At 44.2% G+C, this 144,179-nt stretch overlaps 1 protein-coding gene across 1 annotated transcript; it reads right to left on the reverse strand.

Annotated features, from left to right (window-relative positions):
* Positions 1–6,322: 6,322 nt before the first annotated feature.
* Positions 6,323–89,553, reverse strand: skor2 (SKI family transcriptional corepressor 2). Its single transcript, XM_078409368.1, has 9 exons — positions 89,463–89,553; positions 35,909–37,704; positions 35,467–35,530; positions 34,897–34,971; positions 33,514–33,579; positions 31,126–31,224; positions 30,342–30,409; positions 8,092–8,183; positions 6,323–6,701 (listed from the first exon to the last, which is right to left on the reverse strand). Exons 2-8 carry the CDS (start codon positions 37,664–37,666, stop codon positions 8,121–8,123), a joined length of 2,193 nt encoding a protein of 730 aa, XP_078265494.1. The 5' UTR covers positions 37,667–37,704; positions 89,463–89,553; the 3' UTR covers positions 6,323–6,701; positions 8,092–8,120.
* Positions 89,554–144,179: the final 54,626 nt, after the last annotated feature.

Below are 144,179 nucleotides of genomic sequence, written 5' to 3' on the forward strand. Positions count from 1 at the left end.
CCACTGCTGTGATTGAGAATGATCAGCCATGATCACATTGAATGGCGGTGCTGGCTCGAAGGGCCGAATGGCCTACTCCTGCACCTATTGTTTATTGTCTATCATCAGTAATTTAAAAGAGGCTGCTTTTTAAAAAAATCATATAAAATCTGAGCATTACTTGCAAGGAGTTCATTTATTCGTTGACTTTTTGTCCTAGGCAAGATATGACGAGATATCTTCTTGAGTTGCTGCAGTCGTTTTGATGAAGGTACTCTGATAGTGTGAGGGATTGAGAATTTGGGGATTTGGATGCAATGGAGATGAAGTAATGGTGATAACAGCAGCACCCCCTCCAAATGTGTAGTTTAGATTATTGTCACATGTACCAAGGTTCAGGGAAGACAGGCCCAAAAGGCTGGTGTAACGCAGCGGGTCAGGCAGCATTCCTGGAGAAAAGGAATACTGTAGGTGACGTTTCAGGTCGAGACCCTTCTTCAGACTGTGAGTCTGGGAAAGGGGAACGAGAGATATAGATGGTACTTAGGAGAAATGAATGGAAGATATTCAAAAATGCAATGATAATCAAGGAAACGTGGGGCACATAATAGGCCATTGTTGGCCATTGTTGGCTGTGGGCTAGGTGACAACGATTATACAGACAGAGGAACTCAACAAGACGACAGTAAAACTAGTACCACGACTAGAGTGGGCGAGGAACGGAGAGAGAGGGGAAGCAAGTGCTACTTGAAGTTAGAGAGATCAATACTCGTACTGCTGGGTTGTAAGCTGCCCAAGTGAAATACGAGATGCTGTTTCTCCAATTTACATTTGGCCTCACTCTGACAATGGAGGAGTCCCAGGACAGAAAGGCCAGTATGGGAATGGGAAGTGGAGTTAAAGTGTTAAGCAACTGGGAGATCACATAGGCCGAGGCAGACTGAGCAAAGGTGTTCAGCAAAACGATCGCTGAATCTGCGTTTGGTCTCGCCAATATCTTGGCTTTTTTCGTGCATGTTATCCAATCATCGGAACGACTATACATGATGACAATCAAGCCGTCTACAGTGTATAGATACAGGATAAATGGAATAACATTTAGTTGAAGATAAACTCTAATAAAGTCTGATTAAAGCTAGTCCGAGGGTCTCCAATGAGGCAGATGGTCGGTCAGGACCGCTGTTTAGTTAGTGATAGGGTGGTTCAGTGGCCTGATAACAGCTGGCTCGACAAAACTTCCCTGAATCTGGAGGTGTGCGTTTTTACAATTCTGTAACTCTTGCCTGATGGGAGAGGGGAGAAGAGGGAATGACCGGAGTGAGACTTGTCCTTGATTGTGCTCGTGACTTTGCCGAGGCAGCATGGAGTCTATTTCTTGTGGTCTTGGATGAAGCTGTTCCCAAATCATGATGTGATGCATCTCAATAAAATGCTTTCTACAGCACATCTGTAGAAGCTGGTGAGAGTTGTTGGGATCATGTCGAACTTCGTAAGCCTCTCAGGAAGTAGAGGCATTAGTGTGCTTTCTTTTCCATTGCTTCAATATGGCTGGTCCAGGACAAGATGCTTGTGATATTTACTCCTAGAAACTTGAAGCTTTCAACCATCTCTACTTCGGCGCCGGCAATGAATGAGTACCGCTTCACTTCCTCCTTCCTCCTAGGAACTATCTCCTTTCAAACAATCTGTGTCTGACATTGAGGGAAAAGTTGTTTAATTGGCACTAGGTAACAACGTCCTGAATCTCCTTCCTGTACTCCATCTCTGCACAGTTCTGGGTGTATAAGGAGTAAAGAAGGGGGCTGAGAACACACCTTTGCGTAGCACCATTGTTGAGGATTATCACAGAGATTGATTTGTTACTGATTGTGGTCTGCTGGTCAGGAAGTCGAGGATCCAGTTGCAGAGGTGAGTGCTGATTCCAAGTTCCATGAGTTTGGAGATGAGCTTGGATGGGATAATGGTATTGAAAGCAGAGCTGTAGTCTGAATGGAAGTCTGAAGTAGGTGTCTCTCTTTTGCAGGTGTTCCAGGGATGAGTGTAGGGCCAGGGGGGTGGCATCTGCCCTGGACCTGTTGTTGCGGAAGGCGAACTGCAGTGGATCAAGGCTGCTTGGTAGACTGGATTTAATGCGTTCCATAACCAGCCTCTCAAAGCACTTCATGATGGTAGATGTCAAGGCCACTGGACAGTTTTCGTTAAAGCATGGGATCTTGCTATTTGGCAAGAGGGTTGATAGAGGTCTCCTTGAAGTAGGTGGGTACTTCAAAACGTAGGGAGAGATTAAAGATGTACGTGAACACTCCTGTTAGTTGGTCCATGCTGTTCCTAAGGACATGGCCAGAGACTCTGTCCGGGTCAGTTGTTTTCCGTGGGTTCATCCTCAAGAGGTCCGATCTAACCTCTGCAACAGGGACCCTGAGAAAAGGCACATTTGAGTCTAATGGGAAAGATGAAATTACCCCATTGGCCTTTTTCTCAAAGCAAGCATAGAAAGCATTAAGTTCATCAGGTAGGGCCGCACTATCACCAGCAATGTTGCCTGACGTCAGTTTGCAGCCTGTTACAGTATTCATACCGTGCCACAGTCTGTGTGTGTCCGAATGATTATACTGGGATTCAGGTTGTCCCTGTGTTGTCTCTTGGCATGCTTGATGGCTTTCTGACGATCATAGCGAGCTTTCTTGTACCGCTCATGATCATTCGACTTGTATGTAGTGAACCAGGCCTTCACCTGGCAATGTGCCTCACGGTCCATCCATGGTTTCCGGTTGAGGAACACTCAGATTGTCTTCTTTGGCACACACTCCTCTACACACTTGCTGATGAAGTCAGTCACAGCAGTAGCATAGTCATTCTGGTTGGCTGCAGAATCTCTGAATATGGACCAGTCCACTGACTCCAAACATTCGCCTAGGATGCCATCTGTGGCCGCCGACCTGCATTGAACTTTCTGAACCGGATCTTCCTGCTTCAGATTTTGTAGGTAGAGGGTAGAGGCACGGCTACGTGATCAGATTTACCGAAATGTGGCCGAGGAATGGAGCAGTAGGCGTTATTTATGGATGTGTGGCATGTTAGAGGATGTTCTGAACCCTGGTGGAACAAGAGACATGGTGATGGTACTTTGGTAGAAGGCCCCTGAGGTTGGCTTGATTTTGGTCTCTGGCTGTAATGACCAGGGCTTCAGGGTGTTTGGACTCAAAAGTGTTGTACAGTTAATTTGTCCACATAGGGAGGGATGTTGACTGCCGTAGGGATAGTGGCGATGAATTCATTCGGTAGGTAGTAGTGACGGCACTTCACAGTCAGATATTCCAAGTCCGGGGAGCATGAGTTCGCCAGGACCACCACGTTTGAACACCACGAGGTATTGATTGGAAAGCAGACAACCATGCATCTAAACCTTGCCTGAAGATGCTGTGGGGTGAAAGGAAATTCGGCACGACCCCAGCAACCCTCATCAACTTTATCGGGATGATTTGGGAACAGCTCCATCCAAGAATGCAGGAAATTGCAGTGATTTGTGGACACAGCCCAGTCTATCAGGCTAATCAACCTCCCTTTCATGGGCTCCATCTACACTTCACGCTGCGTCTGTAAGGCCGCCAGCATAATCATGGACCAGTTTCACCCAGATCACTCCATCTTCTCCCAATGACCATCAGAAGTGTGAAAACACATACTTCAAGATTCGGGGACAGTTTCTTCCCAGCTGTTATCAGGCAACTGAATGTTTTTCTCACCAGCTAAAGTGCAGTTCTAACCAACCATCTAATTGGTGACCCTTGAAGTATTTTTTATTGGACTTTATTGTACTAAATGTTATACCCTGTATCTGTACACTGTAGAAGGCTTGATTGTAATCATGTACAGTCTTTTTGTTGACTGGATAGCACACAGCAAAAAGCATTTAACTCTACCTCAGTACATGTGACAATAATAAACTAAACTAGAATGGAGTTTATTATCTTAAAAACTCATTATTTAAGAAATCAAAATAGCAAAGAAATACTGTACCAGGGAATAAACCAAAGCAAATCAAAGACAAGGAAGGGTGAACAACAAGGAAGCATTAATCAATTTTTGAATTTTAAGATAGAATGAAAAAATATCAATATTATCATGATAAAAATGATAAACCAAATGAAAATCAATAAGAAAACAAAGATTGAATTACAAAAAAAACATGAGAATAATATGGAAATTGAACAGTAATATTTAAAGCAGAGATTAATAGAGTTCAAAGTATATTTCTATTAAAAGATATCTAGCCAAAAGTAGAATGGCATGTGTAAATAATGAACATTAAAAATGTGTGCAATTTAAAAGACATACACAATATTTTGAAAGGTATGCACAACAAATATATATTTTAAAAGAAGATGTGTAAAGGGAATAGAATAAACTGAAGGAACAGCAAAATTACAACTAGTAAGGCAAAGTGGACATAAGAACTGAAAATATCAAAGACTGAATGAAGAAATAGGTATGTTTTTTTTACATTATAATATCTAATAAATAACGAGAAGCACAGTAATAAGAAGCATAAATAATGGTGGCAGAATGAAGATGGAGGTAATTTGCACTGTTTCACTGAAGAGTCTCCCAAAAAAGAATTGATAACTGAACAAGAATCCAAGATAGAAGAAAAGCCATATTAGACAAGCTACACAAATTAGTACAAACCCTAAGTGCAGATCAATCCCATTGTGTATTAAATGCATTTGGAAACATTTTATATTAATTCATGGAATGTTGACATCAGTGGAAGGGCTGACCTTTGATGTCCATTCCTGTTAACCCCAAAGTTCATTTCACATTTATTAATTTACACTCAGATTGTACATATGGATAATCAAAGACATTAGGCATAAGTATGCATGACTAATTTACAGGAAAAAAACCCATTCTATTGAATTAATTGCAGCAAATTGGATAATATCCATTGATAAAGGGGAACCAAGAGCAAAGAACAACGTTTCAGTAGGGAAGAGGAAGTTGTGATCAATTTGATCAGGATGCACAAAATAAGAGTCTATTTAATTTATCTGTCATAAAATTAAGGAAAGAATTGGGCAGTGATCCTTAAAGGTCATCCATTAACCCCAATGGAAACAGCTGGTGATCATCTGCTCAAGACAAGGACGACAACCATCCTGGCCACTCCTTCTTCTCCCCGCTCCCATCAACCCAAAGGCATAGAAATGTGAAAAGGCAATCCTCCAGATCCAGGGACAGTTTCTTCCCAGCTGTTATCAGGCAATTGAACCATCCTAGCACAACTAGAGAGCAGTCCTGAACTACTCATTGGATCGACCTCATTGGAGAACCTCAGATTATCTTTGATCGGACTTTACTGGCTTTATCTGGCACTGCATGTTATTCATGTATCTGTACACTGTGAATGACTCAGTTGTAATTATGTATTGTCTTTCCGCTGATTGGTTAGCATACAACAAAAGTTTTTCACTGTACCTCAGTATGCGTGGCAATAAACTAAACTTAAACTCAATGAAGTTCAACCAACTTATCGATAGTGGGCCGCATGGAGGATGCTAGAATCAAGGGAGCAGCCGGAGCAAGAGCCTTCAACAAGGTAATCAAATTGAGAAACACAATATGCTGAATAAATTCAGCACACTGTACCTACATTCTGCAGCAGCAAAGAGCTATGATTAAAAACATACACAGTGGGAAATCAATGCAGTAATCCCATTTTCTAAGGTTTGAGGGAAGGATAAATAACTTTTTTCATTAATATTTACAATTTAGGTGCATATTTTTTGTACAAAAACACAGATTTACCAAAGTATTTTACTTCTATATTCCAAAAACAATCCATTGCCTTCACTGCAGTAATTGGTATATGATAGGCTTTATTTATTTATATTCCTAATTAATTAGGGAGTTGCACAAAGGATTTAAATACATTGTAATAATAACAATAATATTAAATACACCCAATATTTAAAGCCAAAATATTTCAAGTGATAGAGGATACTCTTATTTAACCATTAATAAATTAACCAGGCAAGAGCAAGGGAAGAATTGGATTAAAGCTGTTTTTTCCTATCCAACTGTTTCAATGTTTCAATTGCTCCCTTCCGTCTTGGTCCTAATGCAATTCAAATCCATAAAAGAAGAGTTCAGTTTATAGTATTTCACCAAGAAGAACATACAATGGATCAACCAATGGTCTTCCTGAAGTCTGCACCCATGTACATGTGCAAACACACATCCATATACATTGTACTTCATTTATCCACTGGGTTCACAGACTCTTCAAAGTGCTTGCCCGAGTCTTAAATCGGGCCATTGATCTCCTAAAAATGGGCTCACCAATCTTCTTAAGAGTGATTCCAACAGTCTTCTGTGAAATGTTCTTCATGACCGTCCTATGATGAAACCACAAATACCCTAAAAATGGACTCGCCAATCTTCTTTAGGTGAGTTCACCATCCTCCTTCACATGGGAAAAATATCTAAATGTAAGCACCACCGACTTATGAAATCAGTTAACAGTAGTTCTTTGTGCTACTAATAAAGTATGAACTATTTAGGTCTCTTGGGAGTCAACAACTGTGTATTTTCCATTGTTTGAAAATTCTGAATAAGTCTCATTTTCAATTCTTTGTCTGATCGTTCTTCTGATGTGTAGGATTTGCACCTGGAACTTTGCTCTGTGGTTATATCTTACAAATGATGAGCACTGCTACATGCTACTGTGTAATTAAAACAAACAGTACATTTAGAATGGAATACAATTGCTTTATAATAGCAGAGGAAATAATAGAACAAAAGGGGCCCATCAAACGGAGTTAACAAGCTGCTGTATTTCCAATGGATACAGAGTGCTGGAGTAACTCAGTGAGTCAGACAGCATTTCCAGAGAAACTGGTTCATATACAAAAGGACACAAATTGGTGGAGTAACACAGCGGGTCAGGCAGCATCTCTGGAGGAGATGGATAGGTGATGTTTTGGGTTGAGTTGTAGAGGGGGGGGGGAGAAGAAAGCTGGAAAAGGGGAAAGGCAGGACAAAGAGTGGCAAGCAATAAGTCAACATAAGTGGGGGGGGGGGGGGGTTGATAGGTAGATGGTTGGAACAAAGGCCAGGTATAAGAATGGAAGATGTGAGATAAGTTTGAAGAATTGTGCATTGTAAAGTCAGAGGAGAAAATTTGCAGGGGTATGGGGGGGGGATTGACTGGATGAGAGAAACAGGCAGGGCACAGGTTAGGGAAGGGGAGGGAGAAAGACAAAGAGGGGTGTGGTAGAGGTTACCTAAATCTGTAAAAGACCAACCTGAAACTTTATGTCCTAACCTGAAAAATCATCTATCCAGGTTCTCCAGAGATGCTGCCTGATCCGTTGAGTTACTCCGGCACATTGTGTCTTTTCTCCAAAACCGGCACATGTATTGCCTTGCATCGGTTTCCATTGGGCATGGACTCTTGACACAGAGTTTTCCCCAGCCTATTTCTGCCCACCGAATCCGCGCTGATCAGCGATCCCCGCATATTAACACTATACTACACACACTAGGGACAATTTACATTTATACAAAGCCAATTAACCTACAAACCTGTACATCTTTGAAGTGTGGGAGGAACCGAAGATCTCGGAGAAAACCCACACGCTCACGGGGAGAACGTACAAGCTCTGTAGAGACAGCACCCATAGTCGGGATCGAACCCGGGTCTCTGGCGCTGAAAGTGCTGTAAGGCAGCACCTCTGCAGCCGTGCCACCAGGCCTTCCCATTCTTCAGGGATGGGAAATTCTTTTGGAAACCGCTCCACACCACCCTTCTGTGACAATGTCGCTGCCACACTAGCAAATGTCTCAACTCACAAAGGGAGCCGGTTGCTTGCTTTCACACAAATTTATGGCCAAACTTTGGAGTCCTAGTTCTGTGAAGGTACCTCATCAATAGCGTATCTGAAAGCAAGCCAGAATATATATTTTTCCTCCTGAACAGGATGTCAATGTAGGCCAGTTATTTTTCTCCTCCACCTCCTTGCCAGTTAAAGAATCCTGCTGCAGAAATAATTCTCAGCAAACTCTCCATTATAGTGTGTGCACAACATAAAGTTAGTCACCTGTACCGACCTGAAACTTCAGTCCAGTTCATTGACCATTTAACTTTTATTCAGCTGCGTGTTGAGCCTTTCTTTCCTCATCAAACTTGCTGCATAAGGAATCTGGAGGAATGAGAGAGAGAGAGAGAGAGATGCACTGCATGAGGTACAGAATGAGTAAATCACCAACAAGGTAAAGAGAGGGGATGATTGTGGATCTTGCCTAAATGGAATTGGAAAGATTGAGAACAAGAGGTCTCGCGGAATTTGAGGTAAACCTGTGACACAAATTGGTGATCATATGTGTATGTTAGGATGGAGAAAGAATAAGGATAACGGGTGACAAGTGGCTAGTGGAATTTCCCAAAGATTTATACTAAATCTCACATATTCACAAGAACCCGTGCAAAGGGGTAGAGAATGCATATTCCAGTTTATGGAAATACAGTGGCTTATGTTGATGGGAAATTAAATGTGATCGAGTTAATCTACTTGAGGTTTTAAAATTATTTTTTAAATTTGGTAGTGTAGATGCAAACGTGTGTATTCTCAGGTGTGGGGATCAAGAGCAAATCCACAGATAAGTCGTTTAGATGTGAAATCACTGAACACTTTTCCCCACACACGGAGTACTTGAAATGTGAGATTTTGCTCTCCAAGAGGTTGGCATGTTAACTTAATTGAATGTTTCCTGCCTGTCAAGGATGGGATTTTATTGGAGAAGGAATATGAGTCTGAATCAAATGGAGATGACTACAGATTAGCCTTGATTTGTTGTCTCATAGTTTAACTGTGTAAAAGCATTTTAAATTCTCATGGGGCACTGGGATTAGGTTTCTTGATTAAACATTTAGCTTGTGTGTTTGTCAACATGTAGATGGCTTATTACTGAATATGAAGTTAGTTATTGTCCTGTAGCGCAGTACGTATAGGTAGTTCAGATTCTACTGTGGCATTGGGCTTGGTTTTGACGGCAATCTGTTCGATGACGTTGAGCTTGGCGGTGGTAAGGCCTTCAACGTTGAGCTGCAGTAGCGCTAAAACCACGACAGTTGGCGGCATTTGACGGTGCCGCCTGGCCTGGGGAGCCATGGCGTTTTGCGGTCTGTAGACGTGGCAAAGACATTACTTTCGCTTAAAGGGCTTATGAGCCTGTAAGCTACTCGTGGGGGTGGCCGCGTAAAGGCTGTCTTTGTCTTCCCGGGACAGTGCCTTCTGCGAGTGTGGGGACCCAACACAGACAGTGGAGCACATAGTCACCAGTTGCCCCAAATACCGGCCACCGAATGGTGAACGAGGTCTGATTGACCTGGACGATGACACGTTGGCATGGCTCGTCTCAACAGAGCTGCAGGTCTAAAAGACATACAACAGAGGAAGAAGGGCTAGGTTTTCTAGGTTGAGCACTTATACTGGTGTTGTAGCACAAGTACTTTGTGTTTTAACAGTATTTCAATGATTGGATGGGTTGCAGCAAGAGAAAGCCTACTCCTTTTCCTGGGAATAGCCAACATAAAACAGATAAGGTGATTGTTCAAACTCTGGACATTCAGGAAAATTAGGGTACTATCAGAATGTTTTATAAGACAGCAGCAACAGAATGAAAGGGTAGAGACTGCTAAGCAAAATTCCAGGCTATATCAGGGTGCTACTATATTTTAATGGTTTGTATTTCATCTAAATGTAGTTTTACCAAACTACAAATCAGTCTCGCCTATCTGTCTGTCTGTCTGTCAAGTTTATTTGTCATTCCACCCTTACAGATCATGCAACGAATGGGACGAAACAGAGTGCCTCCAGGGGCCATAGTGCAATACAAATGCAAAACATATAGACAGGGGATGACAGTGCAGTACAATATGATACAGTGCAATACAATTGGACAGTGCAATACAATACAATACATATAGACAGGAGATTAAAGCATGTAAACGGTAAAAGGTAATTTGTTAAAGATGGCATGAAAAGGGTATGCAGGAGCTGGGAAAATAAGAGCCAAACAAAACACCTTTATTTACCTTTCCCAAGATCTCAAGTAGAAACATTTAGTTTCTTCCGCTTTTGCACTTCTTAAACATTTGAATCGCATGGTGCTGTTACGTGGAGCTTTTAGCACCATGTGATACAAAATGAAGTTAACAGATTGGAAATAGAGTTTGCCTACATTTCTACAAATTTAACCAAACAGCTCCTGCTGCAATTGTAATCTGGGATTAATTTTCGTGACACGATGCATTTGATAATGTTATTCCCCAGGCAAAGCTCCCTTTGGAGAACAGCAAGAGAACCTGGGGCATGCTTATCCAAGAGGTGTCTGCCTGCTGGGGCAGCATGCACAACACAGCCTTAATCCCACCAAGATGAGCTGGAGGACCAACAACATGATTAAAATACTTACTTTCAACCATGGACCATTTCCAGTACAACAAAACCACCCTCCCCAACACCCCCTTTGGTCAACAGCTAAAGCCTGGCCTGGAAGAGAAGGACAAGTCCTATGCCTTTGAATGTGCAAATGTGCAATATCCAGTTTTTTGTGACCAACGTTTTGATTACAAATGAAATTTGGTCTGGTGACATTGACCCATTGAAGGGAGATCTGATAGAAGTATGTAAAATTGTGAGAGGAATGGATAGGTAAGACACTCAGAATCTTATTTCCTGGGTAGAAATGTTAAGGACTAGAGGGTATAGATTTAACGTGAGAGGAGCAAAGTTTAAAGGAGATATGCTGCAAAAAGTTTTTTTTCACAGAGAGCCGTGGGTACCTGGAACATGCTGCCAGGCTTTAGATAGGCACATGGATATGCAGAGAATGGAAGGATATAGATCACATGCAGATAGAAGAGATTAGCTTAATTTGGTATTATGTTGAGCACAGACATTGTGGGCCAAAGGGTCTGTTCCTATGTACTGTTTTATGTTCTACATCTACGTTATGCTAGCTCATCCTTTAGGATGGACGGGAGCTTTGATCGCCCCGTCAGATGGTTTGACTGCCCTGTGATGTATATGTGATGTAAATGCCAGTGCCCCCTTGACGCCAAGAGCAGAAGCTGGCCAATGGGCTTGTGCCTTGTGACTGAGGTCAGATGACCTTCTAGGGCCAATGGGCTTGTGTCTTGTGACTGAGGTCAGGTGACCTTCTAGAAGTTTCCTGGTGAAGGATCAGTAATAAAATCTTCTTACAAGATGTCGGGCGTATATTCATTGTGCTAGCCACAACAGGGTCTTACAAAAGACATTACATGCCCCAACCGCGGGAGAATAAAGATAAAGAGAAAGAAGTTTGGACTTTTTTGCCTTCCAACACAGTGAGGAATGTGGAGAATCCCCTGTGGTGGATGTTTATGTTAACTTTTATGTAGTTGTGTGTCTTGTTGCTATTTTTTCGTATGGCTATATGGTAATTTGCATATCACTACAACTTAATTGGTACATGTGACAATAAAAGCCCTTTGAAACCTTTGAACCTTTGAATTGCTCAGCATTTGGCACTTGAACATTCCTTGCTAGTTTTACTTAGTTGATCATTTACTCCTGGCTATGAGATCACTCTTTTCACTTCCCGATTTCTCCAACATGGGGATGGGGGAGCAAAAGTTCAACCTCACTAAAGCTATGTTTGTCCCATGACCAACCTCACATCTTCTCCACAAGGATCGCAGAGAGAGAAGATTTACAGCCAGGCTTTGTAATGAGTAGGATTTAAACCTCCTGCCCTAAAGCACCAGTGATGAAACAAGTCAGCGTCCTCTCATTAAATGCACTGTTTGAATGGAAAGCTACCATTCATTCACAGCAAGAAAATAACATATTTGTTCACCAATGCAATGGTGAAAAGAAATTATGGCGAAACACCTACAATCTGGGAATAACTGTGCATTGTTCCCTGAAGGTGGAATCTCATGTGGATAGGGTGGTGAAGAAGGCGTTTGGTATGCTTGCCTTTATAAATCAGAGCATCGAGTATAGAAGTTGGGATGTAATGTTGAAATTGTACAGGGCATTGGTGAGGCCGAATCTGGAGTATGGTGTGCAGTTCTGGTCGCCAAATTATAGGAAGGATGTCGACAAAATGGAGAGGGTACAGAGGAGATTTACTAGAATGTTGCCTGGGTTTCAGCACTTAGGCTACAGAGAGAGGTTGAACAGGTTGGGTCTTTATTCTTTGGAGCGTAGAAGGTTGAGGGGGGACTTGATAGAGGTTTTTAAAATTTTGAGAGGGACGGACAGAGTTGACGTGGGTAGGCTTTTCCCTTTGAGAGTGGGGAAGATTCCAACAAGGGGACATAGCTTCAGAATTGAGGGACAAAGGTTTAGGGGTAACATGAGGGGGAACTTCTTTACTCAGAGGGTTGTGGCTGTATGGAATGGGCTTCCGGTGGAAGTGGTGGAGGCTGGCTCGATTTTATTATTTAAGAGTAAATTGGATAGGTATATGGATAAGAGGGGATTAGAGGGTTATGGTCTGAGTGCAGGTAGATGAGACTAGGTCAGGGAGAATGGTCGGCGTGGACTGGTAGGGCCGGACAGGCCTGTTTCCATGCTGTAGTTGTTATATGTTATATATGTTATATGTTAAAATAACGTGTAATCTGCCACTGAGATCGGATGTTTATTACACTGTGTCAAACAGTCTTTGGCTGGTGAACTGTAACAGTGTACCAAGCAAGATTGTTAACACCAATCTATAGAATTGCCCAGCCAAATCCCACACATTCCAAACAACCACATAAGCCACTAAAGGCAGCTGACAACTTTCAAGTGTGGGATCAATGCTGACGGAACTTTCAAATTTGAATGGAAAAACAAAACCTAATTCTAGTATGCTGGCACTAGGCTGAAACTTCAGTGTGGTACAAATGGGTGCTATATGGTCATAGTTACCAGAATTGAGATAAAATGCTGCACTGTGACCCCCTGTGAGTCACATCTTCTCTGAGATGCAGAAGAACATACAGAATTTGAGGTAGAACATACAGAATGACAAGGTAGATATGAAGAGATGTTTCTCCTGGCTGAGGAATCTAGAAATAGTGCTTACTGTCTCAAAATAAGGGAGAGGCCAGTTCGGATTAAGATAGTGAGAAAATTCTTCACTCAGTGGTTGGTGAATCGTTATAATTTTTTACCCTATAAGACTGCGGAGGCTCGGACATTGGTTGCATTCAAAGTAGAGATCAATGGTTTTCTAGTTATTAAAGAAATCAAGAGATATGAAGATGCAGCAAGTAAACATTGTTGAATCAGATCAGCCACGATCTTGTTGAATATCACAGCAGACTTATAGAGCTGAATGGCTGACTGATGCTCCTATTTATAATGTCATTATGTTCTTGTAATCTTGCCACTAGAGAAGTAGATACTGTTCTCTGCTGTTATGAAGAGAATGGAATTTGCTACATAGTAAACATAACTTGACATTTTTATAGCTAACTCCATGCTCACGTCTCAAGTATTTTTCAAGGCAATGTAAAATAGGACAGTCTATTGCTTAGGAGATTAAAAAGAAAAACAGGAGAGGCAAAATTAAAAGTTAATGTACAGGCTTTTACAGAGGATCTTGAAAGCAGGTCATAGAACACAGATAGAAAGGCCCTTTGGCTCACCATATCTATACTGACCATAATGCCAATCCAAACTAATCCCATCTGCCTACATTGGTCCATGTCTCACCATTGCCTGCCTGTTCACCAGTCTATCTAAATGCCTCTTAAATATTGCTATCATATCTGCTTCTACTGCCACCCCTGGCAGTGCTTTCCAGGCACCCTAACATTCTCTGAGTAAAAAATCTCCTTGAAACGTTCTCCCTCTCACCCCAAACCTTTGCCTTCTGGATATTTCCACCTGGCAAAAAGATTGACTTCCCACCCTGTCTGTGCCTCTCATAATTTTATATACTTCTTTAAAGTTGACCTTCTGCCTCTGACATGCCAATGAAAATAATCCAAGTTTATCCAATTTCTCCTTATAACTAACACACTCCAATCCTGATAAAGTCTACTACACTCTTGCAAAGCCTCAACATCCTTCCTATACCGTGGAGACCAGAACTGCACACAATATTCCAAATGTGATTGAGCTAAAATTTTATAATGTTGCATCAGGACTACCCAAACTTTGTACTCAACGCTCTGACCGCCGAAAGCAAGCATGCCATACATCATCTTTAACACCCTATCCACCTGTGTTAGCAGCTTTAGGGAGCTAAGGAGAGAAGTGAGATAATAAAGCAGAGATATTGAGAGAGGAATTACAGAAGATACGAGAAGAGGAGCTAAAGGATTTACTTTGAACAGTGGAAAGAGTCAAGCGAGTGGGCATCACAGTAAGTGGATAAGATAGCGTGGTGAGGTTTTGCTAGCATGGAAGAACTTGAAGTGACAACAACAATCTTAAGGTCCTGATCAAGGGGAGGCAGTGAAAGTTGGCAAGGAGAGGGCATTGATTGTTTGAGCGTTATTGTGTATCTAGACTTGATTAAAATACAATGTTTCATAATGGATACAGGTGTAGACCAAGTATCACTTGCACCTCACTCTGCCAGTTGATGGGATCACAACTAATCTACATCAACAACACTTCTGCAAACTCTCCCTGTAACTTGCTTCATGCCTATGTGTTGAATATGACTGCACATGCACAGACATTGGGATGGAGAATGCCAAAGATTCATGATTTTTTGTATGAAGAGATTTATCCTCATCATTGTCTGCTTATCTCCTTACATAGTTATAACACTATCCTCTGATTCACAAATTAAATCCAATAAATTGTCCAGGCTGCAGAACTGAAATGAAAACAGAAAATACTCGAAACACTCAGCAGATCAGACAGCATCCGTGGAGAGAGAAACAGAGTTAATGTTTTGAATTGCAAAGTGTTTGCAGCATTGTCTGTTTATTTTCTCTTTCAAGGCTGTTTAATCCAATGTGGGGCGAGCAGGTAAAGCTCTGATTTCCAAATTCTGCAGACTTTAGAAGCCAACAGCCTTTTATGTATCTCCCATGCTTTTCACCTGGGACTGAGCGATACTCTGGGGAAATGCAGATGCTGGTTTACACAAAAGGACACAAAGTGCTGGAGTAACTCAGTGGGTCAGGCACTCATCTCATGGATGGGTTATGTTTTAGGTCGGCACCCTTCAGCAGTTTGAAGAAGGGTTCCGACCAATAATGTCACCTATCCATGTCCCCCAGCAATGCTGTCTGACCCGCTGAGTTACTCCAGCACTTTGTGCCCGTAAATTTGATTCCCGAAGCTTACGTAATTCTGAAGGATAATCATTGATGTAATGCAGTGACAAGGTCATTGGGATATGCTATTTAAAATCAGTTAAAGCCACAAGCAAACAAATTGTATATGAATTGCCCAACAGAAAGTAGATACAGCTAATGCTTGACTGGTTCATTATGTGCTTCCTACACTGTTCATGATGGCAGGGCCTTCACAGTCAAACTGTGATTCTGTCAGTTCTCTAAACTCCAAGAACCCAATGCTGCTGAACCAGGCAGGTTTTGCATTTGGCTTCCTCAATTTCAGTCCCACTTCCGTCCTGACTATCAAATAGCCCACTGGTCACAATTTAGATCCAAAGTTGAAGAAAGGTAACTCAAAACAAAATGATTGGTTACCATGGAAATCTTCTCACCACAAATCTTCTCACCTTTTTACTGAAAGTAAGCATGCAGGTACAGCAGGCAGTGAAGAAAGCTAATGGCATGTTGGCCTTCATTCCTGCAGTTGTAAAAGGCCCTGGTGAGACCACACCTGGAGTATTGTGTGCAGTTTTGGTGTCCTAATTTGAAGAAGGACATTCTTGCTATTGAGGGAGTGCAGTGTAGGTACACAAGGTTAATTCCCGGGAGGGCAGGACTGTCATATGATGAAAGAATGGAGCAACTGGGCTTGTATTCCCTGGAATTTATAAGGATGAGAGGGGATCTTATAGAAACATATTAAATTATTAAGGGATTGGACAAGCTAGATGCAGGAAATATGTTCCCAATGTTGGGGCTGTCCAGAACCAGGGGCCACAGTTTAAGAATAAGGGGTAGGCCATTTAGAACTGAGACAAGGAAACACTTTTTCACCCAGAGAGTTGTGAATTTGTGGAATTCTCTGCCTCAGAAGGCAGTGGAGGCCGATTTACTGGATGCATTCAAAAGAGAGTTAAATAGAGCTCTTAGGGCTAGAGGAATCAAGGGGTATGGGGAGAAGGGAAGAACGGGGAACTGATTGTGGATGATCAGCCATGATCACATTGAGAGGCGGTGCTGGCTCAAAGGGCCAAATGGCCTACTCCTGCACCTATTTTCTATGTAAACAAGAATTTTTAAACAACTATTTTCTGCAAGATAGGGAAATTTATTTGAAACTAGACCAAGTGGACCGGTTGGGCCCATTCCGCGTAGAGGGGGGACAGGGAAGGGGAGAGGGTGTCACTGAGTGACCCATGGACCCAAAGCCTCTCCTGTATTGGTGTAGCACCCTCAACCCCCCCACTCATTCCCCCTAATCGCCCCATCCTCCCCCCACTGACCCACTCCATCCCCCCTACCCACCACCACTTGCTCCTCCCCTGCCCCCACCTCCACTTGCCCCTCCCCTACCCCCCACTCCCCCTAGCCCTGCCTCCGCCCCCATTTCCCACCCCATCCCTATTCCCCCCTCCCCCTCCCCTCACACCCCCACTCGCCCCCACCTCCCTCCCCTCCCCCTACCCCCACTCTCCCTGCCCGCACCCCACTCTCCCCCCATCCCCAATCTTCCCTCCTCCCCACCCCCACTGTTCCGGTGGGGGGGGGGTGGTGAGCGCATTAGTTAAAGGTCCTGGGGAGGGGGGGGAGCGCATTAGTTAAAGGTCCGGGGGGGGGGGGGGGGGGGAGAGAGTGGGCAGGGAAGGGGAGTGTGTGAGCCCTGGACCCAAAGCCTCTCCTGTATTGGTGTAGAACCCTCAACCCCCCAATCAATTCCCCTTATCCCCCCCTCCCATACTGACCCACTCCATCCCCCCCTACCCCACCCCCACTTGCACCTCCCCTGCCCCCACCCCCACAGCCCTGCCTCCACCCCCCTTCCACCCTCCCCACCCCTATTCCCCCCTCCCCTCACCCCACCTCCCTCCCCTCCCCCCACCCGCACTCTCCCGATCCACACCCCACTCTCTCCCCCACCCCAATCTTCCCTCCTCCCCACCCTCACTCTACCCCACCCCCCTCTCCCCCACCCCCACTCTTCCCTCCTCCCCACCCCGCCCTGCCCTCCTCCCCAGCCCTAATCACCCCCCCACCCCCACCCCCACTCTCTCCTCTCCCACCCTCCCCCTCCGCCCCACTCTCTCCTCCCCCACCCCCACTCTCACTCTCCCCCACCCCCCATTTCCCCCCACTCCCCCTTTTCCCCCACCTACCTTTCCCCACCCCTCTTTCCCCATCCCCCTTTCTCCCCACACCCCTTCTCCCCACCCCCCTTTCTCCCCACCCCCACTCTCTCCTCCCCCACCCCTCCCCCTCTTCCCCATCGCCACTGTCCCCCTTCCCCCCCACTATCTCTTCCCCCACCATCACCCCACTCCTCCGCCTTCCACCCCCACTGTCCCCCTTCCGCCCACCCCTCCTCCTCCCCACCGCCACTCTCCTCCATCCCCACTCTTCCCTCCTCCCCACCCCAGCCTGCCCTCCTCCCCAGCTCCACTCTCCCCCCCCCCATCCCCACTCCCTCCTCCCTCACCCCCTCCCCCTCACTCTCTCCTCCCGCACCCCCACTCTCACTCTCCCCCAGTTAATGGCCTCTTGACATAATTGTTCACATCATCCTCCTCTGGCACCTCTCCACCATGGGCCAGTCGGTTGGGACTTCTCCAGTCTGCTACCCTTCCTGGCCAGAAAATCATCTTCAATAGTTTTTTACATGCCTGCAATGTAATTTCTGTTAATTCTGGCACTTAGTACTGATTTCTTCCTATTTCTCATCTAGAACTTGGAACGTAGAACAGTACAGCACAAGAATAGCCATTCGCTCCACAATGTCTGATGCTCAGACAATCTCATATCTGCCTGCATATAATCCATATCAGTCCATTCCCTTCATATCAGTATGCCTATCCAAATGTCTCCTAAATGCCACTATCGTATCTGCCTCCTGGGACCACTCCTGGCATCGTATTCCAGGCACTCACTACTCTCTGTGTAAAAACCCGCACGGAACAACTCCTTTAAACATTGCTCCTCAAACTATGCCTTCTAATATTCAATTTTCCCATCCTGAGAAAATGGTTCTGACTGTCTACCTTGTCTGCCTCTCATAATTTCACATACTTCTATCAGGACTCCCCGCAACCTCTGGCATTCCAGAGAAAACAACCCAAGTCTGTCCAATAGACAATAGACAATAGGTGCAGGAGGAGGCCATTCGGCCCTTCGAGCCAGCACCGCCATTCAATGTGATCATGGCTGATCATTCACAATCAGTACCCCGTTCCTGCCCTCTCCCCATACCCCCTGACTCCGCTATCATTAAGAGCTCTCTCTAACTCTCTCATGAAAGCATCCAGAGAATTGGCCTCCATTGCCTTTTAAGGCAGAGAAGTCCACAGATTTACAACTCTCTGAGTGAAAAAGTTTTCCTCATCTCCATTCTAAATGGCCTACCCCTTATTCTTAAACTGTAGCCCCTGGTTCTGGACTCCCCCAACATTGGGAACAATCTCTCCCTGCAGCTAATACACCTTAAACCAGGCATTATTTTGGTAAGCATCCTCGGCACCTTTTTCAAAGCCTCCACACCCTTCCCCTATGGAGTGACCAGAACTGCACACAATACTCCAAATGTAGTCAAACCAAAGCCAGATAAAGCTGCATCATGATATCTTGACTCATACACTTAATGTCCCGATCTATGAAAGTAGACTTACTATGCAAGCAGTCTTCTTTACCATTACTTGTGTTGTCCCTTTCAGGAAGTCATACTTGCTCGGAATAAACTCTAACTGCCATTTCTCCAACCATTTCTCTTAGCAGATCTATATCCCACTGTATACTTTGACAGCCTTCCTGAAAGTTCATGCCCCAGCGGTTTTAGTGTCATCTGCACACTTATTAACCAACCTGTCTACCTTTACAGCCAAGCCATTTTATATATATATCACAAACACCAGTAGTCCCAGCACAGATCCATGTGGAACTTCACCGGTCACAGACCTTGAGCCTAAATATTATCCTTCCACCACAACCCTCTGTCTTCTATCAATCTCAGTTATGAATACATACGACCAAATCACTGTTAACCCCATGCATCTTATTCTTGTGTTTCAGACTACCATGGGGGACTTTATCAAATATTTTACTAAAATCCATGTAGACTACGATACGATACGATACGATAAAACTTTATTCATCCCTAGAGGGAAATTGGTCTGCCAACAGTCACAACACACAAGGTACACGAAAACCTGAAATTAAAAGTGAAAACGAAAAGAAAAAGACAAGCGACTGTTGGCTGGCTGCCATGTGCACAGCGCCTTCACCGGAACAAATGAACAAACGAACGCAGACTTATCCCCTAGACAGAGGATTCTAAACCAGAGTGCCCCCCACTCCCCCCACACCGGGTCCCCCTATGTTCTTCACGGCAGTCTCTCCACACCGGATCCCCATTGTCTTCTGCCAATCTACAACATCCTCTGCCCTACCCTCATCGAACCAACCATGCTGACTGTCCATAATTCTCTTTCAAATGGGAGTAAATCCTTTCCCAAGGTATTCTCTCCAATGACTCCCCTACCACTGACGTGAGGCTCACCGGCCAGGCTCATTTCCCACACAACTACATGCTGTCCTGAGACACAAAAAGCTGGAGTAACTCAGTGGGCCAGACGGCATCTCTGGAGAAAAGGAATAGGTGTAGGATAGTGTTAGTGTATGGGGCGATCGATGGTCGGCGCAGACTCGGTGGGTTAAAGGATCTGTTTCCACGCTCTATCCCTAAAGTCTGAAGTCTAAATCAGTTGTATTTCCTTTAAAAGATGCGATTTGCAAGAAAACAAAACATATTTGGATTCCAAAAAAACGTGGATTCCAAAATGAACATCATTAGCTAAACCAGTAAGATCATAACTGTCATATATTTTATTGCTTGTTGCTGCATGTATATATTGATCTGTGACTTTAATCTAAAAGCGGCCTTCACGCCAATGAAGAGCGTTGGGATGTTTCTGGGGGTGGGGGTGGGGGTGGGGGGGTGGGGGGGGGGATAAATAGTCCAGCCTTTTCTTTTCAGTTAGAGAGCTCATAAAATCAACTAATCAGGAAAATGGAAGATATTATGATGATGGAATAGATGCCTATCTTCAGATATCGGGGGCTAAGCCATATTATTTGGGAAGAATTTTACTTTCCCTGACGCTTGTTCTATAATATGTATAATCTATTTCAAACAAAATAAGACATAGTGCCGTGTGACAAAGAGGTGAATACACTGAAAGTGTACACTGGGATGATTATAGGCAGCGAATTTGAACAGATGGTCTGAGGAAGAGAGAGAACTTGGAGAGACATGGTGCTGACACCTGGTGGCCAGAATGTGAAAAGATAAAATGAAACAATCTAACAATCTAGACACCTATCTACTCTGATAGGTACAAAATAGGACAAAACCTAACAGGACTATCAACCTACTTTAACGCATATATAATTAACATAAATTATTTTGTTTTCAAAATATCCTAGCCTGACACATTAAAAATACAGAGTGACATTGTGCGCAATTTCCTAATGTGCCAATCCTGAGAGAGATGATGCACCAGTGTGCCTCCAGAATGTTGCACACCTTTACACTTCCAACTGTGTGAAAATATATAAATTAAGAGGACCATAGCTGTAATAGTATTGTGGCCAATCTCATGAGCGGGGATAGTGTGAAAAAAATGTTTTTAAATGCTGCTCTACCGCACTGGTTAGTGACAGATTGAAAATTTAATTAAATTCAAATATCCTTTGGAAAATTAAACATATGCTGTCTGAAGCAGATTTTCCACTTGTGTGGCTGAATGTTCCAAAGTGGGAATTCTCTATATGAAAGTTGATGTCTCTGCCTTAGAAGGCAGTGGCCAATTCTCTGAATGCATTCAAGAGAGAGCTAGATAGAGCTCTTAAGGATAGCGGAGTCAGGGGGTATGGGGAGAAGGCAGGAACGGGGTACTGATTGAGAATGATCAGCCATGATCACATTGAATGGCGGTGCTGGCTCGAAGGGCCGAATGGCCTCCTCCTGCACCTATTGTCTATTGTCTATTGTCTATGTCATTAGTGTGAGGAAACAGTGTTATCACATTGGTGGTTATATAAGGGGCTGCAAAGCCAATTCCTTACATGGTGAATCACTTATCCTATTCTTAAGATGAGATCAGTTTAACTTGACATCATGTTCGGCATAAACATTGTGGGCCTAAGGGCCAGTTTTTGTGCTGTACTGTTCTATGTGCTACGAAGTAACTCTTATCGTGGGTAGACATTTGTAGAAATACTGCCTGAAAGCCATTGCACCTCCATAACGAGGAACACAAAGTAGACAATAGACAAAGTTACTACTTAGCAAGATTACAAGGTGCGATAGAACAACACTGGCATAATAGGTCTTAAGGGCATGAAAAGTATTTCTTAAGGTGAGTATTGTTACTTGGCTACAAGAGGGCACAGTTCAGTGTACATTATACAAAGGATAACATCCAAGCTAGAAGGCATTATATGCAAGATGGCACGATCACAAAGATAATAATGATAATAAATGTTAAGAAATATGACAAAATATTGCCCATCGACTAATAAAATCTGGAATGTGTTATATATGGAGACAGTCTTCAAATGTTATACGTTGAGCATAACACAATTCAGAATAAAATGCACACAATCTAAAATATGTTTACAAAAGAATAACACAAAGTCTGAAGTGTTTAAAGCAGGGATTAATGCTATATGGAATAGATAGAGGCTAATATTGTCTGGAATAAATTACATACACTAAATAAGATTCTGGTTGTGTTAGAGACAGAAATACCCATATAATAGGATAAATCCATATCAAATTGTGTTATTTATTTTATAAAATAACCTGGATAGCATTATGCATGATCTAATGTATAATTCATAATGTTGTTCCAACAAAATAAGACAAAGTACTGTGTTGCAAAGAAGGTAATACGTTGGCAGCCTTAACTGCATATTCTAGGATGATTATGGATATTGAATGTAAACAGAGCGTTAATAGCCATGTCCTTTTATTCTTGTCAATTCAATCTTTGTATATATGCTTTTTCAACATAGGTCATTGGATAGTGATCAGGCAATAGAATACTGGCTAATTTCCTCCAATCTCCATTTATAATAACATAAGGAATGGGAGCAGGAGTAAATCACTCTACCTCTCTAGCCTGCTCTGTGTTTCAATAAGATCATAGCTGATCCATCCTTAGCCTCAACAACACTTTCCCACTCTTTCCAAACCCTTTTGACTACTTGGAGGTCAATGTCTGTAAAGTCCTGCATTGCAGATATCCAATGACTCCACTTCCACACCTCTCTGGCTTAGAGAAGTCCCAATATTCAGAGAGGAAATTCCTCCTCAGCTCCATATAATATGGATGATCCCTTATTCTGAATCTAGGCCCATAATTCTAGAAGAAAAGACACAAAGTGCTGGAGTAACTTAGCAGGTGAGGCAGCATCTCTGAAGAATACGGATAGGTGATGTTTCAGGTCAGGACCCCTCTTCAGACTGAATATAGTTGGGGGGGGGGGGAGAAAGGGGGGGGGGAGAAACCTGGAAGAGAGCTGAGCGCAAGACAAAGTCTGGCAAGTGATAGGTGGATAGAGATGGGGTGGGGGGGGTGGGGGTGATTGGCAAGTGGTTGGACAATGGCCAAAGATGAATGAGATGCTGCATGTCCTGTTCAGTTACTCCAGCAACCTGTGTCTTTCCTTGTAAACTAGCATCTGCAGTTCCTTATATTTACCCCTAATTCTAGATGCTGCTCTGTCGTCCCTCTCAGTATCTCAAGTGGTTCATTTCTCATTCTTCTATCCTATATTTAACTTAGGCCTCATTTGTTCAACCTCTATTCATACATCAACTCCTTCATTTGTCTTGTGTACAAAAGCATGAGGGGAATAGATCTGGTAAATAAACAGTCTTTTGCTTAGAGCAGGGGAATCGGGAACTAGAGGACTTAGGTTTAAGGTGAGGGGAAAAAGATTTAATAGGAACCTGAGGGGTAATTGTTTTCCACAAAGGGTGGTGGGTAAATGGAAAAAACTGCTGGAGGAGGTAGATGAAGCAGGTATTGAAACATTTAGACAGGTACGTGACTAGGAAAGGCTTAGAAGGATATAGGCCAAACACAGGCAGGTGGGACTATTATAGATGGGACATGTTGGTCAGCATGGGCATGGTAGGCCGAAGTGCCTGTTTCCATGTTGCATGACTCTATGACTATATCTGGAATGTGGCTCTTAGGGCTAATGGAATCAATGGATTTGGGGAGAAAGCTGGAATGGGGTACTGATTTTAGATGATCAGCCATGATACTAACTTTTTCAGTCAGAGAGTTGTAAATCTGGAATTCTCTGCCTCAGAAGGCAGTGGAGGCCAATTCTCTGGATGCTTTCAAGAGAGAGCTAGATAGAGCTCTTAAGGATAGTGGAGTCAGGGGGTATGGGGAGAAGGTAGGAACGGGGTACTGATTGTGAATGATCAGCCATGATCATATTGAATGGTGGTGTTGGCTCGAAGAGCCGAATGGCCTCCTCCTGCACCTATTGCCTATTGTCTATTGTCTATTGAATGGCGGTGCTGGCTCAAAGGGCCGAATGGCCTCCTCCTGCACCTATTTTTCTATGTTTCTATGTTTTTATGTTTAGTACCCCGTTCCTGCTTTCTCACCATATCCTTTGATTCCGTTAGCCCTCGGAGCTATATCTAGCTCTCTCTTGAAAACATCCAGTGAATTGGCCTCCATTGCCTTCTGTGGCAGAGAATTCCACAGATTCACAACTCTCTGGGTGAAAATGTTTTTCCTCATCTCAGTCCTAAATGGCCTACCCCTTATTCTTAAACTGTGACCCCTGGTTCTGGACTCCCCCAACATCGGGAATATTTTTCCTGCATCTAGCCTGTCCAATCCCTTAAGAATTTTATATGTTTCTATAAGATCCCCTCTCATTCTTCTAAATTCCAGTGAATATAAGCCCAGTCGATCCATGACAGTTCCGCCATCCCAGGAATAAACCTGGTGAACCTATGCTGCACTCCTTCAATAGCAAGAATGTCCTTCCTCAAATTAGGACACCAAAACTGCACACAATACTCCTGGTGTGGTCTCACCAGGACCCTGTACAACTGCATTAGGACCTCCTTGCTCCTATACTCAAATCCTCTTATTATGAAGGCCAATATGCCGTTAGCTCTCTTCACTGCCTGCTACTTTCAGTGACTGATGTACAAGCACACACAGGTCTTGTTGCACAATCCCTTTTCCTAATCTGACATCATTTAGATAATAATCTGCCTTCCTGTTCTTGCCACCAAAGTGGATAACCTCATATTTATCCACAATATACTGCATCTGCCATGCTTCTGCCCACTCACCCAGCCTATCCAAGTCACCCTGCAGCCTCACAGCATCCTCCTCGCAGCTCAAACTGCCACCCAGCTTTGTGTCACCCACAAACCTGGAGATGTTACATTTAATTCCTTCGTCTAAATCGTTAATATATATTATAAATAACTGGGGTCCCAGCACTGAGCCTTGCGGCATCCCACTAGTCACTGCCTGCCATTCTGAAAAGGACCCGTTAGTTCCTACTCTTTGCTTCCTGTCTGCCAACCAGTTCTCGATCCATGTCAATACTCTACCCCCAACTCCATGTGCTTTAATATTGCACATTAATCTCTTGTGTGGGACTTTGTCAAAGGTTTTTTGAAAGGCCAGGTACACCACATCCACTGGCTCTCCCTCATCCATTCCACTTGTTACATCCTCAAACAATTCCAGAAGATTAGTCAAGCATGATTTCCCCTTTATAAATCCATGCTGACTTTGAGCGATCTTGTTACTGCTTTCCAAATGCGCTGCTATAACATCTTTAATAATCGACTCCAGCATCTTCCCCACAACCGATGTAAGGCCAACTGGTCTTTAATTCCTCATTTTCTCTCTCTCTCCTTTCTAATAAAATGGATTTTGGATGATCAGCCATGATCATATTGAATGGCGGTGTTGGATCGAAGGGCTGAATAGCCTACTCCTGCACCTATTTTCTACGTTTCTATGTTTCTATGTTTCTAAAATTGTATTAGCACAGATAGGCAAATCGATCAGCATGGACGAGTCAGGCCGAAGGGCCTGTTTCCTGCACTACGTACGATACTGTGACTCTGTGTCTAATATTTAGTAATCTCATTCTGCTTAAATTGTACTTTGCTTCTTCGTTCTTTGTTCTTCCTTTTAGAATAGATAACCTTTCACTTCCACACTTTAGAGTCCACCTACCAAATTCCATCCCTTTGCAGGATATTTTTCATCTCACAACTGCTCACCACCCCTTTATCGTTTCAACCATCTGAAGAAGGCTCTGACCGACAATGCCTCCTGTCCATTCCCTCCACAGATGACCCACTGTCTGCCCCATGGAATTCTTCCAGCACTGCCTTTTGCTCAGGTTTCAAGCACCTGCAGTTCCTTGTGTCTCGCTCACCTATCTATCTCTGTATCGTCAGCAAATTGGCCGACAGTGCAGTCGGTCCCTTCATTTAAGTCGTCAATGCAAATTGTAAATAGTTGAGGCACCAACACTGATCCCCGTGGTGCCCCACCGGTTATGGCATGTATCAGAAAACGACCCTGGCTGTTTTCTGTCACTTGATATCTATGTCAATATATTACCACCAACCCTGTGCTCAATTAGACAATAGACAATAGACAATAGGTGCAGGAGTAGGCCATTCGGCCCTTCGAGCCAGCACCGCCATTCAATGTGATCATGGCTGATCATTCTCAATCAGTACCCCGTTCCTGCCTTCTCCCCATACCCCCTGACTACACTATCCTTAAGAGCTCTATCTAGCTCTCTCTTGAATGTATTCAGAGAGTTGGCCTACACTGCCCTCTGAGGCAGAGAATTCCACAGATTCACAACTCTCTGACTGAAAAAGTTTTTCCTCATCTCTGTTCTAAATGACCTACCCCTTATTCTTAAACTGTGGCCCCTGGTTCTGGACTCCCCCAACATTGGGAACATGTTTCCTGCCTCTAATGTGTCCAACCCCTTAATAATCTTATACGCTTCGATAAGATCCCCTCTCATCCTTCTAAATGCCAGTGTATACAAGCCTAGTCGCTCCAGTCTTTCAACATATGACAGTCCCGCCATTCCGGGAATTAACCTAGTAAACCTACGCTGCACGCCCTTAATTTATGCTGCAACCTATTTTTGGCACTTTTCAAATGCATTGGCATTTGTCATTTTGGGTTTTTTTAAAGCCAAGAATTGAGTCCATATACAGCAGTTGAGCTGGAGATGATGGAATTATTTGTGTGCAATAAAGACATAGACATTTCCCTGTTCAGTATCATCAAAATGAACATACTAATTCAAGTCTGTTTCTAATATTACTCTGGAATGAGTATCATAATGCTCAGGATATTACATAGTACCCAGCCTCAGTCAACACTGTTCCCATTAGCAACCTACACACTCTATCAGTTTGGCCTCAGTATCAGTCTGACCACCAGGTAATTATGCTAATATCGGACTGCAAGTTATACCATTCGGTGGCAATGTGATCATGGGTTTACATTATATTTGTGGTTTACATTGTGTTTCTCACACAGTCTAGTCATTACATCACAGTGTGCCCGATTTCTGTGTGGTTCCAATCTTACATTATACTTATTCTTGGCCTATTCACTATATTGCAGAATGCCTAATCTCAGTTTGAATACAATATTACAGTGTGCCCAGTTTCACTCTGCTCACTGTATTAGTTTACCCAGTCTTGCTCTGTTCACTATATTACAGTGTGCCCAGTCCCTGTCTGCTCACTATATTACAGTGTGCCCAATCTCAGTCTATTCACTATATTATGGTGTGCCCAGTCCCTGTCTGCTCACTATATTATAGTGTCCAACATTGCTCTGTTCACTATATTAGAGTGTGCCCAGTCCCTGTCTGCTCACTATATTATAATGTCCAACATTGCTCTGTTCACTATATTACAGTGTGCCCAGTCCCTGTCTGTTCACTATATTACAGTGTGCCCAGTCCCTGTCTGTTCACTATATTACAGTGTGTCCAGTCCCTGTCTGCTCACTATATTACAGTGTGCCCAATCTCAGTCTATTCACTATATTACGGTGTGCCCAGTTCCTGTCTGCTCACTATGTTATAGTGTCCAACATTGCTCTGTTCACTATATTACAGTGTGCCCAGTCCCTGTCTGCTCACTATATTACCGTGTGCTCAATCTCAGTCTATTCACTATATTACGGTGTGCCCAGTCTTGCTCTGTTCACGATGTTATGACGTGTCCAGGCCTAGTCGATGCATGCTGTTAGGATGCACCCATTCTCAGTGTCAGTCCACCATATTACATTCTATCCATTGGCCTTGACATGACCTTGTCCCCTCTCCCAGTTTGCTCACTACTATTCATAGTGTCTAATGCCAGTATGTTCACTATTCACACTGTGTTTACTTTGTGCCCAGTTTCAGACTGTTCACTGTATGTGCCCATTCTGCTCAATATGTTACATTATGTCTAACATCCTCCTGCCCAACACACTGTGCCCAAAATGACATCATTTCATTACATAATGGCATTTTTCATACCTCAGACAGATGATTAATACATTATGGCCATCTCTAATTGCCTATTATTTTCTATGGAATCTTTCTCATTCTACTCACTATTTATATTTTGAGTCTTTCTCATGAACGAATGTTGTGTCCAATGATACTCTAGAAACAATGCAACATTTTCTCCAAACTTTTTGTACAATCGCAGTCCATGCATTGCCCTCTATCTTGCCTAATGTCAGTCTGCACACTATTGGATCGTGTCCATTCTCAGCAGCTCAATATATTACCCAGCGTCAATCTACTCAATATATCTGCTTGTGCTTAGTATCAGCTGACTCAGAAAATTCTGCTGGTTGCATTCTGTTATGTTTAAAGTAAAATAAAACAGAAAATTCTGGAGGTGTGATGGCCATCAGAACCGATGAAAACTCATTGTTCAGAACTCTCCCCTCCACTGATGCTGAGCATGAGAGGGCTTGTGTACAAAAACAGGGATGTGATGCCGAGGCTCTAAAAGGTGCTGGTCAGGCCGTATTTGGAGTATTGTGAGCAATTCTGGGCACCGTATCTGAGGAAGGATGTGCTGGCTCTGGAGCGGATCCAGAGAAGGTTTACAAGAATGATCCCAGGAACGAGTGGGTTAACATATGATGAGCATTTGACGGCACTGGGCCTGTACACACTGGAGTTTGGAAGAATGAGGGGGGACCTCATTGAAACGTACAGAATAGGGAAAGGCTTGGATAAAGTGGATGTGGAAAGGATGTTCCTATTAGTGGGAGAGTCTAGGACTAGAGGTCATAGCCTCTTTTAGGAAAGAGATGAGGAGGAATTTCTTTAGTCAGAGGGTGGTGAATCTGTGGAATTCATTGCCACAGAAGTCTGTGGAGGCAGTCAATGGATATTTTTAAGGAAGAAATGGATAGATTCTTAATTAGTATGGATGTCAGGAGTTATGGGGAGAAGGCAGGAGAATGGGGTTAGGAGGGAGAGATAGATCAGCCATGATTGAATGGCAGAGTAGACTTTATGGGCCGAATGGCCTAATTCTGCTCCTATCACTTATGACCATATGCATCTCGAATGATCCATGTTTTATTCCTCAGCATTCATCTGCAGATTTTGAAAATTATACTGTATTCATTCTCAATGTTCCCGCAACATAATATTATGTCCAGCCTCTGCTCTCTGCTGTATCGCCACCAGCCTCACTCTGCCCAATGGCCACCGATCTGTTCACAATATAACGTCGTGCTGTGTCACATTCTGCTCATGGCATCACACTGTGCCTCGTTTGTGCTCACACTAGCACTTAGCAGCAACTATTAGTCTGCCCACTACCATATTGCTTCCAGCTGCAGTGTGTTAAACATATCACTCCATACCCAAACAGCCGACCCACTGTGTTATTTTGTGCTCAGCATTAAATGAAAGGCAACCTCACATTTTCATAGGTTCACAAGTTATAGGAGCAGAATCAGGCCATTCAATCTATCGTCTACTCCACCCTTCAATTATGGCTGATCTATCTCTCCCCCCTAACCCCATTCGACTGCCTTCTCCCCATAACCTCTGATGCCCATACTAATCAAGAATCTATCAATCTCCACCTTAAAAATATTCATTGACGTGGCCTCCACAGCCGTCTGTGGCTGTGGAGATTGGAATATTCAGTTTGGTTATCCCACTCCATCCTACTCAGACGTTCATGACTTTTCAGGTTTGTCACAAGAGCATATGATCATAAGTGATAGGAGGAGAATTAGGCCATTCAGCCCATCAAGTCTACTCCACCATTCAATCATGGCTGATCTATCTCTCCCTCCTAACCCCATTCTCCTGCCTCCTCCCCATAACCTCTGACACCCATACTAATCAAGAATCTGTCCACTGACTTTGCCTCCACAGCCTTCTGTGGCAAAGAATTCCACAGATTCACCACCCTGATTAAAGAAATTCATCCTCATCTTCCTAAAAGAACTTCCTTTAATTCTGAGGCTATGGCCTCTAGTCCTAGACTCTCCCACTAGTGGAAACATCCTCTCGACGTCCACTCTATCCAAGCCTTTCACTATTCTGTACGTTTCAACGAGGTCCCCCTTCGTTCTTCTAAACTCCATCGAATATAACCCCAGTGCCGTCAAATCCATGCTCATCATATGTTAACCTACTCATTCCTGGGATCATTCTTGAAAACCTCATCTTGACCCTCTCCAGAGCCATCACGTCCTTCCTCAGATATGGTACCTAATGTCAGAGCCAGACTTGGACCTCGTCTAAAATACACAATTATACCTCCAAAAGCGTTTTTATCTCTGGCTGCTTGGTAATGGGCGAATACAAAAATCACCGGCAGCAAGTCAATTCACGAACCGATGACCAAAAGTCATACATGTGAAACAGATGTGAAGCTATATCTCACCATCTGTAGTTGTTGAACCATTTCCTCCCGATATGCTAACTCTCGCTTCATTTGGTCCTGGAAGTTATCTGATAAAACAAAAAGCAAAATCGTGGTTCATAAATACCCTGAACATAGATAGACATGCAATTTATGGCTGATATTTTAACCTCATCGTAATTGTTACAAATTAAATCTTCGTTCTAATAATTTAAAACGACACCGTCCAATAATGTAATCAATTAAACATTTGAAAATATCTCCTTCCAGACAACAGTTTAAAGGCAGTAATTATATTTCCACCCATATCGGATACGCATGTTGTTTCTTTCGTTCCATGCAACGGGTAGAATTTGCTTTCTAATGGAAGACGCTTATCGTGCACAGTTTGCCATTTCAGTTTAGTGTAGGAAACGACTAAGAAAGACATCTTCAGACAGACACAAAATGCTGGAGTAACTCAATGGGAGAGGCAGCGTCTCTGGAGGGTGACGTTTCGGATCGAGACCCTTCTTCAGACTCGACACGAAACATCATCTATTCCTTCTCTCCAGAGATGCTGCCTGTCCCGCTGAGTTACTCCAGCATTTTGTATTTATCTGCGGTGTAAACCAGCATCTGCAGTTCCTTCCTGCACAAGACATCTTCACAAGCAGGTTATATTTGATTTTAAAACTTTATATTTTATTATTACGTGCGTATAATGAACCCGACTGCCGCGTTCTGCCATGGTCCGCGCCCCTGTGAAACATCTACACAACACAGTAAAGACATCGCAAGAAAGGAGAGAAGAAAGATTTCTTACTGACTACAGTGAAAGAAGCGTTACCCTTTAACGCCTGAAACTCTTGCTCTAACCTCCGCCTCAGATCAATCTGTTCCAACAGCACTTTCTGAAGTTCTTCTGGGGAAAAAAATGCAGACATTCGATTTAACGAAAAGTTTAAAAAAGTATTTTTATATAATCGTTCCCACCATTGCGATATTTCACAATATCGTGCCAATTCAAAAGCGGTCATCAGAATTCCGGGGTGTGCACTTGGAAACTAATAGATACGAAGGGGGTAGATTGTTTTCCTCCATACTGTTATCTTTTGAAATTTGTACTCCTATTCCATTTGACTGCTCGATTGACGCCGCTCTTCGGAAATGTTTTATGTGTCCACGCACATTTGCTCACCACATTTCTGTCACTTAATTCACATCTCTGGTCCACCAGCACTGAACGTGTATCCCGCCGCTTTGTGCATTCCTACCTATACCTTTGGATTCTAAGAAAATAACTGCAGATGCTGGTACAAATCGAAGGTATTTATTCACAAAATGCTGGAGTAACTCAGCAGGTCAGGCAGCATCTCAGGAGAGAAGGTATGGGTGACGTTTCGGGTCGAGACCCTTCTTCAGACTGATCCCTGACATCAGTCTGGAGAAGGGTCTCGACCCGAAACGTCACCCATTCCTTCTCTCCCGAGATGCTGCCTGACCTGCTGAGTTACTCCAGCATTGTGTGAATAAATACCTTTGGATTCTAACCTCCTTCGATGTCTACCTCTAACCTTTGAGGCTCAGAACATTTTTCTGTTCATTCCTTATTGAGTGCCATTGTTATATTCCCCCATTGTCTGTGTGCGTGGCTGATGTCTTTAATTTTATTTACACTTCTGATGTCAGTCCAGGATTAGTTGATTTCACTAGCACGTCCGTGCAGTTAGCTATCGCCCACAGCGAAAAGAAAACACAGCACAGTAATTAACCAGTGTAGGTAGACAATTCCATGGTGAAGTATTGCGGAATGAGGTGGATTTTTGTGAAACAGCGACATTCCGTGGGGGAGCGCGTTGAAATGTAAGCTGATGGAACACGAGGCTGTTCGATACGCTGGAGCAACTTTTAGATCGGGGGGGGGGGATAAAAGAATGCACTTCTACTGAACTTCCCAATAAATATCCACTAATAATGTAAGTAACTTTGAGTGTCGAAAGATTAAAATAGGTACGTCTCCTTAAGACGTAGCAATCCCGATCAAACGAGGAGGATGTTTAAAGCTGGTACTGTATTGATGGCCGATGGATTTACTTGACCAGGAAATGTGGCGACATAACTGTGTAAGAGCAGAGGCAGTGGCATTTAAAAATAAAAAATGGGTAGATTGATTAACATGTAGATAATGGGTCTCGACCCGAAACGTCACCCATTCCTTCTCTCCAGAGATGCTGCCTGTCCCGCTGAGTTACTCCAGCATTTTATGTCTACCTTTCGATTTAAACCAGCATCTGCAGTTCTTTCCTACGCATGTAGATAATTACTGATTCTGATGGAATGAGCAAGACGAGACAGTCTACATTGTAAATGGTGTAAAGTGCATTGAACGCTTACAATCGTTCACAAGAGCTATATATATATAGACAATGGGGGAATATAACAATGGTACTCAATAAGGAATGAACAGAAAAATGTTCTGAGCCTCAAAGGTTAGAGGTAGACATCGAAGAAGGTTAGAATCCAAAGGTATTTATTCACAAAATGCTGGAGTAACTCAGCAGGTCAGGCAGCATCTCGGGAGAGAAGGAATGGGTGACGTTTCGGGTCGAGACCCTTCTCCAGACTGATGTCAGGGATCAGTCTGAAGAAGGGTCTCGACCCGAAACGTCACCCATTCCTTCTCTCCCGAGATGCTGCCTGACCTGCTGAGTTACTCCAGCATTTTGTGAATAAATACCTTCGATTTGTACCAGCATCTGCAGTTATTTTCTTAGAATCCAAAGGTATAGGTAGGAATGCACAAAGCGGCGAGATACACGTTCAGTGCTGGTGGACCAGAGATGTGAATTAAGTGACAGAAATGTGGTGAGCAAATGTGCGTGGACACATAAAACATTTGCGAAGAGCGGCGTCAATCGAGCAGTCAAATGGAATAGTACAAATTTCAAAATATATATATATATATATGCCAGTGCCAGCATTTATATATTCACCTTTACTTTATATATATATATATATATATATATATATATATATATATACTGGCACACGGAAGAACAGTCCAACCTAATGTGATTTACTCTGTGAAACGCATTGAGGCATTTCATTGCGTTAGATGTGCTATATAAATGCAAGTCGTTATTACTTCCAGATATATGTCAACAATGTGTGTGCTGTATGCGTTTTGTGTGTGTTCACTGCAGATATTTACCTTTCTCCATATTTGCCACATCAGTTTTGATAGAAAGCCGAGACGTTGATTCTTGATCGTGGTCCACTATAAAATAAACAAAACAGTCTTCGAATCTTTCTGGGGACTTGGGAAGAAAGAAAAAAATAAACGGAAAATGACGGGAGGCAAATGACTCAGCATGTCAGGCAGCATCTGTGGGAAGAGGAACACAATTAATGTTTCAGGCCAAGACCCTTGGGTCTTGGAGCTGAAATGTTAACGCCGTCTCTCTTCTCATAGATGCTGCCTGATCTGCTGAATATGTCCATCGTTTTCTGTTTTTATTTCAGATTGCCAGCACCTGCGAATTTTGTTTTATTTCCTTTCCAATCTAAGGTTCTACTTTTGGGAATTCTCTGCTTAAAGCGGGGATTCCGCGTTTAAAAAAAAATCGTGTGGTAGAAGCTTCCCATTAAAGCGTTAATTGTGTTTATCTATTCTTAATGGCATCGGCGGCTGTAAAATAAAATAGATATTCTCCAACATTATCAATTTATCCGGGAAACTGGTATTTTAAATAAAATGGTTTGAGAAAGCTGATATTTGATGATGGGCTCCTCCTCCTAATAAGAGCAAAAGGCTTGTGTGTTTTTTTTTTATCATTCTGAACCTTCGATTCTCTCATCTGACAGGCAAATTTGCAGACATTGCCCCAGGATAGCAACCTCGTTTGACAGTCAATTAACCGTGAATCGACAAAGCCAAACGAGTTTGCATTACATAAATGGCAAATTAGATTCTTTTTTTCTCTCTCCCCTACAACAGATACCGCCCCAGCTCAGTGCAATTGAGACGCTGCATCAGAACTTCTAATCACGTCCTTCGCTGTCTTAGGTAAAGCCCTTGGCGACATTTAGCAATAAGAAAAGGTGGATTCATTTAATTTGTTTAAGATAATAAAGGGAATGTTCTAATGTATTGTATGCGAGGCTCATTATGAGCCAGATGATATCAATGTTGATGTCTGTCATAAAATACCTTTATTATCGCTGTTGACAAATATTAAAAGCAACAAGCTTGGTATAACAATTCTTTTGAAGGAGAAGATTATGTCATTATTTTACTTATTGTAAAATATTGCTTTCTTAAGGGTGTTCATTTCATTTTCTTCTTTTCAATTTATTCTTATGTATAGTTTGCATTTGCAGCTTTATAATTACACCTGATATTCCAACTATTTTATATGTCCTTATTACAAACTCAAATCAATTCTCCTTGATTTATTTGTAATCTTTCGTTCAGAATTACTATTAGTACTCCTTTTAAATTTAAGATTTGCAGAACAATTTCGAGAATGTGCTATTCTTCCGCCGTTTGCAAATTTAATATATTTATTAATTCTGTCTATTTGGCCTCACTCACCCGCAGGTTCCCGCCAGAATCCTACCCCTGAGCTATCGGATTCTTCCGCAAAACAATCCTGTTGTTTTGTCTGATCTGTAACACGGAATTAACATTAACGCAGCGCAGATATAAACGTTAGATTACGAATCAGGACATGGTTATTGGGGAAACACGGGCCACGGGAGAGAAAATGGTCAGAAATACATAAAAGGGTTAAAGAATAAAGAGATCAGAAATTAGCTCAGTACGTAAACCGCGTAAATTGGACCAGAGAGAAACATCAAGCGTCAGGGTGTCAAAAAAGGAGTAGAAATACAGCCGCAGATAGACAACAGATAACTAAAATAAAAACAGCGTCTCGAATAGATAGCGGGCCGTGAAGGGTGAAACATAACAGTCATGTATGATCAATACAAGGAACTTTCAATTCAACTTTCGTTCCGCGCTCCCGCTTTGAAATGGATCAAAGTATTCACAGTTCTATTATTTTTAAAGATTTATATAGACAAGGGCAATTCTATTTCACACGCATTTCACACTTCTATTGTTTAAAAAAAAAAAGATTTATGTAAGCAAGTTTGCACTTACGAGGAAAATTATCTTCATTCTTTTTAGAAAAGAGTGAATGTTTTTTGGTTCCATTTTTAAGACCCTGTTGCAAAAATAACAGACAAATTGAAAGAAATGTTAGCCATGGTGTGACAATGATAGAATGCTGCTGTTAATTAGATAAGAGGTCGCGTTGGTGTCAGCCCCCGCATCGCGCTTCCGCTGATGAACTATTATTAAAACTCCCAGGAAAGAAATAACGTGGACATGTTTGCGAAAGGCAAATTAAACCTGTACATTCTGTGCAATTACACACATAATACAGCGATTCGAGCTGTGAAATAGAATTTGGGGACGGTATTGCATTATTAATATCTTAAGGGAGACGATAGTCGTTAAACGCGCCTCTTATGTATATATATTCTAGCCCAAAGCAGTATTCAAGTAATAATTAGCTAAATAGCCAAAATCTGATATTTACATCTTTGTAGCTGGCTTGCTCCAATGGTGTCGGGTCGCAGGGAGTGGGGCCTCGTTTATTGGCCGGGCCTTCCGTTGCCTCCTTCATGTCCCCGGCTAGTTCTCCTTTCGAGTTGGAGAAAGCGGTCTTTTCGTTCGTGTCTTTAGGCCGGTTGTCCTGTTGTGGTTTGCTGTGCGTGTAGTGGCCGGGAGAGATGGCGTCCTCCAGCCCATCGCCCGAGAGCTTGTTGGTCTCCACGTCCACCTCTTGTTCCTCTTCACTCTCCACACTGTCGCTGTGGTAACTGCAGCTGGTGGCCGGGGAGGAGGGGTGCCGATCCGATCCAAACTCCTCCAGGTTGCCGTGAAGTTTGGCGATGCTCTCGATGTCCTTCACCACGGGCCTGAAGGCGGACAGGTAGCTCTGCTTCCTGGCCGTGAAAGTGCTGACATCCAAGAGTTTGACTCTCCCGTCAGCTGCCAGTCTGTGGTCAGGGGTGGCCGGGTGGTTTATGGCGTCGCTCTCGAACAAGTTGTCCCTTGGACTTGCTTCGTTTTGGTCGGAGAGATCCAGGAAGGCTTGCCTGAGGGTCGGGGCTTCCCCGGCCGGTGTGATGGCGCTGGGCTGGGGCTGGAGGTAGGTGGGCACTGGGATACCGCTCGCTGCCCTCGGCGGCCAGAACATGCAGAGCGGTGGGTAGAAGGCATCCTTCCTACCCGGCCACAGTAGCCCGGAGAGCCCGCTTTGCTTCTGGCCCGTTGAAAGGCTGTCGCCGTCGTCTTTTTTCTGGCAGAGGCCGAACGCTGGGAAGGTGTAAGGATTGGGGAATAGCGAGGCAGCCGGGAATTTCTGTAGCATCCCGAATCCTTTGCTCGGGACCGGGATCACTGGATAACTCCGCAGGTGTTTCCGTGAAGAGAGGCTGCCTCCGTCTTCGTCGTCCTCGGCGAACCGGGCTCTCTTCTGTGCGAGGTCCGGGGCCATCATGTGGGTGATAACGCTGCCGACTGCCTTCTCTGCGCTGAGCGAGCCACAGTGACCCGGCAAAGCCCGCTTGCGGCTGCCCCCGTTAAACATGGCTTTCACGTCTTCCCACGCGTAGGCCATGTCCTGCTGTGGGGTCTTGTCGGTTAACTTGAGGTGCCTCCTCCACGAGTTGAAGTTGGCGGCGTCGGGCTGGGTGTACTTAACCTCTGGGGTGCGGTGGGAATGGAATATGAACTTGTTCGGAGAGAAGTACATGCTGCAATAGGAGCACTTGATACACTTGGCCCTCGAGCTGTTGTAACGAGCAGGGACGAAGCTACCCCTGCTCCCCCAAGCGCATTCGTGGCTAACGTCGAAAGCAAAGTTGTCAGGGAGCTTTGGAGGCCTGTTCTCGCCTAGAAAGGACTTGCACAGCCTCTCGGACTCCCTCTTGGTGATCATCCCGCATCTCCGCGATGATATTGGCATGGCCCCGGCCCTGCGCAAGATCTCCAGTTGGACCGGCGTACATTGGACGCAGGTGATGCCCAAAGCCACCCTCCTGTTGTGGATCTCGTTGTAGCTGTAGTTCTTGAGCAGGGTGTTGGAGATCTGAGCCAGGCATAGCCTCTCCTGGTTATCAATGATGAGTGACACTATAGGCACCCCGTACAGCATGACTTGGCCAACTTGATTGGGTTTCATCGAGATGTGGGGAGGCCTCTGTTGACTTGGGGAGTCTTGCTCAAAGGAACTTGGTGCCGTGAGCGCAACATCAGTGGGCCCTGGGAGAGAAGTGGGGATGGCTTCCATAATGCCTGGCGTTTATTTATCAGAGCCTCTCCTTGTACCTGCGATACACAGAAGATTATTAAAACAGAAACTCGACCCTTCTCGGCTTGCATTTAGATCAATATTACAGTACACCTTGTAATAGGTAGCATCAATCATGGAGAGGCGAATGGTGGAAGCACTTAGCACAAGACGTAGATGCAATGTGGACACGTTACCAGTATAATTGTAAGATGTTTCATGTACAGTAATAGATTAATCAATGTTTTGTATCGGCTTGTCAAAAACGGATTATCACACAGAAATATGCTTATGAATCTCTTTGTTTCCTATATTACTAACCATACGTGAGAAGCAGACCTTTTTTTTAAAAGCCGATGTTAACACAAAACGCCGGGTTACTCGCGAGAAGATCCTCAGCCCGCGTTTCTTCAGCCGATTAATTAATAAAAGAGGTTGGAACTTGTTCCGATTCAGCTCAGCACATTCTGACTCCAAATTATGATTGGTCGCTTTATTTAAACAACCCCTTTACAGAAAGAAATAGGAAAACAATCGCCGCGAGGAGACGAGCCGGTGCCAGCATTCAACAAAAACCCTTCACGCTGCAAAGTAACCGAGGAAACGTGTCCACATGGATCCAATAAACACTCTGAAAGTAGGGAGGGAAAGGACGAAGCGAATGGCACCGCAGTAAGGCAGGTACTGAGTGAGCAGACCAGGGAGGGGAGGAGAGTGAGTGAGTGAGTGAGAGAAGAGAGAGAAGAGAGAGAGAGAGAGAGAGAGAGAGAGAGAGAGAGAGAGAGAGAGAGAGAGAGAGAGAGAGAGAGAGAGAGGGAAGAGAGGGAGGTAGGAAAGAGGGAGAGAGAGTGAGAGAGAGACAGAGACAGTGAGATATACAGAGAGAGAGAGAGAGAGAGAGAGAGAGAGACAGAGAGATATGCAGAGAGAGAGAGAGAGAGAGAGAGAGAGAGAGAGAGAGAGAGAGAGGAGAGAGAGAGAGAGAGAGAAGAGAGAGAGAGAGAGAGAGAGAGAGAGAGAGAGAGAGAGAGAGAGAGAGAGAGAGAGAGAGAGAGAGAGAGAGAGAGAGAGAGAGACCTCATCAGAACAAGAAAATGTACATCTCTAGTCTAGTAAGTGGGGGTGGGAAAAATGAATAGAAATAACATGGTGGTTACATTGGCCTGATGGGTTCATAATAACACACAGACAGAAATAAAGTAATAAGCCTATTGTATACGCCCAATTCATCGATAATTTACTATTCTCAATTAGTTTGTGTATATATATATATATATAAAATAAACACGTTACCTTCTGTTAATAAATGCGGGTCGCCCGTCACACAAGCATTGTGGCCTCGGCCGCAGTTCCTCCCGAACCTTTCTTTAACCCCACTGGCGCGTTTGCAAATCCTGGCGTATTTGGCCGCTGTTTCAAGGCACATCCCAGAAGCTGCGGCAGTCAGAGGCTGCTCTGGACTGTGATGGAGCAGAGAGTTTAAGCTTGGCAGAGAGCCCCTGGGCTGAGTGTTCCAGCTCTGAACTCTCAGCCCCGCCATCCAACAGCAATTATCACAGCTGCTAACGTCACTCGCTGACTGACACTGGATAAATGGTCTTTTCAAGTATCTAATAAATTCACAGACTCCCAAACGTCAGGCTGCGGGCTACCGAGCCTACCTTTAGAGCTTCACATACTGTCGAGAGATACTCAATTGAATTTAGTTTATTTTACACCTTCTCGCTATTATTCTAAGCCGCACTCATTATTACTAAAATATAACCAACATGAAATGAACATCCATTAGCGGAGGATTATTTAAACATTTCGATAAGTAATGCAGGTTGTTATATTCATTCCAGTATAAATCACGTTCATCGTCGACATCAATTTCTGTGCATTTTTCTGAAATGTCAGGTTTCGCTATTTGCCTTTACTTCGTGGTTTTTTTTTTGCAGGACATTTGCGCTATCATTCTTAAGAAATTAAAAACATTCCAGGCGAAAACATTGGATGGCATCAGCTGGGTGTTACGTTCAGAGACAGGTGGAGATGCTCAGCGTTTATACGTTGTTTCTATTATTGCTTTTACACTGAAATCCTGCTGTGGGTTTAAGTCCGTACATAATGTCTATTAACCTTCACAAATATATATTGTGTCAACTGACTCCAACTACTCTTCCCCGAAGCATGTTAACGTCTACATTAATCTTAGTTATTTGGCAGATTTTGAATGCACGGTTGCTGTATAAGGTACGTTACGGTAAAAGGCGATAAGATATAGTGTACATTTATACTCGCAGTACTGTACCGGTGGCGATGCATATAAGCGCATAGATAACGTGTTTCTTTATACATATATTATATATACATATATTATATGTAATATATGTAATGTATATATTATGTGTAACGGTACATGCTATCGCAGAGCAGGATTTTAAAAACTACTCTGTAGGTATACATATATGTATGTATACATACAGAATAGTTTTTTAAATCCTGCTCTGCAATAGCATATACCGTTTATCCCACGTGTAGCATTCGAATGCATTGAAGGTTTACACATTGAAATGTGTGATTTGACTTATTTCCGTGACAGGTAAATACAATGTGACGGATTTTGTTAACTCTCTTCGCCGGCGAACGGGCAAAGAATCAGCCCGCGTTCAATTCGTGTCAGGGCAGACAAATCAAACAGGTCATTAAATAGAAACTAAAACGTGGCGACGAGTACAGTAATGGCAGGAAGCCTACAATCCTCCAAAGAGTTGTGACACAATTAAAGTGCAGGTGCGGTGGAGGTTGATGTGACGGCCAACAAACACATGGACAGCGAGGGGGAAAAGGGACACACAGACTGGATGTAGAAAGGGACCGGTCACGGCGCACTTTCACTGGGGTTTCCGTAAACCACGGCAATAATCAAGGTATCCCGTAATCTACCTTCATCTACCTCGGTAATTTAAAAAAAAACTCCCCATAACTTTATCCAAGATCGGCAAAGTTGAATTTAAACATCGTACAAAAGATATTCACCAAATCTTTCGAAAAGGAGCTGTAAATTTGCGTGGCTGGTTAGAAGACAGGCTTGTCTATTTTGATTATTGGGAAGGGGTTTGCTTGCCAAATATCCAGAGCACCATGCATTGACTTTGGCGCTCTTATTTGTAGTTTATTAGTTTGTTATTCAGAGGGAAGCCGACCCAGAAACCAGGACCAATAAAAGCAGATGCAGTTCCTCCAACACTTAGAAAGCGCCAAGTACCTAATGACTTCAGCCGGAGTCCCGCCGTCCGAGCCACACGACGTATTTGTCTCCATGCCAATGTCGAATTGATAAGTTCTTTCCAACAAGAGAACCGCATTAAACGCTTGGACGCGAAAACAACCCTTTAACTTTTCAACTTCTTTGCGGAAAAGAGCTTCAGTCCGCTGAAAAAACTGCAAACCGAATATCTTTAGCGATACGCGGACTTCCTTGAAGGCTCAGAGAGCGATAATTGAAAAAATATAGGGATATATTTTATATCTAAATTATGCCAATGGTTGTGCGAATATTGATCATCTCCCCAGCGGTGGCAGATAATTTAAACTATATTAATCTGAAGTATTTAAAGAATATAATCTCGTCAAACTTTCGTTGTTGATACAAACTAGTCAAATGGGGTTAGATTCAGATCTTCCAGACCTTTCATTTGCAAGATTATTGGTGCCGCCCGGCTAACTGTTGGAAATATAAAAGCGAGCGGTTTAAAAGCACATCCTTTATTTATTCGCGTATATTCCAGAGCGGCATCAGATGTTAGCGGGAAACACTGTTACTAAAAGAAAAAATATCCAAGGATAAATAAGAAGAAAGGGACGGAAAGGAAAAGCAGATAACTATGACGAGCAATGAAGAATTAGGTTTAAAAAAAACCTGGAACTCAAGCTTGTTAAAACTCCTTTACCTTTGTGCTGGGTTGGAGGCATTTACAGTGTGGTTCGGTTGACGTGACAATCAGATGTTTACTAACGATCCTCTTTAGGCATAACTGTAACACTATTAGCAAAGTATAAGGTGCTGGGGGAACTCAGAGCGGGTCAGGCAGCATCTGCGGAATGGAATGGACGGGCGAGGTATCGGGTCGGGACCTTTCTTCGGACTGATGTAACATCACTGGCAACGCAGGGATCAGAACCAGCATCATTAGTGTTTTGTTTCTAATGCGCTAATATATATGTGGTCTTAGAATCAATTGTGCTTAATGCAATTAACTGCTGTTCTAAACTCGACTTCATATCCAATTTATCCCAGTTCCTTTGTTTCTTTTTCCAAGACTCATTCACTGTTCAAATTTTAATTTCAACAGAAGATTGACACAGAAAGCTGGAGTAACTCAGCGGGACAGGCAGCATCTCTGGAGAGAAGGAATGGGTGACGTTTGGGATCGAGAGCCTTCTTCAGACTGGTCATGTCAAGACGATGATGTATACTTTTTTAAGGCTTTAAATGTCCCGTTGTATAGAATGCTCTGCGCAAATGTGTTTTCTCTGGGTTAAGTAATTGTTCAGCCTTGTCAGGTCAGATGCATTCCACGTTTCTCTCTCTCTCTCTCTCTCGCCCGCTTTCCACCTATGCCTGGCTGGTGTGCCTCGGATATTGCCGGCCAGATCCCAAAGCCCCTAAATGCGTTTTATCTTTTCTTACTCCACCGGTTCGCCACCATCTGATAAAATCGAAGCCAATCGAGACAGAGTTGTAAATCGAAGTTTAAGTTTGGCAGAGTGGGAATAATTAATGGATGAAGGTCTAATTCTTGCCACCTCTTTAATTATTCAAACGCCTTTGCTTTCACATCGTGATAGACTATATAGTCTGTTTTAGCGAACGCGAAGAGCGAAACGGCGCTAGTCAATTTCCCGGACTTCCACTGCCCCACACGCACTACCAGTGCTACACTACCAGTGCTGCTTATCGTTGTTAACCCTTTAAATCCGCGAACTTTTCCTTTCAACAGAACATCTGGCCTTTCCAAGAAACGGAAACGGGAATGTTTCCGAGCCACGCTTCACTAATTTGATGTATTCACCTCACCGTATTATTTACTGGACATTCTTTATTTCTTAAATGTCTTGGTTTCCATGTGGACTTTCGCAGGCAAAACAAAACTTTTCATGACAAATCTGAAAAAAAGTTTTTTTTTCTTCTTGTTTACGAAATTATGAACCCAAAGCCGGCGGCGGTCCATTCTGCCACAATACCGTGCCCACCGACAACCCAACAAGTGCGAATGTTTCTCACCGCGCTCTCTGTTGCCGTACAACCTTCCACCGCCCCGCGGAATGTTTAATCTGTCGCTTACGCCACGAAATAGACTGCCTCGACCAGTCTGAGACAAAGAATCCCGCGATTTTAAATGCTTTATCAGAAATTAATTAATTCCCGAGCGCCGTTTTCTTTTCTCTGTCATTAAACTTCTGTAAAAGGGTTTCTGGACTGAAGCTACATGCGGGTGAAGGTTGTTGACATTCTTAGTGACAATCTTAAACCGAGTGATTCTCCAAAAGCACTTGTCCTTCCCCAATCAACTTATCAACCTTCTCTCAGAATATAAGCTCCTTAAATCTTCCCTCCGTCTTTTCACCTGCACTAGATCCAGTATCTCAACATTTCTCCTAATGCCCGTCGTTTCTCGCCCTTGATATTGTCCTGGTGACATAAACATAGAAACATAGAAAATAGGCGCAGGAGGAGGCCATTCGGCCCTTCGAGCCAGCACTTCCATTCAATATGACCATGGCTGATCATCCAAAATCAGTACCACGTTCCTGCTTTCTCTCCATATCCCTTAATTCCGTTAGCCCGAAGAGCTATATCTAACCTTCTCTTGAAAACATCCAGTGAATTAGCCTCCATTGCCTTCTGTGCCAGAGAATTCCACAGATTTACAACTTTCTGGGTGAAAACGTTTTTTTCTCATATCAGTTCTAAATGGCCTACCCCTTATTCTTACACTGTGACCCCTGTTCTGGACTCCCCCAACATCGGGAACATTTTCATAAAGAAACAATGTACCCAGCCGCTGTGGATTTGCAATGAGGAGAAAGAACGCCAAAGACACTGGAGACAACTGGCGCGTTGACCAGAGTCCCATTGAAGGGTTATGTCTGAACCATCATGGCGCTCTTTCACCCCAGACGCTGCTTTACATGTTAGGCTTCCTGGTGCACACATGCGAGGGAGGGATAACTATCTTGAGAACACGTATGAGGAATATTTAGTTTAGAGATACAGCGCGTAATCAGGGCCTTCAGCCCACCGATTCCCCACCGACCAGCGACCACCCCGTACACTAGCACTATCCTACACACACACGGGGACAACTCACAATTTTTTACCGAAGCCAATCAGTCTTTGGAATGTGGGAGGAAACCGGAGCACCCGGAGAAAACCCACGCAGGTCACAGGCGAAACCCACAAACTCCGTACAGACAGCACTTGTTGTCAGGATGGAAGCACGGCCTCTGGCGCTGTAAGGCAGCAACTCTACCGGTGCGCCACCGTGTCGCCAGAATAAAGTCAAATATTATGATTGACTTTATCGGGACTCCATTTAACTTGCGATTCTACAACTTAAACACGTGTTCTCTAAATACAGGTACATGCAGGTACAGCAGGCAGTGAAGAAAGCCAATGGAATGTTGGCCTTCGTAACAAGAGGAGTTGAGTATAGGAGCAAAGAGGTCCTTCTACAGTTGTACCGGGCCCTGGTGAGACCGCACCTGGAGTACTGTGTGCAGTTTTGGTCTCCAAATTTGAGGAAGGATATTCTTGCTATTGAGGGCGTGCAACGTCGGTTCACTAGGTTGATTCCCGGAATGGCGGGACTGTCGTATGTTGAAAGGCTGGAGCAATTAGGCTTGTATACACTGGAATTTAGAAGGATGAGGGGGATCTTATTGAAACATATAAGATAATTAGGGGATTGGACACATTAGAGGCAGGAAACATGTTCCCAATGTTGGGGGAGTCCAGAACAAGGGGCCACAGTTTAAGAATAAGGGGTAGGCCATTTAGAACGGAGATGAGGAAGAACTTTTTCAGTCAGAGAATGGTGAAGGTGTGGAATTCTCTGCCTCAGAAGGCAGTGGAGGCCAGTTCGTTGGATGCTTTCAAGAGAGAGCTGGATAGAGCTCTTAAGGATAGCGGAGTGAGGGGGTATGGGGAGAAGGCAGGAACGGGGTACTGATTGAGAGTGATCAGCCATGATCGCATTGAATGGCGGTGCTGGCTCGAAGGGCTGAATGGCCTACTCCTGCACCTATTGTCTATTGTCTATTGTCTATTGTCTACAGAGTGACGCCAATTTGGAGCTATCAGATCTTCATAAAGGAGGTGTGATATATCGATCAGCGAAGACTCCTCTTGTAGAAGTCTAACAGTCTGACCCTTTAAAGGTAATAACATTGAATTTCATATCTAATCTGTAGACAAGAGGCGATTTATTTGCAACAATTTTGTTCATTCTTTTCAAAGAGCGGGAGCCAATGCCGCCACTAGGAGTTACTGAGCCACCTGGTATTTAAGAGAACCGCACAGAGTATTCCCACTGATGATTACCGATTTTAACTCAACACCACGAAACCAGTGAGCCAGTTTAGCAGTCAACATTTAAATGACTTCCAAGAATAATTACATTCAGACGGGAACAAGAGGTACAATTCAGCCGGTTGTTTCCAGAGACCCCGCTCAATACGCCATGTATTGGGAGCAATCCATCGAACGTCATCTATCCCACAGAGGTTCTACATGGATAAGGATATGGAACCAAATGTAGGATCCTCTGTCCTCATCGCTAGCTTCAGCGACAAACCAAGTCTTCACACCAGTTCAAATATTATCTTAACCTACCTGAACCAGGGGTCTTTCACAGAAATGACACCCCCAAATTGCAAAGCATTTCGCTGGGATTTTGCACCTCGTAAACTAAACGAGGCACATTCTAAATTATTTCTATGTATAAAGAGTACTCGAACAGATACTCTGTTCCCTGCTTTTGTTCACAGCCTGCTTGCAGCTGAGTGATTATTCCACAAGTTACCACTCTTTCGTTCATCTTGCGAAAGCACAAGCTTTGAAAAAGGTTGAGTTTTCCTTCGGTAGATCATAGCAAACTCATCATTCGTGTTGGGACCGCAGGTGATCGGATCTGGGGCTACAGGTGATCGGATCTGGGGCTACAGGTGATCGGATCTGGGGCTACAGGTAATCGGGTGATGCAGCGGTAGAGTTGCTGCCTTACAGCACAATAGAGCCGGGTTCGATCCTGACTACGGAGTTTGGATGTTCTCCCTGTGACCGCGTGGGTTTTCTCTGGGCGCTCCGATTTTCTCCCACACTCCAAAGACATACAGGTTTGTAGGTTCATTGGTTTCAAGTCAGGAGATCCGATAACCTGTGGTCCCAGATATTATTAACAGTACCTCCGTGATTACCTGTGCCCCAGATTATATTATCTGCGGTCCCAAATACGAATACCTGTAGCCCCAGATCCGATTACTGTAGCCCCAGATCCGATCACCTGCGGTCACGTCTAATGATGAGTGATTTGTCCCTAGTGTGTGCAGGATAGTGTTAGTGTGTGGGGATCGCTGGGCGGCGCGGACTCAGTGGGCCGACGAGCCTGTATCTCTAATCTAAACTAAAGACTACCAAAGATCTTTTTCCTCTCCGCTCTTGATCTTCGTTTGTCATAAAACGGCGAAAAGAATAACACAGAGAAGGAGCTCATTCTGCCCCTGGTACTTGCGCTGCCTCTATCTCAGAGTTACCCGATTACCCAACTTCCTGCCCGTCACCCTGGAATTATTTTGCTTCAATCGATTACCGACTTTTACATCACTGTCGAATCTGCTTCCACCCTTTCACCAAGCGGCGAATCCCAGATCATAGCAATTGTGCCACATGTTGGCTATAATTCTTTTGCTTTAAATTCGTGTCCATTTTGGTTTCTGTCACTGTGTATTTTTCCATCTCTAACATAACCATCCATATGTTCATAAGTGATAGGCCCAGAATTAGGCCATTCGGCCCATCAAGTCTACTCCGCCATTCAATCATGGCTGATCTATCTTTCCCTCTCAACCACATTCTCGCGCCTTCTCCCCATAACCCCCCTGACACCCACACTAATGAAGAATCTATCTATCTATCTCTGCCTCAAACGTTCAACGGCATCAAACCTCCTCCTCGTCCTCAGATACAGAGAACTCCTCAGCCCCCCTCCCCCTCCCCCTCCCCAGGCTCTTACACATGAAGTCCCTCATCCTTGGGATACTATTTTAGTAAATCTCTTCTGTTCCCCATGCAAGACTTGACAAGCTTTCCTGAAACGCAATGCCCAGAACTGGACACAATGTCAGTACTTTATAAAGGTTTGACATTATTTTATTGATTTCGTGTATCTTGACAATCTCTTATACTCAAGAACGACCTTCAAAATGTTTGTATCCTTATCTTCACACATGTCACGTCTGTTTGTTTGCTTTTTATTGTCTTTTGCCACTGTTCTTTCACATTCAAACTTTGAAACTATGAAGCGCATGTCCTTAATACATATCAAAATGGGAACTAGTGTTGATAACCTGCCCAGCGTAATCCCCCTATACGAGAAACACAACTTCGCTACTGACGAAATGTGTAGGAAGGAACTGTAGATGCTGGTTTACACCGAAGATAGACACAAAATGCTGGAGTAACTCAGCGGGACAGGCAGCAACTCTGGAGAGAAGGAACGGGTCGTGTTTCGAGTCGAGACCCCGAAGAAGGGTCTCGACTGGAAACGTCACCCATTCCTTCACCCCAGAGATGCTGCTTGTCCCTCTGAATTACTCCAAGATTTTTTGTGTCAAACTTCGCTCCTGACGTCGTCTTTCTATCCTTTTGCCTGTGTATATGCACACAGTCACATTGGACCTTAAATGAGCTGATTAGTCTCCAGTACAGTTGTTTCAATTGTAACAGATATCCAACCATTGCAGAAGAGGAACCCATGTTCTAGATATATTCCAAATAAACAACTAAACAAAATTAAATTAAAATTAAAATATTTATAACTTTTAAATAGAAACGTGATCTGACGATAGAACTTTCTCGGCGTGTAGCCAATTCTCATATTCTGAAGAAGAGTCGTGACCAGAAACGTCACCTATCCATGTTCTCCAGAGATGCAGCCTGGCCGCCGAGTTACTGGAGAACTGTGCCTTTATTTTTGCAAACCGGCATGGTTTGGGAACAGATCTGCCCAAGGCCGCAAGAGATTGTAGAGAATTGTGGACGACGAAGTCTAGACCATCACGCAAACCAACCTCACTTCCATTGACTCGATCTACACTTCGTGATGGCTCGGCAAGGCCACCAGCATAACCAAGAACTAGTCTCACCCCGTCACTCCCTCTTCTCCCCTCTCCCATTAGGCAAGAGGTACAGAAGTGTGAAAACCCATACCTCCCGATTGAGGGGCAGTTTGTTCCCAGCTGTTAATAGGCAACTGAACCATCCTCTGGCCAACTAGAGAGCGCTCCTGACCTCCCATCGACCTCATTAGCGACCGTCGGACTATGTTTAGTCGGACTACTGGACTATATCTTGCACTAAACTTCATACCCTTTACAATGGACAGCTTCCTGTAGTGGACAGCGCTCAACAAAAGGCTTTCTACTGTACCTCGGTGCACGTGTCAAGAATAAACTAAGCGAAAGTAATCTGCAGTCCCTTCTGCCTCCGCTGATATTCTTCTCCTGAGGTGGTATTTTGGGCTGGAAGATGACGTGTGGACAAAGCCCGATCCATCACGGATTTGCCCTTCCACCATCGAAGGGACCTACAGGAGGCAGCCGATATCAAACACCCACACCCCCTTGGCCACGCTCTCATTGCACCCCTACCATCAGGAAGAAGGTGCAAGAGTCTGCAAATCGTGACCGCTAGATTCAGCAATAGCTTCTTCCCAACAACTAGCATCAGGACATTTGAACACTACACAATGAATAATTAACATTTGCACACTGCCTTTGGTTACACTAAAGACCATATCCCTTGATTCCACTAATCCCTAGAGCTCTATCGAAATCTCTTTTAAATTCAGTCTGGTCTCGACCCGAAACGTCACACATTCCCTCTCTCCAAGATGCTGCCTGACCTGCTGAGTTACTCCAGCATTTTGTGATACCTTTTAAATCCATCCAGTGGATTGGCCTCCACTGCCTTCTGTGGCAGAGAAATCCACAAATTCACAACTCTCTGGGTGAAAAAGTTTCTTCTCATCTCAGTTTTAAATGCCTCCCATTAATTCTTAGACTGTGGCGCCTGGTTCTGGACTCCCCCAACATTGGGAACATTTTTCCTGCATCTAGCTTATGAAGTCCTTTTATAATTGTATACGTCTCTATAAGATCCCCTCTCAACTATGCACAATGTGTCCATAATTCAAGCGTTCATTACCATGTGAGAACCTCTATCCGTGATAATAAAGGAAGCATTGACCCATTGATCAGATTCAGCACACACTGATTTGGTGCGTTCCTGACCTCGGAGGGGCAAATTCCAACGGATAGCGATGAACGAAGGACTGGGACATGTCTTGTGTAGAGCAGGCAGTAACCGGAGCCAGGCCAAGGGACAAAGCGCTCTCCTGCATCTCGAACATCTTTATTAATGTATCATTTTTATTTATTATATCGTATCTATGTGTATTGTGTTTACAGGCCTGTTATGCCGCTGCGAGTAATAATTCCACTCTTCCTTTGTCGGTACATGTGATAATTAAATACTCTTGACCGTTGATTCTAATCCCATTAGTGCTGAAGTGACCATCATTGTCCACTTTTACCCGCTGGCGATGGTTAATGTGTTTATGCTCGGCTTCTCTGTGGTTCGGACGAAGACCATGAAGGTCCCTGGGACCACCCGACTGGTGTGCTCCAATATGAACCTCCATGCTTCTATTTGCAAGAATCTCTACGGCCAAGCTTTTCAATTCTGTAAAGAATTCCAAGAAAGGCGGCAGGGAAATCGCGGGAAGTTGGGTTTGCAAGGCTGGTGGAATAACTTTTGCTCTGCGCTGACGACGCACGTAGATCGCCCACCCTTGCACTACGGCGAGTGGGAATGATGGAAGCACTAAGCATTAAAGTGGAGCGACGTGACATTTCACAAGGCATGAAAATCACAGTGTCATCCACTCCCGCTTTGAGTATTAAACTTTCCACCTGCGGGACTGAGTTAAAAATTAAGTTTCAATATATTTACTCTGTAGTAGTGTAGTAGAGATACTGTGCGAATATAGGCCCTTCGGCCCTCCGAGTCCGCGAGCAAACACCAACACCATCCTACACATCTTACTAGGGACAATTTACAATGTTTCCGAAGCCCACTTAGCCTACAAGCCCCACACTCCCACTTTGGAGTGTGGGAGGAAACCGGAGCAGCCGGAGAAAATCCACGCGGTCACAGGGAGAACGAACAAACTCCGTACAGAGAACACCCGTAGCCAGGATCGAACCCTGGGCCCTGCCTGGCGCAGTTGGGCAGCAACTCTACCGCTGCGCTACTGTGCCGCCTACTCGTCAGCAATGAACCGAGCAGTTCTGCTCAGGTTAATATATATAATTGACAAATCGAATACTGTGACCGGAGCAGTAAAGTTGACCGCGTGCAATTTACTCGTAGATAAGAAGAGGCAGTATTGCTGCCTGTTTTCTCGTCTACACGCTCACGCATTCCACATTATGTCTCATCGTCCCCTGGGAGCGTGCATCCTTTCCCAAGGCACATGTGGGTGTAAGGAAGGTGGGGGAAGGATAACCAAAGGGATTGCGTTGTCAGGGAGAGGGTGGTGAACGGGGTACGCTCTCAGAGAATTTACCTGACTGTCTACCTCCGCCTATATTACTGGCCCTAAATTACTGTGTGTGTAGAGGGGGGGTAATTTACGCCTGTACCCGCACCTACATAGAGCGTGAAGAAGGGTCCTGAGCCGAAATGTCACTTATCCATGTTCTCCAAAGATGCTGCCTGACCCGCAGTGTTACTCCCAACACTTTGTTGCGGTGCTGGCTCGAAAGGCCAAATGGCCTTCTCCTGCACCTATTTTCTATGTTTGTGTCTTTAAAAAAAAATGTAATCCAGTATCAACAGCCCCTTGTTTCTACTCTGTAATATACGGTCCATGTACATACATTCCTAAGGCGATTTTGCTGATGGGATGTGGACTGTTCGGCATCCGGTGAGCATCTTTGGTTGAAAGAGCGTGTGGCCACCGCGACCTGTTCCAGAAGAGTGCGAATTTGCAGCACTCAGAGGAAGTTTGAACCTACGATTAATGGAGGCGTTGGGAAAACGCCGATGTCATGCTTGTCGCGGGACACGTAGAAACGTTGCACACTTTAGTGGAAAGTTGGCCTTAATATCTTAATATCCATATTACCTTAAATATTTTCCTAATATCCATATTATCTGCTGCCCATCACAACTCCACCTCGAACTAGAGAGATGCTCTGTATTTCAAAGATTAATGTAAGATAGAGCTTAATTTTGGAGATGCAGCATGAAAACAGGCCATTCGACCAACCGAGTCCATGTAGTATAAGAAAATAACTGCAGATGCTGGTACAAATCGAAGGTATTTACTCACAAAATGCTGCAGTAACTCAGCAGGTCAGGCAGCATCTCGGGACAGAAGGAATGGGCGACGTTTCGGGTCGAGACCCTTCTTCCGAGTCCATGTAGATCATCGAAGACCCGGTCAAACTCATTCTATATTATCGCACTTCCTCATCCACTCCCCGCGCACTGGGGGCAATTTACAGAGGCCAATTAACCTACAGACCCGCACGTCTTTGGGATTTGGGAACAACCGGAGGAAACCCACGCGATCAGAGGGAGATCTTGCAAACTCCACACAGGCAGCACACGAGTTCAAGATCGAACCGGGTCTCTGGCGCTGCGAGGCAGCAGCTCTACCAGCTACGCCACGGTGTCGCCTTCAATTGATTTCACATTTAACGGAAAATAAAGGTGGATAAATGAAGGTATGTGGATATGTAGATACACACACACACACACTGAACTTTTTTTTCTCGTTTATTATATTGTTTACAGAGTACTATGTTTACATATTCTGTTGTGCTGCTGCAAGGAAGAATCTCATTGTTCTGTCTGAGACACATGGCTATAATACACACTCTCTCGTACCCCCGTGTGCATGTAAACATGTTAACGCTCAACCTCAGAAAGACGACATTGGTTCTTTTGACGGAATACATCCCATTCTTTCTGTCTACCGCATTAGAACGTACAATATAGGAACTGCACTTGGCCATTCGGCCCATCGAGCATGCTCCACTACTCAGCAACACTTCTATCTCAAACGCCATTTTCCTGCCCCATTCTTGATCTGCTGAATATCGGCAAATCTTGCCTCTGCCGATGCAGAATTCTCGCTGACTGCTATATCCTCTTCTCCCGAGACTGCAACTCCTAGTTCTAAGCTCCTCGGGCAGGGCAAACATTCTCCCCGCGTCTACCCTGGCGACCCCTTTAACAATTGTGTAAGAGGAACTGCACATACTGGTTTACACCGAAGATAGACACAAAATGCTGGAGTAACTCAGCGGGACAGGTAGCGTCTAATTTCGGGTCGAGACCCTTCTTCAGCCGCACGTTCAGACTCAGACTGAGAAAGGGTCTCGACCCGAAACTTTACCCAATTCTTCTGCCCAGAGATGCTGCCTGGCCCGCTGAGTTACCCCAGCATTTTGTGTCTATTCTTTAACAATCGTGCACTGTTCCACGAGGTCACCTCTCACGCTTGTTCTATTGTCAATCGTTGTCGATGGCAATAACCTTTTGGATTTGGAGAATGTCATTCCTCCCACTCTCCCTCGGCGCAGGTACGGCACAACTCTAAGCAGCAGAGCGATTGTTTGCGGTGTAAGAACAGTAATTTGTACTGTCTAAGATGTTAGAAACAAGTCTTCTACTTCCTTTGAATATAAATATACTTTGAATTTATGTACAGAGGCTAATATATTCTTAGTTGTTTGCCAACATTAAAATAAAAATGGTATAAAAACAGATACTAATCATAGAATCATGGAGTCATATGGCATGGGAATAGGCCCTTCGGCCGGCGCCGACCAGCATGCCAATCTACACTAGTCTCACCTGCCTACGTCCCCCCCCCTATCCATCCAACCTGTCTCATCCATGTACCTGTCTAAACGTTTCTTAAATGTTGCGAGAGTACATGTTTAAACTATCTCCTCCGGCAGATCGTTCCATACACCCACCACCCTTTTGCGTGAAAAAGTTGCCCCTCAGGTTCCTATTGAACCCCCTCCCTCGCCTTAAACCTCTGGTTTAATCCTCTGGTTCACGATTCCCATACTTTGGACAAGAGACTCTGTGCATATTTACCTGATCTATTCCTCACGTGCGAACTGTAACCAAAAGCAAAACAATCCTTATTCAATCAATAAAGGGGATAGCTGAAGTGTTTACTCTCTGCAGAAAGCAAAGTACTGGAGTAACTCAGCGGGCCAGGCAGCATCTGTGGAGAACATGGATAGGTAACGTTTCGGTTCGGATTTTGTTCAGACCCAACCCTCTCTGGTCAGGAGGTCAAACCACAGGGAGACGGACGGAGGTGAACACTGGCCTCTCTTTCAGTCCCTGCCTACACTCATGAGACAAACCACTTACTTCCTACTTATCCAGGGGGATGTGTACACGCATGTGCATATGGGAACCTACCTCTAGATTTTAAAACGATGGGGATATGGAGGAGATCCCAGTGTGTACCGGTGATACCCCCTTTGGCCTAATTCCCAACTCGTTCGATTACAAAGTCATTATAATGTCTAATATTCGCAATCTAATCGCCGGCAAACTGAAGATAAACTGGTTCATGCAAGGAATTCGCCGCCATTCCCTGGTCCCACTCGATTCTCAGACCAAACCCGAAATAGTATTCAGCTTACTTCCAATTCAGTTGTCCACTCCTGCCTCCATCCTTTACGGGCACCCATTCATTCTACGATGACCCTCGGCTCCTCGTTAATGGTGTGCTCCTGGATGAGTTCGGGGTTTATGGAACAAAGCGCAAAGTCATGGAGGAACGCAGCCATGTTTCCGAAACGTGTCTGTCCATTTCCCTTCACAGATGCTGCCTGACCCTTCTGTGTTCCTCCATCGCTTTGTTTTTGCTGAAGATCTTGTAGTTGAGTCGATTTATAGACTTGTACGTGTATTCAACGTTAAAGTTTGGCTCATCTCTCTCTCTCTCCCATCTTCTTGGGCCTCGTAGTCTCGATGTTTCCTCCCATTGACTTGCCCCATTCCAACGTGTGCGGAACTCCTAGTTCACATCCTTCCATATCCCAAACCCACACACTTGCTCTACGACCACGACTCTCCATATTTCCCCCCTGAGACCCTTTATCTCCCTCTTTCCATCCCCCTCTCTACATTCACAAGCCACTTCTTTAACCCCTTCTGCCAATTCCCAATCCGTGCTTAATTTCCCAATCTTTATTTAATCACTTCAGGATATTTTGCAACGGTGTATGTGAAAACCTGCATTAAACACGTAGGATACGCACACAATGTCCAGGACCTCATACCATATAGCAGATGTAGCAGATGTCTCTTACTGTGTGAATAATGTATGCCCTCTTCAAATCTCAACGGGCTCCTAAATCTCACCAAACCAACCAGGCTACCTTCAAGTTTAAGCTATGAATATTGTGTCAAAAACCAAACAAACCAAAAAAAAACATACTAGGGATTTTAATTTTCAATTAAAAAATTAAAAAATTATAGCACGCTGATAAAGGGGTCGTTTCATCCCATTCATAATTGCGCTCAGACGGGAGCTCCTGTTTAAACCGAGCTGGCCACCTGCGCATTGCGGCTCTCGTCGGGAATAACATTTTAGCGGGAAGAATTTCAGGGGCTCAAGGCTCGATCTGCCCGCTACATCTCAGCATTAAATAGAAACATCACCGTCAGTAGGTGGACGGCCGAGATATGGATGAAATACGTGGTGGAAAAAAAACTGGCACACAAATCGTAGATGTATTTAAGAATTTCAATACCACATAGAAGGCAGGGTTAAAGACGGGAATTAATTAAAAACAGTCCCATGTGAAATCATGGATTTTCTATATTAATTTACCGCGCTTCAAATGGCGTTCAGTGTCTTCACTCGATGACGGGCGATACAGATGTAATTGAACCAAATACACAGCAGCGGGGACAAAATGATTCCAATCACAATCTGAGCCGCATCGGCCGAAACGTGTTAAACAATTCGGATGCAAAGTGGATCCTGCCCCCTGTCCCCACAAACGAAACCTGATTGACAATAGTTGCCGTGGTAGGTAATTGCGTGTTTTGTTTTCTTTCTCCCTATGTAATAATATTCCATAAGAGATGGCGAGGCTGACAGAGGTTGTGGGGAGAGATGGCTATTGACTGAGGCGAGGGTCTCAGCTGCCGTCCCCTGTGCAGTTCATTTGGATTAGTTCACTACTGCTTTTTATCTCTGGGTCTTTGGTAAGCTTGCAACGAACCCCCATTTGTGTGGAGAAGTTTTCATTAATCCGGCTCACTGCCTGAGACGCGTCCGCGCCAGCACATGACAGTGTCAGCGGATTGGCGGCTCTGTCATCGCCTCTCACTCCCAGATCAATAGATGGCAGCGGGAAATAAATGGCCCTAACAGACCGGGACTATCTCTATCTTGGTTGGGGAATTCTTAAATTAAAACCAAACAGAACAGAGACCGTAAAAGTCATGGATTCCCAGCCTCTGTTACACGACGTTTGGATTGTGTAGCACTGTCGCCGGGATAGTCTGCGATTTAATGATGTGTGTGTTAAAATATCTGTTACATTTTCACTTGATCGATTAAACATTTCCCTACTCGCAGGATTTAATGATATTAATGATCTGAAAGAAAGCGACAATTTGTTATATTTGGGAGAAAATATATAAATTGACGTAGTCTCGACCCGAAACGTCACCCCCTGACCCATTCCTTCTCTCCCCAGAGATGCTGCCTGTCCCGCTGAGATACTCCAGCATTTTGTGTCGGTCTTTAATGTAGTCTGAATCCAGCTGAATTCTGCACATCGGGTGAGGGGAGTCGGGCTGTAACCGCGAGAAGCCAGCACCCGTCCCTGTACATCCATCGCTGCCCACGCACAGTGCTCCGGGAAGCACGAGGGGCGAGGAGAAGGGGCCACTGAAGAGGAAGCGGCAGATGGATCAACGCCTGAGGTGTGCTGCCGGCTGGATAACGGGAGGGGGGACACTCGGAACGCAAGGAAACCGCCTTGTAAAACAGTGAAAACATAACCTGGAAAGTCAGAACGAGGAGAGCAGCGATCAAGAGCAGCGACTGGAATTTAGAAGGATGAGAGGGGATCTTATCGAAACGTATAAGATTATTAAGGGGTTGGACACATTAGAGGCAGGAAACATGTTCCCAATGTTGGGGGAGTCCAGAACAAGGGGCCACAGTTTAAGAATAAGCGGTAGGCCATTTAGAACTGAGATGAGGAAAAACTTTTTCAGTCAGAGAGTTGTGAATCTGTGGAATTCTCTGCCTCAGAAGGCAGTGGAGGCCAATTCTCTGAATGCATTCAAGAGAGAGCTGGATAGAGTTCTTAAGGATAGCGGAGTCAGGGGGTATGGGGAGAAGGCAGGAACGGGGTACTGATTGAGAATGATCAGCCATGATCACATTGAATGGCGGTGCTGGCTCGAAGGGCAGAATGGCCTCCTCCTGCACCTATTGTCTATTGTCTATAAGAGCAACGCGGATAATGGGAGCGTGGGACAAGGCAGAGTTACAAAGATACAGAGTAGGGGTGACGGGGAGAAAAGTTACGCCATTAGTGAAATGTTGGCTGGAAACCGAAAATCACTTTGCATCAGGCGAAGCGGAAAGCAATGCGAATGTGCGAGTGAACAATTCCTGGGCACTCCAGTTTTTTTAACTCTGGTGAATGCAGTCAATCTCATTTACACCAGAAAGAAAGAAAGAGAGAAAGAAAGAGAGAGAGAGCGAAAGAAAGAAAGAGAGAGAGAGAGAGAGAGAGAGAGAGAGAGAGAGAGAGAGAGAGAGAGAGAGAGAGAGAGAGAGAGAGAGAGAGAGGGTTGAGAGGGTGAGGGAGAATATTCCCACAGTCTCAAGGTGCAAAAACCAGTTAAAAACTCCACCAAGACAATGTCGTATTTTTAAAAATCGCGAATCAGAGTAAAACCATTTAGAATAGGTAGATTTACACCCGACAAACCGTGTAGGCAGAAACTGCAGATGTGTAGGGAGGAACTGCAGATGCTGGTTTACACCGAAGATGGACACAAAATGCTGGAGTAACTCAGCGGGTGAGACAGCATCTCTGGAGAGAAGGAATGGGTGACGTTTCGGGTCGAGACTCTGCTTCAGACTGAGAGTCAGGGGGGAGGGAAACTCTCAATCTGAAGAAACTTTAAACTTTCTCATCAGTGATTCATCTCGTCAAATACCCTTCACGGAGATCGTTCAAATCATATATATGTTGCAAAGTGTGTCGTCACGTGATTGGTTTTAAAGCCCAATTAATCTAAATGCTTGTAAATAAAGAAAAAATGTCTCGTGTAGGAAAGCTGCAGATGTTGGTTTAAATTGAAGATAGACACAATGTCTTATCAAATATATTTAAAGGAAAATGTCTTATTGTCCCCTAAGGCTCCAGGCTCTCGTTCCATTTGGAGTTCTGCTTCTCGTTGGAGACGGGGTCATAATCTTTGGGCAACCCGGTCCCATCTAAAGAACATAGAACATGGAACAGTACTGCACATGGACAGGTCCTTCGGCCCACGGTGTCTGTTCCGACCATATTGCCGATTTAAACTGTACAACACATGGTCAAAACCCTGCGCAAAGTGCTGGAGGAACTCCGCGGATCATAGTCATAAAGTGATACAGCGTGGAAACAGGCCCTTCGGTTCAATCTGATAAAATACAGAACACAAACTCTCATAACATCTGAAACGTGTCTAGAGCATTTCAAGAGCAGTGGCGTGCAGAGTCAAGGATTTGAAGCCCAGAAGAGGAAATGCTCGAAATGACTATTTTAGTTAAGGTGGATGTGTTGGGCTGAATGGCCTTACAACATAGAGCAGGAACAGGCCCTTCGGCCCACAATGTCGGTGCCGAACATGATGCCAACTTATACTATTCTCCTCTGCCCACGCGTGATCCATTTTTCATCTATTCCATAATTTATTTATATTTCATAAATTTCCAAGATCTGATTTGCTTCTTTAACTCATTTTTGCAAGTCGCAGTACTCGGTTTACATAATTCATACAGAGACTAACACAATAAACCAAAGAAACTCTGTTCTTCAAATGCACAGTTAACTGTAACAGGTAGTATAAGAAAATAACTGCAGATGCTGGTACAAATCGATTTATTCACAAAATGCTGGAGTAACTCAGCAGGTCAGGCAGCATCTCGGGAGAGAAGGAATGGGTGACGTTTCGGGTCGAGACCCTTCTTCAGTCTGAAGAAGGGTCTCGACCCGAAACGTCACCCATTCCTTCTCTCCCGAGATGCTGCCTGACCTGCTGAGTTACTCCAGCATTTTGTGAATAAATCGAGTTAACTGTACCAGGTTGCTATGAACAAGTAAGTATATCTTGAGTAAAAAGACAAACTACAGGGGGAATTCAGCGGGCAGGCAGCACGTATGGAGAGAAATGGATAGTCGACGTTTCGGGTCGGCATCCTTCAGTCTGTAGTAGGGTCCCGACCCGAAACGTCTCTGTACAATTTGCCTGCCTGCTCAGATGCTGCCTGCTCAGATGCTGCCTGCCAGTTTCCCCCCCCCAAAGATTGCAGCATCTTCAGTCTTTTGTGTCTCCAATATATTTTGAGCTGTGCCTTTTAGTGAGAATATATAAAATATTCACGGAGAGATGTTTTACTGGAGAACGCTGTATCGCTAATATCCTGGGTTTCATCGCCTTTCAAAAACTTAAATATTTTGGCTACAAGTGGCGCAGCGGTAGAGTGGCTGCCTTACAGCTCCAGAGACCCAGGTTCGATCCTGACTACGGGTGCTGTCTGATTCAATGATGATTCAATGATATTTTATTGTCACGTGTACCTAGGAACAGCGAAACGCTTTGTTTAGTATACAACCCGGTAAAATCATATAGGAGACAAACCGAGGCAGTACACAAGAGTCGCCACACTTTTGGCACCGGCAAAGTTATAGAGTTTGTACGTTCGCGGGTGCTCCAATTTCCATCCACACTCCAAAGACCTTCCGGTTTGTAGTCCGAAGAAGGGTCTCGACCCGAAACATTGGTTGGCTACCAGTGACTCTTGGAGTTCCACAAGAGTCAATGCTGGGGCCCCCACTCTTCACGTTGTGTATTAATGATTTAGATGAGGGGATTAAAGGCTTTGTGGCAACGTTTGCGGATGAGACGAAAGTAGGTGGAGGGGCAGGTAGTACACAAGAGCAAACAGGGACTCTGCAGAAGGACTTGGACATGTTGGGAGAGTGGGCAGAGCAGTGGCAGATGGGATATAGTGTAGCAAAGTGTGGAGTCATGCATTTTGGTAGCAGGAATAAAGGCGTAGACTATTTTCTAAATGGGATGAGAATCCAGAAATCGGAGGTACAAAGGGACTTACTTGGGAGTGCTGGTGCAGGATTCCCAAAAAGTTGAATCAGTAGTAAAGAATACAAACTCAATGCTAGCATTCATTTCAAGAGGGCGTGAATACAAAAACCGGGGTGTAATGTTGAGGCTCTATAAGGCGCTGGTCAGGCCGCATTTGGAATATTGTGAGCAATATTGGGCACCGTATCTGAGGAAGGATGTGCTGGCTCTGGAGAGGGTCCAGGGGAGGTTTACAAGAATGATCCCAGGAACGAGTAGGTTAACCTACGATGAGCATTTGTCGGCACTGGGCCTGAACTTGCTGGAGTTTAGAAGAATGACGGGGGACCTAATCGAATAGTGAAAGGCTTGGATAGAGTGGATGTGGTGAGGATGTTTCAACTAGTGGGAGAGTCCAGGACTAGAAGTCATAGCCTCAGATGTTCTTTTAGGAAGGAGATGAGGATACATTTCTTTAGTCAGAGGGTGGTGAATCCGTGGAATTATTTTGCCACAGAAGGCTGTAGAGGCCACGTCAGTGGATATTTTTAAGGCAGAGATAGATAGATTTTTGATTAGTACAGGTGTCAGAGGTTATGGGGAGAAGACAGGAGAATGGGTTTAGGAGGGAGAGATAGATCAGCCATGATTGAATGGCAGAGTAGACTTTATGGGCCGAATGGCCTAATTCTACTTCTATTCCTTGTGACCTTATGACGTCACCCAGTCCTTCTCTTCAGAGATGCTGCCTGTCCCGCTGAGTTACTCCAGCATTTTGTGTCTATCTTGGGTTTGTAAGTTAATTGGCTTCTGTAAATTGTCCCTAGTGTGTAGGATAGGACTAGTGTTGGGGTGATCACTGGTCAGTGTGGACTCGGTGGGCTAAAGGGCCTGTTTCTGCTGTAGCTCTGAAGCAAATAAACTAAAGAACAAAGCCACCAAGCTAAGAATTCTGTAGCAAGAGTCAACCCCTCATTGTGTATGGAATTTTACTACATCCAAGTCACAAGCAGGGAGCATGATGGAATATTCTCTACTCGCTTGCATTTGGTTCCAAAGACGCACAAGAAATTTGATGCATTCTAGAACAAAGCAACCTGCCCATGTTGTCTTGACCAATCACTCCCATAATAATTAGTGCGCTGTTTCCACAATGTGCATACTCAACGTGATACAGTGAAGGATCACCTTCAGACTTCTTTTGCAGTGCCTCCCAGATCTGAAATAAAATAAAAATTTAAAAAACCTGCTGCGGAAAATACAAAATACGGAATGAAAATGCTGAGAACACTCAGCAAGTCAGGCAGCATCCATGGGAAGAGGAAGACTTAATTAACCCTCACAAGGGGTTTATTCACAAAATGCTGGAGTAACTCAGCAGGTCAGGCAGCATCTCAGGAGAGAAGGAATGGGTGACGTTTGGGGTCGAGACCCTTCTTCAGACTCATCAGACTGAAGAAGGGTTTCGACCCGAAGCGTCACCCATTCCTTCCCTCCTGAGATGCTGCCTGACCTGCTGAGTTACTCCAGCATTTTGTGAATAAACCCCTTGTGAGGGTTAACTCTTCCTCTTCCCATGGATGCTGCCTGACCTGCTGAGTTACTCCAGCATTTTGTGAATAAATACCTTCGATTTGTACCAGCATCTGCAGTTATTTTCATACACAACCCTCACAAGGGGAGTGAGAGCAGAACTACAGGACACAGAGGAGATGCGGGTGAGGGATCTAACTATGTCAGCAGGAGGGGAACTGCATTGCCCACTATCAGTCACATCTTCCTATTTCCATCCCATTCTGCCTTCCGCAGAGACCGCTCCCTCCGCAACTCCTTGGTTCACTCGTCCTTTCCCAACCCGACCATCCCCACCCTAGGTACATTCCCCTGCAACCGCAGGAGATGCAACGCCTGTCCCTGTACCTCCTCCATCACCTCCATCCATGAATCCCAGCAGTCCTTCCAGGTGAGACAGAGGTTCACACGCACCTTCTCTAACTTCATCTACCGCTTCCAGTGTTCCTGATGTGGCCTCCTGTACATTGGCAAGACCAATATTATGAATCAGCCACAAATAGACAAATAATTTCCCCACAGTGGAGCAAAGAAAATCTGATTTGTAATGAATAAGGAGAATATTTGTAATGAAATATTGTGGTCAGAATCTAGGCGCACTTTTCTGTGCAGAGGGTCGAAGAAGGGTTCCGACCTGAAACCTCACCCATCCTATTACTCCAGAGATGCTACCTGACCCACTGAGTTACTCCAGCATTTTGTAACCACTCTGGGGCTACTTTCAAGCCTGGAGCTGACAGTTTTAACTGAACTGCAATTGTACACCACAACACAACCAACTTGCTGATTGACCCAGATTTCCTCTAAGCTGGATGGAAAAGTTTATTAAGATTCTGCAATGTACTCTGAGCTTTCCACCTGACTGCTCTGCTCCGCCATGCCCATCTTCTGCCTTCTACTCCGAAACACTTGGCTATTCTTTGATCTGCTCTCCTGGGGGCAAGCTGTCCAACAAATGTTCCGACATGGGACCTGGCAGGAATTACTTCAGTTCATGATGCACCAGAGGCAAGACCTTTCCTGAAGGATTTCAGCACTGAATTTGAATTAGGCATCAGCACCAACCTTAAAAGGCTGGCAACATTCTGGCGAGTAATGCTGATATCGTGGGCTGTATTTGATATTCAAAGCCTTGTTCTTATACTCAAAGAAATCAGATCCAGCTGCACATTCATGGAAAATACAAGTCCAAAGAATCAGGACTATGAATTAAGAATTGAGCGCAGCGGTAGAGTTGCTGCCTTACAGCTCCAGAGACCCGGGTTCGATTCTGACTACAGGAGTTGTCTGTACGGTGTTTGCACGTTCTCCCCGTGACCACGTGGGTTTTCTCCGGTTGCTCCGGTTTCCTTTCGCGTTCCAAAGACGCATAGGCTTGTGGATTGAAGGTGGACACCAAATGTTGGAGTAACTCAGCGGGACAGGCAGCATCTCTGGAGCGTGTATACCTTTGATTTAAACCAGCACCTGCAGTTCTTTCCTACACAGGTTTGTACGTTAATTGGCATAGGAAAAAATGGTAAATTGTCCCTAGTGTGTAGGATAATGCTCGTGTACGGGGATCGCTGGTCTGCACAGACTCAGTGGGCCGAAGGGACTGTTTCTGCACTGTACCTCTAAATTAAACAAAATTAAAATGAGAAGTCATGTGTTGTTCTCACAACACACTGTGCAAGGTGAAGCAATTGAGGAGTTGGAGCAAAAAATAAATCAACTGTTTATACGAGAGGGCAGCAGAACATACTCTTGCTAAATAGAAACATAGACGTGGAAACAAGAAAATAGGTGCAGGAGGAGGCCATTCGGCCCTCTGAGCCAGCACCGCCATTCATTGTGATCATGGCTGATCATCCACAATCAATAACCTGTGCCTGCCTTCTCCCCATATCCCTTGATTCCACTAGCCCCTAGAGCTCTATCTAACTCTCTCTTAAATCCATCCAGTGGGTGGCAAATGCTGGAGAGTTCATGGTAGATTCTGGAAATTTGTCTCAAGAACTCCCATATGGTACTTTATTTGTCCCAGTGAAATTCATTTTTGTGTACAGCTCCGTACAAGCACTTTGATACGTATTAGATCAACATCTCAGATACAGTACAAGTGTATAGTAGCAGTGCAGTGAGACAGTATACAGAGGTGCCAGTTGTTGTAAGTGCAGGGGATCCTGACCTGACCATGAAAGTTTGTTGTCCTGGCGGCGTTGCAGGTTCGGCCTGGCCAAGCATAGCCAACGGTGTCCTCCACCGCTGCCGGCCGCATGCAGTCCATGCGCCCGGCCCAGCCGAGCCCCAGGCAGCTGCAGGGCCTCCAGCAGCCCACTCCCCCGTCCTTTAGGTCCTCGGTCCATGGCGGGCGAGCTGGGCCCTCTGCTCTGGGCGGGTTCCCAGTCCGTGGCACGGGTCCTCTATCACTTGCCAGAAACTAGGTGATTCCATCACAGAATAATCACAATTCCATGATTTGCGGAACTAATGGACCTTCCTGATTGTATTTAGTGCAGAGACAGTCAAAGGCCCTCCAGCCAACCAAGTGTGTGCCTACCAGCGATCCCCACACACTAAGTTTCAGAAGTACGAATGTTGTGTGAAACTTATCTTAACTCTTGCAAAATTAAACACGCGATGCTTCTTGAGCCAAAGAAGTCATTACAGTCATCCACATAACTGGATTTTAACTTGTATCTTGGTCTTGATCAAAGATTTTGCTCTATCAGCTTTGGTTGATACAGGTCCACCACTGAGTTGTCCATCATTGGGTTGTTTAAATTAATACTGACTAGCTAATTAATTTATTGTATCGTATGGGAGGCACATTCCCAATCTCGTTGTACCCCTGTACAATGACAATAAAGATATATTGTATTGTATTGTATTGTATTCATTTTACTCATCCAGACCCCCTTTAATCCACACAAAATTCCCCCCAGAAGTCCCCCCCAAAATGTGGCGCCTACACTGGGTGAGGTGACCGATCTCAATCTCATCCGGACTTCCGCGCCGATCGGCAGGTTGAATTTGCCGTCCGTGGCCGGCGCTCTGGAACTCCGGGCCGGCAGGTCTGTTCCAACAGCCGACATCCGCGGCAGAACTTGCGTGCCCATATCCCGACCCCCCCCCCCCAGTGCCTTGGCCTCTGTTGGTCGGGCAAAGCAGACAATCCAGAAAGGCACTGGAACCAAGGATGCCGGATAATTGGTGGTGGACCTGTATAACATTGTGCAGAGTTTATTGGTGTCAGATGTAACTTTGTCAGATTAATGTTACAGTGTGCAACGGCTATAAAACATTTGCAGCACTCAGTTCAAAGGTACATGGATGCTATTAAATAGCAGTTATGCTATTTATTCGGTATAAAGTTCGTTTTTGGAAGAAAAAAAAATGTTTTCCACAGATGCTCCCTGACCCTTTGAGTTACTCCACCACTTTGTGGCTTCTCTGAATTTTTCATCGTCCTTGGAATGGTGGACAGAGGAAAGGAACAGTGCCTGGGGACTTGCCTCCCGTGCCCTCGTGGGTGTTTGGGATGTCCCACGATCGGCTGCGAGGCGAGGGACAGGTCGATGTGTCCGGAGATGAGGTGTCAGTGGAGTGGACTGCAGCAGCCTGGGGCTCGATCAGATCGGGTGCCATTCCAAGTGGCCTGGCGCACGGAGCAGATGTGTCCTGCGGTGGCACGGAGCGGCAAAGGAGGGCATCGCCTACATTGCCTGGCTAGGCCGACCCTGCACCGACAACCTGGTACCACTGCCAGGATAATGTGCCTTTATGGACAATTAACACTCTAATATTTTTTAACAACTATGAACTTGAAGGATACAAGGGGCCCGGCTGGGGACTGCCTGCTGTCTCGTGCAGCCTCAGGCCTGGCTCACTGGCTCACTGCTGCAAGGAAATATAGACTGTTCGATGGACTTTTTGTAACTTTGTAGGCGCCAGAAATGTGGCGACTCTTTGTGTAATCTATTCCTTCACTCTTGCACTTAAGTATGCTTGAGCCTATGCCTAGTAAGATTTTTACTGAACTACATGCAAAAAAGGAATTTCACTGTATCTATGTACACATGATGTTTAAGACAATAACTGCAGATGCTGGTACAAATTGAAGGTATTTATTCACAAAATGCTGGAGTAACTCAGCAGGTCAGGCAGCATCTCAGGAGAGAAGGAATGGGTGACGTTTCGGGTCGAGACCCTTCTTCAGTACACATGATAATTAAACACCATTAAATCCTTATGCTGCATCATTTCTGAACCATATCACCCTCAACTACATACAATACTCCAACTGTGTTCTAAGGTTCTACATAAACTTACAACAACTTTTAAGATCCAGTAAGTAGCAATGTTACTGGTCAAGACACACTTTTCTATTTTTGGACCGCTGGTGTTAATAAGCTAACCAAACAAATTATTACTCTTGGAGATAAATGCAGAAAAAGCTTGAAGTACTTAGCAGAATGGACAGCAATGGCAGAAAGAGAAACAAGAGTTAACCAATCAGGCTGAAGACCATTTTTTTCCACAGATGCAGCCTGACCTACTGAGAGTTTCCAGCGTTTTTTCCTTTTTATTTCAAGTTTTTGACTAAATTCAGTTTTAAAACATGCCATTTAATAGTGATCTCCCTGCCAACTTTATAGAGTGGTGAGTGTGTTGACTTTGATCTCTTACACCTTATGGTCTCCATGGATTTATAAGGTGGATTTTTAGTGTGTCATGTGGTAATGTTAATTTGCATACACCTCAATTTGCTGATATTAGCAAATCTTGTTCTGATTCAGGATTTGTTCGCTAATTTGGCAGCTTCCCAGGAACAGCCCGAAGCACATAGACTCATAATATTTAAGTAGAACAAATTACCAATTAAAAATGCAAGTCCTGGAAAGACAACTCCTTGGGGTTTGGGACTGAATGGCAGAAGCTGGGGTTGGATGTGACTCATAGATCACACAGTGGTTGCCCCATTTTAAGTTGCCCTAGAAATAAAAGGGAGAGGATTCCATTCCCAACTCTTCACTGTTGGTGTTATCGATCCTCAGATGAGACAGTTTCTTCCCAGCTGATATCAGGCAACTGAACCATTCAATGAACAACTAGAGTGTCACTAGAATGTCACTAAAACAAAGGAGCTGATTGTGGACTTCAGAAGGGCTAAACATCCAAGGACGTACACGCCACTGGAGATAAATGGGTCTATTGTGGATAGGGTGAGCAATTTCAAATACTTGGGAGTCCGCATCTCAGAGGATCTGACGTGGGCAACGCACATTGCCGCACTGGTGGGTAAGGCTAAGCAGCGCCTTTACCACCTTAGACAACTGAGGAAATTCAGAGTGTCGCTGAGGATCCTCCATTGCTTCTACTCTGGGGCTGTAGAGAGCATCCTGTCCGGCAACATTACAGTCTGGTTTGGGAACAGCTCTGCCCAGGACAGGATGGCCCTGCAGAGAATAGTGCGTTCGGCAGAACGCACCATGGGAACTACACTCGTCCCCCTGCAGGACCTATACATCAGGAGGTGCAGATCCAGAGCAAGCAAGATCATGAGGGACCCCTGCCACCCCAGTAACGGACTGTTCCAGATGCTACGGTCAGGCAAACGCCTCCGCTGTCACGCTGTGAAAACGGAGAGGATGAGACGGAGCTTCTTCCCACAGGCCATCAGGACTGTCAACTTTGATAACCCCAGAGACTAAATTTTTGTCGACACTTTTTGTGCTATGTTTAGTAACTTATTAACTTTATTTATATGCTGTAACTGTAATTATTTTTGTGCACAACCCGCAGGCATTGCCACTTTCATTTCACTGCACATCGAGTATGTGTATGTGACAAATAAATTTGACTTGACTTGAGAGAGCAGTCCTGAACAACGATCTATCTCATTGGAGACACTCGGATTATCTTTAATGAGACTTTTTTGGACTTTACCTTGCACTGAACTGTTATCCCCTTTATCATGTATCTGTACACTGTGGATAGCTTGATTGTAATCATGTATAGCCTTTCCAATGACTGGTTAGCGTGCAACGAAAAAGCTATTCACTGTACCTCAGTGCATGTGACAATAAACTAAACGAAACTGTTAACAAATAGATGAAAGTAGTTTAGTTGACTGATTCCCTTTCTACGAGACTGGAAATTGTTTAACCTCAAATTGAATCATAAGATCAAAAGACATAGGAGCAGAATTAAGCCATTCAGGTCTATCGAGTCTGCTCCGCCCTTTGATCATGGCTGATTTACTTTTCCTCTCAATCTCATTCTCCTGCTTTCTTCTGTAACCTTTGATGCTCTTCTTATTAATCAAGAACCTATCAATCTCTGCTTGAAAAATACCCAATGTCTTGGCCCCCACAGCCGTCTGTGGTAATGAATTTCACAGATTCACCACGTTTCTGCTAAAGAAATTCCTCCTCATCTCAATTCTACAGGTACGTCCTTTTATTTTGAGGCTGTGCCTTCTGGTCCGAGACTCTCCCAGTCATCTATGAAAGCAAAGGTGGAATTGGCTCTTCAGATGTTATGGGCATTACAGATGTTACCTTTACACGGAGCATTATGTTTGGAAACTATAGGTGGTGTTTGTCATGTGGCAAACTAAATATATTGCAAACCTTGCAATCTGTCATGCAGCCAGTAAAATTATCCTGCATCTACAACATAGGCTTTAAATATGCCATTAAATTTGCATACACGTTAATGGTTTCCTCAGGTATAAATATTTAATTTCTTCTTTGATAGCTATATATTGACATGAATCACGCACTGCTCAAACTTAAATGAAGGAAATCCTATACGTTACTGTAAAACTTACTGGACATTTATACTATCACTTGCTGTAACCTGACCTTGCACCATGGTTGGTCTCAGGAGGGCTTTTGCAACATCGTTACTGATGTTAAATACAGAATGCTGTCAAATATTGGAGGGCGTGCGGCGTAGGTTTACTAGGATAATTCCCGGATTGGCGGGACTATCATATGTTGAAAGACTGGAGCGACTAGGCTTGTATACACTGGAATTTAGAAGGATGAGAGGGGATCTTATCGAAACGTATAAGATTATTAGGGGGTTGGACACGTTAGAGGCAGGAAACATGTTCCCAATGTTGGGGGAGTCCAGAACTAGGGGCCACAGTTTAAGAATAAGGAGTAGGCCATTTGGAACGGAGATGAGGAAAAACTTTTTCAGTCAGAGAGTTGTGAATCTGTGGAATTCTCTGCCTCAGAAGGCAGTGGAGGCCAGTTCTTTGAATGCGTTCAAGAGAGAGCTAGATAGAGCTCTTAAGGATAGCGGAGTCAGGGGGTATGGGGAGAAGGCAGGAACGGGGTACTGATTGAGAATGATCAGCCATGATCACATTGAATGGCGGTGCTGGCTCGAAAGGCCGAATGGCCTCCTCCTGCACCTATTGTCTATTGTAAAAATAACTGCAGATACTGGAAATCCGAGACAAAGAGAGAAAATGCTGGAGGCATTCAGCAAGTTAAGCATCACTGACAGAAAATGAAACAGAGTCGATGTTTCAGGTCAAGTGCTCTTCCTCGGAACTCCAAGAACCTGCTCATTTACGTTGCTGAGGGAAAAGGTGGAGATAACGAAGGGGATATTTGTGATAGATAGGGTGCAGGCTACGGTTGTCAAGGTCACAACCAAGTTCATACGATTGTAAATGATAGGAGCAGAATTAGGCCTTTCGGCCCATCAAGTCATTTCCACCATTCATTCAATCATGACATCTACCTTTACCTCTGAACCCCATTCTCCTGCCTTCTCCTCATGACCCCTGCCACCCATACTAATCAAGAATCTATCAATCTCTGCCTTAAAAATATCCATCGACTTAGCCTCCGCAGCCTTCTGTGGCAATGAATTCCACAGATACACCACCCTCTAACTCAAGAAATTCCTCCTCATCTCCTTCCTCAAGGCACATCATTTTATTGAACGAAACTGACAAACTGCCTTGGCAAGAAGAGCAGAGAGCGGTGGGAAGAGTCAGTCCAAGGAATCGACTTCACACACTCCAGTAGGGTGGCATGGAAGACCTTCAATCGCCTCACCGGTCAAAGTACCTGCCCAAAGCATTGTCCTGTCATGGCCAACTCCATCGCCCACCAGTTCCTGGCAAATGGCCATTCCAAAGACGCGGACAAGAACCATACTCATTCTGTCAAACAGGAATCCACTAGTCTTTGGAAAGCTCCAGGCGCTGATGGTTGTTGTGATATTGCAAGGACTATTTTGTTATATCACAAGGATTACTTTGTTTGCCCGCGTAGCAACATGTATATGTGGGAATGGCGTAATATGGGCAGGGCACAAGCAAGGTGCAGAGGAAAGTTTTACATATGTTGATCAAACTGGCCTCATTGCCCCATAGGATGCAACTATTTAAATAGATCAGAAACACCATACATACTGTAAATACAGTCAAACTCAAGTACAATAAACAGAGCAATGGGGAAGATACAAAGTGCAGAATATAGTTCTCCGCATTATAACGCATCAGTTCCATAGTCAAAGTCCAATGTCCACAGTGGGGTAGAGGTGAATTGGACAGTACCCTAGCTAATGGAAGGACCATTCAGAAACCTGATAACAGAGGAGAAGAAGCTTTTCCTGAGTCTGGTGCTGCGTGATTTCATACATCTGTGTCTTCTGCCAGACATGAGCAGGGGGAAGGAGGAATAACCTCGGGTGAAACAGGTCTTTGACTATAAGACGTGGGAGTAGAATTAGGCCATTCAGTCCAAAGAGTTTATTCAGCCATTCAATCATGGCCAATCTATCTTTCCCTCTCAACTCCATTCTCCTGCCTTCTGCGCGTAACCTTTGACACCCTTCCTAATCAAGAACCTATCACCTTAAAAATACCCCAAAAATTGGCCTCCGCAGCTGTCTGTGGCAATGAATTCCACAGATTCACCTCTAGCTACAGAAATTCCTCCTCATCTCCATTTTGAAGGCATGCCCTTTTATTCTGAGGTTGAGGCCTCTGGATCTAGATTCTGCCATTACTAGAAACATCCTTTCCACTTCTACTCTATCTGGGCCTTTCATTATCCAATACGTTTCAAATTTAGATACCGCCTCATCCATCTAAACTCCAGTGAGTACAGTCCCAGAGCCAAACGCTCCCCAATCAATATGCACATCTATAATCTGTCCAGAATATGTTTAGTTTAGAGATACCGCATGGAAACAGGCACTTGGGCCCACTGAGTCCACATCTACCATCGATCATGCTTTCATTCTAGTTGTATGTTATTCCACTTTCGCGCCCACTCCATATATCTTTGGGGTAATTTTACCATGGCCAATTAACCTACAAACCTACACACCTTTGGGATGTGAGAGGAAATTTGAACCGCCTGAAAAAAAATACACGATCACAGGGAGAACCTGCAAGCTCCACACAGATTGCACCCAAGGTTAGGATTAAACCAGATTGATCCCTGGGATGGCAGGACTTTCATATGAAGAAAGACTGGATAGACTCGGCTTGTACTCGCTGGAATTTAGAAGATTGAGGGGGGATCTTATAGAAACTTACAAAATTCTTAAGGGGTTGGACAGGCTAGATGCAGGAAGATTGTTCCCGATGTTGGGGAAGTCCAGAACAAGGGGTCACAGCTTAAGGATAAGAGGGAAGTCTTTCAGGACCGAGATGAGAAAGTTTTTTTTCACACAGAGAGTGGTGAATCTGTGGAATTCTCTGCCACAGAAGGTAGTTGAGGCCAGTTCATTGGCTATATTTAAGAGGGAGTTAGATGTGGCCCTTGTGGCTAAAGGGATCAGGGGGTATGGAGAGAAGGCAGGTACAGGATACTGAGTTGGATGATCAGCCATGATCATATTGAATGGCGGTGCAGGTTCGAAGGGCCGAATGGCCTACTCCTGCACCTATTTTCTATGTTTTCTATGTTTCTAAACCTGGGTTTCTAGCAGTTTGAACCAGCAGTTCTTCCAGCTGCTCTGATTTTTAGCATATTTGGAGATAATTTGTTAATCATTTGTTTTGTTCTTTGTATACTAAATGTCTTTCTTGTCTATTTGGTTCTTGTTTATTTCACGAGGAATATAATTTTACAACACCATTGATTTCCTGTCAACTTTTACTTCTCTTTAAATTCTTTTCCGATTTATTGTCCCCAAATTCCCCAATTTCCTCATTTTAAGACTAGCTCCCGACCACTATCCCCATGAAGTCGAGACTTTAATAGTGCCCTCTTGCACAATTATTTCAAATGTTACTACATTATACAAAATGTTAAGAGTTCCAGTTTGAAGATGACGTTGACAAAGTTCACAAATGTACATGGATGTCTTCAAGAGAGAGTTAGATAAAGCTCTTAGGGCTAACGGAATCAGGGGATATGGGGAGAAAGCAGGAACGGGGTACTGATTTTGGATGATCAGCCATGATCATATTGAAAGGCGGTGGTGGCGCGAAGGTCTGAATGGCCTACTCCTGCACCTATTTTCTATGTTTCTATGGATTACTTCATCAATTTCATGGGAATGTAATGTCCGCAACCCACGAGACGACTCAAGGAATAATGTGCAAGCCCACTGCAGTTAACCTTATGAATTTCCATTCATAACACATTGTGTATAAGCCTAAAAGGCTAGTTAAACGGATAAAGGCTGCATAATGCAGGGGAAGTTCTACAGACATAAATGTATAAAATCATGAGAGGAATAGATTGGGTAGATGCACATAGTCTCTTGCCCAGAGTAGGGTAATTGAGGACCAGAGTACATAGGTTCAAGGTGAAGGGGAAAAGATTTAATAGGAATCTGAGGGGTAACTTTTTCACACCACGGGTGGTGGGTGTATGGAACAAGCTGCCAGTGGAGGTAGATGAGGCTGGGACTATCCCAACGTTTACGAAACAGTTAGACAGGTACTTGGACAGGACAGGGTTGGAGTGATATGGACCAAGAGCAGGCAGGTGGGAGTAGTGTAGCTGGGACATGTTGGCCGGTGTGGGCAAGTTGGACCGAATGATCTGTTTCCACACCGTATCACTCTATGACTCTGTGACTCCATGACATCTGCCTCAGCTTAATTTTCTGTCATTCATTCTTTCTCTCTCTCTTCCCTGTCACCATGAATGATTCCAAGCCTGGAATATTTAACCCACTTAATAAGACATTACTCATTCTGGGTTGCAGAAAATAATTGCAAAGAGGTAGGTACGATTTACAGGAGAGAAGAAAATGCAATATATAATCATGTTCTGAATGTGCTTCACATTGTCTTACCAAGAGTTACATTTTGGATGGAATTATTGCAAATGTCCTCGCACGTTAACCTTCCCGATCCTAGATTCTCGTCATAAACATCTGACTTTGAAAAAAAAAAATCAGCAAGAGTTTGTCAGTGCCTGCCACTCTTGAAGAGAATACTCCAGGGGAAAGTAATGACTCTTGTGGAATCCCATGAATTTAAAACATGGATAATTGGAATTCTTCCAAATGACAAGAGGGATCCCGGATAATTACCCATGCTTTGCAATTACAGGATTTAATGGCTTTTTCTCCCTCAACATGTTCGAACATCTTACATACCTAAACGTTGTTAGGTTCGAACGGGTTAATACACAGCTCATAAAAATCTGCTGGTCTGTAATCAAATTGATCAAGAGATGAGGCATTGCGAGGAAATGGTTTGACTTGGAAGAACAATGCAAATAAGCTATTAAACAAGACTGAAGGGAAAGAGATTATTACAGGAGAGAACTGAGTTTCAGCCTCTGGCCATGACAAGCATATATAACAATTATATGGAATTATATTAATCAGTTAACACTGATAAGATCTCAGAGGCACAGAATACCAGTGAGGTTGTCAGTGTTTGGAGGTGAGATGGACGAATTCTGCTTTTGTTTTTTATCCTCTCTGCTTCTCAGGGTGATGACAACCTACATTCTGTTACCACGCCCAAGTTTCCTGCATCAGCCGACACTGAATGGAAGCATAACACATCCAAAGGGGGCAACACAGGCGTACGCTTTTTTTCCCCATCATTATTCACACATGCAGGCACTTTCCAGCAGGGGCCACTGGGTTGCAGTCAGTGCTGTGAACCTTTTAACAATCCTTGGGATTACTGACACTCTTGCTAATGCGAATTAATTCAGCACAGGAGTGATCATGATTTTATTGATAAATGTGGCTCACTGATTACTGACTGGTGCATATCACTTCTGAGCTATTTTTGGCCTGCAGAGAAAGCTTGGGACTTTTATCATTATTGCGCTGGGACAGTAAGATTTACACTCCTTGATTCAGGAAGTAGAAGTGACGTCCAGTCTCACTCTGAATGGAACGGTCCCACATTCAACCTGCCACTGAGTTAGCTGAACTCAAGCAAGGTGGCAGTACATTTGACCTCTCATTGACTTGGGGGAAATTGTTATAGTCCCATCTATATACTAAAACTCTCGTTTGTTCGTTTGTTTGTTTGTTCTTGAACTACAGCCAAAACAGTACACGATAGCATGACAATTTTAGGCCCACCTTACTCACCGTCGTCCTTTTGGTGCCAATGGAAGAGGTTTCATTGAAATCAGTGTAATATGTTTAAAGTTATTCACATTTTAAAGTTTAAATCTATCTCCTAGGGAGGGATGGGGTGGAGGGAGGGAGGGGGAGGCGGGAGGTTGAGGGGGATGGTGTGGGGGGAGGGGAGGGGGGAGTGAGGAGGGGGTGGAGGGGGGGAGAGGGGAGGGGGAGGGGAGGAAGGAGGAGGAAGGGGGAGGGAGGGGGGTGAAGGGAGTGGGATGGTGAGAGGGGAAGGGGGAGAGGGGAAGGGGGAGAAGGGAGGGGGGGGGGGGAGGGGGAGAGGGGGAGAGGAGAGGGGGAAGGGGGGAGGAGAGGGTGCTGCACCAATGCAGGAGAGGTTTGGGCCCAATGGGTCCACTTGGTCTAGTTACCAGTTATTATCCTTTGCTTTATCAGAGTATGTGGTGTATGCGGATTTCCCTTTTAAAATCCCGTGGTGCTTGAATTACTTGTCTTTACTGATACTTAAAAGTGGTACACATGTAAGCGATGTGTCGTACGGCAGCTCGATGATGCAGATTGGAGTGATTGTAGTTCTGGAGTGGAGATGACACTGGTTGAGCAAAGTTTACATTGTCCTGTACATTAGCTCTACTGCACAGAGCTCACAGGAGGTAAGGTGCAGTGTTGCGATGAGAAAGGTTGGGAAAAGATTTGGAGCTTTGTTTCAGCCTTGCTTGTCACGAGTCTCATGAATTGAGTCTGCTCCACATAGTTCCCACAACTGGAAGGAAGCAAATATAACCTGGCATCTTAAGAAACAAGAGAGCACAAAAGCAGGTGCTGACAGACCAGATTCTGACATCAGCACTAAGGAAAATGTAGGAATTTATTTTAAAAATGGTAAAAGGGCACTAGGAAAATAATAGAAGGCTTGGGCAAAGCATCTTCAAGCAAGATGCGAGATTGTAAATGTTGGTCTTCAGAGGCTGTCTTGAACATGAATCGTGACATTAATGTTGCAGATCCAGCAAGCAGCTAGGAGTACAAGTGTAGAGATGTATATAGTTCTGGTGCGACTATACTTGGAATATTGTGCAGAGATCTGCAACAGAGGCTGTGCAATGGTGATTCCCAGATTAGTTCCTGGCATGGGTTTCACCTTTGAGGAGAGATTAAACAGACTGGGATATACTCCGTGGAATTAAGATTGAGAACAGCTCTCATTGAAAATATAAAATTCTTACAACGTGTGGCAGGTTGGTGAGGGCTAGATAATCACTGAGCTAGTGTGTCTTGTAAACTTATTGATTGGCCTCATGGACCTCAGAAGCCAATGGCCTCCTCCTACTTCAATATCTCAGGTTTTCTGAAGCTGCTTTTTGAGGCGGAGATTGACAGATTCTTGATTTGTAAGAGTGTCAGGGGTTTTGGGGTGAAGGCAGGAGAATGGGGTTGAGAGGGAAATATAGATCAGCCATGATTGAATGGCGGGGTAGACTTGATGGGCAGAATGGCCTAATTCTGTTCCTAGAACTTATGAACATGCTGGTTAAAGACAGAGCTCGCATGCTAATATGCAGCAGACATCCGATGGAGATGAATTTCTGGGGACAAGATTTCTCCACTGACACCTGGGAACTCATGGTCCATGAGAAGGGGCGTTCTCCAAGGTGCTGAGAATCTTGGGTCCACATGTCAGGAGCCGTAAGATGCTCAAAGATAATGGCACAAGAGAACACACCTTCTGTACTACCCACCCACCTGCCCCTTCACACTCCTCCTGCCCTGCTATGTCATAGTCTGAGGTTTGAATACTTGGAACCAAAGTGGAAGGAACTCCACTTTGACTATAGCTCCACCATCAACACGATAATTCCAATCAAGTGCATCTCCAAGCTCCTGGACCTTAGATTCAGCACCCACCTCTTCAACTGGATCCTGGACTTCCTGACCCATAGACTGCAATCAGTAAGGATGGGTAAGAAATATCCTCCACGATAACTCTCGACACTTGTGCCCTGCAGGGCTGCATTCTCAGTGCCCTACTGTACTTTAGACTCATGGCCAGACTCTGCCCTAACTCCATTTACAGGTTTGTCAGATTACTCCACCGTACTGGGCCAGATCTCAAAGAATGACGAAAAGGAGACAGAGAGTCTAACAATGTGGTGTGAGACAATAACCTCTCCTTGGGTGTCAGCAAACCCATGGAACTGGTCATGAACTTCAGGAAGTGGGGTGGAGCACACAGTTCTGTCCTCATGAACGGTGCTGCAATGGAGATGGTCAGGAGCTTCAAATTCCTAGGCATAAATATGACCAACAACTTGACTTGGTCATGGGGGAGGCAGAGGGTGAGGGAGAGACAGAGACAGAGTGAGAGAGGCAGAGACAGAGGGTGAGAGAGAGGCAGACAGAGGGTGAAAGAGGTAGACAGAGGGGAGTGAGAGAGAGAGGTGGAGAGAGAGAGAGGTGGAGAGAGAGAGAGAGAGAGAGAGAGAGAGAGAGAGAGAGAGAGAGAGAGAGAGAGAGAGAGAGAGAGAGAGAGAGAGAGAGAGAGAGAGAGAGAGAGAGAGAGAGAGAGAGATACTCAAAGAAGTGTGGAAATTGGAATTTTCACTGAGCAGTGGCTGGACATGTTGGGTTGCATTCCAATGAGATGCGCTGCTCAGAAAATTCAGAAAATTGTATATTTTTTTAATCAGGTAGAGAGAATCAACACATCTGTAGCACTCGACTGCCTTGCAATATTGTACTATGTTAAGGGCACTATATAAATACAAGTTGGCAGAGACAGCAGCATCTAATCTGCTGCTGTCTCTGCCAACTTGTATTTATATAGTGCCCTTAACATAGTAAAATATTGCAAGGCAGTCGAGTGCTACAAAGCAAAGCGTCTCAACATTGAGAACATGTATCCCAAGGCAATTTTATCACACAACAGATAGATTCAGAATACAAAAGATACAGTTGCTTTGAGATTAGCAACTGTTCAAAGTAACTCAGAGCCAGCAGAGAGTGAGACATACTGCCAGCTTCACAACAGTTAGGCAAAAATACATTTGGCCCACAGATGTTGTGTGATACTTGGATCGGTGCCAGGACTGAAAATGGGTAAAATATTTAAACAGTCTTCATATGATCCAAGATATCAACAGGGTCTTCTGATCTTGCAATGCATCGACTACTTTTATGCAGCATTCTTTCTGAATTTGAAACCTTCTATTAGAGATGGTCTCACATCATTCTGCCTGTCTTAGAAATGGCCAGACTCACACTGAAACTGTACATGTTTTGCGTCAATTAAACTACTTTGATTTGATGTAAAATATATAATTCACCAGTTTACAATTCCAATAACTAAATTCTTAGAGAGTTCTTTTCTGAAATTCTTATGTGATCTTGCACTGTAAGTACTCATCTCAGATCCGCATCTGAAGAATCAAATCAGCCAAGAAATCCAGTGTATGTGCGAGTCTCACCTTTGGCCCAACATGGCTGTGTGCCCTAGTATCTATTAAGCTAGGCTACCAGTGTTATAAAAGAGGTGATAACAATCCAGGATCGCGGTTCACAATAGTCAAGTCAAGTCAAGTCAAATTTATTTGTCACATACACATACTCGATGTGCAGTGAAATGAAAGTGGCAATGCCTGCGGGTTGTGCACAAAAATAATTACAGTTACAGCATATAAATAAAGTTAATAAGTTACTAAACATAGCACAAAAAGTGTCGACAAAAATTTAGTCTCTGGGGTTATCAAAGTTGACAGTCCTGATGGCCTGTGGGAAGAAGCTCCGTCTCATCCTCTCCGTTTTCACAGCGTGACAGCGGAGGCGTTTGCCTGACCGTAGCATCTGGAACAGTCCGTTACTGGGGTGGCAGGGGTCCCTCATGATCTTGCTTGCTCTGGATCTGCACCTCCTGATGTATAGGTCCTGCAGGGGGACGAGTGTAGTTCCCATGGTGCGTTCTGCCGAACGCACTACTCTCTGCAGGGCCATCCTGTCCTGGGCAGAGCTGTTCCCAAACCAGACTGTAATGTTGCCGGACAGGATGCTCTCTACAGCCCCAGAGTAGAAGCAATGAAGGATCCTCAGCGACACTCTGAATTTCCTCAGTTGTCTAAGGTGGTAAAGGCGCTGCTTAGCCTTACCCACCAGTGCGGCAATGTGCGTTGCCCACGTCAGATCCTCTGCGATGCGGACTCCCAAGTATTTGAAACTGCTAGGTCCCTGGAGTTCAGTGCATCTCTGATTTGTTGGTTCTGCCTGGTTGAGTTCTACTACACCTGCTACCACTTCTCTCGGTTATACTAAAATAGAAGCCAGAAACCATGTCACACCCTATACTTTAGAGATACAGTGCGGAAACAGGCCCTTCAGCCCAACAAGTCTGCGCCAACCAGTGATCACCCTGTACTAACGCTATCCTACACACTAAGTACAATTTACAATTTTACCGAAGCCAAGTATCCTACAAACTTCTACGTCTTTGGTGTGTGGGAGGAAATCGGAACACCCGGAGAAAACACACTCGGTCACAAGGAGAACATACAAACTCCGTACAGACAGCACCCATTGTCAGGTTCGAACCTGGGTCTTTGGCACTGTAAAGGCACCAATTCTACCGCTGCACATGCCATAAAGTGAGTGGCATCCTATTTACACACTTTATGAAAGTTCCAGCGTCTCCAGTTATAGCTCAGTTCAGATGATGGTTAGAGGGCTATGGAGAGATCCAGGCGAAGAATTTATTTCTTGGAGCGCAGGAGGATGAGGGGTTATTTTATAGAGGTTTATAAGATCACTAGACCAAGTGGACCCATTGGGCCCAAACCTCTCCTGCATTGGTGCAGCACCCTCTCCTCCCCCCTCCTCCTCTTCCCCCTCCCTCCCCCTCCCTTCCTGCCCCCTCCCTCCACGTCCCCTCCTCCTCCCCCCACTCCACCCCCCTTATCCCCCCTCCCTCCCTACCCCCCATCCTTCCACCCCCCCTCCCTCCCTCCCTAGGAGATAGATTTAAACTTTAAAATGTGAATAACTTAAAAAATATAACACCGATTTCAATGAAACTTCTTCCATTAGCACCAAAGGGATGACGATGTGTAAGGTGGGCCTAAAATTGTCGCGCTATCGTGTACCATTTTGGCTGTAGTTCAGGAACAAACAAACAAACAAACGAGAGTTTTAGTATATAGATGAGAGGAATAGATTAGGTAAATACACAGTCTTTCATTTCCGCCATTCCCCCGGTTAGCGAATCCTGCATGTTTCCTATTTTAATCGTTTCTTCGCTGATGTCTGTGCAAGGTCTCAACCTCTTGAAACGTCTGTCACTTCAGTTTTTCCTTTAAAAAAAATATTGTCCTGAGAATCTATTGTCCCTAAAGTCTCCCTGCACTGCTCCAGTTTAGAATGTTACTGGGAACTATTTTTGATGTTTAGTGACGTTAAGAGGAACTACACAAATTGAAATCGTAAGAATGGAAGAAGACTTCAGGAAGCATGATTGAGTATATGCCCCAATCAGGAACAATGGTGCAGAAGCAGAAATAGTTGAGAGCATCAAGCTCCTTGGCATTAATATTACCAATATCTTGATGTGACAGCTCAGAAGGCACTTCCTGAGCTGACTGAGGGAATTCAACATGTCTCCAATGACTCTTACAGACTTCTGCAGTTTTCAAGGGAGAGATATATAGCTCTTAGGGCTAACGGAATCAAGGAATATGGGGAAAAAGCAGGAATGGGGTACAGATTTTGGATGATTAGCCATGATCATAATGAATGCGGGTGCTGGCTCAAAGGGCTGAATGGCCTACTCCTGCACCTATTTTCAATAGACAATAGACAATAGGTGCAGGAGGAGGCCATTCGGCCCTTCGAGCCAGCACCACCATTCAATGTGATCATGGCTGATCATTCTCAATCAGTACCCCATTCCTGCCTTCTCCCCATACCCCCTGACTCCGCTATCCTTAAGAGCTCTATCTAGCTCTCTCTTGAATGCATTCAGAGAATTGGCCTCCACTGCCTTCTGAGGCAGAGAATTCCACAGATTCACAACTCTCTGACTGAAAAAGTTTTTCCTCATCTCATGATTCTATGTTTCTATACACCGTAGAAAGCCTACTCTTGGGTTGCATCATAACTTGGTTCTAGAACAGGTCGGCACAGACCAGATGCCCCACCAATGGCCTCATCTACATTTCATGATGCCTCAGCAAAACAGCCAATATAATCAAAGACCTCTTTTGCTGCCATTATTACAAAGGTCTTCATTGTACAGAATTTCATATTCACATTTTTTAACCTCATTTCTGTACTGCAAGAATCCAACAGTGCAGTGGGTTGATGGAAACAGAAAACAAGAATAAAACTGAGATGGGGAATGAAAGAGAGGTGCTGTGAGGAAGAGTAAGTGAGAGGATGCAATGCAGCTGATTCAGGACATCTGACTTTGATCATCTGTTTAATCATAGAATCATAAACCCATACAGCATGGAAACTGGTCCTTTTGGCCAACTCGTTCATGCTGCCCAAGATGCCCCATCTAAGCAAGTCCCATTTGCCCACGCTTGGCCTATATCCCTCAAATCCTTTCCTTTCCATGTCAATCATCAGTCTGCCAATGAGTTTTACCACAATGAAAAGAATACTGTTGCATGTTAAGAGAGAGACTAAAACAACTGGGTTGGCATAAGATCGAAATCTTTCATTGTAAATAAAGAAACTGCTTTTCAGTGGCTTTTTAATTGAGTCTCTTCTGGTTACCAAAATATGACATACAGAATATCCTTCTGTTATCCAATGAGTTCCTGTGATCTGGAATACACTTTCTGAAAAGTGATGGAAACCTATTCACTAATAACTTTCAGAAATTGAATTGGATCAACTCTTGAAATGAAAGAAAATTGCTGGGCTTAGTGGGGCCAAATTGAATAATACATCATAAAACAGGCCAAGGTACGATGGGCCAAAGAGTGTCCCCTGCAATGTGTCGTTTAATGATAATGTGCAGCAGTTCACAAACATCTTCTGGAAAAAGGACCCTGTTAACTAATTAATTCATGGATAGATCATTTTACACAAGCACAGGCGGTTTTGCATTACTGGTATGTTACATACATTCTTACTAGAGGACAAAGCCTCAAAGTGAGAGGTTAGGGTTAGCACAGTGGCGCAGCGGTACAGTTGCTGCCTTACAGTGCCAGAGACCTGGGTTTGATCCTGACTATGGGTGCTGTCAGTACGGAGTTTGTACACTCTCCCTGTGATAATGTGGGTTTGCTCTGGGCACTCTAGTTTCCTCCCACATTCCAAAAGATATTACAGGTTTGTAGGTTAATTGGCTTCTGTAAATGTAAATTGTTCCTAGTATGTAGGATAGTGCTTGTGCATGGGGTGATCACCGGTTGGCACCGACTTGGTGGGCTGAGGAGCCTATTTCCTCTCTGTGTCTCTAAAGTAAAGTTTAAAGGAGCTGTGCAAGGCAATGTTTACTTTTTTTATACACACCAAGGGTTATGGGTGCCTGGAATGCATTGCCAAAAGGAGTGGTGGAGGGAGATATGAAAGTGGCATTTAAGAGACTGTTAGATGGGCACATAGACATGCAGGAAATGGAGGGGTATAGATTAAGGCATTGGAGATTAGTTTCACTTGGCATCATGTGTGGCTGTGAGATTGTGCTGTGAGATTAAGCTATGTCCTATGTATATCTTTAGTTTTTTTACACTAATAAAATATAAACTGAGGTCCAGTGCACGCCAAGAAAGGTGAAGCTGCTTTGTGTTATAATATTGTCAGCAATAGGGTTTTTATTTTCACTGCTCATCTTCCCAGTGTGATGGATGAATGTCCATGTTATGCCAGGACTTTGTGAGATGGATGGTTATTTGTGAGGCTTTACATCATGCAGCTAATGAATAGGCAATTTATGATACTTGCTCTGTTTTGTGTGTGTTCCAAAATATGCTGATTGCAAAAGTCTGGAGAATTATGATTGAAGCAAATATTTCAATTACTTCTAGAATGACTTAAAAGTTGCAATGTTAATATTGTAATATTAATATCATGAAATGTCAGTAGGTCAGGAAAAAACTTATCCCACTTAGTTGTCCAATTAGTTTAACTAAGTTGGTGGAAGCCAGTTTGATGCTGCCAGTTAATGATGGGAGATGATGATGATATTTTATTGTCAAGTGTATAGTGAAAATCTTTGTTTTGCATACAATCCAGTAAAATCGTACTATAGATAAGCACAATTATAGATAAGTACAAAAGTGCAACAATTGTAGTGATTGCAGTAGACTTCACCGAGACAGTACACAAAGGGTCACCATGCTTCTGGCACCAACAAAGTTTTAAAGTTTAGTTTAGTTTTAGAGATACAGCATGGAAATAGGCCGTTCGGCTCACCGAGTCCGCACTGACCAGCGATCACCGTACACCTGCACTATCCTACACTAGGGACAATTTACATTTATACCAAGCCAATTAACCTACAAACGTGTATGTCTTTGGAGCATGGGAGAAAACCAAAGATCTCGGAGAAAACCCATGCAGGTCATGGGGAGAACATACAAACTCTGTACAGACAGCACCCGTAGTCAGGATCAAACCCGTTCTCAAAAGTGCATTCTTATCTTGGCCTTAAGGGTCCGTTGAAAGGTGGAAAGGTTGGCAATAGATGACAGGAATGCAATTATTTTCTTCTCCTACTGTTCCTTTCGAGAACAGCCAAAATGGTCAGAATTCACAGATCATACAGCACCTAAAGTTGTGCTGGTAAGGTCCCCAAATTTAGTTTGTAGTTACTTTTCAACAATAATTTTCCATTTTTGCTAAACCCTGTGTGCTACAATCATCAATTGGTCCCAAATGCTTCTCTTTTCAATAGGAGTGACCTCTAGGCCATGGTATTGTTTGCTTTTGAAATACTACAAACATATTTTATACACGAATAATACAAAATAGATGAAATGTAACAGTTCTAATTTTTTTAATCTGCAAGAGGCAACCAAGGTACTTGTATTTTAATGGAGATTTTAGATAAAATATGGTTGTGACAATTTAATACGACTTCTGGTTTGTCTGAAACGATGAGTGAAGCTATCATCAATTGTAAAAACTTGCAATTTATATACCACCTTTCATGAACTTCTCATCGAATATCTCATCACATCCAATTAAATACTTCAGCAGTGGAGTCACTACCTTAAAACAAATTTGTCAATTGCTCTGCAAAAAAAGCCTGTTGTAAAAGCAAGTCCCTTTGACAGTTCATATTTGTGATTAACATGGAACACAGAACATTAAACAGTACAGCATAGGAACAGACCCTTGAACCACAATGTCTGTGCCAGACTTGGTACAAAGACCAACTCTTATCTTCCTCCACCACCACCCCCTGGTGCATTCCAGGCACCAACCACTATCTGTGTAAAAAACTTGCCCCTTTAAACTTTGACCCTTAAAGTTATGCCCTCTAGTATTTGATATTTCCATCCTAGAACAAGATTTCCATTCTGGAAATCACGTATGGGATATTGGAAAGGGGAGCTATATTCTTCAGCTTCTGATAGACACAAAATGCTGGAATAACTCAGCGGGACAGGCAGCATCTCTGGATAGAAGGAATGGCTGATGTTTCGGGTCTGAAGACCCTTCTTCAGACTCAGCTTATGATTGACCCCCCCCCTTCCTCCCCATTAGCATAACCAGAAAAACCCCACAAATTATTCAGATTAAAACTGAAATCTTTCTATCCTGAACCTAACAGAGAGTTGTGAATTTGTGGAATTCTCTGCCTCAGAAGGCAGTGGAGGCTGATTCACTGGATGCATTCAAAATAGAGTTAGATAGAGCTCTTAGGGCTAGCGGAATCAAGGGCTATGGGGAGAAGGCAGGAACGGGGTACTGATTGTGGATGATCAGCCAGGATCACATTGAATGGCGTTGTTGGCTCGAAGGGCCGAATGGCCTACTCCTGCACCTATTGTCTCTGCATCTGTGCATCTATGTAACAGTAGATTTTGATTTTTGTTCAATTCTCCAGCATGAACCAGCACACAACCTGCAGTATTTTAAATGTTGGTGTCAGTGTGGAAACATCGTTCTACCGTGCACTGTCAGCATCACGAACCAGCCAGGGTTCCAGTTGCACTCTACTGCTGAGAACAGTATCCATATGTTCCCACAACATCACACAACATGGTCTTCAGTCAATACTATTGTTACAATACCTCATATTGGGTAGCTTACAACCCAACAGTATTAACATTGAATTCTCCAATGTTAGGTAAGTACATATCCCAGCCCCTCTCTGTTCTTGCTCCATATAAGCCCCTCGCATTTCTTACCACCCCTCCAGCCCCCCCCCCCCGGCCTTCCCTGTACCCCACCTGGACTCACACTCATTTCTCCCCCACCTCACTCTTCCTCGACCTACATTCTTTCCTATAGCCCAAATTTCATTGTCCTTAACTGGTACATGTGACAATGAACTGACCTTGAAACTTTGACCTTGAAACAATTTGCTACTCTTTGTGTGCAGCCTGGGTGAGGTGCGTATGATTTTACCGGATTGTAGGCGAACAAAGAATTTCACTGTACTCAGGTACATGTGATAATAAAGTATCATTCAATCCCTTTATCTCACACATTCTGCCTTTTCATCCCTAGCCTTTGTCAACCCATCAGCCCATCAAATAACCCTCCTCATCTGTGTCGGTCTGTAACCTGCCAGGCTATGTCCAGCCCCTCCTCTCTTCCATCTTTTCCCCACCAAGCGTCTCGACCCGAAACATCACCTATCCATGTTCTCCTGAGATGCTGCCTGACCTGCTGAGTTACTCCAGCACTTTGTGTTTTCTTTTGTAAACCAGCATCTGCATTCCCTTGAAAGTGAAAGTGATTCGGATAAAGTTAACCATATCATGTTAACGAGGAAAATAAAATAAAAACAAAAAATGTGTATTAACAAATAGGGTCTTGGCAAGAAATAAATGGCAATTGGTCCATGGTACAAAATAAAAATGTTAAAGTTCCTAAAAAATGTTAAAATTTCCACCCTGAGAAAAAGATGCTGACTGTCCACCCTATCCAGGCCTCTTATAATTGTATGTACCTCTATCAGGTCTCCACTCGACCTCTTACATTTCAGGGAAAACAATTAAAGTTTGTCCAACCTCTTCCTATTGATAATAACCCCGAATCCAGACAGCATTCTGGTAGACAGAAACAGTCTGGGTGGAGAGAAGATGCACCAAGGTCTGAAGAAGGGTCTCGCCCCGAAACGTCACCTATTCCTTCTCTCCTGAGATGCTGCCTGACCCGCTGAGTTACTCCAGCATTTTGTGATACCGCTATCATTAAGAGCTCAATCTAACTCTCTCTTGAAAGTATCCAGAGAATTGGCCTCCACTGCTTTCTGAGGCAGAGAATTCCACAGATTTACAATTCTCTGAGTGAAAAAGTTTTTCCTCATCTCCGTTCTAAATGGCCTACTCCTTATTCTTAAACTGTGGCCCCTGGTTCTGGACTCCCCCAACATCCTGCCTCTAGCGTGTCCAATCCCTTAATAATCTTATGTTTCAATAAGATCCCCTCTCATCCTTCTGAATTCCAGTGTATACAAGCCCAGTCGCTCCAGTCTTTCAACCAACTACAGTCCCGCCATTCCGGGAATTAACCTAGTGAACCTACGCTGCACTCCCTCAAAACCAAGAATGTCCTTCCTCAAATTTGGAGATCAAAACTGCACACAGTACTCCAGGTGTGGTCACACTAGGGCCCTGTACAACTGCAGTTGGACCTCTTTGCTCCTATACTCAACTCCTCTTGTCATGAAGGCCAAAATGCCATTAGCTTTCTTCACTGCGTGCTGTACCTGCATGCAAGGGATAGCATCAAACTGGGTATCAAAGATGCATGCAGCAAGAGTGTTGCAGAGGTGACTACATGTAGACTAGTCAAAGCAAATCAGCATTAATATTGTAGAGGAAGAATTCCTGGAGTGGATCTGTAGCTCAGTACATTAAATGGCCAACCAGGGAAGAGACTAACCGGGACTCCTGGGGAAAGCAAGGCGTTTGTTAATAATCTTATCATATAGGCTCAACCAGGGAAGAGAAATAGAATACTTCATTAAGGTGGAAAATTAATTAGATTAATCTGATATCAGGGACCAACATCCAAACAAAGGAAATTATTAAAGTTCATGGTGTGAATTGTATATTGTGGATTAGAGATTTACATTAAAAGCATAATGGTGGATAGGGAATGATGAATATTTGAGGAACAAATTCAGGAATTGCAACTGTTGCACATTAGAATACAGAAGTCCATAAGTGATAGGAGCAGGATTAGACCATTCGGCCCATTAAGTCTACTACACCATTTAATCATGGTTGATCTATCTCTCCCTTCTAAACCCATTCTCCTGCCTTCTCCCCACAACCCCTGACACCCGTACCAATACAGACCAGTGGAGATAGTTTGTTGTGTCATGATGTCTGTGCCAATGGTGATGTCAAACTAAACTGTATGTCTACCAGATTAGATTTGAGAATCTAACTGGGTAGAATGGATAAGGGAATATCAGAGGATGCGATGTACTTGGATTTTTTGGAAAATATTTGACAAAGTCCCACATAAATGGTTAGCGTGTAAAATTGAAGCTCACAACTTTAGCATGTTGTCAAGGCTTGGGAATTAGTTGACAGACCAGAAACAGAGCATGAAGGCATGGGTGTTGTTTTTGCAGTGGAAGACGGTAACTAGTGGGTTACCATCGGCGTCAGAGCTTGGATTCCTCTACACACATCAACAGAATCAGGATGTGACATTTCAAAGTTTGCCAACAATACTGCGCTGGGTAGGAATTAGAAATGTGAAGGGGATGTCAGCTTCACGGTGACTCACACAAATCGAGTGAGTGGCCAAATACTTAAAAGAAGCAGTATAATGCGAATATGTACATGAAGTCATCTACTTCATTAAAATAAAAAAAATAAAAACAGGTAAGTAGCCAATTATTTAAATGGTGCTCAACTCCTATGAGAGGGGGGTGGAGGGAGGGTATCGTTCCCGGGCCCGCGGTCCAAGGGAGGGGGGGGGGCAGGAATTTCCTGAAATCTCAGAAATCTTTTGCATATATATGTTGTAAAGACTAGCATTCACATTTTGTGTGAGCCTACATAGTTCTACATATCGTAATTTGTAGAAATTATGATCCATAACATTTTGGTAGACAATGTTATAGCAGGATTAACTGTCCGCTTCAATGCTGAAGAAGGGTCTCGACCCGAAACGTCACCCATTCCTTCTCTCCTGAGATGCTGCCTGACCTGCTGAGTTACTCCAGCATTTTGTGAATAAATGCTTCAATGCTGTTAAGCAGTTGGCCGAAAAATGTGATTTCTTGTGGAAATATCTCACCATTGGTGCTCATTGGGGGAGTGTTGATGTACAAAAAGCTTTGGATATTATGATACATGAATATTATGAATTATTCATTCCCGGAATGGCGGGACTGTCATATGTTGAAAGACTGGTGCGACTAGACTTGTATACACTGGAATTTAGAAGGATGAGAGTGGATCTTATCGAAACATATAAGATTATTAAGGGGTTGGACACGTTAGAGGCAGGAAACATGTTCCCAATGTTGGGGGAGTCCAGAACCAGGGGCCACATTTTAAGAATAAGGGGTAGGCCATTTAGAACGGAGATGAGGAAAAACTTTTTCAGTCAGAGAGTTGTAAATCTGTGGAATTCTCTGCCTCAGAAGGCAGTGGAGGACAATTCTCTGAATGCATTCAAGAGAGAGCTAGATAGAGCACTTAAGGATAACGGAGTCAGGGGTATGGGGAGAAGGCAGGAACGGGGTACTGATTGAGAATGATCAGCCATGATCATATTGAATGGTGGTGCTGGCTCGAAGGGCCGAATGGCCTACTGCATCTATTGTTTATTGTCTAATCACTTAAAGCAATCAAGTAAAAAAAAATTAAAAACCTATATGCATGTGAGAAAAAAACCCTCAGAAGGTCGGGCTACATCTGTGGTGAGAGAAGATGACTCAAGACCCTTTGTCATAACTGGGAAGGAAATAATGCAAACATCCAGTTAAAGGGCAAATACTATATGTTGGCCTTCACAGCAAGCCAATTTCTGTAGAGCACCACAATTGGAGTACTGTGCACAGTTTTGAAAGTCTGAAAAAATTACAATTGATTATTACATGCCATATCAAACAAATGTCACTCCATAAAAACATAACGTCGTAACAATACTTCTGGAACATCAGCACAGTTTTTGCCGGGCATTTTATAGCCTTGCACACTCAACTCACGAACTCTATTTTACACTCAACTCACAAACTCTACTTTAGATTTTGACCAAGTGCCCTCGTAACCTTTTTTTTTTATGGTGAGGGGGAAAGGATTTAATAGGAACCTGAGGGGAACCTTTTTTTTAAACAAAAGGTAGGGTAACAATCTGAACAACCTGCAGAGGGAGGTAGTTGAGGCAGGTACTATTATAAACCTTTAAGAGATATTTTGACAGGTACATGGATAGCATACGTTCAGAGGGTTATGGACCAAGCACGGGCAGGTGTGACTAGTATGTATGGGGCAGGTTGGTCGGCGTGGGCAACTAAGGACAAAGGGCCTGCTTCTACACTGTATGACCATGACCTTTTGGAAACTGGGATAATTATTCAGCTTCATGGAGTCATAAGAAATTGCAGATGCTGGAATCTTGATCAAAGCACAAAGAGTTGGAGTAACTCAGTGGGTCAGGCAAGTCCAAGGAGTGAATGGACAGGCAATATTTCGGGTCAGGACCCCTCTTTGAGCTGATTGGAGCAGGAGGCTAGAAAGTTGGAAAAAGGAAGTGGGGGCAGGATGAAGCTTGGTAAGGGATAAGGGATAGGTGGATACAGGTAAAGGATTGGGTTGGTTAGCAGATGGGTGGAGTAAGTGACAAAGGCTAGAAGTGAAAATTGTGTCAGATTTTGTCAGAGAAGATGAGGAATGAAATGTACAGCCAGAGGGGAAATGTACAAGTCAAAGGGGAGGGGAGGAAGGGAACGAGGAGAGATAAAAGGAAAATTGACGACCTGAGATGGGAGCTGGGCACAGGCAGCAGAGGAAAGGAGCAGGGTGACAGAGATGGGGTGTTGCGGTAGAAATGGGTGTGTACCTGGGTGGGGGTACGGGAAAGAGAGAGAGATGGTATGGGAGGTATTACTTGAAATTGGAGAGTTCAATGTTCATACCGTAGGCTTCTAAGCAACTAAAGTAGCATGTGAAGACCTGTTCCTCCAGCTTGCTTGTGACTCCCAACGTGACCTCCGTTACTTTGGTGAGACCAAGCGTAGATGAGGCGACTGTTTTGCCAAAATCAGTCTTCAGTCTTTCCGTCAAGGCCTTTCTGCCGAGGCCTGCTGGATCTCCCGGTCACTAACCATTTAAACTCCCCTTCCCACCCCCATGCCGACCTTTCTGTCCCAGGCCTCCTCCTCCTCCTTGCGTGCAGAGGAGACTACACGCAAACTGAAGGAATAGCACCTCATATTAGTATAAGAAAATAACTGCAGGTGCTGGTACAAATCGAAGGTATTTATTCACAAAATGCTGGAGTAACTCAGCAGGTCAGGCAGCATCTCAGGAGAGAAGGGATGGGTGACATTTCGGGTCGAGACGTCTGAAGAAGGGTCTCGACCCGAAACGTCACCCATTCCGTCTCTCCCGAGATGCTGCCTGACCTGCTGAGTTACTCCAGCATTTTGTGAATAAACCCATTCCGTCTCTCCTGAGATGCTGCCTGACCTGCTGAGTTACTCCAGCATTTTGTGAATAAACCCATTCCGTCTCTCCTGAGATGCTGCCTGACCTGCTGAGTTACTCCAGCATTTTGTGAATAAACCCATTCCTTCTCTCCCGAGATGCTGCCTGACCTGCTGAGTTACTCCAGCATTTTGTGAATAAATACCTTCGAATAGCGCCTCATATTCCATTTGGGTAGCTGACCAAATGTACAGTATGAACATCGGATTCTTCAGTTTCATGTAATATCCCTCCTACTCCACCCACGTCTCCCACCATCCGATACGATAAATCTTTATTCATACCCGGAGGGAAATTGGTCTGCCGACAGTCACAACGCACAAGGTACACAGAAACTTGAAATTTAAAGTGAACACAAAAAGGAAAAGTCAAGCGACTGTTGGCTGGCTGGCTGCCTGCCGTGTGCCCATCTGGCCCTTAGTCACCCTGCTCACACATCCCCCCCCCCCCCCCTCCTTCCTACACTCATCTTCCATCTCTGATCACCCATTTTCCTTTTATCTCCTCTCTTCCCCCTCCCCTGTCCCCTGCCCATTCCTTCCACAGATGCTGAGGTCCAGCATCACTATTCAGCCTCCCCCACCGACAGACCGTTCTGCCCGGCTGTGTCATCATCGCCCCCCACCTTCACGTTGCCTCTCACGTCTTTGGTCATTTACTCCCCCCCCGCCTTCCACCCTCGGCCTTTCCACGCTTTCCCCCCCTCTTGTTTCTCTGTGTCTTTTAAAAAACTTGACAACTTTTTTCCCCCTCGGTTCAGATCCAAGGACAGTGCCCTTCAAAACGTTACATCCGACACTCTCTCTCTCTCTCTCTCTCTCTCCCTCCCCCTCCCTCCCTCTCTCTCTCTCTCTCTCTCTCCCTCCCCCTCTCTCTCTCTCTCTCTCTCTCTCTCTCCCTCCCTCCCTCTCTCTCTCTCTCCCTCTCTCTCTCTCTCCCCCTCCCTCCCTCCCTCCCTCCCTCCCTCTCTCTCTCTCTCTCTCCCGTCCCTCCTCCTCCCTCCCCTCCCTCCCTCCCTCCCTCTCTCACTCCCCCCTCTCTCTCTCCCTCCCTCACTCACCCTCTCTCTCCACGGACAGAGCTTCTTAAAATCCACTGTGCTTTCTGGCTTTCTGGGAAGTTTTCATCAAGGAAGCGTTTTTAAGCAACCACTTCCCCAGCGTTTGATCAACGAATGAACACAGAAGATTGAGACAGAAGGCGACTACACCGACCCGCGACATTTATTACCTCACCCCCCACAACATCATTAAATATATATATATATATATATATATATATATATATATTACTATAACCACAAAGCAACCAGGTCTCACCGAAGCTTGAACATTCACATAAAAAAGTGTTAAAGTCTTAAAATAAACTTCCAAGTGCCCGCGGATGTGTCGCGGGATAATTGCATTTGGGGAAGCATATGCCGGGGTGATTTGAAGGCGGAGAGAGCCAATAGACAACAGACAATAGGTGCAGGAGGAGGCCATTCAGCCCTTCGAGCCAGCACCGCCATTCAATGTGATCATGGCTGATCATTCTCAATCAGTACCCCATTCCTGCCTTCTCCCCATACCCCCTGACTCCGCTATCCTTAAGAGCTCTATCCAGCTCTCTCTTGAATGCATTCAGAGAATTGGCCTCCACTGCCTTCTGAGGCAGAGAATTCCACAGATTCACAACTCTCTGACTGAAAAAGTTTTTCCTCATCTCAGTTCTAAATGGCCTACCCCTTATTCTTAAACTTTGGCCCCTTGTTCTGGACTTCCCCCAACATTGGGAACATGTTTCCTGCCTCTAACGTGTCCAACCCCTCAATAATCTTATACGTTTCGACAAGATCTCCTCTCATCCTTCTAAATTGCAGTTTATACAAGCCGGGGTCATGCCCGGTGAATGTGGGCTCACCTGTATCCGTGCTCCTGCCCAGTGTATCCAGGGCGCACTGGACATACAGGCGTCTGCCTGCCTGTCCACTCCCCCGATGTACTTTGATAAACCACCGGCCGAGCCCGACTCTTCCTCGCATCTTGCTGGTTTTGTTATCGCCGTCTCGTTGGCCAGACTGCCGCCAACACCTTGCTGGGGATATTGATCAGCGAGGTCGCTCTTTAACACAATATCTCCCCGCAGTGGGTTTCCACGCCAACTCTTGCACCGTATGCAATGCATTGGAGCAGAGCACACACCCGCCCTCCCTGGTGTCGGGAGCCCAGGGCTCTCTCTGCCTGTTTCCACAACACTCACTCTCAGGGGAGTTGGAGGGAGCGATGCACACACACACACACACACACACACACACACACACAGGCAGGCAGGCAGGCAGGCAGCAAGCGAGCAGTGACTCCTGGTTACCCGGCTCAGCGACCTCACCATGCAGATCTCACTGGGACCCATTGCCCTGAACTATCTCACTGCCACCCGAGCCTGGTGTACACACGCCGCAGCCCGCAACGCCTCCACTGTCCGCAACTCTGCTCTGCTCTGCTCTCAGTCTTCATCGCCAGAGCAAGATCAAGGGGAACGTGAACGTGAACGTGTCCACACTCGGCCTGAATGGGGGCATCAGCTGCATGAACTCAGCGGGACAGGCAGCATCTGGAGAGGCAATGGATGGACCATGTTTCGGGTCTGGGCCTTTCTTCAGATTTCGGGCTGAATGGGATTGAGAACACTTGGCCAAGAGACTGGGGAGGGGGGGGAGAGAGGTTGGTGGTGGGGGGGGGGAGAGGCTGGGGGGGGGGGGGGAGAGGTTGGTGGTGGGGGGGGGTCGGTTACTCAAACATATCAGATCGCATGGGTTGCCCTATGAAACCTTCAAGGATTAAACAGCGCTGTGCTAATATGCAATTATGGGTCTGAAGAAAGGTCCCAACCAGAAACTTTTTGGGGGTCTGAAGAAAGGTACCAACCAGTTACCTATTCATGTTCTCCAGGAATGCTCCCTGACCCGCTGAGTTACTCCAGCACTTTGTGTGTGTGGTATTTTTTGTTGTAAACTAGCATCTGTAGTTCCTTGAATCTCCATGGAATATTGTTGGTTATGTTATAGATTGATAGATGGTTTATTTTGCTTATGTTTTCAACATGTATAACCTTTGTTTACGAATTAATTTATGTTTTTAAGTAAAACTAGACAAAGTGGGGCCCAAACCTCTCCTGCATTGGTGCAGCACCCCGTCCTCCCCCCTTCCCCCCTCCCCTCAACCCCCCCTCTCCCCTCTCCCTCCTCCCCTCCCCCTCCCCTCCTTTTAAACTTTAAAATGTGAATAACTTAAAAAATATAACACCGATTTCAATGAAACTACTTGCATTATCACTAAAGTGACAATGGTGAGTGAGGTGGGCCTAAAATTGTCACGTTATCGTGCACCGTTTTGGCTGAAGTTCAGTCACAAACAAGATAACAAACAAGTTTTAGTATGTAGATGACAGTTGAAAGGTTGGCATGAATTTAACCCATAGTTTGGCCCAACACTAACGTTATGGATGTCTAATTATGTTTAGGTTTATTATTGTCATGTGTAGTGAGGTACATTGAAAAGTTTTTTTCTGCAAGTTATCCAAATAGATTAGATATACCATACATAAGTACAATCACGGCAAACTAAAGTACAATAGAGCAAAGGGGAGAATTCAGTGTGCAGAATATCCTCAGCATTGTGGTACATCAGTTCCATAGACAAAGTCCAATGTCAGCAGAGGTGAATCGAGCAATACCCGGGCTTTTGGAAGAACCATTCAGAAACCTGATAACAGAGTGGAAGAAGCAGTTCCTGAGTCTGGTGGTGCACACTTTCAAGCTTCTGTACCTTCTACCGGGGGAAGAAGGAATGACTGGGGCGGGACAAATCGTTCAATACGTTAGCAGCTTTTATGAGCCATTCTGAAGTGTAGATGGAATTATTGAAACCCACTGAGTGACCGCACCATAATTGAAATCAGTGTCAAATTGTGTCCCATACGACTACACCACAGTGGTACCTGAATAGGTGAATCGCCATTTTAAGACATGAGAGAAATTAGGTACTTTTGAGAGTCCAGTTCATCTGCAAAAGCTGAGGTTGGCCGGACACAGTGGGTGTGAGGAGAGGTCGCGGCACCGTGGCACAGCGGTAGAGTTGCTGCCTTGCAGCGCCAGAGACCCGGGTTCGATCTTGACTGCGGGTGCTGTCTGTATGGAGTTTGTACGTTCTCGCTGTGATTGCATGAGTCTGCTCTGCTTTCCTCCCACATTCCAAAGACGCACAGGTTTGTAGGTTAATTGGCTTTGGTAAAACTGTAAATTGTTCCTAGGATGTAGGATAGAACTAGTGCAAGGGGTGATCGCTGGTCGGCACGGACTCAGAAGGCTGAAGGGACTATTTCTGTGCTATTTCTCTACAGTAAAGTATAAAGTAAAGGTGCCCGGATTCACCTCTACCTGAGGCACCCTCTCATGATCGAGGATGGCTTACGTGCACTTGGGTTTCTTGGGTTCTGACATGACCTGGCGAGACCAAGGACAGACTCTTCCACGGCAGGGTAGGGGGGGAGACAGATGGTCTGGGTATGCATACGTGGTTTTCAGAAAAAACCTGAAATGCTCTTCCTCCACTTGAGCAGTCATGGATCAGGCCCTACTTTCATGAAGGCTTTGAGAGCAACCTTGAATCTCGCCCTCTTCCTGCCTACTCACCCCTTGCTGTTACAAAACTTAGAATAGAGAGATATAGGAATCTGGTGTTGGCAGGAAGTGATGTGGCCTCTCTGAAGAAGCTGACTGAACTTAGAACCTCAATCTTCACATTGCCTTGGGAGAGTCATAGAGTCATACAGCATCGAAACAAGTCCTTCAGTCAGCCTGCCCACGCCGACCAAGATGTCCCAATGACACTAGTCCCACCTGCCTGCATTTGACCCATATCCCTCTAAAAGTTTCCTGTTCATGTACCTGTTCAGGTGTCTTTTAAATGTTAGTAGCTGCCGCAATTATTTTCCTTTGGCAGCTCTTTCCATATGTCCACCACCCTCTGTATGAAAATGTCCCTCAGGTTCCTATTATATCTTGCTCGCCTCTCAGCTTCTCCCTATGTTCCCCGGGTTGTTGATTCCCCTACTCTGGGTAAAAGTCTCTGTGCACGTACCTTATCTATTCCCCCCATGATCTTATGCACCTCCATAAGATCACCCTTCATCCTCCTGCGCTCCAAGGAATAAAGTCCTAGCCTGTCCAACCTCTCCTTATAGCACAGGCCCTCAAGTCCTGGCAATATCCGCGCAAATCTCTCTGCACTCCCACCAACTTAAAAACGTCCTTCCTATAGGAAGGCGACCAAAACTGAACATAATACTCCAAATGTGGCCTTGCCGACATCTTGTACGATGTCAGAGGATCTGATTTTAGTTTCCTTTTAGAGTCATATAGCACAGAAACACAGAAAATAGACACTAATGTCTGACATTTGGTCCCTGCTCCACCATTCAAATTTGTCATTGCTGATCATCCAACAGGCAATTTAGCCCATCACATCCATATTGACCATAAGGCACCGACACATTCTAATCCCATTTTAGTTTAGACACAAAATGCTTGAGTAACTGAGCGGGACAGGCAGCAGCTCTGGAGAGAAGGAATGACAATAGACAATAGACAATAGGTGCAGGAGGATGCCATTCGGCCCTTCGAGCCAGCACCGCCATTCAATGTGATCATGGCTGATCATTCTCAATCAGTAACCCGTTCCTGCCTTCTCCCCATACCCCCTGACTTCGCTATCCTTAAGAGCTCTATCTAGCTCTCTCTTGAATGCATTCAGAGAATTGGCCTCCACTGCCTTCTGAGGCAGAGAATTCCACAGATTCACAACTCTCTGACTGAAAAAGTTTTTCCTCATCTCAGTTCTAAATGGCCCTTATGAGTGACGTTTCGGGTCGAGACCCTTCTTCAGACTCATTTTAGTTTAGTTCAGATATACAGCGTGGAAACTTCAGCCCACTGAGTCCACGCCGACTAGCAATTAACCTGCAAACTTATTTGTCTTTGGAGTGTGGGAGGAAACCAGAGCTCCCAGAGAAAACCCATGCAGGTCATGGGGAGAGTGTACAAACTCCGTACAGGCCAGCACCTCTAAGGCAGCAACTCCACCGCTGCACCACAGTGCCACCAGGACTTGGATCATAACCTTCCATTCCCTGACATTTCAAGTGCTGGCTAGACTATTCTTCAATGTTAAGTGATTATCTGCACTCATCACCCTCAGGCAGTGCATTCCAGTCTCCAAATACACTCTATCTCTTTGAAAAAACAATCCTCCTCAGATCCCCTCTAAACTTTGCACTCCTTAAACTAATCTATGTTCTCCAAATTTAGATGTGGAACACTTTGTAGAGACACTAATGGTGATTTTTGCCCAGTGCTCTGAAGTGCCACTGTATGTATTCAAAGTCTCAGAAGGATGCGGAAGGGCAGGAATCACTGTTGCCCAGTCTGAAGAAGGGTCTCGACCCGAAATGTCACCCATTCCTTCTCTCCTGAGATGCTGCCTGACCTTCTGAGTTACTCCAGCATTTTGTGAATAAATACCTTCAATTTGTACCAGCATCTGCAGTTATTTTCTTATACTAACTGTTGCCCAGTAGATCATCAGTTTGTACCAAGACTGAGATCTTGATCTTCAAACACCCCTATTCCTCAAATTACAACAAAGTGGCTGACAAACTCAGCAGATCAGGTTGCATTCTGTGGAGAGAGTAAAATAGAGAGGTAACATTTCAGGTCAATGAATCTTCCCTGGAACTCTTTAGAATCCTTCAGTCTTGATTAGTACAAGTGTCAGAAGTTATGGGGAGAAGGCAGGAAAATGGGGTTAGGAGGGAGAGATAGATCAGCCATGATTGAATGGCGGAGTAGACTTTTGATGGACCAAGTGGCCTAATTCTACTCCTATTCCTTATGATCTTATGACCAATGAAGAATCATTGACTTGAGGTGTTTACTTCAGGTTTTGCCACAGATTGATGTCCTGGCTTCTGAGTCTTTCCAGAAGTTTGTTTTATTCCAGAATTCCAACAACAACAAAAAATGCTTGCCCTTTTCCTCAGTCAGCCAAGTGTGCTGGTGCGGTGAAGGTGATGATAAATTTCATCATTGATCTCTGTTTTTACTGAGAGGTACATTACGGGTTTGTAAACGGTCCATGTTTTCCAGGATCTGGTTCTGAATGTTCATTCATTCATGTTTATTCCCTAGTTTTTGAAATCTTCACCCTGAGAAGAAGGTTGTGTTTGTCTACCTATTATGCCAAGAAGCAACAAGACTATACAGGATGGAAATCTGAAATAAAAGCAGAAAATGGTGTGATAACATGGCAGGTCACACAGCATCTATGGAGAAGTTTATCTACAAATGCTGCATAACCTGCTGAGTATCTCACGTATTTTTGCTTTTTACTTCTTATTAAATGCAGTGAAAACCTTCATTGGTCGTATCCATTTGCAAATCTACCAACCCCAGTCTTCCTGTACTTCATTGATGACTGTTGTTGGGTTGCTTTATGCCCTGGGTCTGATATTGGGAAGTAACTGCGCTTGCAATTCTCAATCATAGTTTTCAATCATGTGGTTTCAGACTTGCATCTTTCTTGTTTGGATTGATGTATCGTAATCTTTATAATGGGCTTCACGCATCCATTAGGCTCACTGACTGCAGAACTAATTGGATTACATTTCTTCCCATTTCCTGTAAATACTTCACTTCTTTCTTTGAGTTTCTGTCACAGTTATTAGGATGACTTCATTATTCATATCAGACCCTGTATATATTTTTTCTGTCGGGAAGGTTCTCCTTTCATAGTTTCCATTGGGAGCCACAATACTATCTATTCCAGTTGCCCGGAAGTCTGGCTTCTTCCCTTGAGCTGCATCAGCCTCTACTAACCCCAATGTCTGGCTTTTTTTTCAGCATCTTGAACATAATTCCTTCAATTCCAACCCCACCTTTTAGCTTTGTGGAAAAGCAGTCATTCAGGGTGATCCCTGTCACTTTTTTTACTGTATCCTTGTTCTTGCTGCCCATTCCCTATAATGGGTTTCTCACATCCATTAAGCTCACTGTCTGCACAACTACAGTAACTGGATTACATTGCTTCCCATTTCCTGTAAACACTTTTTTTCTCGCACACCGCCAGCTTCAGGAACAGCTCCTACAACTATTAGATTCTTGTCTGAAGAAGGGTCTCGACCCAAAACGTCACCCATTCCTTCTTTCCAGAGATGCTGCCTGTCCTGTTGAGTTACTCCAGCATTTTGTGTCTATCTTTGGTTGAAACCAGCATCTCCAGTTCCTTCCTACACATATTAGGTTCTCAAACCAGCCCACAAAACCCTAATTTTGGACTTTATTTTTCTAATTTAGTTTTGTATTATTGTCTTTTTCTCTTTTTCACCATCTTGCAGAATTTATGTGCAATTTATGTTTTGTATGTTGTCTGTTAATGTGTCAGTGATGCTTTTTCATTTTGATGCAAGATTGCCATTGTACTTGTATCTCACTGTACCTGTGCATATGATTACAAACACAACTTGACTTGATTTGACTTGATACACTTTGTACCACTGACAGTTGTATCTGCCAAAGGTAGACACAAAATGTTGGAGTAACTCAGCGGGACAGGCAGCATCTCTGGAGAGAAGGAATGGGTGACGTTTCGAGTCGGGACCTTTCTTCAGACGGATTTGTATCTGTCAACATCTGGTAGTTTGCATTTTCCCATGACATTATCCAAGTCCCCAAATAAATCTCTTCCCTTTGGTCATTCTGCCTGTGTTGATGTTTAGAAATTCCAAAATGTTGAATCATTCTCGATGAAGGAAAATGGGAAAATATTTGTGTGCCGTATTAATATCGAATATGGGAAAATAACTGTGACCGTGACTATGATTAAAGGGAACTGTGGAGATGATATTGTGGTGGAGATTGAGGTAGTGCATATTTGATGTCATAAGGTCATAAATGATAGGAGTAGAATTAGGCCATTTGGCGCATCAAGTCTACTCCACCATTCAATCATGGCTGATCCATCACTCCCTCCTAACCCCATTCTCCTGCCTCCTCTCCATAACCTCAGACACCTGTACTAATCAAAAATCTTTCTATCTCTGCCTTACAAATATCCACTGACTTGGCCTCCACAGCCTCTATGGCAAATAATTCCACAGATTCACCACCCTCTGACTAAAACAATTTCTCCTCATCTTCCTAAAAGAACGTCCTTTAATTCTAAGGCTATGACCTCCAGTCCTAGACTCTCCCACTAGTGGAAACATCCTCTCCACATCCACTCTATCCAAGCCTTTCACTATTCTGCATGTTTCAATGAGCCACCCCTTCATTCTTCTAAACTCCAGCGAGTCCAGGCCCAGTGCCGACAAACGCTCATCATAGGTTAACCTACTCATTCCTGGGATCATTCTTGTAAACCTCCTCTGGACCCTCTCCAGATCCTCCCTCAGATATTGCTCACAATTTTCCAAATGCGGCCTTACCAGCGCCTTATAGAGCCTCAGCATTACATCCCTGTTTTTGTATACAAACACTCTTGAAATAAATGCTAGCATTGAGTTTGCTTTCTTTACTACCGATTCGACTTGCAGATTAACTTTTTGGGAATCCTTCACCAGCACTCCCAAGTCCCTTTGCATCTCTGATTCTGGATTCTCTCCCCATTTAGAAAATAGTCTGCACCCTTATTCCTACTACCAAAATGCATGACTCCACACTTTGCTACATTATATCCCATCTGCCCATCTCTGCCCACTCTCCCAACCTTTCCATGTCCTTCTGTAGAGTACCTGCTTTCTCTGCATTACCTGCCCCTCCACCTATCTTCGTATCATCTGCAAACGTGGCCACAAAGTCTTCAATCCCCTCGTCCAAATCATTAATATACAAGTGATTCATGTTCATAATGTGTCATTGTCATTCATTCCGTTGATCCTACACTACTGCTGGTGGAGATAATAGATATCTGATGAAGAACAAGGGAAATTGAGGAAATAGACTCCTGCTAAATCATTGTGACTTTTATAATTTTGTGGAACATCGTCCAAAATATAGGAATTCCGTCATATTTCTGATGATTCTTGTAAATTTGGCTAAATTGGAGAAATAACTTGTAGTTATTTTATTGATGTGGCTCAATTATGTTTCTGGTCATTGATAGCCTCCAGCGTATTTATGGTGAAATGCTCATTGGCAATAGTTCCATTGTAGATAGTGGGAAGGTGGTGGGATGGTTCTTTTAAAGAGGTGGTCTCTGTCTGGTAAAAATGTTATCTGCAGTATGTTAGCCCTTGCACTGAAACTGGCAAGGATATGCCATATTAGTGAGGGAGCTGTAACTGTAGCTAAATACTGCAGAACCATCAATGAATAATAGACAATAGACAATAGGTGCAGGAGGAGGCCATTCGGCCCTTCGAGCCAGCACCGCCATTCAATGTGATCATGGCTGATCATTCTCAATCAGTACCCCGTTTCTGCCTTCTCCCCATATCCCCTGACTCCGCTATCCTTAAGAGCTCTATCTAGCTCTCTCTTGAATGCATTCAGAGAATTGGCCTCCACTGCCTTCTGAGGCAGAGAATTCCACAGATTCACAACTCTCTGACTGAAAACGTTTTTCCTCATCTCAGTTCTAAATGGCCTACCCCTTATTCTTAAATTGTGGCCCCTTGTTCTGGACTCCCCCAACATTGGGAACATGTTTCCTGCCTCTAACGTGTCCAACCCCTTAATAATCTTATACATTTCGATAAGATCTCTCATCCTTCTAAATTCCAGTGTATACAAGCCTAGTCGCAACATATGACAGTCCCGCCATTCCGGGAATTAACCTAGTAAAACTACGCTGCACGCCCTGTTCTTGACCTTGTAATGTAGCAAAAGGCCATTGATGATCCAGCTGAAACCAATCCGGCCAAATATTTGTTCCCTGAGGTAATCTTAGCCTTCGACAAGGTCCCACATAGGAGATTAGTGGGCAAAATTAGGGCACATGGTATTGGGGGTAGGGTACTGACATGGATAGAAAATTGGTTGACAGACAGAAAGCAAAGAGTGGGGATAAATGGGTCCCTTTCGGAATGGCAGGCAGTGACCAGTGGGGTACCGCAAGGTTCGGTGCTGGGACCCCAGCTATTTACGATATACATTAATGACTTAGACGAAGGGATTAAAAGTACCATTAGCAAATTTGCAGATGATACTAAGTTGGGGGGTAGTGTGAATTGTGAGGAAGATGCAATAAGGCTGCAGGGTGACTTGGACAGGTTGTGTGAGTGGGCGGATACATGGCAGATGCAGTTTAATGTAGATAAGTGTGAGGTTATTCACTTTGGAAGCAAGAATAGAAAGGCAGATTATTATCTGAATGGTGTCAAGTTAGGAGGAGGGGGAGTTCAATGAGATCTGGGTGTCCTAGTGCATCAGTCAATGAAAGGAAGCATGCAGGTACAGCAGGCAGTGAAGAAAGCCAATGGAATGTTGGCCTTCGTAACAAGAGGAGTTGAGTATAGGAGCAAAGAGGTCCTTCTACAGTTGTACCGGGCCCTGGTGAGACCGCACCTGGAGTACTGTGTGCAGTTTTGGTCTCCAAATTTGAGGAAGGATATTCTTGCTAAGGAGGGCGTGCAGCGTAGGATCACTAGGTTAATTCCCGGAATGGCGGGACTGTCGTATGTTGAAAGGCTGGAGCGATTGGGCTTGTATACACTGGAATTTAGAAGGATGAGGGGGGATCTTATTGAAACATATAAGATAATTAGGGGATTGGACACATTAGAGGCAGATAACATGTTCCCAATGTTGGGGGAGTCCAGAACAAGGGGCCACAGTTTAAGAATAAGGGGTAGGCCATTTAGAACGGAGATGAGGAAGAACTTTTTCAGTCAGAGGGTGGTGAAGGTGTGGAATTCTCTGCCTCAGAAGGCAGTGGAGGCCAGTTCGTTGGATGCTTTCAAGAGAGAGCTGGATAGAGCTCTTAAGGATAGCGGAGTTAGGGGGTATGGGGAGAAGGCAGGAACGGGGTACTGATTGAGAGTGATCAGCCATGATCGCATTGAATGGCGGTGCTGGCTCGAAGGGCTGAATGGCCTACTCCTGCACCTATTGTCTATTGTCTATTGTCTATTACAGTGATGTCTTGACACTCTAAACAAAAGCTTCAAACAGCCACATCACTTTGTGATTCCAATCTGCAATGAGCTTTCTTTTTGGAAAGTGAAACAAAGTTAACCTTTCATGTCAAAGACTTACCTGAAACATTAATTCTGTTTCTTATTTTCACAGACACTGCCTGACCTGGTAAGTATTTTTTTATATCGCATTTTCTGTTTAAATTTCATATTTCTAGCATTTATAATTTTTCTTTTGATTTTCATGGTCCTTTTCTTCCTTGTCCTCTCGATTTTTTGGGGCCACACTCTCTCCATTGCTTCCCTAATGTTGTGGGCAACGTCTTTGTTTATATTATGTATCTTCATCTGGATTAAGGCAGTGACAATTGCCCAAGGTATTAGCACTGTACTTATTAAGAGGGCATCGTACAAATGCCACATGAAGAGCAAGTGGAGGATTTTTTCCCCCCCTTACTCTGAGTGTGATATGCGGGCTTTAATCTATCCCTGTTTTTTAATAACATTTAGAACCAAAGAGAATGGATGGAGGATGAGAGGTGGCTGGGGAGCAAGTGATAAAAGGCAGGGATCCATTTTGGAGCACTTCATAGTTTGGGTGTGACTACTCCTCAGACGACCAGTTAATTTTTGTCCCTGATCCATCAAAAAAAAATCATATCTATTTCAAAAACCCTCATGTTTCGATGTAATAGTTTAGTACAATTTGGTATCTGGAATCACTTTACAGCCCCTTCTCGGAAGAACAGTGGATAAATTACAGATGATGATGATGATGAGTCAGAGTGTAGATGTGAGATCGATCGACTGACCAAATGGTGCCAGCTTGACTCTCAATGTCAGCAAGACCAAGGAACTGATTGTGGTCTTTGGAAGAGGAAGGATAAGGACCCACAACTCTGTCTCTATCAACGGGACAATGGTGGAGAGAGTCAAATTCCTGGGCGTGCATATTTCTGAAGATCTGTCCTGGACCCAGCACCATGAGGTGATCATAAAGAAAGCCCATCAACGCCTCTACTTCCTAAGAAAATTGCAGAGATTCAGCACGTCAAAGAGGACTCTCTTGAACTTCTACAGTAGAGAGCGTATTGACTGGTTGCATCACGGCCTGGTTTGGCAACTCAAACACCCAGGAGTGAAGAAGACTGCAAAACGTGGTGAACACTGCCCAGTCCATCACAGGTTCTGACCTCCCCACCATCGAGGGGATTTACAAGAGTTGCTGTCTCGAAAAGGCAGCCAGCATCATCAAAGACTCATGCCACCCTGACCATACACTAATTTTACGCCTGCCATCGGGAAAAAGATACAGGAGCCTGAAAACTGTAACGTCCAGATTCAGGATCAGCTTATTCCCTGCGGCCATCCGGCTATTAAACACTACAATCTCCAATAGACAATAGACAATAGATAATAGGTGCAGGAGTAGGCCATTCAGCCCTTCGAGCCAGCACCGCCATTCAATGCGATCATGGCTGATCACTCTCAATCAGTACCCCTTTCCTGCCTTCTCCCCATACCCCCTCACTCCGCTATCCTTAAGAGCTCTATCCAGCTCTCTCTTGAAAGCATCCAACGAACTGGCCTCCACTGCCTTCTGAGGCAGAGAATTCCACACCTTCACCACTCTCTGACTGAAAAAGTTCTTCCTCATCTCCGTTCTAAATGGCCTACCCCTTATTCTTAAACTGTGGCCCCTTGTTCTGGACTCCCCCAACATTGGGAACATGTTTCCTGCCTCTAATGTGTCCAATCCCCTAATTATCTTATATGTTTCAATAAGATCCCCCCTCATCCTTCTAAATTCCAGTGTATACAAGCCTAATTGCTCCAGCCTTTCAACATACGACAGTCCCGCCATTCCGGGAATCAACCTAGTGAACCTACGCTGCACGCCCTCAATAGCAAGAATATCCTTCCTCAAATATATAATATTATATATATATATATATATATATATATATATATATATATATATATATATATATATATATATATAAACAAGAAAAAAAGTGTGTGTGTGTGTGTGTGTGTGTATATATATATATATATATACTGAACTTTTTTTCTCGTTTATTATATCGTTTACATACTCTACTGTATTGATGCAAGGAAGGATTTCATTGTTCTGTCTGGGACATATGACAATAAAACACTTTTGACTCTTATGTGAGGTTGGGGGATGGTTGTAACAAACTGACGTTTACATAGTCATCATTACTGTTATTTTGTATTACAGATTATTTAGAATTTTATATTCCCTTGTGGATGTGGTGCTGTCCCCGGAAAATTAGTCCAGTTCTCTGGGTCGGTAGCCCAATAATGTAACGATAGGACCATTCCCTAGTACTAGTTAATTATCCAATTTCATCACAAGTTTCCAACCAGTGACAGAGTAAGTTGCTTACTTAATGTTCTATCTAAAGCAGGCCTCGCTCTTTCAAAGTGTTGGCGCAGCCACAAATAGTCGAAAGACCTACTTCTACGGTGCATCGTTCTGTGATTCCTGGTTCCTAAGAGGCAAACACATCAGAAAGTACAAGGCTATAATTACACGATTGAATAATATTGATTTAGCTTAATGTACCATACAATGTGTGTTTCATGGTAAAGAAAAATGTGCATCAGTCATCCTTCTGCGAGGAACCCTGTTATTTATTTATTAATTTCTTGCAGTCTGGGGGTCTCTGCCAAGGCCAATATTCATTGCTCATCCCTGATCACCTGTGAGAAGGTGAGTTGTTGCCTTAAACCACTGCTGTCCTACTGGTGAAGGTGTTACGACAGTGCTGTTTAGTGGTTGTGGCAGGATTCAGATCCAGCGACGATGAGGAACCAGTGATATACTGTATTGGAAATCAGGATGTTGTGTAACTTGGAGATGAACACGCAGGTGGTGGTGCTCACATCTGCCTCCTGTCCTTGCTTTTCTTGGCAGTAGAAATTATGGGTTTGGGAGATATCGTCAGGGTAGCTTGGGTAATTGATGTAGCCATCATGAGCCATGAGGTGGATGTATATGCTTAAGGTAGTGGAATAGGTCTCAACATGCAGACTGTCATAGAGTCATACAGCACGGAAACAGACCCTTCAGCACAACTTGCCCATGCTGATCATAATGCCCCATCTAAGGGTGGCATAGCGGTACAGTTGCTGCCTTATAGCACCATATACAAGGAGAGATAGCTGAATGGATAGAAAATTGACTTCATGGAAGGAAGCAGAGGGTGAAGGTGGAAGGTTGTTTCTCGGACTGGAGGCCTGTGATTATTGGTGTACCACAGGTGCTGGGTATGGTGCTGGGCCCGTTACTGTTTGTCATCAATATCAGTGATTTGGATGAGAATCCAAAGATTTGCAAGATTCTTTGGAATCACGGCAAGATTTGCAAAACTGCAGAAGATACAAAAGTGGGTGGTTTTGCAGATAGTGTAGATGGTTGTGAGAAATTGCAGCAGGATCTTGATCAATTGGCCAAGTGGGCTGAGGAATGGTTGATGGAATTTAATGCAGAAAAAATGTGAGGTGTTGCATTTTGGGAAGTCTAACATGGGCAGAACATACACAGTGAACGGTGGGGTCTCTGGGGAGTGTTTAGACCAGAAGGATCTAGGAGTGCAGGTGCATAGTACACTGAAGGTGGAGTCGCAGGTAGATCGGGTGGTCAAAATGGCTTTTGGCACATTGGCCTTCATCAGCCAGAGTATTGAGTATAGAAGTTGGGAGGTCATGTTGCAATTGTACAAAACATTGGGGAGGCCGCATTTAGAGTATTGTGCTCAGTTCTGGGCAGCGTGTCATAGAAAAGATGTTGTCAAGCTGCAAAGGGTACAGAGAAGATTTTCAAGGATGTTGCCAGGGCTAGAGGGTGTGAGCTATAGGGAGAGGTTGAGTAGGCTGGGACTCTATTCCTTGGAGCGTAGGAGGATGAGGGGAGATCTTATAGAGGTGTATAAGATCATGAGAGGAATAAATCGGTAGATGCACAGTCTCTTGCCCAGTGTAGGTGAGTCGAGGACCAGAGGATATAGGTTTAAGGTGAAGGAATCTGAGGGGTAGCTTTTTCAAACAAAGGATGGTGGATGTATGGAACAAGCTGCCAGAGGAGGTAGTTGAAGCAGTTAGACAGGTACTTAGCATAGGACAGGTTTGGAGGGATATGGACCAAATGCTGGGAGTTGGGACTAGTGTAGCTGGGCCATGTTGGCCGATGTGGGCAAGTTCGGCCGAAGGGCCTGTTTCCACACTATATCAGTCTATGACTCTATGACTCTACACCCGGTTTGATCCTAACTACGGGTGCGGACTGTACGGAATTTGTATGTTCTCCCCACGATCTGCGTGCGTTTTCTCCCAGAGCTCCCATTTCCTCCCACATTCAAAAGAGGTACAGGTTTGTAGGTTATTTGGTTTGGGTAAAAATAGTAAATTGTCCCTAGTGTGTAGGATGGTGCTAATGTACGGGGATCGTTGGTCAGATTGGACTCGGTGGGCTGAAAGGCTTGCTTCCACGCTGTATCTCTAAACTAAATAAACTAAGTCCCACTGGCCCGCATTTGGCCCATATTACTCTAAATCTTTCCTGCCCACATACCTGTCCAAATGACTGTGGAGTCACGCAGAAAGGCAACATTAGGTCCAAGCACTAATCCCATTTTAAGTCTCCGAGTCCTGATGAAGGATCTCGACCTGAAATGTCAACAATTCCTTTCCCTCCACAGATGCTGCTCCACCCACTGAGTTCCTCCAGCAGCTTGATTTATCCCCCTGATTCCAGATCTTCAGTCTCTTGTATCTTTATTAGACAACAAGGCAAATGATTTCACACCTTCCTGATCACATACTTTACGCCTGTTTACCATTTGACGTGACATTAACTGCGAATGAAAATGTCATAACCTCAGTGCATTTATAACCAATCAAGAACATTTTTATTTGAAGAGTTGTAAGAAAAGCAGCAACCGAATCGTACACTACTTCCCTTTGAGAAGATGGTGATGGTATTTCTACTTCAGTTTCAGTGGTGAAGGTGCCCTATCAAGGCTGCTAGAAGAGCGTTCTAGGCAACAATGAAAGAACAATGATTTTGCCATTCCTTTCTGCTAGAAATGCTGAGTAGACAATCCCCTTCACCTTCCTGCTGTGATTATTTTAGTTTAGCTTAGATATACAGTGCGGAAACATGGGGTATGGCCCACCGAGTCTGCACCAACCAGCGATCACCATACACAAGCACTATCCTACACACTAGGGACACTTTACATTTCTTACCGAAGCCAATTAACCTACAAACCTGTACGTCATTGGAATGTGGGAGGAGACCAGAACACCCGGAGAAAACTCACGCGGTCACCGGGAGAATGTACAAGTTCCGTACAGACAGCACCCGCAGTCAGGATCGAACCCGGGTATTCGATTTCATGAAGGAGGTACACTGAGGCAAAATGGTCCTCGAGTCACAGCATGGAGAGCTCCAGCAACCCAAGTCACTGCAATCACTTGGCTTCCTTGTCCCTACTTCCTTCCTTCTTCTCCACAGAACATCTTGAAGCATTAAAGATAAGATGAGGTGCGATATAATTGAAATATGATTTTGGTGCTTGCTGTCTCTAATTTCCCAATCACTCGCTGACATGTTTAGTTTAGTTAAGTTTATTGTCACGTGTACGGAGGTATGGTGAAAAGCTTTTGTTGCGTGCTAACCAGTCAACGGAAAGACGATACCCGATTACAATCGCGCCATCCACAGTATACAGATACATGATAAAGGGAATAAAGTCAGTGCAAGATAAAGTCCAGCAAAGTCCGATTAAAGATAGTCTGAGGGTCTCCATTCTGGTAGTTGCTCAGGACTGCTCTCTAGTTGTTGATATCTATGTTCTATATCTATGATGCCATGTACCTAAGGCTCTCACTTTACTCTTGTCTGTGAATGTACAATTGTGAATGTGTTAATAGACAATAGACAATAGGTGCAGGAGGAAGCCATTCGGCCTTTCGAGCCAGCACTGCCATTCAATGTGATCATGGCCGATCATTCCCAATCAGTATCCCGTTCCTGCCTTCTCCCCATACCCCCTGACTCCGCTATCCTTAAGAGCTCCATCTAGCTCTCTCTTGAATTCATTCAGAGAATTGGCCTCCACTGCCTTCTAAGGCAGAGAATTCCACAGATTCACAACTCACTGACTGAAAAAGTTTTTCCTCATCTCAGTTCTAAATGGCCTACCCCTTATTCTTAAACTGTGGCCCCTTGTTCTGGACTCCCCCAACATTGGGAACATGTTTCCTGCCTCTAACGTGTCCAACCCATTAATAATCTTATACGTTTCGATAAGATCTCCTCTCATCCTTCTAAATTCCAGTGTGGACAATGAACTATAATAACATTTACAGGTACAAGTCTGGCTATAACTCACTTATGATCTTGCTGCCCACAATGGATACACTCAGCATCTCTCACTGAGGTGATCATTTCAGCTTTTGTGAGTAATTGCCAGCTCTTCTGCATACCCTCTGCATAAAGTCAAAATATACAATTTCTAATGACTCATCTGTGAATACTCTCACTCTAAAAGCCGCATTGATCTCGTGGTGGGGGGAGTAGGGTCATGTGGTCCGTGCTTCTCCTGGGGACGCTGTTGCTGTTTTAAGTGCACATTGTAACTACTAGCACTAGCCTCCAAACAGGTTTTAATGGGGCTATTAGTGTAAAAGAACAGGAAACATTCAAAAGCATCCCTTAAAATATTCATGAAAATGTTTAATCTGTTGCTTAATCACCATTCTTTGCACATGTACTGTGAGAGGATAGCTGACAGCATTTATTTTCTATTACTGACGGACAGTGCACTAATAAACTCTTTTTAAGTCCGTGATTAATGGCAGACAAATGAACTAGCTCTCTTAAAGTAAGTCTCTGTATCAAGATTACCTTACACTTACAAGATGCCAATATTTTGCTTTGAAGTATTTTATTTTCATTCTTCTTTCACATTTTCCAGAAGTTGAGGGTGTTAAAGATTTTAGATATGACTTTGCAATCTAGAGTGGAGCAGTGGAACAGAAATTTCAGCACTTCTTAATGATATTGATTTATACTTTGGATGTAATTGTCAAACTTTCGGTATCAATATTTTCATTAATCTGCAACATAAAATATATACAGAAATAATATGTATGCTGTTCAACCAGGTTGTTAAAACTAGTGTGTGGGAAGGAATTGCAGATGCTGGTTTATACCGAAGATAGACACAAAATGCTGGAGTAACTCAGCGGGTCAGGCCGCATATCCGGAGAAAAGGAATAGGTGACGTTTTGGGTCGAGACCCTTCTTCAGACAGGGGATGAGGGTAACCTCCACCTATCGAGTTTGGGAAGGTATGTTTTGTGTTGCTACACAAAGCGATAATTGCATTTTGTGCATTTCCCTTGCTTGTACAGTCCAAATGCCCCCAGGTCTATGTAGTTCTGATCTTATTTGGAGGTTGTAGTGTTTAATAACCTGATGGTTGTAGTCATAGGGTTATTTTCCATTTTTATTTCAGATCTCCAATATGTGTAATTTGCTTATTCTTTCTTGTTCTTCCTTATTTTGACCTGCACAAGTTTTATCGAATTATACAGCACAGAAGCATGCTCTTCAGTTCAACTCGTCCATGCTGACCTAGATGTCTCATCTAAGCCTTGTCACTTTTGCCTGTCTTTGCTCGAATCCCTCTAAACTTTTCCTATCTATGGACCTGTCCAAATGTCTTTTAAGACCTTGTGCATGAACCTGATCTAGTCATAGAGTCATTAAGTCTTAGAGTGACACAATGTGGAAACAGGCCCTTCGGCCCAACTTGCTCACACCGGCCAACATGTCCCAGCGACACTAGTCCCACCTGCCTGCGCTTGGTCCATATTGCTCCAAACTTGTCCTATCCTACCTGTCTAACTGTTTCTTAAATGTTGGGATAGTCCCAGCCTCAACTACTTCTGGCAGCTTGTTCCATACACCCACCACCCTTTGTGTGAACCCCCCCCCCCCCTCAGATCCTTATTACAACTTTTCCCCTTCACCTTGAACCTATGTCCTCTGGTCCTCGATTCCCCTACTCTGGGCAAGAGATTCTGTGCACCTACCCAGTCTATTCCTCTCATGATTTTATACACACTTCATATAGTCCCCTCATAATTTTAAACATCTCTATAAATTCATCCCTCAGCCAACTGCTTCAAGGAATAATGGCCTAGCCCACCCAACCGCTCCCTGTAGCTGAGGCCCTTGAATCCAGGTAACATCCTTCTCTCTGCATTCCTTCCAGCTTAATGGCATATTTTCTCTTGATTCATGCTTTTCTGATGAATCGGGCACCAGATAATAACTGATTTTCTTGTCACAAAGGAAACTGGAGTGGGGAACAACTACAAATTTTGTAGTTTTGCCTGAAAGCTACAAATTTGCCATTTCCAGTCCCCTTTTATTTACTGTTGGGCCTCTCATATTCTCTGTCGAAGGTACAAGACCTTCACTGAGTCTATGGCTGCCCCACTATCTGGATGCCCATTATAACTGTTTGCAGTTGGATATAGTTGTAAAAACAAAGCTGGGAGCACCCAGTTTACAATGGCCTGACTTCCAACTCCCATGAGAATCCTATGAATCACCTGCCATTGTGTTCGGCAGTGTCTGAATGCACATGTACATCCATCAGGTTTGTATTTTCTGGATTGGAAACCACCACAAGTTTTGAGGCTTTGCAATTTAAAGAACTTATAGGTTGAATAGAAATATTCACTCTGGTGGGGGTTAAGAGGATAAATAAGTATAAAATTGAAAATAGATCATTCTGTAGAGAAGATAGGAAACAGCTTTTAAGGCAGTAAATGATACGAATGTCTTTATCCAGTATTCACTGGAATTTAGAAGGATGAGAGGGGATCTTATCGAAACGTATAAGATTATTAAGGGGTTGGACACGTTAGAGGCAGGAAACATGTTCCCAATGTTGGGGGAGTCCAGAACAAGGGCCACAGTTTAAGAATAAGGGGTAGGCCATTTAGAATGGAGATGAGGAAAAACATTTTCAGTCAGAGAGTTGTGAATCTGTGGAATTCTCTGCCTCAGAAGGCAGTGGAGGCCAATTCTCTGAATACATTCAAGAGAGAGCTAGATAGAGCTCTTAAGGATAGCGGAGTCAGGGAGTATGGGGAGAAAGCAGGAACGGGGTACTGATTGAGAATGATCAGCCATGATCACATTGAATGGCGGTGCTGGCTCGAAGGGCCGAATGGCCTACTCCTGCACCTATTGTCTATCTCTCCCCACAAAAAACAATAGATGCTTTCTTTATTAATAATTTTGTACCTGTGAACCATGACCACGTCCTTGTGATAGGGTACAGTGGATATGAGTCAAGGGAGTTGGTTGGAGTTAATTTAGTGATCAGCCAGGAACTTAGTGCATGGTCTACCCCTTCCAATGAATAAGCCCAGTACATCAAGAGAATTGTTTTTTGTACAGAAATATTGACACAAGGTGTGAAACATAATGGGTACAATATCGTGTGCAAGAAGGAACTGCAGATGCTGGTTTACACTGAAGATAGACGCAAAATGCTGGAGTAACTTAGTGGGCCAGGCAGCATCTCTGGAGAGAAGGAATAGGCGATGTTTCAGGATGAGACCCTTCATCAGACTATGGGTAAGGCACCTCTGTTTGGAGATGTAGTCTTCTCAGAAGGCCACTGCCCAACAATTTCTGGGGGGCGAGGATGTACTCCAGTTCAGATGCAGAAGGATTTTAAGCAATCTAGGAAATATGATGCTCGTAACAGAGAAGGCACCAACCCATTTCTGGAGGTTTGTGCAGGCACGTCACTTACACCTTGCCCAGTTGCAATCTTACATATAACTTATAATCTCAAGAAGCTCAAACCTTGATCGGACTTTGCTGGCTTTACCTTGCACTGAATGTTATTCCCATAACATGCATCTATACACTGCAAGTGGCTTGATTGTAATCATGTATTGTCTTTCCGCTGACTGGCTAGCACGCAACAAAAGCTTTTCACTGTACCTCGGTACAGGTGTAAATAAACTAAACTGAAACGGATTTATTTTTTCTATCCAGGCCACATTAGCAGTCTTGATTGAGACCATATCTCCACCCTAAATATTCATTCTTTCCATCACAGGTGCACATTGGCTGTAGTATGCAAAATGCTTAGAGGTAACTTGACAAGGTCACTTTGATAGACTCCCCCATCACCCCCCCCCCCCCCACCAAAATAACCCTGCAACCTCTACCAGCAGGAAGGAGAGGACGGCAGGCTGATGAGAGCACCTCTGCTTACTCTCAGATTACACACGGTCCTGAGTTGGTGAAATGGAGCTGCTTCTTCATTATCATTGGGTTAGACAATAGACAATAGGTGCAGGACAATAGACAATAGGTGCAGAATGAGGCCATTCAGCCCTTCGAGCCAGCACCGCCATTCAATGTGATCATGGCTGATCATTCTCAATCAGTACCCCGTTCCCGCCTTCTCCCCATACCCCCTGACTCCGCTATCCTTAAGAGCTCTATCTAGTTCTCTTTTGAATGCATTCAGAGAATTGTCCTCCACTGGCTTCTGAGGCAGAGAATTCCACAGATTCACAACTCTCTGACTGAAAAAGTTTTTCCTCATCTCCGTTCTAAGTGGCCTACCACTTATTCTTAAACTGTGGCCCCTGGTTCTGGACTCCCCCAACATTGGGAATATGTTTCCTGCCTCTAACATGTCCAACCCCTTAATAATCTTATACGTTTCGATAAGATCCCCTCTCATCCTTCTAAATTCCAGTTTAAATCATGAGACTCCCCATTCAACAGCATTGTGGACATACTTTCACCAGAAGAACTGCAATGGTTCAATAAGGTGTCCCATCAGCTTTGCAGAGGCAATTAGGATGATCAATGAATTTTGTCCTTGCCAGAAATATGCACATCCAAAAAAACATGAAGAAAAAATCTCTTCACCATTTCCTTAGCAGGGGTGCACCATGTGTTTTGCTGGAAGGGCCAGATTTACAATCCAAACCACTTCCAAGGGACATTTATGAAAAGCACAATTTATTTTAAATGTGCTTAATTGTCTCATAATTAGGGGTGTGAGTACTTAAGTACTCTGATTAATTAGCTTACTTGAGCATTAGCATATTGGAGCACTTCCACATTGCAATACAATTGAATTTTTAATATAGTTTTAAACTATTCACACAGTCATCCTCAATATGTTCTCAATCTTAATGTGTATTCCACCATAATGATAGGAATGGTTTCTGGTTTGCACACAGTTTTCAATGGCCCTTGCAGAAAGGGTGAAAATGGGTCAGTTTTTGTTGCAGGTATCAAGCCCTTTGGGCTCTAGTTTAAAACCCAGTGAAAATAATAAGGAGAAGGCAGGCCAGACATAGGCATGGAGACACAAGAGACCGCAGACAGCGTATTTGCAAGAGGCAGGATGGAAGGAGGTGTAGTCCAGATAACTGAGGGAGGTCTATTTGTAATAGACATCAGTTGACAGTTTGTCAACTGTGATGAAGACAGAGAGATCAAGAAAGGGAAGAGAGATGTCAGTTTCTCATTTAGTTTAGTTTCGTTTATTGTCACGTGTACCGAGGTACAGTGTCAAGATTTATTTTGTTGTGTGCTAACCAGTCAACGGAAAGACTCCGGAATGGCGGGACTGTCGTATGTTGAAAGGCTGGAGCAATTAGGCTTGTATACACTGGAATTTAGAAGGATGAGGGGGGATCTTATTGAAACATATAAGATAATTAGGGGATTGGACACATTAGAGGCAGGAAACATGTTCCCAATGTTGGGGGAGTCCAGAACAAGGGGCCACAGTTTAAGAATAAGGGGTAGGCCATTTAGAACGGAGATGAGGAAGAACTTTTTCAGTCAGAGAGTGGTGAAGGTGTGGAATTCTCTGCCTCAGAAGGCAGTGGAGGCCAGTTCGTTGGATGCTTTCAAGAGAGAGCTGGATAGAGCTCTTAAGGATAGCGGAGTGAGGGGGTATGGGGAGAAGGCAGGAATGGGGTACTGATTGAGAGTGATCAGCCATGATCGCATTGAATGGCGGTGCTGGCTCGAAGGGCTGAATGGCCTACTCCTGCACCTATTGTCTATTGTCTATTGTCTACATGATTACAATCGAGCACGATTGCAATCGAGCAGTATATTGTGTATGGATACATGATAAAATGAATGATATTTAGTGCAAGGTAAAGTCCAGCAAAATCCAGTTAGTCTGAGGGTCTTCAATGATGTAGATAGCAGCTCAGGACTGCACTCTAGTTGTTGGTAGGATGGTTCAGTTGCTTGATAACCGGTGGGAAGAAACTGTCTCTGAATCTGCAGGTATGCATTTTCACACTTCTTGCATGGGGGGAGAGGAGAGAAGAGGGAGTGACCAGGGTGAGACTTGTCCTTGATTATGCTGCCCTGAGTTTAGAACCAGAGGTAATCTGAGTGAAATGTGTGATATTTTGATGGGCTCATAGAGTGAGTGAGATGAGGGTGAGTCTAGAGCTAGAGAACATAATCATAGGATAAGGGACCCTTCACTTTAATCTTGGAAAGAGGAGGAATTTTTCTCCCAGAGCGTTGTGAAATTTTGGGATGCTCCACCCAATGAGCTGTGGGGTGGTTATTTGATGGACCTAAAGCTGAGTCAAGGAAATCCATAGATACAAGGATCAAGCAGGAAAACAGGTCTCAAAGGTTTCAAAGGTCTTTTATTGTCACGTGTACCAATTAAGGTACAATGATATGCGAATTACCATACAGCCATATAAGACAAAAGCTCCCGCGTCGGGGCGATCGAAGTTCCTGCGTAAGGACGGTCAAAGCTCCTGCAGCTTCGAGTTCCCGAAGTCGGTCTCTGACCAGAGACCGCGAGCTCCATGATGTTGAGTCCGCAAACACCCATGGTTGGAGCTCCGAGGCAACGGGATCACGGGCTCCGCGATGTTAAGTCCGTAGGCTCCCCGCAGTGGAGCTCTCAAAAATCGGTCTCCAGCAAAGGCCGCCAACTCCTCGATGTCAGGCCACAGTGTGGACGGAGATACAATACGGGAAAAAAAATTGCATCTCCGTCGAGGTAAGGGATTAGAAAAAGTTTCCTCCAACCCTGCCCCCCCACCCCCCACCCCCCACATAAAACAAGCTAAAGAACACTAAAAAACAAACATTTAACACATACTATTAAAACACAAAGAAGGAAGCGACAGACAGACTTTTGGCAAGGCAGCCATTGCTGGCGCCACCCGGTGGTCTTTTGAGGTTTTTTGAGGTGTTTTGAGACGAATGATTAGTATGGACAATGGATGTCAGCATTGTGAATGACGTCCACATCCCAAGAATGAATTAAAACCACGGGTTGCAGCGATCAAGTTTGCTGACAGGTGTGAATGAGGGAGGTGGTGGCTGTTCGAGGGTGACTACAGTATGTGGTTGGTTTGCCATCCAAAGGCTAAATTTACATCTGTAATTAAACGTGGTCAGAGGTAGTCAGACCTGCACGAGTGAGCTGTGGTGATTAGTCGTTTGGTGTCAATGGTTAATAAAACTTTGAGCTCCAGATGTCTTGGGCATTCATGGGTAGGCACTGACTTCCTGTCTCTTTGGGGCCTTGAAAACTGCTGCCTGGATATTGAGACTAGGAGTTGTGTTTGTGAAGTGTGGCTGTGTAAAAATAGGGATAACCGGACCAAGGGGACTAGACTATAAAATCATATTCACTGTCCCAGTTTTCCAATTTCTATCTTCATAACAAAAAGTCAATGGGCTAGTAATTCTATTGCATCGTAGAATGATTGTATGCACTTCACAATAACATTGTTTCAAAAAATTAATCACTAAACACAATTGGCAACTTTATTCACCTCAACTATTTTGGGAAATTGTCGAGGACTCTCAATGCATTTGAAATGTTCATGCACAGAGTCTGCTGGGTTGCAGGGTCATATCAACGTGGAATGAACGTTTGATATTACTCATCCAAATGTTTACATAGAAACATAGAAACATAGAAAATAGGTGCAGGAGTAGGCCATTCGGCCCTTCGAGCCTGCACCGCCATTCAATATGATCATGGCTGATCATCCAACTCAGTATCCCGTACCTGCCTTCTCTCCATACCCCCTGATCCCTTTAGCCACAAGGGCCACATCTAACTCCCTCTTAAATATAGCCAATGAACTGGCCTCAACTACCTTCTGTGGCAGAGAATTCCACAGATTCGCCACTCTCTGTGTAAAAAAAAACTATCTCATCTCGGTCCTAAAAGACTTCCCCCTTATCCTTAAACTGTGACCCCTTGTTCTGGACTTCCCCAACATCGGGAACAATCTTCCTGTATCTAGCCTGTCCAACCCCTTAAGAATTTTGTAAGTTACAATACAATACAATACAATACAATACAATATATCTTTATTGTCATTGTACAGGGGTACAACGAGATTGGGAATGCGCCTCCCATACGATACAATAATTTAGTTAATTTAAACAACAGCAACCCAACGAAACAAATTGTAACAGTTTTAAGACAGAATAAAGTGCAAGTAGATCTGTGCCGGATCACTGTGCGATGTGACCATCCGGCTCAGCAGGACCGGTTCATGGTAGCTGTTGGGGTAGTTTCTATAAGATCCCCCCTCAATCTTCTAAATTCCAGCGAATTCCACTGAACATGTTGACTGGTCCAGGACAATTTGCTGGTGATATTTACTCCAAGGAACTTGAAGCTTTTAACCCCGCTCCCATTCAGCGGAAGGTACAGAAGCTTGAAAGCGCACACCACTAGACTCAGGAATAGCTTCTTCCCCTCCACTATCAGGCTTCTGAATGGTCCTTCCATCGGCTAAGGTATTGTCTTCTTCTTTTTTCGTGTCCATCTTCTATGTTTCAAATGTTACATCACAGTCATCGTTCGTCCTGAAAAGAACGCAAGCTTCCGGCGACAATCAGTGGGAGCCATCACTTGTATAATAGATGATTGTGGTAGCAGAATTAGCTCAGCCCCTCGACATGGACGCTTCTGCTATGGGGCCAGGTGTCGTCTGATTCACCTTTACCCCATTGTGGACATTGGACTTTAAGGAACTGATGCACTACAATGCTCTACATTGCTGAGAACCATATTCTGTATTCTGTATCTTTCCCTTTGCTCTATCTATTGTACTTGTGTGTGAACAGATTGTGACTGTGTACGTTTTATCTGGTCTGGTGCAGTTTGGTGCACAGATGAGCTGTCTGGCGAAGTTACCTTTGTGTTTCTGCATCGTTCTGAGGTTGCCTTCTTGTATATGTTTCTTCTGCTTTTTAGGAAGGACTTGGACCACAGTTAATTCTGCTTTGATGCTCAGGTCCATCTAGAACATGGGCTATTGGCAATTTGAGGGGCATGATGCCCAAACTCATAACCCACCGCCCCAAAGCTAGTTGAAGTGGCAAACTGCACAATGCCCAGGATTTATGACTCTGGTACATTACATGGAGCTTTCACAAAGAGTCTCAGAGCTAAAATATTAAAGGGCCTGTCGCACTTAGGCGTTTTTTTGCCGACCGCCGGCGACTGTCAAAGTCGTAGCAGATCGCTGAAATTTTATTTTATCCGACGGCAATGACCACGACAATGCCGAGTCAGGTCGTGATTACACCGTCTTCTGAAACATCGCAAAAATTCCCACGCTGTCAATGCTTCTCCGGCGTCCTGATTTTCGCTGAAATCACTGACAAGTAGGTAAGTACTCGCGAGTTTTGAACTATAACACCTTGTATGGGTTACTTAAAAACCAAGCTTCTCTGTAACAAGACATAAACTGGATTTACTTCCAGTTTACTAATAGCTGTATTAAAAAATAAAAAAAAATTAAATGGTTAAGTGGATTTTCGTGAAAAGTGTGTGGGCATGCTTTGAAAATGTAAGGGAGATGCATATCTGGTTTCTGGGTTGCATATCTGGGTTTGGAGCCCACTTTAAATGTAATGGCTGAGGCCAAAAACATCGCAAAAATTCCCACGCTTACCTGACCGTCAAACTGTGGCCTCCAATCTACCTGTCAAATGTCCTGACGGTAAATAAATTGGTTAAACACGAGCCTTTTATGGTATTTTGAAATGACTTTACTTATTTTAATATTATGTGCTTCTAAATGAATCTAAGAGAACCTATCAAGCCTGGGGACAGCATGCGACAGCGACCGCAATAAGCAACGATACCTGGCGATAAGCCAGCTGTCGCCGAGAAATTTCAAACCGGATAATTTCTCAGCGACGCGCCGAGATCCACTACGATTTTTGGAAGACTCCTCACGATCATACCCGCGACACCCCGGCGAACTGTCGGCGACAGCCTAGTCACCTGCAGTCGCCTTAAAATCACCTAAGTGGGACAGGCCCTTTATATTTCCACAGATGCTGCATGAGTATTTCCAGCATTTTCTGTTTTAATTTCAGTTCTCTAGAATCTGCAGGTTTAGTGATTTTCATGATGTATTATACAATGTTTCCGTGAGAATATCAGCCAAACTAGTTGGGGTGCCACATACACTTCAATTCTTACGAATAAATATCACCCAAATATCACTTGCATTTTCTCCTACATCAAAGCTATGGCCAAGAAAGCACACCAACACCTCTACTTTCTTAGAAGGCTTAGAAAGTTGGTATGTCCCCGACAACCCTTACCAACTACTATGTATGTATCATTGGAAGCATTTTATCAGGATACATCACAACATGGTTTGGGAACAGCTCCATCCAAGACCGCAGGAAACTGCAGAGCATTGAGGATGTAGCCCAGACCATCATGTAAACCAACCTCCCTTCCATGGATTCCATCTACTCTTCACGCAGACTTGGCAAGGCCACCAGCATAATCAAAGACCAGTTGCATCCCAATCACTCTCTCTTCACTCTCGCATCAGACAAGTGGTACAGAAGGGTGAAAATGCATTCCTTGAGATTCGGGGACAGTTTCTTCCCAGCTGTTATCAGGCAACTGAACCATCCTCTCACCAGCTAAGAGAGTGGTCCTGACGTTCCATCTATTTTGAACTATCTTTTAACAGTCTTTATTGGACTTTATCTTTCACTAAAAATTGTACTCTTTATCCTTTAACTGTGCACTGTGGACAGCTGATTGTAATCATGTATCGTCTTTTGTTTGACTGGATAGCATGCAACAAAAGCTTTTCACTGTACTTTGGTACACGTGACAATAATAAATTAAAGTATAATGTGCATTTATAGGCATTTAAACATTTTCAACCGACCAGCTACATTGACACCACAGAACCTCGGCAGGGAATGGAAAGGATTTTATGCTGAATAAACGTCTTTGTAAAGTAATCTCACCTTCTCAGCATCGATAACATTGGGTGTCAGTTTTAAAATTGGTGGTGCCTTGTTACCAATTCCCCTACCCAGAAGTGAATCTGAACCCCTGATGATACGTGTGTTTTAAAAATATATTGAAGGTATAGCTCCCACCTAGATCAGAGGCTTGGTGGTCTTTTCTTGGCCTGTGTTCAGGAATTAGAAGCCTTGGTGTCAGGACAACAACCTGACCCTTAATGTCATCAGGACAAAAGAGTCAGTTGTTGAATTAAGGAAACAAGGGGGTGAACACAACCCAGCCCACATCATCTGAGTTGCTGTAGAGATGGGCAACAGCATCAAGTTCCTTGGAGTTCATATCACCTGCAACTCAATAGACACTAGACAATAGACAGTAGGTGCAGGAATAGGCCATCACATTGAATGCACCACCATTCAATGTCATCATGGTCACACTAGTCCTTTACACTGCTGCAGAGATCAAGAAGGCATGGCAGCATACTGTATTTGCTTGCTCAGGTGTCGAAGGGGATGTCCAAGGGCATGTCCACGAGGATTCTCTCACACTTCTACAGATACGTGTGAGGAAACCTTTCTGACGGGATCCATCTCTGTCTTGTTTGGCAGCTGCTCTGGTCTTGACCACTTGACCACCTGAACCTGCCAATAGTGATGATCACAGCCCGGTCCATCACAGGCTCGTCACTTCCTTCCTCTCATTCCATCTTTATAATGAATTGTATTAGGAAGGCTGGAAATATCATCAAAGATGCCTTTCCCTTTTCTCCCTTCTCCCGTCTGGGAGACTATGGAGGAGATTCAATGCCCAGACTTAAGAACAGTGGCACCACTGGTAGAGAAGCTGCTTCACAGCGCTACAGTCCCACGTTCAATCCTGACCTCGGACGCTGTCTGCATGAAGTTTGCATGTTCTCCACGTGACCACGTGTGATTCCTCTCGGTTCATCTGGTTTCTTTCCACATCCCAAAGACAATCAGGATTTCAGGTTAATTGGCCTCAGAAAATTGCCCAGAGAATGTAGGGAATGAATAAGAAAGTGGAACAATAATTTACTCTGATCTGGCATGGCAATCTTGCACAATTCTGCACTTTCCAGATTTACTGTTGTATTTGTCTTTACTATATGGTGTTATAGTCATACAGCTTGAAAACAGGCACTTTGGCCCAACTTGCCCACTCCGGCCAACATGTCCCATCTACACTAGTCCCACCTACCTGCATTTGGCCCATATCCCTCTAAACGTGTCCTGTCCACGTACCTGTCTAAATGTTTCTTAAAAGTTGCGATAGTACCTAGCACAACTATCTCCGGCAGTTCGTTTCATACATCCTTTGCTTGAAAAGATTAGCCCTCAGGTTCCTATCAAATCTCCCCCCCCCCCCTCTCTCACCTTAAACCTATGTCCTCTCGTTCTTGATTCCTCTACTCTGGGCAAGAGACTCTGTGTGTCTACCCGATTTATTCCTCTCATGATTTTGTACACCTCTATACGATCACTTCTCATCCTCCTGCACTCCAAGGAATAGAGACCTAGTGTGCTTAACCTCTCTCTATAGCTCAGACCCTCTGGTCCTGGCAACGTCCTCATACAATATATGCAGTTTACTCTTGAGTTTTCATGTGAACAAGGAATTCCATTGCACCTTGATGTGTATGACAACAAACATTTAAATCTGAATCTGAATGTTCTCCCCAAAGTTCTTGGAACACATTCTCTTTTCTCCATTAGCAGCTTTTAGGAATTTTGGCATGGATACCAAGCACTCTCACTGCCTGACACGTAATAGAGGATGTAATTCTCTTTCCTCCATTTACTAATTTATGTCCCATTTATCTCTGCAACCTACCCTGCTGACATTTCCCCAACAAATAGTGAGAGACTTTTTCTTACAGTTTTCTGGGTCAGATGCAAAGTTACTGTCCATGCCAGAGGAAATTCTCATGTGTTTATTGAAGTGCATTCGATTAGTGAGTCACTGGCCCTTTCCCAGAGAAACCTTTTCAATTGCAATCGACAGGTTGGAGCTAATGGAAATGTAATCTAAGATTATTTTTATTTAATAACAAGTCACTTCCAGATGAACATCACTCAATGACTATCTCATCTTAATTAACCTCTCTGGACACAATGTACACTACAGTGCATGGTCTTCCATTACATTGGGGACTCTTGGACTATCTTTGATCGGACAACACTGTGGAGGGCTCAATTGTAATCATGTATTGTCTTCCCGCTGGCTGGTTAGCACGAAACAAGAGCAGTAAAGCTTTTCACTGTACCTTGGTACAGGTAACAATAAACTAAACTGAAAAGTAGTTCATGATTGCCTCAAAGTGGCCTCAAGTACCAATTTGTGCTTAAAGCCATTTTGAGGTTTCCCTTTGCATTTCAGGAGCTGAGCGGCAGACCTTCATGCCTAAACGACTAACATCCAATGGCCTTGACATCCACCATCAGGAAATGTTTTGAGAGGTCAGTTATGGAACGCATTAAATCCAGTCTACCCAGCGGCCTTGATCCACTGCAGTTCGCCTACCACCACAACAGGTCCACGGATGATGCCATCGCCCTGGCCCTACACTCATCCCTGGAACACCTGGATAAGAGAGACACCTACATCAGACTCCTATCATAGACTACATCTCTGCCTTTAACACCATTATACCATCCACGCTTATCACATCACCAAACTCGCAGGACTTGGTGTCAGCACTCATCTCTGCAACTGGATCCTTGACTTCCTGACCAACAGACCCCAATCAGCGAAGATAGGGAACAAATCATCCTCCATGATAATCCTCAACACGGGGGCTCCACAAGGATGTATTCTCAGCCCCCTTCTTTACTCCTTGTACACCCACGACTGTGCAGCGATGTACAAATCTAATTCAATTTTCAAATTCGCAGACGTCACCACCATTGTGGGCCGGATATCAAATAATGATGAGACGGAGTACAGGGAGGAGATTGCGAACCTTGTGTCCTGGTGTCGAGACAACAACCTTTCTCTCAACGTCAGCAAGACAAAGGAGATAGTGTTTGAGTTCAGGAAGTGAAGCGGTACACATGCCCCAATTTATATTGATGGTGCCAAAGTAGAAACGGTTGAAAACTTCAAATTCCTAGGAGTCATTATTGCCAACAACCACTCCTAGACAACCCATATTGAAGCAACGACCAAGAAAGCACACCAACGTCTCTAGTTCCTTAGAAGGCTTAGGAGGTTTGGCATGTCCCCTACAACTCTCACCAACTTCTACAGACGCACCATAGAAAGCGTTTTATCAGGATGCATCACAGCTTGGTTTTGGAACAGCTCCACCCAATAGACAATAGACAATAGACAATAGACAATAGACAATAGACAATAGACAATAGACAATAGACAATAGACAATAGGTGCAGGAGGAAGCCATTCGGCCCTTTGAGCCAGCACCACCATTCGATGTGATCATGGCTGATCATTCTCAATCAGTACCCTGTTCCTGCCTTCTCCCCATACCCCCTGACTCCGCTATCCTTAAGAGCTCTATCCAGCTCTCTCTTGAATGAATTGCGGTGAATTGTTGACGCAGCCCAGACCATCATACAAACCAACCTCCCTTCTATTGACTCCATTTACACCTCACGCTGCCTCGGCAAGGCCAGCAGCATAAACAAGGATGAGCCACACCCTGGCCACTCCTTCTTCTCCCCTCTCCCATCGGGCAAAAGGTATAGAAGAGTGAAAACGCACACCTCCAGATTCAGGTACAGTTTTTTCCCAGCTGGCAACTGAATCATCCTGCCACAACCAGAGAGCGGTCCTGAACTACTACTGACCTCTTTGGTGACCCCTTGGACTACCCTTAATTGGACTTTGTTGGCTTTACCTTGCACTAAACGTTATTCCCTTATCATGTATCTCTACATTGTAAATGGATCGATTGTAATCATGTAGTATAAGAAAATAACTGCAGATGCTGGTACAAATCGATTTATTCACAAAATGCTGGAGTAACTCAGCAGGTCAGGCAGCATCTCGGGAGAGAAGGAATGGGTGACGTTTCGGGTCGAGACCCTTCTTCAGACTGTCTTTCTGCTGACTGGTTTGCACGCAACAAAAGCTTTTCACTGTACCTCGGTACACGTGACATTAAACTAATCTGAACTGAACTACATTTTGCCCCCCTTCAGACAGATTATACCTAGTGGATATAAGAGTGGACTGGACATGAATCTCATTTGTAAAACAGCATTGTATTAATGTGGAGGAAAGTGCTAGTGGCTAACAGTGACTCATATATGGATGAGTGTTATATGTCCAACAGCATTGTTTTGATGGCATTCAGTAATAGAAACATAGAAACATAGAAAATAGGTGCAGGAGTAGACCATTCAATAAGACCATGGCTGATCATCCAAAATCAGTATCCAATTCTTGCATTTTCACCATATCCCTTGATTCCTTTAGCCCTAAGATCTAAATCTTAGTGCTAAGATCTAAATCTTAATTTAAATCTAAATCTGACGAATCTGCCATCGTCGGCTTAATCACGGGCGATGAGGACAGGGCGTACAGAGAACTGATCAAGGAGTTTGTGGACTGGTGCCAGCGGAACTGTCTCCGGATCATCGCAGGGAAAACCAGGAAGATGGTGGTAGATTTCCGCACGGTGGTTGCATCGGTCATTTTCCAGGGAGTGGTCTGCTGGAGCAGCAGCATCTCAGCGGCGGAAGGGAAGAGACTCGACAAGCTGGTCAGGAAGGCCAGCTCTGTCCTGGGTTGCCCCCTCGACTCAGTGCAGGTGGCGGAAGAGAGGAGGATGATGGCAAAGCTAACATCGCTGCTGGACAACGACTCCCACCCCATGCAGGACACTGTCACTGCACTGAGTAGCTCTTTCAGTGACAGACTCCTTCACCCCAAGTGCATGAAGGAGAGATATAAGAGGTCCTTCCTTCCCGCTGCTGTGAGACTGCATAACCAGCACTGCTCCCAGCAGACGAGTCAACAATAACAGCTAAGAACACACAGAAAACTGATGACAATTTATGTATCTTTTATTTATTTATAATAAATGATCTCTTGCTCTCTTGCTATCCACTTTGCTGCTGTAACACTGAAAATGTCCCCGGTGTGGGACGAATAAAGGAATATATTATTATTATTATTATTATTATTATTATTATTATTATTATTATTATTATTATTATTATTATTATTATTATTATTATTATTATTATTATTATTATTATTATTATTATTATTATTATTATTATTATTATTATTATTATTATTATTATTATTATTATTATTATTATTAAATCTAACTCTCTCTTGAACAGTCGTGCAAGGTCCAACAACAGTCATCGGAGGGACTTTCAACTGCATTGATCTAAAACGATAGCCATGGGTTACTGAAACTGTTAGATTTTACACTCACTATTATGAAATTAAAAAATAATGGAATCACCCAGCAGGTCAGGCAGCATCTGTGTAGAGAGAATCAGAGTTTATCATTTCTGATGAAGGCAATAGACAATAGACAATAGGTGCAGGAGTAGGCCATTCGGCCCTTCGAGCCAGCACCACCATTCAATGTGATAGGCGTTTTTGACTGAAATGTTAAGGGTCTCTGACATGAAGAAATTTTCTTTTTTTCTTTCTATAGAATCAAAGTTGACTTCGTCATAGAAGACAGAGTTTAGTTTAGTTTGGTTAAGAGATGCATCGTGGAAAGAGGCCCTTCGGCCCACCGACCACACCGACCAGCGAACTCTATCCTACACATGAGGGGCAATTTACATTTTTAGAGCCAATTTACCTGCAAACCTGTACGTTTTTGGAGTGTGGGAGGAAACCGGAGCACCTGATTAGTACAGGTGTCAGAGGTTATGGGCAGAAGGCAGGAGAAAGGGGTTAGGAGGGAGAGATAGGTGATTGAATTGCGGAGTAGACTTGATGGGCCGAATAGCCTAATTCTACTCCTATTCCTTGTGACCTTATGATCCGGAGAAAACCCACGCAGGTCACAGGGAGAATGTATAAACTCCGTGCAGACAGCACCCATAGTCAGGTTCAAACACGGGTCCCTGATGCTGTAAGGCAGCAACTCTATCGCTGCGCTGCCAAGCCACCCCGCACCAGAGGATAGCGGTGGAGCGATGTTACTCTGACTGGAGGTCTGTGACCAATGGTGTCCTGCAGAGAGTGGTGGGCACCTGGAACGTGCTGGCTGGGTGGAGTGGAGGGAAGGGAGGGGGAGGGGTTGGGGGGTGGGGGGTTGGTGAGGCAGCCATGATGGTGAGATTTAGATAGGGACATGAACAAGGAATGAGGATAATGGATTAAGTGTAGGCAGAAGAGGTTGGTTTATTTTGGCATCATGGTCATCAGGGATTGTGGGCTGAAGGGCCATGTACCTGTGCTGTACTTTCCAAATTTCCGCTTGAATGAAGAATCCTGACTGAGAACGTGGTCTGTTCATTCCTCCACAGATGCTGCCTAACTCGCTGAGTTCCTCTAGGACTTTGTGTTTTGTTCAAGAGTTTGAAAGATGGAGAAAAAAAACAAGGTTTAAAAAACAGACAAAAAGAGGTTTGACTGCTTAACAGAATATGTGTAGGAAAATAACTGTAGATGCTGGTTCAAATCGAAGGTACCACAAAATGCTGGAGTAACTCAGCGGGTCAGGCAGCATCCCAGGAAGGGAATGGGTGACGTTTCGGTTGAGACCCTTCTTCAGACTGAATATGCTCGGACTCCTAAGACCCAGGAGTAAAGGCAGACAATGGGAGGGTACATTAAGACACTGTGGCCACAATTTGGTGCAGTGGTCATTCCCACCAATGCTGTCATGGATCAAAACATCTCCAACCAAATGCTTTGCAGTTGGGGATAGGACGGCCTGTTCCTTTTGTCGATGTCCTTGTAAGTTTGATCACATGTTGCCTGACCACCCAAAGAAGGATAACGAAACAAGGGAAAGGAAAAGATGACAGAAATGAAAGAAAGAAAGAAGTTAAAGTGAAGAGCAAGTAAGAAATTATGGAAGAAACGGAAAGAACGTGAAATAGTCAGAAGGAGAGAATCCTTGATGCTGACTTTGTTGGTGCTGTCAACTGTGGAACTTGTCTATTGTTTATTGTGTATTGTCAGGTTGGAGGATGCTTCAATTTCTAAGTTAGCCAACAACAGCTGGAGCACGTGAAGCCTGCACAATTAGCCGGGGCAAGATGGAGGAAGCAATGGACTAGAGTACCTAGTGCAGGATGCTCCTGGCAGGCTTCAGTCCTGTGGGAGGACAATGTTGGAATCAGCCCCGTTCACTCCCAGATTCAGACCGTCAGGAGAAGAGAAGAAACAAAATTCAGGCAAATGTTTGAGAACAACAATTGGAGCAAAAGACCATTTTTTGTTTCGTTCTTTTAGGTTTTGCTACAAAAGAGCAAGCTAGTGTTATACAACCCAGACTGAACTCAGTGGATCCATCTGATTAAATGAATAAAGAGGTCTGGACAGTCCGCTGTGTGAATCCATAACAGGAGCAGCCAATGTGTGCAAGCAGTCAGCAGAGGGAGACTGCAGTCAGAACTCCTGGAGACCCGTGTCAGCACCTAATTAGAATTTTAACTCGAAAAAGCAGACTGATTAAATGCACAAAATACCGTTAAGCACCTAACTGGATATTGTAAATTGCCTGTTGCTAAACAAAGAATCTGACGGTATAATTATTAATATTAATGTACGAGTGATAGAACATACAACAGTGCTGAGGAATGGACTGAGTCTGAGGAAGGGTCTCGATCCAAAACGTCACCCATTCCTTCTCTCCAGAGATACTGCCTCTCCCATTGAGTTACTCTAGCATTTTGTGTCTATCTGTAAAGCAGCATCTGCAGTTCATTCCCACATGGAACAGTACTACACAGGAATGTGCCCTTTGGCTCACAGTGTTTGTGCCGAACATGATGCCAAGTTAGACTGATCTCATCTGCCTGTACATGATCCACATCCCTCTATTCCTTGCACTTCCATGTACACTTCCATGTACCTCTTAAATGGCTCTACCACCACCCCTAGCAATGCGTTCCAGGTCCCCACCGCTCTGTGTAAAAAACTTGCCCCGTACATCTCCATTAAACTTTCCCCTCCCTCCTTATAGATATGCCCTTTAGAGTTGGACATTTCCTCCCTGGGCAAAAGGTTGTGACTGTCTACCCTATCTGTGCCTCTCATTCTTTTATATACTTCTATCAAGTCTCCCCTTAACCTCCTACATTCCAGAAAAAGATGGAATGGAATTTACTGTGGTATTGTAAGAAAATAACTGCAGATGCTGGTACAAATCGATTTATTCACAAAATGCTGGAGTAACTCAGCAGGTCAGGCAGCATCTCGGGAGAGAAGGAATGGGTGACGTTTCGGGTCGAGACCCTTCTTCAGACTGGTGCTGGTTCAAAGGGCCGAATGGCCTCCTCCTGCACCTATTGTCTATTGTCTATTGTCTATTGTCTATTGTCCCTTATGACTGCATGGGTTTCCTCCCACATCCCAAATACGTGCAAAGGTTAATTGATCTCTGTAAATTGCCCCTGGTGTAAGGAATGGATGAGAAAGTAGGATAACATAGAACTATAGTGAACAGGTGATCATTGGTTCAGTTGGACTTAGTGGGATGAAGGGCCTGTTTCCATGCAGTGCCTCTAAACCAAACTAAACTAAACTCTTACTGAAGCACACTTTCATTGCTCAACACCTCATCTCTATCCCTCAACAGCAAAAAGCAGCACATTTTCACACCACAAGTTTCATCCTATCGAAAACATGTGCCCATGCGTGTGCATTTCCAACACAGATCCTTGCCTAGAATTCGTAGATCCTCGAATAATGATGAGGTGGAATACAGGAAGAAGATAACATGGGGTCAGGACAACAACCCGACCCTCAATGCCAGCAAAACGATCAATATAGATGTTGACATCAGAAAATGTGGTGGTGCACACGTCCGAGTGAATATCAATGATGCTGAAGTGGAGATACATAGACCATAGAACATAGAACAGTACAGCACAGCATAGGAACAGGCCCTTCAGCCCACTATGTCTGTGCCGAACATGATGCTAAGACCATCTCTTATCTGTCTGCACATAATTCATATCCCTCCATATCCAAAAGTCTCAAATGCCACTATCGTATCTGCCTTGATTACCAACCCCAGCAGTGCATTCCAGACTTCTCACTGTACCTGCACGTGAAAATAAATTAAACTAAATTAACTAAACTGAAACTAATTGCAAGACACCCAAGTTGAAGATCTGCGGAGAGGAAGCGTGCCAGAAGAGGTGAGGAGAAAAACTTGAAATTGAAAAATATTGCATTTTTAAAAATAATTAGCACAATGAAACAGATAGAAAGTATGGTATAAGGTGGTGGCAAAAGCAGCATAAGGTACTGTTCTGGTTTCAGCTGTGCAACCTAGATGGAGATAGTCACTGAAGTAACAAGCAGGAGAAAATCAGAGAGCATGTCCTTTCTTTTTCTCTATCCGTGTTTCGAGCCCTAGAGCCCCACCTTGCTACTCCACCCCAGAGATACTGACTATCGGGGTTGTTGACTGTAAGTTGTCTGGCATCATGTACAGTGCAGACATCCAAGGGGATGTCCGTGTGCTGTTCTGTTTTCTATGTACCAATTGCTGAGGTACTGTTCCCATCATATTCATTTTCTCTATCCCTTTAACCTTGTATTTCTTTAAATTAGCCTCCTGATCAAATTTAACTGAACCACTGTTGAAAGTCATGGCTTGAGCCAAGACCTTATGCACATAGAATCATAGTCATAAAGTGATACAGCGTGGAAATAGGCCCCTCGGCCCAACTTGCCCACATCAGCCAACATACCTCAGCTGCACCAGTCCCACCTGCCCGCATTTGGTCCACATCTCTCCAAACCTGTCCTATCCATGTACCTGTCCAGCTGTCTCTTAAATGTTGGGAGAGACCCTATCTCAACTTCTTCCTCCGGCAGCTTGTTCCATTCATCCACCACCCTTAGTGTGGAAAAAGTTACCCTCAGATTCCTATCAAATTTTTTCCCCTTCACCTTAAACCTATGTCCTCTGGTCCTTTATTCACCTACTCTGGTCAGGAGACTCTGTGCATCTACCCAATCTATTCCTCTCATGATTTTATGCATCTCAATAAGATCACCTAAGGAATGGAGTCACAGCCTACTCGGCCTCTCCCTGTAGCTCAGACCCTCTAGTCCTGGCAACACCCTCATAAATCTTCTCTGTAGCCTTTCCAGCTTGACAACAAGCGGTCACGGTGGTCACGGTGGCGCAGCGGTAGAGTTGCTGCCTTACAACAAATGCAGCGCCGGAGACTCAGGTTCGATCCTGACTATGGGCACCGTCTGTACGGAGTTTATATTTTCTCCCCGTGACCTGCGTGGGTTTTCTCCGAGATCTTCGGTTTCCTCCCACAGTCTAAAGACGTACAGGTTTGTAGGTTAATTGGCTTGGTAAATGTAAAAATTGTCCCCAGTGGGTGGAGGATGGTGTTAATGTGCGGGGATCGCTGGTCAGCGCGGACCCGGTGGGCTCAAGGGCCTTTTTCCACACTGCATTTCTAAACTCAACTAAAAACTAAACATCTTTCCTCTAACATGGTGCCCAGAACTCAGCACAATACTCTACATGCGGTCTCACCAACGTCTTGTCCAACTGCAAGATGACCTCCCAACTTCTATACACAATAATCTGACTAATGAAGGCCAATGTGCCAATAGCCTTTTTGACCACCTGCGACTCCACCTTCAAGGAACCATGCACCTGCACTCCGAGATTCTGCTGCTCTACAACACTCCCCAGAGCCCTACCATTCATTGTATGGGTCCTGCCCATGTTAGACTTCCCAAAAAGCTAATGAAATTCCATCCCTAACCTTCTGCACCTCTAAATCACTGCTTAAAGCCTACTTAAAGACATAGAGTCATGGATGCATATAGCACGTAAACAGGCTCTTTGGCCCAAGTCATCCATGACGACCAAGATGTCCATCTGTCCACATCCCTCTAAACACTATATCTTCCTTTGTAAAACTTGGTTATCTTCCCTAGTATCTCCTAATGTGTTTTGGCCTCAGATTTTGTAGGAGGAGCACTTGCATGTTTTTGTTTAAAATGTCAAATAGAAGTTGCTATTGGAGTACTGGTTCATGATTGGATGGTAATTATTAGTATTGGTATTGGTTTATTATTGCCATACTTATTGTGAGATACAGTGAAAAGCTTTTGTGTGTATGCTATCCAGCCAAATCAGTTAATACAATTCATGAAGACCATCAAGCCCAACAGAAGTATAACAGATAGAACAAAGAATAAAATACCAGAATTCAGAATATAGTTCTCAGCATTGTAGCATAACAGTTCCAGATAAAACAGCCCAATGTTTGCAGTGAGGGTGGATGGAAAATCCAGACTTTACCCTATCTTATTGGAGGACAGTTCAGTTATCTGATAACAGAGGGAGAGACACTATTCCTGAGTCTGGTGGTATGTGCTCCCAATCTTTTATATCTTCTGCCTGACTGGGCATGGTGGAAAAGAACCTTGATTATGAAGACTGTTCTTTTTGAGGCAGCATGAAGTGTAGATGGAGTCAATGGGAAGGTGTCTGATCTGTGTGATGGACCACATCCACAACAAAACTGTGATGTAACCTGACAATATGCTTTCTATGGAGAAACAAGGAACAGTAGATGCCGGTTTATACCGAAGGTAGACACAAAGTGCTGGAGTAACTCTTTAAACTAGAGCAGTCTGAAGAAGGGTTCCAATCCCCAAAACATCACCTATCCATGTTCTCCACAGATGCTGCCTGACCCGCTGAGTTACTCCAGTATTTAGTGTCTTAGCATGCTTTCAATGGTGCATCTTTTTCCTGAGGAGTTAGTGTTGTTGGTGTGTTTTATTTTAGCCGTAGCTTCAATGTGGTTGTTCAAGGAGAGATTGAAGTAATATTTACGTCGTGGAATTTGCTGCTCTCAACTGGTAGGTAGCATGCAGGTACAGCAGGCAGTGAAGATAGCCAATGGAATGTTGGCCTTCATAACAAGAGGAGTTGAGTATAGGAGCAAAGAGGTCCTTCTGCAGTTGTACAGGGCCCTAGTGAAACCGCACCTGGAGTACTGTGTGCAGTTTTGGTCTCCAAATTTAAGGAAGGATATTCTTGCTATTGAGGGCGTGCAGCGTAGGTTTACTAGGTTAATTCCCGGAATGGCGGGACTGTCATATGTTGAAAGACTGGAGCGACTAGGGTTGTATACACTGGAGTTTAGAAGGATGAGAGGGGATCTTATCGAAACGTATAAGATTATTAAGGGGTTGGACACGTTAGAGGCAGGAACCATGTTCCCAATGTTGGGGGAGTCCAGAACAAGGGGCCACAGTTTAAGAATAAGGGGTAGGCCATTTAGAACGGAGATGAGGAAAAACTTTTTCAGTCAGAGAGTTGTGAATCTGTGGAATTCTCTGCCTCAGAAGGCAGTGGAGGCCAATTCTCTGAATGCATTCAAGAAAGAGCTAGATAGAGCTCTTAAGGATAGCGGAGTCAGGGGGTATGGGGAGAAGGCAGGAACGGGGTACTGATTGGGAATGATCAGCCATAATCACATTGAATGGCGGTGCTGGCTCGAAGGGGCCGAATGGCCTATTCCTGCACCTATTGTCTATTGTCTATTGTCTATAACTATTTCCACTTTGGCGTCACTGATGCTGATTGGGACATGAAGTCCACCATGCTTCCTGAAGTCAATAACTAGCTCCTTCATTTGGAAATGAGGGAGAAATTGTTGTCCTGACACCATGTCATTCAGCTCCCTATCTCCTTCCTGTCCTCTGTCTCATTGTTTGAGATCCGGCCTACCACAATGGTGTTATTTGCAAACTTGTTAGAGCAGAATTTGGCCGTGAGTGTATGGGGTGTATTAGGAATAGAAGTCCTTGGCTGGAGGTATTGAAACTTGTGGTAAAGATCCTACCTGCTGCTCAGGTTGAGATTACCTAACTCACCACCACCAGGGACCTGAACAATAGACCTTCCAGCTCTCGATGGCTCTGTACTCAGTTGATTTACCTGGGAATAGAGCACTGTGGATGGATGGATGTATGAACGCAGATGAAAACTTAATCCGCTCAGGACTTTCTTGGCAGATTCACCTGGGAATATTCAGTTGGATTAATATTCACAAGTGGGGCAATGCTTGAAAAAGATTAATTTGGCCATGCATCTTTAAATTGTCAGTGGGATCTTACTATATGTAGAATGGCTCTACATTTACCAGCATGATTCACTGAGATCCAAAAATAGTAATTAATTTGAGGAAGTACATTGTGACATTGTGACACATGTTACAGAGCTATATATATGCAAATATTCCTTTCTGTTTAATGCTACATAAATATTAATATACCCCCTGCTGCACACACCTTCACACTCATTGCTACCTGAATAAGGTCCACTGTTTCGATCAGGTGCCCAGGGAGTTACACTGTCTCTTTATAAATTACCCTCATAGCTTTCCCCGGTTTTATCTACCTGCAGTCGTTCCAGTCGTATTCTGGGAACTGAGTGGGATCAAAGGCCTCTCATTAACGATGCTCCAAACCAGCTTCCAGGATTGCAAGAAATCTTGGAGCAATGTGGACGGGTGGGATTTAACAGGAATGTAAGGGGCAACTTTTTCACACAAAGGGTGGTGGGTGTATGGAACAAGCTGCCAGAGAAGGTAGTAGGGGCAGGGACAGGGACATCGCCCGGTGCGGCTTGGCCGCGGGGCCTTCCATCGCCCGGTGCGGCTCGGCCGCGGGGCCTAACATCGCCCGGTGCAGCTCGGCCGCGGGACTTAGCTGCGCACGGCTCGGTCGCGGGGCCTTCCATCGCCCGGTTCAGCCGCGAGACGTCTCAGCGCCCGGTGCGACTCGGCCGCGGGGACTTCCATCCCCTTGTGGGGACTGTGCGGGTCGGTCGGGGACGAGCTGTCTGTCCGTGGGCGTGGGGAAGAGAGTGGAAGTTTTGTTGCCTCCATCACAGTGAGGGGGTGTTTGGAGTCACTGTGATGAATGTTTGTGTTGGGGTCATGTGTCTTGTGTTCTTTTTTGTGTGTGACTGCTATGTAGTTTCGTTCGGTACCTTGGTACCGAATGACAAATAAAGCTCTGTTGAACTGTTGAACTATTGCAAATTTTGAGAAACAATTAGTCAGGTACATGGATAGGATAGGATAGGTTTAGAGGGATATAGGCCAAACGCAGGCAGGTGGGACTAGTGTAGAAGGAACATGTTGGTCGGTGTGGGCAAGCTGGACCGATGGGTCTGTTTCTACACGACGGTGATCGGGCTGATCACCAACGGTGATGAAACAAAATACAGAGCGGAGGTGCAGAACCTGGCGGACTGGTGCTCTGATAACAACCTGTCCCTAAATACCACCAAGACCAAGGAGCTGATCATCAACTTCCGTAGGTCACACAACGGGGAATACGCCCCGATCTTTATCAACGGGGACAGTGTGGAGAGTGTCATGCTTCAGGTTTCTGGGCACTCACATTTCGGAGGACCTAACATGGTCCAATAACACTGCTGCGCTGGTCAAGAAGGCACAGCAACGACTGTTCTACCTAAGAACACTGAAAAAGTCTGGTCTACCCCAACAGCAGCTGACGACATTCTACCGCTGCACCATAGAGCGCATCCTAACACATGGCATCCCTGTGTGGTACCTCAGCTGCACGGAGGCAGAAAGGAAAGCTCTTCAGCGGGTAGTCCATAGAGCTCAGAGGACCATCGGAACACAGCTACCAGACTTGGAGGGCATCTACAACACACGATGCCTCAGAAAAGCCACCAGCATCCACAAAAACTCTTCACACCCCTGCAACAGTCTGTTCGAACTCCTTCCATCGGGCAGACGATACAAGGCCTTCTACGCCCACACCTCCAGACTCAGAAACAGCTTCATCCCCAGGGCCATAGCTGCTATGAACCGGTCCTGCTGAGCCAGATGGTCACATCGCATAGTGAACCGGCACAGATCTACTTGCACTTTATTCTGTCTTAAAACTGTTACAATTTGTTTCGTTGGGTTGTTGTTGTTTAAATTAATTAAATTATTGCATCGTATGGGAGGCACATTCCCAATCTCGTTGTACCCCTGTACAATGACAATAAAGATATATTGTATTGTATTGTATTGTATTGTATTGTATTGTATGACTATGAGTGTAGGAAACATGGGAATGTGCCCAGAGGGACAATAGTTCTTATACTTTCTTTCTCCCTCTGCGGAGAGTTCCCTGTGCATTTGCACCAAGTAGTCCACTCAAAATTCATCCAGTCAAGAACACATGGTGACATGGAAGCTTACAGGGCCGGTATTCACATTCCACCAACCCTACTTCAGTGATGACTGGCTCTGCAACATTGCTCCAATTAAAATGGTTAACTGTGTTGTATCTGTTTCTGTTTGCAGAGGTTGTGATGGTACCTACCTGTGCAAAGTACTTTCATCTCAGAGCAACCTCAACCCCAGCAAATTGTGCTGTCCTTAAAATTTGTTTAATCGCCCGAACGCTTGTTAATTTTGGTGTCATTTTGCTGCAGCTGGAAGCTCAAGGGCATGTGGCAAATCAAAGCTCTCCACAATGATTCACACATCGCACATTAGGCCAATTACAAATTATATTTTTTCCTGTCACTTAATGTTGCATGCAGGCCTGTCAATCTGGAGTTTCTGAATTCATTCTTTTAATCTGGAATGATGCAATATAAAATAACTCTGAAACTTGCCATACATTAATTTCTGTTGCTGACTGCACTGTGTAAAAATTAATAACTGTCACACTTAATATTGGAATACTTAGTAACTGAGATTTGGACAGGACCAGGAAAGAGCTCTTTGATGCTTGGCTGACACAGAAGGTTAAAAATCCAATACTACAATATTTCTTGTGGTAATCGCTTTATTCTTTAAAAAAAAGATTTCTTGTCTCTTGTATTTGCCGACATAAATTGGATCACTTGTCCTTAGGACCTTCAGTGCTTTTATTTATTTGTGGGACAAGATGTTTTATTGTCCATTCCTTGAGATGTTGGCAGTGAGCTGCCTTTTTGAACGTCGGCAGAACTTCTGGTGAAGGTAATTGTGTAGTGTGGTCAGGTAGGAAGCTGTGGAGGTCTTGACTTCCACTGACCTCTCTGCAAAATAGGTCAATCTAAAATGCGGCATGGTGGCGCAGCGGTCGAGTTACTGCCTTACAGCGCTTACAGCGCCACAGACCCGGGTTCGATCCCGACCACGGGTGCTGTCTGTACGGAGTTTGTACGTTCTCCCCGTGACCGCGTGGGTTTTCTCCGAGATCTCCGGTTTCCTCCCACACTCCAAAGACGTACAGGTTTGTCGGTTAATTGGCTTGGTAAAAATGTACAAATGTAAAAATTGTCCCAAGTGTGTGTAGGATAGTGTTAATGTGCAGGGATCGTTGGTCGGTGCGGACTCAGTGGGCCCAAGGGCTTGTTTTCGCACTATATCTCTAAACTAAACTAAACTAAAGTGTTTTTTAATTTTCTATTGGACACACTGCAGCCTATTGACTCAAATTTAGAAATACATGGCATTTCCTCACATTTGGAAATTCTGCATTTAAAGGGTGAATTGGTTTGCATCTGGAATGAGAGGAAGGTTGTGATATGCGGTGGTCTTTGGTCAGACAATGGTTCTGGTCTAGATGAGGGGTTGGATCTAGGCAGAATCTCAGCTTCTACAATATTCTATTTTCCTTTAAATTTAGATTTCCTCCAATTTATTAACATTCCCCTGTGTGGGATTTTCAATGCAAGTTGTTTGCTCAGGTCTCCAGATATCTCTTCTTTGCCTTTTTTCAATGATTTAAAAAGCTGCTTAGAACCTTAGACCTTCCTTTCTATGATCCCAATGTGACAATGTGACATGTTCTTACTCCCACAATTGTTGTCTTACCCTCCTGGTGTCCACCTTTACTCTTTCCTTATTGGTTTGAACATATTAGAGGACATTAGTGGAGAGGATGTTTCCAGTAGTGGGAGAATTAGGCCCAGAGGGCCCAGCCTAAGAATAAAAGGACGTACCTTTAGGGCAGCACCTTAGCGCAGTGGTAGAGTTGCTGCCTTACAAGTCCCGGGCTCGATCCTGACTATGGGTGCTGTCTGTACGGAGTTTGTACGTTCTCCCCGTGACCTGCCTGGGTGTTCCCCGTTTTCCTCCCACATTCCAAAGACATGCAGGTTTGTAGGTTAATTGTCTTAGGCAAAATTTTAAATTGTCGCTAGTGTGTGTTGGATAGTGTTAGTGGGTGGGGATCACTGGTTGGCGTGGACTTGGTGGGCTGAAGGGACTGTTTCCATGCTGTATCTCTAAATCAAACTAATTTAAACTTTAGAATGAGAAGGAATTTCTTTAGTCTTGTTGCTTCCTCTCAGCTTAGGCTTGGGAAAGTCGCTGTTCAACATGTGAAAAAAACTAAAATGAAGGAAGCAACCTTGTTGAAATATTATAAGGTCAACCTTGTTAGCAGATATTTTGGTTGTCCCTGCTAAAATCAGAAATTGGTGGGTTTGAACATGTTTCACTGCCTGTTGGAGAGCTGTTGAATTTTAACTTCTGACACAAACCCAACCATCCCATTTGTGGGAATTAAGATTCAGCAGTAATACCCTGAAGGATTACTTCGTAGTCACAAGGCAAGGCTCAAATGACCAGCTCTTGACAAAGTGATTAAAATAAATCAATAACTTTGATACAAAAGGGATGTAATTCTAAAATGGTTAAAATCTCAGGAACACATGGGTTTAAACCTAATCTGCTAGAGATTGGGTAGAATTTTGGTTTTACATTTAACATCTCCACAATCAATGAAGTGTCAAATAAGGAGCAGGGCAAAATGCATCGTTGTGGCTTGTTTCAAACTAAACATTGGATGTGGATCCCTCAGTTTCTCAGTGGCACTGATAGCAGTGAGTCATTAATGTACAGAGGGATGTTGGGATCCAAGTTCATACTGAAAGTGGCAGCAGAAGTAGAGAGAGTGGTAAAGAAAGCATAAGATATGCTTACCTTCAATGGTCGGGCTATTGCCTATAAGAGCCAGAAGTGTACCTTGACTTTCAGATTAGTGGGCAAAATTAGAGCACATGGTATTGGGGGTAGGGTACTGACATGGATAGAAAATTGGTTGGCAGACAGAAAGGAAAGAGTGGGGATAAGTGGGTCCCTTTCAGAATGGCAGGCAGTGACCAGTGGGGTACCGCAAGGTTCGGTGCTGGGACCGCAGCTATTTACAATATACATTAATGACTTGGATGAAGGGATTAAAAGTACCATTAGCAAATTTGCAGATGATACAAAGCTGGGTGGCAGTGTGAACTGTGAGGAAGATGCTATGAGGTTTCAGGGTGACTTGGACAGGTTGTGTGAGTGGGTAAATGCATGGCAGATGCAGTTTAATGTGGATAAGTGTGAGGTTATCCACTTTGGTGGTAAGAATAGGAAGGCAGATTATTATCTGAATGGTGTCAAGTTAGGAAAAGGGGACGTACAACGAGATCTGGGTGTCCTAGTGCATCAGTCACTGAAAGGAAGCATGCAGGTACCGCAGGCAGTGAAGAAAGCCAATGGAATGTTGGCCTTCATAACAAGAGGAGTTGAGTATAGGAGCAAAGAGGTCCTTCTGCAGTTGTACAGGAAGAGGACAGGAACGGGGTACTGATTGTGAATGATCAACCATGATCACATTGAATGGCGGTGTTGGCTCGTAGGGCCGAATGGCCTACTCCTGCACCTATTGTCTATTGTCTATTGTCTATTGTCTATGTTCTATATTGAAAGAAGCATCATCGATGATCTGAGCAATAACACATTCAGGATGAGCAACAGAAAATGGAAGCGGTAAGGTGGTGATCCATGGAGCTTCTACCCATTTGAGTTCTTGCCACACAGATTTTCTGGATGAATGTATTAAATTACGTGAATTGCATTGTAATATTATTTGTTTCTAATTTTGCAAAGTATTGCGTCCACCATTATAGTTTCAGTCAGACAGAGCAGAAGTAAAAGGCTTTAAGAAGTAATAAGCAAGAGAAGGCTTTAAATTCTGAGTCGTAATGCAATTTCTATCTGTAGAGGATACATTTAATACTGAAGTATATATTCTTTCTGATAGAGTTGGGCATTACAGCATGTTATTGAGGACCACGCATTAACTACTCTCTGACTGATGTACTACGCATTATGTCTCATCTTTAAAGGGGGATTAATGAAGATTAGTGGTTCCACTTAAGAGTTTAAATATCATTCTGACCCAGATTGTTTTTCCCTTCACAACTACTATGGAAGCAATGCACAATGCTCAGACACAATTTAAGTCAGTTGAGGAGGTAACATGCTCAACATTTTCAACTGCTTGCTGCGGTTTGGGGTCCATTACGATAACTAACTGAAAGAGCAATCCATATGTAGTAACTTCATTTCACTTGGGTATTGAAACATCTATACCTTCCTCAGAATGTGAGAAAAATATGAAGAGTCTTGCTTCCGTTGAGAAATTGATGGTCCAGTGGGTTTGAAGCTCATGAAGGTGGTCAATAGACAATAGACAATAGACAATAGGTGCAGGAGGAGGCCATTCGGCCCTTCGAGCCAGCACCGCCATTCAATGTGATCATGGCTGATCATTCTCAATCTGTACCCCGTTCTTGCCTTCTCCCCATACCCCCTGACTCCGCTATCCTTAAGAGCTCTATCTAGCTCTCTCTTGAATGCATCAATTTGACAACCCCCGGTAGAATTGTGCTGGCCCATGAACTCGTCTGGAATTCCACCTCAGTGGGCTTATAATTGCTATGCCTTCACGAAGGAATCATAGATTTTCTCCGACAGGGAGGGTGAACCTGGTGCTGCAGGAACAAAGCTGTGCAATTAAGGATTCTCCTTGTCAAGAATACAGTCCAAGTTGGATGAACATGGTTTAGTTTAGACTAGTTTAGTTTTGAGAAACAATGTGGAAGCAGACCCTTTGGCCCACCGAGCCCGTGCCGACAAGCGATCCCCCTTACACTAGCACTATCCTGCACACTAGGGACAATTTTTACTGAAGCCAATTCGTGTTCGTCTTTGGGGTGTGGAAGGAAACCCAGGTGGTCACAGGGAGAACGTACAAACTCCGTAGAGGCAGTGGCCGTAGTCACGATTGAACCCAGATCTCTGGTGCTGTGATCATGGTTCACAATCAACTCCACTGCTGTGCCACCGTGCCGGACTAAAGTTATTGGTGACGAAACAGAAAGGCAGAGATTGGAAAATGTTGGTATACTAAAGAATGTGACATCTTTGTACACCAGTCATAGCTAGCAAACACGTAGTTGAAACAAGCAGCAAGGAGTCTTAAGGGCATGTCCCAGTTTGACGATTTTTAAGGCGACTGAGGGCGACTGTCAAAGTCGTAGCAGTTTGCCGAAAAACGTAGAATTTTTTAACCCTACGACAATGTCTACGACAACCGGCCACCTGGGCGACGGCAAGCTGCCGACAAACGGCGACCCAGTCTTCGTGACCTAGGACGTCCACCTCCAACAGGGACTACAACAAGCTACAACAACTGACGTCAACCTGACCTCCAACCTCGGCAAGCATCGACCCTGTCAGGTCACAACTGTTACAGGTCACCTTCTCTGCACTTACTACAACTCCGAACTAGGCAGCGTACCATGGCAGAATGACATGATCTGAAGACCAGCAGCAAACAGCCCACTCCTCAAGCAGAGTTCCACCACTCCAGGAAGAGAGACCCCAAAAGACCACAACCCAAGCCCCTTTTCAGGGCTACCCACACCCTCCCAAAGGAGTTTATTTTTCGATGCAGTGCATTGGTTGTGTTGGTTTTGTTTGAATGATCGAAAGAAATGATAAGAGTTTGCCTTTTAATGCAGTGAATTGCTTGTGTTTGTTTTGTTTCATTGATAGAAAGAAATGATAAGAGTTCGCCTTTCAATGCAGTGAATTGATTGTGTTTGTGTTTGCTTCATTGATCTAAATAAATGAAAAGAGTTCCCTTTTAAATGCAGTGCAATGCCTGTGTCTGTGTTTAATTCATTGGTCTAAATAAATGAAATTAAAATATTTGAAAAAGATGCCACGAGAAAGTACTTAGAAATGCAATACCTTCAGAAATCAATTTTTTGTCAAAATGTCCGAAATCAACTTTATTCAAACAAACTAAATTCCTATAAAAGGTGGATAACTACATGCAAAAATCTGTGAAAATATATAAACCTCAAACAATTACAAAAACTACCAAAAAATAGATTTTTAACATTAAACAGATTCTTCTATGTAATCATTTTTAATGTGGCCGGTTATACAACGCAACTTGTCTCCTCCTGATCCCGGTACCTGTCGCCGGTTGACGCAGGTAGTCACCAATGAAATTCATCCGTCCTCAGTACCTCACCTGGCGACAACCTGAGACAATGCCCACGACAAGCTACGATTATTGGCGTCAAGCCAGCTGTCGCCAAAATTTTTCGAACAGATTGAAATTTCTGCGACGACCTGAGAACTACGACTCATTGGAGACGACTCATGACCATGCCTGTGACACCCCGCGGCACACCGGCGACCATGTGGCGACAGCCTAGTCGAAGGCAGTCGCCTTAAAAATCGCCGAACTGAGACAGGCCCTTTGCTACGTATCCAGGGCTTTGCCATGACCACGCCCATGTAGTGCTGCAGTCTTGGTTTCCTTAACTATAATAGGATATATTTACCATTGAGAGCACCATGAGGCCTCACCAGACTGATTCCTGGGATAGTATTTTGCTTTTTGCCAAAACAAACAAAAAAAACAGCTTTTTGTGTCTATTTTCGGTTTAAACCAGCATCTGCAGATCCTTCCTACACATCCCGCTGAGTTACTCCAGCTTTTTGTGTCTATCATGATATATTGTAGAACATGTTATTTGCTTTGTACGTTGATTCTTCCCAATTTTCAACTTTTCCAGCCAGTTTTTCCCAGTACTTCAGGGCTGTTCCTACTTCTCTGCCACCACAGACAGGATCCTATCACCAAACCAACTTTACTTGAACTTGATTCTGTCCTATAACTGTCTACCACAAGAAACATGTTGGGTTTAATTTAGTTTAGTTTAGTTTATTATTGTCACGTGTGCCGAGGTACAGTGAAAAAGTGTTTTAGTTGCGTGCTATCCACTCAGCGAAAAACTATGGATGATTACATTCAAGCCGCCCATAGTGTACAGATAAAGGGTATAATATTTAGTGCGAGATAAAGTCCAGTAAAGTCCGATTAAAGATAGTTCAAACGTCTCCAGTGGGGTAGATGGGAGGGCAGAACCGCTCTCTAGTTGGTGAGAGGACGGTTCAGTTACCTTCTCCTTCTATCTGGGCTCGAGCACGAGTGACACGAATGACATGGTGTCCAGCTGAATGTTGAGTACTTTCCCTGCCAGGTCCACATGGATGAAACTCCCATCTCCACCTCCTTGCACTGTGTAGACAGCTAATAACACAAATTTGATTTTCCTCTGTGTTGGAAGGAACTGCAGATACTGGTTTACACTGAAGAAAGACAAAATGCTGGAGTAACTCAGCGGGTCAGGTAGCATCTCTGGGGAAAAGGAATAGGTGACGTTTCGGATCGAGACCCTTCTTCAGACTTTTCTTCTGGACACCCTCTTTAGTGTCAGCCACATCCTAAGCATGAGCTTTGTGTTTTGCATTTTTGCTTACACTCTGTAAATGTCCTATTTTTCCATATTTATGGCACCTTTCCCGTGGAAATCTACAGGGAATGTGTTATCGTTTCCATTACACAACAGTAACATGCCTGGCTTGCCGCCGTGCAGCAATTGTTCAGAGCACCTTATGGTTTTCTAATGAAATGGAGGAAGTCCAGAATTTTCTGGCAGGAAAGAGCTATCCAGCAGAGCCACTTTAAACTTTACTTTAGACTTTAGAGATACAGTGTGGAAACAGGCCCTTTGGCCCACCGAGCCGGCACCAACCAGTGATCACCCCGTACACAAGCACTATCCTACACACCGTACACAAGCACTATCCTACACACCGTACACAAGCACTATCCTACACACCGTACACAAGCACTATCCTACACACTAGGTACAAGTTACAATTTTTACCAAAGCCAATTAACCTACAAACATGTACGTCTTTGGAGTGTGGGAGGAAACTGCAGCACCAGTGGGCGGCACGGTGGCACAGCGGTAGAGTTGCTGCCTTACAGTGAATGCAGCGCCAGAGACTCAGGTTCGAACCTGACTACGGGCGCCGTCTGTAGGGAGTTTGTACGTTTTCCCCGTGACCTGCGTGGGTTTTCTCCGAGATCTTCGGTTTCCTCCCACACTCCAAAGACGTACAGGTATGTGGGTTAATTGACTGGGTAAATGTAAAAATTGTCCCTAGTGTGTGTAGGATAGTGTTAATGTGCGGGGATCGCTGGGCGGCGCGGACTCGGTGGGCCGAAGGGCCTGTTTCTGCCCTGTATCTCTAAAAAAATATCTAAAACCCACATGGTCACAGGGAGAACATACAAACTGATCATCGACAGCACCCGTAGTCAGGATCGAACTACTGTACTGTACTGGCACTGTAAGGCAGTAATTCTACCACTGCACCACTGTGCTGCCCCTATACTTCTCCTGCCTCTCCTGGTGGCTTGCCCTTGTGGTCAGATCCTCTTCTCCTTATCAGGTGAGAGGGATGGCAACCAAAGCCTCAGTTTTGCGAGAGGAAGAAGGTATTGCTGTGGCCAAGTCCTATGTGCGGACACAGGGTCCATCTCCTGAAGCCGTTCACAGTGCAACCCTCTCCAATATCCCTGAGAATCTATGCTATTAGCTGATATAGTCAATTAGAGATATTATATTTTGTTGTAGTAGAGATGGTTTCTTTTGTTGTTTTAGCTAATATAAAATGAATGCTTATTTTAGTGGAAAGCAGTAAGATGGATGCTTGTGGCAGAAATGTTATCCTTGGGAACAGAATGTGTTTGTCCCTTTACGAATGATAAGGAGTGTACAGAAGAGATGGGGCTATTGTCCTCTCCCACTTCTCTGTCTGACTGCGAGTGCTGTGTATTGAAACAGTAAAGCAAGGTCATGCAGCTGCGAGATTGCTCGTCTATAGAGATAAAGAAAGTTTCTTTCTTAATAACAACAACTCCTTATTTGGGTGCGTGTGAAAGTAGGAAAAGTTTTGAATCCACTCTAGGTAAATTGATGCGTTTCTCTAAAAACATGTGACTTATATTAATGATTTGGTTTCTGAGCATGTGACCTGTATCAATGATTTTGTCTTCTCTGTAACCATGGGAATTGTATTAGATATGTAATTGGTCCTTGTATTAGATGTGTAATTGGTCCTTGATTTCTTTTTGTCACACCTCTCTTTTTCTGTATAAAAAGTAAACAATCGTGGAGAAGTTGTTCTTCCCCTCCCCTGAGTTGAGATCTCTTCAGACACTAGTATTGTGTCTGGATATCTTCTCGGGAAGAACCCCGTGGTGGAATAAATCTGATGTGCTAATCCAGTATCACGTGTGATTATTCAGACTGAAGGTAAAGAACTTGATTTAACATTTGGTGGCAGCGGTGGGATTTCAAAAGACAATTACCATGAGTTCGCGGCCAAGGAGCTGAGAAGTCTCGGAGGCAGAGAGAGGAATTGGGCCCCCGATGCAAGTGGTTTGTTTTACTGCATCGGTTTCCTCTGATCTGTCGTCTGATGACGAATTGGCCATTCGCTAACTCTTGTGTGATGTCTTGACGAAATCAGGTCAGTCTGGCGAATACTGGAAGCAGCAGATATTTTGGTCAGTGATTGGTATCACTGGGAGTCGACTATAATTGTATGATATCGATATCAATACCACTGGATCAGGTTTCAGTCCTGAGAGAGTGGGGCACAGGTCAGGGTTCAGTCCTGAAAGTGCGGACGCTGTTCAGGTTTCAGTCCTGAAAGCGTGGACGTTGTTCAGGTTTCAGTCCTGAAAGCGTGGGTTACAGTCGCTGTAAGATTGGGTCCGATTGTGTGTATGAAAGTGTTGTGAGGTGTGTGAGCTTGTGTGTAGTGTTGTGGGGGGGTATTAAGATTTGTGACGTTTGGAACACGTCTGTGTAATTTGTGTCATTTGCAACGCACTGTTTTGAATTATCAGTCGGCAAAATGGGTAATCGT

This window comes from Rhinoraja longicauda, chromosome 1, assembly GCF_053455715.1.
Source record: "Rhinoraja longicauda isolate Sanriku21f chromosome 1, sRhiLon1.1, whole genome shotgun sequence".
Classification (NCBI taxonomy): domain Eukaryota; kingdom Metazoa; phylum Chordata; class Chondrichthyes; order Rajiformes; family Arhynchobatidae; genus Rhinoraja; species Rhinoraja longicauda.

Bases quoted from the DNA above. Each gene is read 5' to 3' on its own strand.
- skor2 (XM_078409368.1), bottom strand. From the start codon at position 37,666: ATGGAAGCCATCCCCACTTCTCTCCCAGGGCCCACTGATGTTGCGCTC. The intron at 35,531-35,908 runs GTAAATATCAGA...TTTTTGCAACAG, and splicing joins AGCAAGCCAGCTACAAAGAT to GGTCTTAAAAATGGAACCAA. The intron at 34,972-35,466 runs GTAAGTGCAAAC...TCCGTGTTACAG, and splicing joins GAATGAAGATAATTTTCCTC to ATCAGACAAAACAACAGGAT.